The following is a 134,247-nucleotide window of genomic DNA, read 5'->3' on the forward strand; positions in this document are numbered from 1 at the left end:
GAAGGAAGTGTATAGGTCCCTACTTAAGAGCGGTTGTACAGGGATGGGCTGCGGATCTGGAGTGGTAGAACCGAATGGTCCACTCGTAATGGGAAGAAGTGTGTTGTTATCCCCTGTGCTGGGTAGCCCAGCTGCGGTCCCAGCGCTCCAGCTGTGACCTCCTCAGGGCTGAGCAGAGGGCGGGATAACCGCCCTTCCCCCACGGGTGGCACCTGGCCTCACGCAGCCCAGGACAGCGTTCGGCAAGGCAGCCCGGGTGGGTTCCTTGCAGGTTCAGCCTGGTGTCCAGCAGGACTGGTGGTTCTGCTCCAGCTGGCTGACCCCAGCTGCAGCACGGCCTGTGGATGTTGGTCCCCAGGAGCAGAGATTTGCCATTGCCCTCTCTGAAGCCCGTGGGGTTCGTGTCTGGAATGCAACAGTGGCAGCAGTTGCACGGCAGTAGGAAAAAGGGGAGAGAGCGTCAAGGATGGGGAAGCGTCAACAGCTGTGCTGTTATCAATACCAACACTCAATACCAACACTTTGTTTTTCAATTGTTTTCAATGTTAATTTATTGTTTGCAGTCTTTCTGTTTTCTATTTGAGGTTGAATTGGACGGTGATGACAAGGGTCCGTTGGGGCCAGTGTGTGTCCCAGGTGCTGCCTGGCCCCAGCCTCCTCAGCTGCCCCATGGGCTCTTCTATTGCTGCCGGCGGGGTGGCCTCTTCTTTGATGGTGCTGAGGCCTGTGAGTCGCCAGCCTTCCTCTTCGGGGCTCGCCGGGTCCCCTCAGGTGGTCTGGTGCCGGAGGGCCCTGCCACAGGCTCTCCTGGCTCCTCCTGAGGCGCTGCCTGCTCTGTGGTGACAGTTGCAGGGTTGCCGTGTGGGCGGCTGGGATGCCCACGAACCTCTTGTGTTGCCCTGCCCAGCATTTCGTCCCTGTTGGAGCTGGCAGGGCTGCTGGAGGGTGCTGAGCCAGGGACAGGTGGCTCCTCTGGTGTGGCAGCTCTGGGCTCTGCTGCTGTGGCCTCCTGTGCCCCAGGAGCAGGGGAGATGTTGAGGCCCAGGAAGCGGCCTGCCACCCGGCTGCACCTCCGCACCGCAAAGGCGATGAAGTGCCTCACAAAGGTCACCGTGTGGCCGTGCAGGTCAGGATCCAGCATTTCTATCAGGATCCCCTCTGCCAAACCTACGAGGAGCAGGGCCCAGATGACACTGTCAACCAGGATATTTGCCTGTGGCCCCTCGGTGCCCAGGATGCGGTGCAGGTTCTGGCACAGCCAGGACCGCAGGGGCCGCAGCAGGGCCGGGTGCTCCCTGAAGAGGGAAGCCCAGGTGGCAGGGGAGAGGCCGCCCAGAGGATGAGGATGCGTGGGCACTGCAGGCCATGGCCGGGCTGCGTGGTGGAGTGCGGGTCTCCGTGTAGCAACGGACGCCTGTGAAGCTGGTCTGACCTCCACCTCCTTGTACTTGTCGTCCGCTTGCACAGAGTGAATGATGGTCTTCACGTCCTGTTTGCACAGCGGACACTGGGGCCTGGTGCTTGTCCACCGCTGGATGCAGTGGAAGCAGAACTGGTGGCAGCAAGGCATGGCGTATGCTGCGCTGTCCCAGTTCTCCAGGCACACGGGGCAGCGGGTCTCAAACTCTGCCTCCATCCTTCCACCAGTTGCGGTGGGCCAGTGGGAGCGGGAGATGGTAACGTGCTCCCCAGCACTAACGCTGCAGCAGCAGCAGCAGGTGACACGCTGGAAGAGGACAAGAGACATTAGTCAGACTCCGGCCTGGGAAGGGTCCCTCAAGTTGTGCCCCCCCGCTGCCAGTCCCTGTGCCGCCTACCTGTGCTGCTGCACACGCTTTTTTCTCTAGGATGTCCCGTCTGCCTGCTCCCGGCAGGCTCGGGGAAAGAACAAATGGCTCTGAGAAGGCCGCTGGGAGCTGTGCTAACAGCACCCAGAGCACTTTCCAGCACCAAAGCTCGCCCTGTCCACACTCCAGTCCTCGCACACACGCTCGGTCGGAGGCCAGGCACGAACTGCTGGGCTGAGCTGCTGCGCCCGCATCAAAGCCGGCGTGGCCTATGGGGTCACAATCCGTTGCCTGGTGACATCTCCAACCATGGCTTGGCCAAGCTGATGGGCATCACCTTTGCTTGACCTTCGCTTAGGTACATCACTGCCCGTCTCACAGCGATGCCGCAGTCCACTGCTGGGTCATCACAGTGAGCCGTCCTCACCCGCAGCACGTGCTCCAGCCCCAGCTCAAGTTTCTGGGCTTTTCCCAGTGCCGCTGCCCTCTCCCTTCCCCACATCTCATGTGCTTGGCATGGGTGTTTCCTACCAGAGTGGGGCCTCAGCCATGTGATCCCATGATCCCCCTCAGGTCTCCCTGGCCATTACACACATGCAAAACACGTATGGCGTGTAGTATTCAATAAAAGTTCATGTTTGTCTCTGATAGATGGACGTGATGATCTTAGTGGTCATTTAACATGTCATGGACTTTGAGTGGCCTCTGTTTTCACGCACGTAATGTTCTTCTGTGATCAGTACTTTCTGTCTTTTGTCACAACCATTTCATTTGTCAAAAGGGTTATTAATCCCTCTGAGCAATCTAAATGATGCATGGATATTCTATTTGAAGTTTTAGGGTGCAATCATTATATTCCTTGTAGAAGGACCATGTATTGAAAAATTTAACTTGAAAGCTGTTTTTACAATTTTGTACTGTTAATATACACTGTACCAAGTTCTGATTAGATTTAAATGGAACCAATAGTATATGTGGATATTATTTATGAATACTTTAGATATCACATCAATTGTCGCTGTGAAGTAGAGCGGCATGTATTTGTTGCCCAAGGCATGCATTTGCTGGGTGGTGTTAATATCCATCTTGTACTCCTGAAGAGCTCACTGATTACAAATGGCACCTGTTCTACTGCTCTTCTGATGGTCTAGAAATGGAATTCAGCTAACTGTAAAGACTGCAAGTACTGCAGTGTTTCAAGGATCGAGTTGCAATGCTTTAATGTAGTAGGTGCCTTCTCTCTGACAACCTTAAGGTATTTTCTTGTATGTATGTGTCATCTTCTTTCCTGAGAGTTTAAGCTCTAGGGTACAATGTTTTGGAGGTCTTGATGCTCTTTGATACAGATTTGAGAGGGTTTTTGACATTTATTGTTTCTGAAATGGTTTGATCTTGTCTTAGAGAGTCGAATGCCACAAATAGGTAAATACTATCTCCTGTTGCTGAATCAGTGCAACATTTATGGCATCCTGCTGTTTTTTTATTTGTTTTTTAATTTGCTGATTGATCTATACATTATTTCTGCATATGAGCTCACAGATGAGTTAACAGGTGATGAGAACTCTAATGCCGGGCAGGGCATGACTGCTCTTCATCTTGTGGAACAAAACAGGGGCTGCTACTGTGACCTGATATTTAAAGGATATGTTGAGTGAATAAAAAGATGCCTGAAGTTGAACTCAATAATTGTGAGGAAATAGAATGTATTTTTTTGGTTAATCATCTCTTCCTCTTTTTATGAAGGGTATTGGTTTGCCAGATATTTTCAGATTCATTTCAGATAAATGATTTTGTGCTTCTGTCATTTGGTGGGTTGATCGCACAGTTTGTTTTGGGGCAGCGCCTTTGCTGAGGGATGGTGAGAGAAAGCACCTCTGGTACTATGTGTTCGTGCCACCTGGTGGCTTTGCTGGGCAGCCTGGGCTTCAGATACACAGTTAAAAACACAGGTGTAAAGTGTCTGTAAAATCCTCTACATTCCAGTACTGTAGTTTTTTTCTACTAACCCAGTGAGAGTTAAACTTTTAGTATATGCAGATTGACTTAAGCTGGTTCTTATCTTTGTTAGCAGTTTTTAGCTTGTGGTTCTTTTGATCTGATATCAATGACATAAGTCAGAGCATTTGTAAATACAGATTCTGAGTGGAATGCACAGATGGTTTGTCTCCAGAACAAAACAAGCCTTCAGTAAAAGGATTTTGTAGGTATTTATAGATAACTATTATCCTGTTGCTAATTACATACTGTGAATTTAAAGTGGAAAATATTCTTTCTTGTCTCACTTAGAATACAAAGAGGTGCCTAATGTTGTGCTGTTTCCCAGCTTCATTAATTGACTTTTTTTTTTTTTTTTTTTTTTTTTCCCAAGCATCAGTATAGGGGTAGGTCCTGTTTAATATCTTTATTGATGATCTGGATGGGGGGATTGAGTGTATCCTCAGTGAGTTTGCAGATGACTCCACGCTGGAAGGAAGTGTTGATTTGCCTGAGAGTAGGAAGGCCTTACAGAGGGATCTGAATTGGCTGGATCAATGAGCTGAAGGCAATTGTATAAGGTTCAACAAAGTCAAGTGCCAGCTACTCAACTTTGATCACAATATCATGCCACTCCATTTTGCAGGCTTGTGGCTAGAATCTAGATTCTGGTGGTGTTAGTTGACAGCCAGATGAATGTGAGCCAGCAGTGTGCCTGGTAGCCTAGAAGGCCTGGCTTGTATCAGAAATAGTGTTGCCAGCAGGACCAGGGAGGTGATAATCTCTCAGTACTTGGCACTGGTGAAGCTGTGACTTGAGCACTGTGTTCATTTTTGGGCCCCCTCACTACAAGAAAGACCCTGGCACATGTTCATAGAATGGTAATGAGGCTGGTGCGGGGTCTGGAGCATAAGTCTTGTGAGGAGCAGCTGAGGAAGCTGGGGGTATTTAGTCCGGCGAAGAGGAGGCTTGGGGGGAGACCTCATTGCTCTCTACAACTTCCTGAAGGGGGGTTGTGGTGAGGTGAGGTTCAACCTCTTTTTGTGTGTAACTAGTGACAGGACAAGAGGGAGTGGCTTAGAGTTGTGCCAGGAGAGGTTCTACTGGATGTTCGGAGAAACAACTTCTCAAAAATAGTCATTAGGTATTGGAAAGGTTTGCCCAGGGTGATGGTGGAATCACCATCCCTGCAGACGTCCAAGAAACGTGTAGATGTGGCTCTGAGGGACATAGTGGGCATGCTGGGAGTGGGTTGATGGTTGAACTAGATGACCTTCAGTGGTCTTTTCCAACCTTAAGTCACAGAATCATAGAACCATAGAGTCATTCGTTCTTCTAAGAACCAGCTACACTCTGAAATGCTATACAGGTTGGTTGGTCCTTCTGATCCTTCTCATTTATGGCTCTGTATTATCTTATCCTCAGTGATCCTGCCGTCCTTCAAGAAAGGTGCTTTAGATATACTTCTGTTATACTTCAGCTTGATTGCTTTAAGTGTATCTCTCAATACCACAGTCCAAGGAAATGTGTGTGTACATTCTTCCGGCTAGATAAATAAATAAAAACACAAAGCATCTCTGAAGCTCGGACTCACTGTGTTTATTAAATGTTTTATTAACTTCATAATGACTCACAAAGAAACATTTTAATTTTGATTGTGTGTTTCTGTCTATGCTCTGATTTCTGTTAAAATCAGCTTTTGGATATGTAGAGGGAGAATTTTTTCGGTGAATAAGTGTGTGTTTAGGGCAGGAATGGATGATCCTTGATTTCACATGGTAGATGTTCTTTACCTGCTCTGTACTCATTTTACAAATCATTTCATGCTGTAACAGTAAACAAATGGTGAATTCTTCATCAGATACGTCTGCTACTGTAAGGTCTTTGTCTGATTTCAAAGTTAAAGTCAGAAGTCAAACTAAAAGAAGAAAAAACTAGTTTGATAAGGACGTATAGAAATTCTGCCTTTCTGTAACACAGCTTTGTTGGAAGTAACCGCGGGAGACAAGTCTCATGCTATCATGGTCAACAAGTCTCGTTTATTAGGTGTTACAGCATCTCATTTATACAATCAGTAATAAGTTCATGCATATTGCAAAAGTTAAGCTCAGGATTGGTGGGTTACACATTACTTCATCTGAGCTTTGTGGTTAGTCTTATGGATACTTTTTCTTTGCAGCTCTGTCTACACCTTGCTACACATCTTGCTTTTCCCTCAGGCCGTCCTTGCCTCTAGATACATATTTCGTCTTTAGCTACATACCCTGTCTTTTCACATCCTGATTTCTCCATAGCTGCTTAGCCCGTGATCGGCCCTAGGATAGACCGTCTTTGTCTTTAATCACATTCATTCTTTTACAATTTAACTAGTGGAATCTCTTCATGTCCTTTCTCATGAAGCCATTCTGCATAAACATTCTCCACATAGATCTGACCCACATCAGACGCACAGCAGCTCCGGCCCCAAAGATCTGACCCACATCAGCCCCAAAGAAGCTCCTGCCCCATAGATCAGACCCACATCAGCCAAACAGCAGCTCCTGCCCCATAGATCGGACCCACATCACCCCCACAGCAGCTCCAGCCCCATAGATCTAGCCCCATCAGACCCACAGCAGCTCCAGTCCCATAGATCTGACACACATCTACACCACAGCAGCTCCTGCCCCATAGATCTGACCAAAATGTGCCCCACAGCAGCTCCTACACCATAGATCTGACCCACATTAGCCCCACAGCATCTTCTGCCCCATAGATCTGACGCCCATCAGCCCCACAGCATCTTCTGCCCCATCGATCTGATGCACATCTGCCCCACAGAGCCTTCTGCCCTAAAAATCTGAACCACATCTGCCCCACAGCAGCTCCTGTCTCATAGATCAGAACAACATCAGCACCACAGCAGCTCCTGCCCCATAGATCTGACCCACATCAGCCACAGAGCAGCTCCTGCCCCATACATCTGACCCACATGTGCCCCACAGCAGCTCCTGCCCCATACATCTGACCCAAATGCGCCCCACAGAAGCTCCTGCCTTATAGATCAGACCATCATCAGCCTCACAAAAGCTCCTGCCCCATAGATCTGACACTCAACATCCCCACAGCAGCTCCTGCCCCATAGATCTGACCCTCATCAGCCCCACAGCAGCTCCTGCCCCATAGATCAGACCCACATCTGCCCCACAGCAGCTCCTGCCCAATAGATCTGACCCACTTCAGCCCCACAGCAGCTCTTGCCCGATAGATCTTACCCACATCTGCTCCACAGCATCTCCTGCCCCATAGATCTGACCCACATGCGCCCTACAGCAGCTCCTGCCCAATAAATCTGACACACATATGCCCCACTGCAGCTCCTGCCTTACAGATCAGACCCTCATCAGCCTCACAACAGCTCCTGCCCATAGATCTACCACACAGCAGCTCCTGCTACATAGATGTGACCCTCATCATCCCCACAGCATCTTCTGCCCCATAGATCTGACCCTCAGCAGCAACACAGCAGCACCTGCCCCACAGATATGACCCACATATACCCCACAGCAGCTCCTGCCCCATAGATCTTACCAACATCAGCTCCACAGCAGCACCTACCCCATAGATCTGACCCACATCTGCCCCAAAGCAGCTCCTGCCCATAGATCTGACCCACATCTGCCCCACAGCAGCTCCTGCCCCATAGATCAGACCCACATCAGCCCCACCGCAGATCCTGCCCCATAGATCTGACCCTCATCAGCCCCACAGCAGCTCCTGACCCATAGATCAGACCCACAGCAGCTCCTGCCTCATAGATCTGTCCCCCCTGAGCCCCACAGCAGCTCCTGTCCCGTAGATTTGAACCTCATCAGCCACACAGCAGCTCCTGCCCCATAGATCTGACCCACATAAACCCACAGCAGCACCTGTTCCGTAGATCTGACACACATCATCCCCACAACTGCTCCTGCCCCAAAGATTTGATACACATGTGCCCCACAGGAGCTCCTGCCCCATAGATCTGACCCAAATCTGCCCCAGAGCAGCTCCTGCCCCATTGATCTGACCCACACCAGCCCCACAGCAGCTCCTGCCCCATAGATCTGACGCACATGTGCCCCACAGCAGCTCCTGCCCCATAGATCTGACCCGCATCAGCCACACAGCAGCTCCTGCCCCATACATCTAACCCACTTGCGCCCCACAGCAGCTCCTCCCTTATAGATCAGACCATCATCAGCCTCACAACAGCTCCTGCCCCATAGATCTACCCCACAGCAGCTCCTGCCCCATAGATCTGACCCTCACCATCCCCACAGCAGCTCCTACCCCATTGATCTGACTCACATCTGCCCCACTGCAGCTCCTGCCCCATAGATCTGACCCACATCTGCCCCATAGCAGCTCCTGCCCCATAGATCTGACCCATATCAGATCCACAGCAATGCCTGCCCCATAGATCTCAACCACATGAGCCCCACAGCAGCTCCTGTCCCACAGATCTGACCCACATAGGCCCCACAGCAGCTCCTGCCCCATAGATCTGACCCTCAGCAGCAACACAGCAGCTCCTGCCCCACAGATCTGACCAACACCAGCCCCACAGCAGCTCCTGCCCCATAGATCTGACCAACATCAGCTCCACAGCAGCACCTACCTCATAGATCTGACCCACATCTGCCCCACAGCAGCTCCTGCCACATAGATCTACCGACATGTGCCCCACAACAGCTCCTGCCCCAATGATCTGATACCCTTGTGCCCCACAACAGCTCCTGCCCCATAGATCTGACCCACATCTGCCCCACAGCAGCTCCTGTCTCATAGATCTTACCCACATCAGCACCACAGCAGCTCCTGCCCAATAGATCTGACCCTCATCAGCCACAGAACAGCTCCTGCCCCATAGATCTGACCCACATCAGCCCCATAGCATCTCCTGCCCCATAGATCCGAACCACATCTGCCCCTTAGGAGCTCCACCCCATAGCTCTGACCAACAGCTGCTCCTGCCAGATAGATCTGACCCACATCTGCCCCAGAACAGCTCCCGCCCCATAGATCTGACCCACAACAGCCCCAAAGAAGCTCCTGCCCCATAGATCAGACCCACATCAGCCACACAGCAGCTCCTGACCCATAGATCTGATCCCAATCAGCCCCACAGCAGCTCCTGCCCCATAGATCTGACCCTCATCAGCCCCACAGCAGCTCCTGCCCCATAGATCAGACCCACATCTGCCCCACAGCAGCTCCTGCCCCATAGATCTGACCCACATCTGCCCCATAGCAGCTCCTGCCCAATCGATCTGACCCACATTATCCCCACAGCAGCTCCTGCCCCATAGATCTGACCCACATCAGCCCCGAAGAAGCTCCTGCCCCATAGATCAGACCCACGTCAGCCACACAGCAGCTCCTGCCCCATAGATCTGACCCACATCGGACCCACAACAGCTCCTGCCCCATAGATCAGACCCACATCTACCCCACAGCAGCTCCTGCCCCATATATCTTACCAACATCAGCGCCATAGCATCTCCTGCCCCATAGATCTGACACACATCACCCCCACAGCAGCTCCTGCCCCATAGATCAGACCCACATCTGCCCCACAGCAGCTCCTGCCCCATAGATCTGACCCACATCTGCCCCATACCAGATCCTGCCCAATCGATCTGACCCACATTATCCCCACAGCAGCTCCTGCCCCATAGATCTGACCCACATCTACCCCACAGCAGCTCCTGCCCCATATATCTTACCAACATCAGCGCCATAGCATCTCCTGCCCCATAGATCTGACACACATCACCCCCACAGCACCTCCTGCCCCATAGATCTGACCCACGTCTTCCCCACAGCAGCTTCTGCCCCATAGATCTCAACCACATGTGCCCCACAGGAGCTCCTGCCCCATAGATCTGACCCACATCAGCCCCACAGCAGCTCCAGCCCAGTAGATCTGACCCACAGCAGCTCCTGCCCCATTGATCTGACCCACATGCGCCCCACTGCAGCTCCTGCCTTACAGATCAGACCCTCATCAGCCTCACAACAGCTCCTGCCCCATAGATCTACCCCACAGCATCTTCTGCCCCATAGATCCGACCCTCAGCAGCAACACAGCAGCACCTGCCCCACAGATATGACCCACATATACCCCACAGCAGCTCCTGCCCCATAGATCTTACCAACATCAGCTCCACAGCAGCACCTACCCCATAGATCTGACCCACATCTGCCCCAAAGCAGCTCCTGCCCCATAGATCTGACCCACATGTGCCCCACAGCAGCTCCTGCCCCATAGATCTGACCCACATCAGCCACACAGCAGCTCCTGCCCCATACATCTGACCCACATGTGCCCCACAGCAGCTCCTGCCCCATACATCTGACCCACATCAGCCACACAGCAGCTCCTGCCCCATACATCTGACCCACATGCGCCCCACAGCAGCTCCTGCCTTATAGATCAGACCATCATCAGCCTCACAGCAGCTCCTGCCCCATAGATCTGACCCTCATCAGCCCCACAGAAGCTCCTGCCCCATTGATCTGACTCACATCTGCCCCACTGCAGCTCCTGCCCCATAGATCTGACCCACATCTGCCCCGTAGCAGCTCCTGCCCCATAGATCTGACCCATATCAGATCCACAGCAACGCCTGCCCCATAGATCTCAACCACATGTGCCCCACAGCAGCTCGTGTCCCACAAATCTGACCCACATAGGCCCCACAGCAGCTCCTGCCCCATAGATCTGACCCTCAGCAGCAACACAGCAGCTCCCGCCCCACAGATCTGACCAACACCAGCCCCACAGCAGCTCCTGCCCCATACATCTGACCCCACAGCAGCTCCTGCCCCATACATCTGACCCACATCTGCCCCACAGCAGCTCCTGCCCCATTGATCTGACTCACATCTGCCCCACTGTAGCTCCTGCCCCATAGATCTGACCCACATCTGCCCAATAGCAGCTCCTGCCCCATATATCTGACGCATATCAGCCACACAGCAGCTCCTGACCCATAGATCTGACCCACATCGGACCCACAACAGCTCCCGCCCCATAGATCTGACCCACATCGGACCCACAACAGCTCCTGCCCCATAGATCAGACCCGCATCTACCCCACTGCAGCTCCAGTCCCATATATCTTACCAACATCAGCGCCATAGCATCTCCTGCCCCAAAGATCTGACACACATCACCCCCACAGCAGCTCCTGCCCCATAGATCTAGCCCCCATCAGACCCACAGCAGCTCCAGTCCCATAGATCTGACCCACATCTACCCCACAGCAGCTCCTGCCCCATAGATCTAACCAACATCAGCTCCACAGCAGCTCCTTCCCTATAGATCTGACCCACATAAGACCCACAGCAGCACCTGTTCCGTAGATCTGACACACATCATCCCCACAACTGCTCCTGCCCCAAAGATCTGATATACATGTGCCCCACAGGAGCTCCTGTCCCACAGATCTGACCCACATCAGCCCCACAGCAGCTCCTGCCCAGTAGATCTGACCCACAGCAGCTCCTGCCCCATAGATCTGACCAACATGTGCCCCAGAGCAGCTCCTGCCCCATAGGCCTTACCCACATCAGCGCACAGCAGCTCCTGGTCTATAGATCTGACCCACATGTGCACCACAGCACCTCCTGTCCCATAGATCTGCCCCACAGCAGCTCCTGCCCCATAGATCTGACCCACATCTGCACTACAGCAGCTCCTGCCCCATAGATCTAACTCACATGTGCCCCAGAGCAGATCCTGCCCCATAGATCTGACCCACAACTACCCCACAGCAGCTCCTGCCCCATAGATCTGATCCAAATCAGCCCTACAGCAGCTCCTGCCCCATAGATCTGACCCACATCAGCCCCACAGCAGCTCCTGCCCCATTGATCTGACCCACACCAGCCCCACAGCAGCTCCTGCCCCATAGATATGACACACACCTGCCCCACAGCAGCTCCTTCCCTATAGATCTGACCCACATATGCCCCACAGCAGCACCTGTTCCATAGATCTGACCCACATCAGCCCCACAGCAGCTCCTGCCCCATAGATATGACCCACCTCAGCCCCTGCCTCATAGATCTCACCCACATGTGCCCCTTTGCAGGGGGGCTCCTCTGCCTGGTGGTCATGGCGGGCCCCCTCCTCCTTCTCAGTCCTAGGGCCCCCAGCTCCATCCTCCCGCCTGAAACAGGGAAAACTTCTACCCTAGCCCTCTTAGCTGCCGACATGGCTGCTAACTGCCACAGCTGTCAGAGGCGAGTGCGTTGCGCTCGGCAGCGGTGACCAAGGTGACGTGGTGAGGGTTCTAAAATGGCGGCCGCACTGCTGGCACTGGTGTTCCACATAGGATGAGGAGGGCGCTGGTAATAGCAGGACAAGGGGAAACTGATTTAAGTTGAAAGAGGGAAGATTTAGGTTGGATGTTAGGGGGAAAGTTGTTTACTAGGAGAGCGGTTAGGCCCTGGAACAGGCTGCCCAGGGAGGTTGTGGATGCCCCGTCCTTGGAGGTGTTCAGGGCCAGGTTGGACAGGGCCCTGGGCAACCTGATCTAGTAAAGGTGTATGTTTGGTGGCCCTGCCAGGCAGGGGGGTTTGTTCTTCATGATCCATGAGGTCCCTTCCAACCTGGGTCATTCTGTGACTCTGTGATACTGGTGTGTGGCTGCTTGTCCCAGCACGCTGACCTTTTGTCTTCAGGTTCACCAACAAGACTGTAACTGATTTATGGAGGAGGCAAGTGATGGGTGCTACTGTGTGACAATCAACATCACTTTGTGGACATTTGAAAGCACCTTCCTCCAGAGCTGTTCACCTCCAGAAGAGGGTGCTCAGAAGTGTTTACTGGCAGAAGATCTGGCTCCAGCTTGGTATGGGAAAACTGGGGAATGATACCATCGTGTCCTGTGAAGAACAAGAAGCAGGTGGGCGTCCCTGCTCCCTCTTGTCTGCTGGCAAGGTCCAGATGAGATCCCAGAGCCAGAAGCTGCCATTCCAAGGAGAGCTGACTCAACCATTTTGGATTTGAGCTGTCACACCAAGGAGAGCTGACTGAACCACGCTGGACTTATTTGTAAGTTTATACTATCATTGGAAACTGTTGCCGTGGTCACAGTCATCGTCAGCGGAACAACAACTCCTGATGACCCACCACTACTGAAGATCAATGACTGAACTACTAAACACGTCAGATCCATGGTGGTGACTCTCTCTCCCTCTTGCTTCCTATAAAGACTCCTTGATTCTTTTTCCTGTCTTTTCTATTGCCCGCCTTCCCTTCCTAATCACCCTAAATCGTAATAGCGTCCGTCCTCCAACATTTGAACCATGCTCAGGCATACACGTATGGACCTCCTCTCCTTCCTATTAATTGGTGCAGGACAGAGAACCACAAGGATTGTCAGCTCCCAAGTCATGCAAGTATTGCACACAACACAGATAACTTCATCTGTTGGCCCCGCTGTCTCTGCATACCACCAAGCGAGGACCTGCAGTGCCCAGGCGAGACGATGTGCCTGGCAGTGCAAAGCCAGCCCACGTGTGTGCAGATGGCAAGGAGCGTGTGGCACTGTGCACCGACAGCGCTTGCCTGCCCAGGACTGCGTGTGGAGGGCGTTCTCCACTGCAGCCCTGCCCAACAGTCAGTAGGGGTGTGCGGCCATGATGGCAGTAATGAACAAACTGCTGCTTCACAAAGATCTTGGCCCGATTAGAAATCTTTGAGTAGTGCTGTTACAGCAGACAGAATGTGATAAGCGCAAGTAGTCTCCTACACTTCACATCCTTGCTACTTCATTCTGGGTGTTGTCACTGAGCAGCATCTAACACAAGTTCTGCCCTGGTCAGCTGGCTGCCTTAGCTTGAGCCCTGATGGCAACGCTGTGACGTGATGTTAGTATTGCTGTTTTCTCCTCGTCAGAATAGTCTGCCTTTTGAAGGAAGCAGCTTCTTGGTTATTTTGTTTTGTTGTTGAATTTTATTGAATTAATTTACAATATCTATATTCCATATAGTTATAGATGTTTTGAATATGATCATCTGTGGTGCTGAGAATTTTTGTAGAAAAGGTATACTCAGTTCGGAAGGTGTAATAAGGATGTTAAAGAAAGAACCTGTTGTGTTGACCAGTGATGATGCTCCCACACCCTGACCAATGGTGGAGAGGAGCATGAAGAGAGAGGTGGTGCTGGGGGGATCTTGGGGCTGCTGGGCCTGTCATACTTTTTCCAGGCAGAGGTTTTACAGGTGTTGCCCCCATGCCAACCTTGTGGGGGGGGGCCACTCCCACATCCTGAAGGATGGAGGAGAGGAGCGGGAGGGCAGAGTTGGTGCTGTGGGGGGCTGGGAGCTGTGGGGCCTGGTATGCTTTCCCCTGGCTGTGGTTTTCTGGGTGTCGGATGATGCCCTCAAACTGCCACCCTGTGGGGGCTGCTCCAACCTCCTGAAGGATGGTGAAGGAAAGTTGGTGACAGTTCCTGGGGGGGACAGGGGGCTGCTGGGCCAGTTGGCTTCCCCCAGGCTATGGTCGTCCGTCTGTTGGATGACGTCCCCAGGTCTATACTCTGCTGGGGTCTCTTCCATCCCCTGATGGATGGTGGAGGGGAGGGTGAGGGCAGAGATGGTGCTGGAGGCTGACAGGCCTCTCAGGCTTCCCTGAGGCAGTGGCTGCCTGCGGGTGACACTTTGAGGGAGCCACTGCCAACCCCTGAAGGATGGTGGTGGGGGACGGGAGGGTGGTGTTGATGCCAGGGTGCTGCTGTTTGGGTGCCAGCCGATGACTGCAAGCTTCCAAACCAGGTGGGTCCCTCCTGTCCCCTGAAAGAGGTGTTGATGCCCAAGGTGGATAGGGGCCACTGGGCCTGATGTACTTCCCAGGGACCACGGAGCCTGGGCTGGTGGGCTACGGGGGATGCACTGGGGGCAGCTGAGCCCGACAGCCGTCAGGCCTGGCAGGGGCCACTCTGGTGATGCTCTGCGGCTGGTGGGCAGATTGTCACTGCACAGGCACCGGTTGTTTGTGCCACGTCTTTTCTGTGCGGCGCACTGAGGCGAGCAAGCTGTTTGTCCAAGCGTGAGGTTGCTGCGGGCAATATGCTGGACTGCAGCATCTTCAGCAAGGCGCCTGCAGGGAGAGAAACGTGCTGAGGGCACAGGAGAACCCCCTGCTCTCCTTCCTCACAGTGCATGATAGAGCCACCCTCAGCTCCGGGCCTGTCTCAGGCCCAGCAGTAAGAACATGGAGCAGGAATGGCGAGGCCAGTTAAATGTCTGACAGTGTCAATCTCAGACAGTGTTAGGCAACAACTAACTGGCTTCTCTATGCTGCTTTAACTAGAAATGCCTCCTTGCTCACAGGATCCCTATAGTAAAGAGAGGGGGCAGGATGGGGTTGGGGGTGAACAAGAACTCACTGGTTTATCTGCCTCCGTTGTCGGACAAGACGATAGCACGAAAACATTGTCATCAGCATGGTAACGAAGATAGCCACACCGAATCCCAGGCAGTACTTCTTGATAAAATTATTGTCTGCAGCATTTGCGTGTTCCTCACCATCCGCACCTGGAAAAACAATGTGGATCTGTTTCACCAGCTGCTGCTTTGAGTGACATGGACAAGAACAACCACAGGAAGGATCCCGCTCCGGGCTGCTGTTGTGCCTGGTGGCTCAGGGGAAGCACAGCAAGCTCTGGAATGCAGGGTCTGTGCACAGGAGGTACTATGGAGGGTCCTGTTTCCTCTCCTTATCTGCTGAATGTGGTTCTGGTGGCCTAGTTCCCAAAAGGACAAAGTTCCTAAGTCCCTGGGAACTGGCTGCAGTGGGAGGGGAGCAACCTCTAACCACGGCCACGGAGCTCTATGAGCGGCCCTTACCTGGAGTGACAGTTGTTGTGTGCATGGCCTCTATTACTCTCAGGGGGACAGTCAGTGTGCGAACTCTGCCGTTCCAAAATGCAAGCCAGCGCATAGGTGCTCCACCTGTCTCTTTAGAAAGGAGGTAAGGGAGTGGGACTGTAAGTAACTGCTTCTCATCAGGAAGATGGTACAGTTTCTCCACATGTATTTCTAGAAATTCAGTTTCACAAGCCTTTCAGGGAACAGACGGAAATACACCTACCACGTGCTTTGTCCTTCATGATTTTCATTAGCAGAGGGGGCAGTGTCTGCAGATATTTTCCTGTTTCCAGGGCCTCTTTCTGTTTCTCAGGACCTAAACAGAAAGCATTAAGATAACTTTCAGACAAACAAGGTATTAAACTGAACGGTCTTTTCAGTGAAGTCAGTAACGACAACAGCCACCCCTGGGATGCCTGTGGGGTTCCAGCACAACTAAGGATTTAGCACGGCCTTCCCTGGAGGCACTTCTGCAACCAAAGAATGAGAACTTTTCACCACACACTGCAGCTTACCTAAACGCATAACGGCATCACTGAATGGGACCAGGGCATTGTGCGAGGGCAGGGCACACACACACAGGTGTGCATTCTCACTCACACCTGCAGACGCGCCTGGCTGACATTAGGACTGTGAGCTGGCATCTCTCAAAGGAACTAAAATCTCATGACGTACCCATTTGAATCGCTGGGGCTTCTGTCCTGGAGCTCAGCTGGGAAACTGGATGCCATTCAACTCCACTAGGAGCTGTCAGCAAACACAGACAGAGCAGCTCCTGTCAGACACCTGTTTACACTGGAATGACAGCACTGCTCCACAGCACTCTCCTCTCCCTGCCACACAGAAGCATCTGGCAAATAGTTGTTGGGTGCCCGCAGTGGCACCGTGACAGTCCAAAAAGGAACCGTGTGTAGAACTGCCTGGAGAAGGGAAGGGGGTGGAAGAGGAAGGGCAAGATCTAAAGGCCCTTTCCTGTGGGACTGCCCTGAGGCTCACAGGCTGGATTATGCTGAGGCTTTGGCAAAGCGTTGCTTATAGGCACAGCATCGACGAGAAACATCTCCTGGTGTTGATGCCCGGGGGCAGCTGGGCCTGCCACTCATGTGCCAGGGTGCTGCTGTTTGGGTGCCATGGTATGCTGTGATTTCTCTCTTCCTTAGGGACCTGCAGTGACTGGAAGGGGCTCAGGTGATGACATGGCACTCAGACCTGGGTCAAAATTTGCAAAGCTGCAGAGAAGCCAGGTGGGCAGTTGGCTGGCACTCAGCAGCTTTCCAGATACTCTCTCCAGGCCATGTAAAACAATCTTCAGAGAAGGCATAGAAGAACATTTGGCCCCTCAAGGTTTTTTTAGTGGGGAGATCTCTGATGTACGGAGACAAAGTCAACGGGATGCTGGGAGCATGCAGCACCCAAGAAACAGTGACTACCCAAGCTTCTCATGGGGAAGAAATCACCAGGCAGTGAAAAGATGAACCCCCCCTGAACTTCCACAGCCAAATATGAGCAAAGATCATGAGATGAAGACTGGTGACTTACCTCTGGCATCCACCCCAGGCTCAGGGATGCGACTTTGCTTTCGAAATGCACCAAAGGGACCTGCAGGCACAAGAGTGATCAGACACAGGTGAGGAGAGCTTCCGCTGTGCACTGGGGTCTGCCTTGTTTTTTTTCCTGCAGTGACCTGTGAGGACTGGCTGCAGGTCAGGGAATGACATGGCCCAAACAGCAAAGGAATAGGAGCAAAGACTGGCAAGGGCCGCCTTCCCACTGAAATGTGACAATTCTCCAAGTAAAGAAATACTAATGACTGATCTGTGTACGACCTTCAAAGCACAAAGAGACTTGAAAGACCTTTGGAGAGCCTTACGTACCCAAATAAGCTATTATAGCACTAATTTTTCGACTTCCAAGGAAACAGACACTCACAACTTACCTCGGAGTTTCCCCTGAGGCACAAAAGCAGTTTCCTTCCAGTCATCTGAGGAAGGAGTACCAATGTCATCATCTAGAAGAAAGAACAGAAGAGGGATGTTCCCATTGCATGCTGTGATCTTCCTCTCCCTTAGTGACAGGGAAGGGGCCAGGGAAGGGGACAGGTAACAGGATGGGAGACTCAGGCCTTGATCGCCAAAGCTATAGAGGGGCCAGGGTGACCTGGAGCCTAGCACTCGGCAGCTTTACAAATGCTCCCTCCTGGCCACATGCAGCACCCCTCCGGGACCGCGTGGAAGAGCATACAAAGAAAAGGTGTCTGAAACACACTGGGCTACAGCTGGGGGTCTCTGTTGGGAACCAGGATTTTTCTATGGGGAGCATCAGGCAGCTGGAGCAGAAATGCTCATGCTTTTCCCAGCACACACCTTCCACGTTCTCCCCTGGGACACCCCCAGGATGAAGAGCATGCTCCACCCAGCCAGCGGCAGAGCCGTGGGAGCACAGGGCTTCCTCATGCCCTTGCCCAGCTCCTGTGGTGCTGCCTGTCCCCCCTTTCCAATACCCCCCCGCCCCTATCGAAGGCAGCCCTAGGGCTATAAGGCACAGAGCCACTGGAACCAGAACCTGGGCTTCTCACTCTCATTTCCGCTTATTTTTTACCCCATCTCTGCCCACCCACCTGCTCCTGCTGCTCGCCCTGGAGCAGCACAAGTCTCCTGACAACACATGGCTATCAGTAGGAGGACGGCAAGGCAGGTGGGGGCCGTGGCCCCCAGTACTCGTGCCATGCTGCTACCACCACTGCTACAGCCACAACGAGTGCTGCTACTGGGGCACAGAACACCTAGAGCACGCAGCTGGGCATTGTGATCTTGTGGCACAAGGCAGCAATGTGGCAGGGCATAGTGACCTCACATCCCCAGGCTGCTGGCTGGGCCTCCCCACGGGCTGCTCCTCCTGTGCAGCAGGGCTGCATAGAGTGGGTGCTTGTGGCATCCCTTAGTGGGTGAGTGCCAGGCTGCTGGGGAAGAATTACTGGGAGCGTGTCCCACTGGGTAGATCTAATCCACCGCAAGGACCAGGCTCCCCCTGGGCTTGTTATGGACGCTGAGGATTCCCAGTCATCTAGAGCAGCAGGAGACCATGGCAGATATTTTCACATTTACATTGTGGAAATATAGAATTGTGGAATGGTTTGGGTGGGAAGGGACATTAAAGACACAGAGACTCTGTCAAAGGATAAAGAAAATCGCTCCAGTGTTGTTTTTACTGCTTTGTGCAAATCAAAAGATTGCATTTTGTCTTTTAATGGCCAAAAAAGCCATTTCTTCAGGGGCATTGTATTTGTTGTCACAGACTCTAACAAAAATGCAAACTGAGCTTTATCTGTAGCATCAATACTTTAGTATTTCATATCTTGTATTTGACAGTTCCCTCCCAGCCAGTTGCCCGTGCCTTTCTCTCAGCCCATGAGAGCACCACTTACTGCCTCTGGGAACTTGGAAACTGGCAGCATGATGGCCAGCACACACACAAGGTGCTCGTGACGCAGCTCCAGACGGCTCTCCTGAGGCCCAGCTTCATTTCACGGCCACTCACGCTCTGCTGCTGGACATTCTGCAACGGAAAAGCCACCGGATACAAATCCCATCCCTCACAGATGGTATCAGACCTCTGCTCTCATGGCAGTCACCAACACCCTGCATCGGGCAGCGCTTCCACTGCCCTTGCTCCTGCCACAAGACACCAACGTCTGCTTCTAGTTCGGCTCCACCATGGGATCCTGTTTGCAACAGAAAAACACACGGAGGCTGCTAGCCACTGCAACACGCGCTGTGAAACCCCTGGCACTGCTGACTCCCATGAGCAGAGGAGAGAAGCGTCTGCCTGCCATGGACGGGCTGCGGCGAGATTGAATCCTGCCTTCCAATCGGGACACCCCCAGGGAGAGCCTCCCTGGGGACCCAAAGACTTACGGCAGCGCCAACACAGCAGGCAGAAACACGACGTGCTCCTGACTGCCCGCACTGTTCAAAGCTCCCTCCCTCTCCCTCTCCCTCCCTCCGCCCTATGACGGCAGCCCTTCAAAGCAACCAACACAACCATGCCAAACCGCAGCCCGGACTCGTCCCGCTCACTGCAATCCAGACCCACTCCATCCGTACAAACCTTCATCCACGCCGTTTCTTAACCAGGCCTCGGCGCCACCCGGATCTTACAGCCAGCGAGTGGCCGGCAAACGAACGGACGTCTTCCTCTTGGTGCCGCACAGCCCAGCACGGCCAGAGCCGCACCACACGATCCGGGCCGGGGCCGGCTCAGGCTCTGCCTCCAGGCTTTTGGGGCCGGCCGGGTGACTCCGCAGCACAGCGAGACCGTGGAGCCGCCCGGGAGCCGCCTCTGGGTGCTGGCAGCGCCGCGAGCTCCTCCCCCGACAGCCCCTCCGTGCCCCCGCACCGAGGCCCGACCCCGTTCGCAGCACAGAGCCCGCTCCTCCCGGCCCCGCTCATGGCCGCCATGGCCCGGAAGTGTTCTCCGCCGCGTGCAGGAAGCACTTCCTGTCACTGTCACGTGGCTCAGGCAGGGCTGGGGCCTGGTGGGGGGGGGCAGCTGCCAGATCTTCTGCCAGTAAACACTTCTGAGCACCCTCTTCTGGAGGTGAACAACTCTGGAGGACGGTGCTTTCGAATGTCCACAAAGTGATGTTGATTGTCACACAGTAGCACCCATCACTTGCCTCCTCCATAAATCAGTTACAGTCTTGTTGGTGAACCTGAAGACAAAAGGTCAGCGCGCTGGGACAAACAGCCACACACCAGTATCACAGAGTCACAGAATGACCCAGGTTGGAAGGGACCTCATGGATCATGAAGAACAAACCCCCCTGCCTGGCAGGGCCACCAAACATACACCTTTACTAGATCAGGTTGCCCAGGGCCCTGTCCAACCTGGCCCTGAACACCTCCAAGGACGGGGCATCCACAACCTCCCTGGGCAGCCTGTTCCAGGGCCTAACCACTCTCCTAGTAAACAACTTTCCCCCTAACATCCAACCTAAATCTTCCCTCTTTCAACTTAAATCAGTTTCCCCTTGTCCTGCTATTACCAGCGCCCTCCTCATCCTATGTGGAACACCAGTGCCAGCCGTGCGGCCGCCATTTTAGAACCCTCTCCACGTCACCTTGGTCACCGCTGCCGCGCGCAACACACTCGCCACTGACAGTTGTGGCAGTTAGCAGCCATGTCGGCAGCTAAGAGGGCTAGGGTAGAAGTTTTCCCTGTTTCAGGCAGGAGGATGGAGCTGGGGGCCCTAGGAGTGAGAAGGAGGAGGGGGCCCGCCATGACCACCAGGCAGAGGAGGGGTAAGAGAGCCATATTCCATCATGCCTGGACCAGCCCCGTGACCACCACCCATGTGGAGCCTATGGAGGTGGAGCCTATGGATCCACCTCCAGATGAGTGAATGGAGGTGGATCCACCTCCAGATGAGCCAATGGAGGTGGATCCACCTGCAGAGGAGCCCATGGAGGTGGATCCACCTCCAGAGGAGCCCATGGAGGTGGATCCACCCACGGCATAGCTGGCCTGGCACCACACCACCATGCCAGGCCCCACGCTGGCATGGTCACAGCTCCACCGTGGCTGGTCCAGGCGCTGAGCTCCTTACCCGCTGCACGGCCCCCGCCCCCTGCATTAGTTGGGTGGCATTTTTGTAACATCTGTTCCTCCTTTGGGCCTATTCTGCAGCCACATTCTGTGGGCCCCCAGTCCCATCTTTACCCTGTTTGTTCCAGTCCCTGTTTCTATAGTTGATTTTTGGGTTTAGTTTAGTTTTAGAGTTAGGTGTAGGTTGTTGTTAGTGTTTTTGAGTTAGGCATAGGTTATTGTTTGTGTTTTTGAGTTAGGCATTGCTTATTGTTCATTTTTTAGTGTTAGGAGTAGGTTAGGAGTAGGTTTAGTGTTAGTAGTTGGTGTTTTCCTGTTAGGAGTTTGTTCCTCTTCATTCTTTAGTGTTAGGAGTAGATTGTTGTTCCCATAGTAGAGTTAGGCATAGGTTACTGTTGGTACTGTAGGGTTAGGCGTGGGTTCCTACCAGCAGCTGGCAGCAAACAGCGCTCGCTCGGTAAGCACACGTCTGCTTTCTCCCCCGGAGCCGTGAGTGCGACTGCCATGAGAGCGGAGGTCTGATGCCATCTGCGAGGGATGGGATTTGCATCCGGTGGCTTTTCCGTTGCAGAATGTCCAGCAGCAGAGCGTGAGTGGCCGTGAAATGAAGCTGGGCCTCAGGAGAGCCGTCTGGAGCTGCGTCACGAGCTTCCTGCATGGCCAGCGCAAGGTAGGTGTGCCTTACTGTAAGCGTGCGCTGAAGCAGTGTTGGTTAAGCACGGCTCACTCCTCTGTCTGCAACAGATGGGCTTTCTGTGCGCTTTATTGCTGTGGCCGGCATTGAACAGCACAGCAGCAGCGAGGCCTCGAACATGTCCACAACCAGGTACGTGAATGTGAGTAAATTTAGCTGTGTGAATAATGTTATTGTTCATATTAGTAAGGCAGTATTCACATGTGTGTGATGGAGCTCAGGGATAGGTTTATTCTTGCCTGGTAAATTTTCCCTTCTTTGACACCCACCCGTCCTCTTGCTTCTCTTCCCCTCACCTGTAAGTGCAGCGATACTGAAGGCTGAGGGCTCTTCTCCGAGGCGGGCGCTAAAGGGCAATTGAAATGCAAGTTTGTTGTCCCTCTTTGTTCTTGGGTCGGTAGCCCAAGGTGACCAAGCTTCAGAGCACTTCTCTAAGTCAGCCTGGAAATGTTTCTAGCAGGAAGTAACTCCATCACAGTGCCTGAGAGTAATGATGCCTCTTTTTCCCCCCTCGCAGCAGGCAGCCTCCATAAGAGAGCAGTAGAGCAGCAGGCTGTCTGTGCTATGGCTGCTGAACTGCATTTCTGGCCACCTGAGATCCCTGAGCCCATGCTAATGAAGAACATGCTGCGCCACAGACTCTTCTACGGAGCCGTTTTGCAGCTTCTCTGTGCTGGCCATCATGCTGCCAGTTTCCAAGTTCCCAAAGGCAGTAAGTGGTGCTCTCATGGGCTGGGAGAAAGGCACGGGCAACCAGCTGGGAGGGAACCATCTGTAGCTGTTGCCAGCAGCCTGGAGGTGCCAGCTCAGTCTTATCCTGCGGCTGCTGTTGCGCCCTATGAGCTGCCAGGCAGAGAGTCCTCCCGCCCGTGCAGGGACCGCCTTGCAGGAAAGGGCTTTAGGCTCTGGTTTGTGTGGGATTTGGGGAACGAGACAGGGGTGGAGTTTCTTGTGTGCCCGACTGTCAGGAAGGCGGTTCCCAGTTCTGGCAGCCCAACGTGCCCAGCAGGGTGACTTGAGCTCCCAAAGCGAGCCGCCAATCAGTTGTTAGCTGAGAAGGTTCCCTGAGCGTTTCCGAATTGATTCTTGTAGGACTCGGAGAGTTTGGGGACTGAGACTTGGGAGAGAATGAAGAAAGCTGAAGCAAGGCAAGCGCTGCTCAGCTGAGGAAGAAAGCCGAGAAGGAAAGCAGAAAGCAACGATGATGGCCTGAGCAAGAAGCTACAAAGGACAGCAGAACCACCTGCAGCGCTTCCTCGGAGGTGGCACCAAAAGCTGCTGACTGAACAGTCCAGTTTACCGGCACAGCCGTGCTTTCCCTGTCATGGACGGTGGAGATGATGGAAGTGAACTGGACAGGAAGGACTTGTGCTGCGTTAGAAGCAAAGAGGGCTTCACCTGTGCAGGACTTGGTGTACAGCAAGAGCTGGAGACGCTGTGTTCCTTCAGGGTGTGTCTCTTGAGGTCCAGGCCTGGTGTAGGGTTAGGTTGAAATAGGGCTGGCTGGGACTGGAGAGGGAGGAGGTGACATAGCCCTGGGGTTTGGCTTCTCCTTGGGTCTGACTGGAGGCTGAGTGACTGATTGCTAAGCGGAAATCCTGGGCACTGGGGCTTCATTTTGGGGTGTGGGCGGGGTAATAAATAGAAGCCGAGTCCTTTTGTACGCAATAAAATTGAAGCAAACTTTCTAAACCTGGTGCTGCCTCTTTCAGTAGCTGGTCAGAACGTCCCTCGCTCAGGCTGGCAATCACAGGGCGACGAAGCGGTCCGCTTCACGTCTCTCCCTTGACATGGTGCAGGTTTTCCCCCGTTTCCTTGTTGGTCTTCCCAACCTGTGGCCTTTCAGCCAAACCGTAAGTGCTGGTGACAGGCTGTGAGCATCTCCTTGCTCTCTGAGGACTGACAGAAAGAAACCAGAGGAGGGGAAGCAGCCTGGCAGGAAGAAGGGTGTCCCGTGCTCAGCCCCTTGAGTTGGCCTCTCTTCCCTGAGGGTTCTTTCAGCTTCTGATGTACCGTGTGCTGCTGTTTGCCCTGGGAAGCTCAGCTGCACGCTGGCAGCCGTGGCCTGTGCATCATCCTCCCCTTGAGGCCCAAGGAGTTGATTGTTTCTATGTATTCAGTATTGGTGTGGCATTTTGTTGTTTTGTTCAGCTTTGAGATCAAGGGGTAATTTAACACCGTTGGAAGTAATTGGGGTTCAGGAGTAGCACATGCACAATTTTGATCACGCAGCAAGTTGTGATTCCTACTGTGTTAAAGAACTGGCACACACATATACGCCTGCAGCCGGAGCTTGATTGACTCTCGTCAATACGGCCTTCCAAACCCCGGCCCTGGGGAGCTGTCCAAAAATTTTCTAACATTTTGTATTACCTAAGTTTATTTTAAACAGCCAAGGAGGAGTAATCTCTTAAAGGCTTTTTTAAAGGCATTGGACTAAGTTTTGATTATCACATCTCAGGAAGCTTCTGCATTCCACCTAGTGCTAATGTGATACATCAAGAGCAGATTACACAAGAGATTCAGGCCTTGCTGCCAGTCTTTTATGAATCAGAACTTTGTTTCATGTTGCCAGATATTCTGGTTTCCTTTTCAGGAGATTCCTTTGCTGTATAATAAGAAGGCCAACTGCATCCTGGCCTGCATCAGAAACAGTGTTGCCAGCAGGAGCAGAGAGGTGATTGTCCCCCTGTTGTCAGCACTGATGAGGCCGCAGCTCGAGTGCTGTGTTCAGTTTTGGGCCCCTCACTGCAAGGAAGACATGGAGGCCCTGGAACGTGTTCAGAGGAGGGCAACAAAGCTGGTGAGGGGTCTGGAGCACAGGCCGTATGAGGAGCGGCTGAGGGAGCTGGGAATGTTCAGCCTGGAGAAGAGGAGGCTCAGGGGAGACCTCATTGCTCTCTCTAACTTCCTGAAGGGAGGCTGTAGTGAGCTGGGGCTCGGCCTCTTCTCTCGTGTCATTAATGATAGGACCAGAGGGAATGGCTTCAAGCTGCGACAGGGGAGATTCAGGCTGGACACTACGAGGTATTACTGGTCAGAACAGGTGGCCAGGCACTGGAATGGACACAGGGAGGTGGTGACGGGAAGGGGACGAGGGCGAGGAAGGAAGGAAGGGAATGGGAATGTAAAGGAGGGAAAGTGAGAGGAAAGACACGGAACGAGACGTGAATTTTGGGTCCTTTTCTGGCAGCCGCCCCCCCCCACCAGGCCCCAGCCCGGCCTGAGCCACATGACAGTGCCAGTGACCGGAAGTGCTTCCTGCAGGCGGCGGAGAGCACTTCCGGGCCATGGCAGCCATGAGCGGGGCCGGGAGGAGCGGGCTCTGTGCTGCGAACGGGGTCGGGCCTCGGTGCGGGGGCACGGAGGGGCTGTCGGGGGAGGAGCTCGCGGTGCTGCTGGCACCCAGAGGCGGCTCCCAGGCAGCTCCACGGTCTCGCTGTGCTGCGGAGTCACCCGGCCGGCCCCAAAAGCCTGGAGGCAGAGCCTGAGCCGGCCCCGGCCGTGTTGGTGTGCGTTGTTGTTCCGGGGGTGTGAATGAGGACTCCCCGCTGGAATTGGTGCCGATGGATCCGCACACCTCGGTGCTGTGTTGGGCTGGGGCAGTGGGCGTGGATGAAAGTTTGTACGGATGGAGTGGGTCTGGATTGCAGTGAGCGGGACGAGTCTGGGCTACGGTTTGGCGTGGTTGTGTTGGTTGCTTTTTTGCACGCTTTATTGCTGTGGCCGTAGAATTCCCTCTTTCTTACCATCTGATCTGTGAAGGCTTCTTTGTGGGAAGGTTTTGAGGGATGCGGGAGTAGAAATTGCTTTTGTCACGAGTCATCTGGAAAGGTTTCACAGAAACAGCGACATTTGCAGAAGGAACGTATTGGCATTGGCAGTTGTGCAAAATACTCATTGGAATAGAGAGGAGGGAGTACCTGCAGAAGACCATTCTCTTCTGGTTTTGAGGAAGCCAGGGAGAGCTCGTATTCCAGCTTAAGCAATGTTCTTTTGTCACACTCTGTGTCCTGTGTTGCGTTCCCCAGAGTTTCATCTCTCCTTTCGATTCCAGTTCTCCTGACAGGTTAGGCTTGAATTCAGCATAATATCTGCTTCTCCCTGGGTTCAGGTTCTTTGCGTCTCCTGCCTGCTTTTCTCCCTTTTCTTAATGGAGAGTGGAGTTTCTACCACAGAGCAAAGTTTCCCGATTAACAGAAACAAGTATGGAACATATTAGATGAATATAGCTCTGCATTTTTTTCTTCCTCCGGGTAGCAAGGGACTCCTGTGCTCTCATTAATATCAACAGTGAGTAGATGCTGCCTGCTATTGGAGCCTAAAATGCTTTCCATAGTTGAGTGGTTGGAAACATAGGGTTTTAACTTAAAATTGTTTGTGCAGGGTGAAGGTTGGGAACACAATTAGAATACAGTTACACAGTGCTCTATCCCCAGAACTTTCCAGCATTTTTCTTAACACAGCTTACGGTTCATTTCAAAACAAACTAACAAAGATGAACTTGGGTTAGCGTAGCCCGTTTTAAATGATCCTTCTGTGTCTTTTCCAGGCTGGTAGCAGAATGGAGACTTTCCTGAGGCGCTGAGGAACAGACACAAGCTTCTTTTGAAGGCTTCAATGAAATTCTGCCCCAGCAGTATCTGCGGTCCTTTGATGCTAAGGAGCTGGAGGTAAAAGACTATTGTCAGATCCAGGCTGCTACATGTAATACTTGAATTTCAGTCAGGGTCTGAAGAGCAGAGTTCATTAAGGCTGGTGGTTCTGCTTTCAGGATGTGTGAGAGAAGCCTTATGTATCAGGTAGTATTTGGTTACTGTGTTGTTCTTCACTTTCTTCTTTGCAACCAATTTAGACACATTTCTAATGTTTAGATTCTGCCAGCATAAATTTTTTGGCTGACAGTGTTTTTGTAGTCCTTGACAATGTGATTTGCGTGTGTCTAAAGAGTGAGTGACTGGAAAGCAAGGGAGATAAGAAACAAATATCAGCGGATGGTCAAATTACAGAGTGGAGCAGGTTTTAGCTGCTTTTGGTCTCTCCAAATTATACTCTGCAGCAGAACATCGTATTTCTAGCACAGAATTGTACGGTTAGGCAATGAGAAAGTATGGTTTATATGTCTAAATGCATTCGTTTTCATGACTGGTGTATCTTCTTTGTTGCTACGGATGTTATTATTTGCTGTGGAAGTTTCAGAGTTTAATATTAAAACCAAGCGTACTGTGATTGCGGGTGCTTTGAAGTACAGTAGTATTTCAGTACAATAGTCTTGCTGTAGAAGCAAAGTAGTAGCTTGTAGTTTCCATGTTTATGAAATTTTTCTTCCCTAAAGGTGCTCCTGTGTGGAATTCAAGAAATTGATCTGAATGACTGGCAGAGGCAATACCATCTACTGGCATGATAGCAGAACCTGCAGACAGATATTGTGGTTCTGGCAGGTTTGTAGACTTCTTTTTTCCACACAAGAACGCAGCAACAGCTTAATGAGCAATAGTCAGAATTACTCAACAGATAAGTAGCATGTAAATGTAAATGATAACTGCTAATCCAGCTGTCCCATGGGGGATGGGGAAGTGAACATTTCAATATTAAACTTGACATCAATGTTAATTATTATTTTTCAGTTTGGGAAATAAATAGATAATGAGAAGAGAATGAGATTTCTACAGTTTGTTACTGGAACGTGCAGATTACCAGTAGGAGGATTTGCTGACCTCACGGGTAACGAGCCCTCTTTAATGCATTTTATGCTCATGTTATTTCCTTTTTTCTTAATAAGGACCAAGCTGTGTGTTTAAGGGTATTTTTTAATGAATTTATATGGAATCTGAGTCTTGCATATTGGTAGAGCTGTGATAGAAAAAGGGATGGATGGAATGTGAACACGCCTTGCATCAGTGACTTGATCCATGGTTTCGACATGGTCCTGGCAGGGCAGCCTGCTCTGGGTATCCTTGGTTGATCAGAGTGGCAGGACTAGGTAAACTCCAGAGATTCCTTCCAGTACCAAACCAACGATGTGATTCAGTGGTTGAGTTTCTTTGAAAACCGCTTCATATTGATGCATTTCACTACGTGGATTTCTTCAGAGGGATGTAGTGAGAGACAAATGTCTTTGTGCTCTGCAAGTAGTTATAGTCTTGTTTTCACGCGCTGTGTTCATGTATTACCTACTGGTATACACGGGCTGTTAGACCTAAGAATTCATTGTTTGATTTTTGTACAGGGAGCAACAGACCCCAAAAATTTTGCATTGAGAAAGTTGGAAAGGAAAACTGGTTACCTGGAAGTCACACCTGGTAAGTACGAAGGATCAAACTCTGCTGTGGTTCTGTTCTTATGGATGGAAATCTACTTTGAGATTTTAGGAAGTGGGTGTGATATGGAAGTGTCTGAGACTGTGTGAAAGCAAAGCACTGGGCTATGGCAGTAAGCTCTGCTGAGTAATAGTTGAACTTCTGAAAAGCAGTTTTGTTGTGGAGCTGATTCCATTGTAAACGCCATGGATCTGCACATCACTAAAAACGTAAAGCTACTTTTAGTACTTAAGGTTGTCCTTTTTTTAAAGAGTTTGGGATTGATCTTTCATTATCACCACGCTCGATCTTGGCAATGAAAATAAATAGCCACGCTCATGCTCCCTCTTGGCTGGAGAAAATGTAGCTTCTGCTCAGTTTCTCAGTTACGCTGGTGCTTTGTGAAGATGCTCAGATTTTAAGTTTCAGATACAGAAGAGAGATTAGGTGAGACTTGTTACTAAATACATTGCCAGTTATGGAAAGTTATCGCTGCTCAGGTGCTTGTTGTGCTTTAACTCTCACTTTCATAGACAAGTGCATGTCAAGATACAGGTGTTTTAGAGGGTACAAATGCAGTTTTCCTTCTGAACCGGACAGTTCATATGCCTGTGTTCCTAATGGATATTTGGTGGTTTAAACTGTTGTTCAATACTTAAGGTTTCTCTTTGTTTTCAGTTTCAATCGCTTGGACCTTCCAGCCTATAAGAATTATGAGCAGCTGAAGGAAAAGCTGTTATTTGCAACTGATAACCCCACAGCATCTGCTACCCCAGGTAATATTGGACTTCCAGCTGAGATGAATGACTTTACTGCTCCCAGCACTGCTTGAGCAACCTGATCTGTGTGAATTCATACTGCATAACAAATACATACTCGTATGTAGCTGACAACTAATCCCAATTCTCAAACATGAAAGTAACTTCTGTTTCGTTGTTTGCCTTATGAAAATGACATGAAAAACTGAATGAGATGCAGAGCTGCTGATGGACAAATTAACAAAGCCTTATTGCTCCAGGTAGCTCAGGTGCTCCTATATGAAGCTGCACAGTAAATGCGTCATGTCTTCATCTGATCAAGCAGCGGGAGCTGATATTTTAATGTGTTTCTATTCCAGAAAAAGAAAAAAAATCTTGAAAAAGAAAAGCCTGTTAAAATTGTCTTGTTTGCATCATTCTGACATGCTGTGCTCTGTCTGTGAATTCAGCTCTTGGTTCTGTTGGTATCTCCAGCCCCTGATTCTTGTGGTGTCTTCATTTTCTTCCAGCATCACTGTTTGTGTATTGCTCTATTGAACAAGGACATGAACAGGGATCAGCAGCACTGGATGGTTAAATACTGTATGAAGTTAATTGTGGAAATTTCCTTGTATTGTAATTTCCAGTACTCAGGAAACTGTAACAATATCTCTGTAAGTCAAATACTTTTATAAAATGACTCAAAGAGATGCTCGTCCTGTCGTTATTGGTTTGGTGTTACGAAGCACAAGTGTAGAAATGAAGGATTGAACTGCTGCTGGGGGTTGCAGGTAGGCTGGGTTTCTGTCGTGTGCTATTTCTGCCTGCTGGGGATGTGAGCGGGCATTGGGCCCGAGCCCCGCTTGTGTTGGTCACAGCACAGGGGCTGCAGGAAACACTGGGAGAGCAGAGCAGGGAGAGCCGCAGCTGCTGAGCTTTTCCCCCAAGTCTGCAGACTCTCAGGTGATAAGGCTGTGCAGCAAAGCCAGCTGGGCACTGCTGATACTGCGGGCTTAGGGGATGAAGCCCTGCAGCACCCGCATGGCACTCCCTGTAGTCTGCCATCCTTATGTGCACAGCTGCTGTAGGTGTTGTTGGAGCAGTGGAGCGGCAGTGCGGTGCTGCAGGGCAGCCACACACCCCAAGGGCTCTCCATAGGCTGCAGTGATGTGACCCAAGTCCCACACTCACTTTCTTTCCCATTCCCAAGAATGACATACCAGTAGCAAAATGTTTTCTCCTTTACCCAGTGTCCAAAGACAAAGATGAGGTGTCTTAGCAAGTGCACCAGCAATGTGTGGAGCAGAACCACCGTGGGAGCCACTGTCACACCTGAGCTGATCCGTTTTAGGCTTCCCATGGAAATGTAGCATTTTGACTCTTCGTTAGTAAATCTTTGAGGTTGCATTTGACCTGCTGTTGCAATGTCTTCTGCTTGCTCTTCATGCAGCTAGTCAATGTATTTGTTTATGTAGTCAGTGCTAGGGTTTGATTTAGACAGCTCCGTCATCTTTCCAAGAGCTGCACCATGGTCGGCTGTGGAGAGAGGGTGAGTGGGAGGGGACACCTGTGTCCCACAGTGGCTCCTCCAGTCAGTGAAAGTCCTGAAATTGGTCTCTTCAGCTAATAGGGAGCTTTCCTCAGCTACCGTGTGTTTGGAGAGAGGAAGAGCAGTCCCAGGACCTTCAGCTGTGAGACTCTTCAGACGGACCTTGTGGAGACAACTGCAGGTGTAGTCTGGGATGGAACGGCTCCTGTTTGGCTCTTGTTACCCACATGCAGCATGTGGTTATTGAGCTTATAAGGGAGCAACATAGGAAAGAATCCTGTTCTCATCTACTACCTAATGCTAAGTCATTCCCCCTCACGGGGAAGTGACTAAGCATTGGTCCTGGTTGCTTGCTAGGAGAGGAATGTCAGATCTGAAACCAGTGTGAATGATGGACAGCCTTGTTAAACACAGGGCTGCTCTGCAGTGCAGAGGTGCTTGTGAGTTCAGAAGATACCTGCTGAAGGAGAACTGCTTTGCTGTTGGATGTCATCAAGCTGCAATCTGCCCAGGCAACAGCAAAACAGGCAGAGGTGTGTGTTCCAGACTGTGCCAGCCTTTGATTCTGTTCCTGAGGTGAGCTGCGCTTTGCTCGCTGCAAATTCCAACTATATTTGTAGGAAATATTTCTATGAATAACACAGTGGTGGTGTTTGAGTCACAGACAGATGCAGCAGAGCCTTTGCTCTGATCTTCTCAGGAACTCAAGCAGCTTTTTGGCATCCCCACCTGGAGCCATTGAAGCGTGCAGCCAGGAGCTGGACTCAGTGGTCCTCGCAGGGACCCTCCAGCTCAGGAATTCTATCATTTTACAATCACTGAGCTTGGCAGACATGCAAAGAGTGTGGGTGTGACAGCAAGCAATTAGCATGGCCAGCATCAGGAACCCATGGTTATGAGCTTAGGGCTGGTTTAGGTTTGCCAAGCAGGGGGACTAATGCTGGGATCCTTCTCTCCGGCCTGGAGGCTCTCACACAGCAGCATGGTTCTGTGTTTGGCAGGTGGGTTGGACCCAGGCTGTGCAGGAATCAACTGGGCTCTGCTTCAGCTGCAGTCTGAGGGCCTTTGGCTGCAGCCAGCTGCTGTTCACACAGGGTACAGAAAGCTCCAGAGCCACACAAGGGCCTTCGGGCTCCGAGTGAAACCCCACAAGCTGAGGGGAAGGAAGTGAACATCACCAGAGGTGGGGACTGCACAGCACTGATGTGTGGTGACAGACCGGGGTGGGCGGTGAAGTTGGGAAGACCAAGAATGAAAGATGGGAAAAGCAGCTGAATTTAAAGGAAGAGATGTGAAACCAACAGGATCATCACCCTGTAATTGCCAGCCCAAACAAGGGACGTTTTGACCAGCGACTTCTCTGATCCACTTAACAAAAGCCACAAAACCACTCCATAAACTTAGAAGAACTGCTCAAAGCGACAAGCTACAGGTACTGGAGGAGAGCAGGACCTTTGCCCTGCAGTCAGCAGCAGTTTCAGACACACCAAAGCCGACACTGGTTTGCTTCCGTATCTCTTGTGGGACGGCCCCAGCCAAATCATCCCTTCTGGTCTGAGGATGAGGAGGGTCAGATCCTTTCAGAGCACCAAACCTGGCAGCCAACCTCATCACCAAACAAGCAGCCAGGATCCAAACGCCAGCACTCTCCATTCATCATCCCACTTCCTCGCTGCAGTCAGTCCAATGCTTCATGAGATTTAGAAGCAAACAAAATCAATACAGTCATCTTGATCCCTGCAGGAACACGCTGTGAGCAACAGCACACCTTCCTGGAAGAACTGCCTCCATGAACAGAGGCAGCGACCACCTCCTCCCCTCCTACAGCCTCATTGCTTTCTCCTTAAGTATCACCACACGGAGCCTTGACCCTCCCTGGCACCCAGGCACCAAAGGGCTCTTTTCATGTTTTTTACACCAGGCTGGGAAAGAATCTTGGCTTCAAAACTTCCAGAGCAGCAAGAAGGAAGTATTGGTTCTTTTCACAGACAGCCTTGGCTCTTCCGCTGCTGCCAGTGGGGAACATCAGCAGAGAGCATCTCTAAAGCAGAGAGAAGCACATGTATGAGAATGAAAGTCAATTAGGTCTGAGCAGGATTAATAGGGATTTAATTGAACTATGTGAACTGGAACTCGGGTCACGAGCTGCTTATGAGCCTGCCTCAAGGGATCATGCAGCTTGCACTGCAGGAGCACAAGGATGCATTGTGAGCGGGACAGCATGTGGTCAGAGAGGGAGACCTGCTTGAACAGTCAAAAATGGAAGAGAAAAACTGCTTGAGATAGATGCCTGGGAATTTGAGGACTTAGCGCACAGTCTTTCCTTCCTTTCCTCTTCTGGGGAGGGAACCAAGTAACACCAGCCAGAGCTCACCCAGCTCACCGCTCCTCCTGCAGTCCAAGTGGCTGCCAGGCAGCTCCCTGCTACAGCTACACTTGCCATGGGGGCTACAGAAATCCCCATTATCAATTGACTGAATCCCCATCTAATCCCCTGATCCTATTAACAAACACTGCCTTTATTTTGCTACCTTCATGGGGGCTCTTGGAGCCAACATCCCTCATGAGAGGCAAATTAATTAAGACATTGCACCGTTTCCTCTTTCCAGGAAGGTGGAGGTGTTCTGGCAGACATTTTGCTGCTTCCAAGTCAAGCACGGAAACACGCATGCCTGAAAGTTTGAGCCAACCACCCTCACACAGATTGAAGGAGCTGAAAGGCCTCCCCTAAACGCGTCACTCTCGTGAACAGGCCATGGATGTCCCTGTGTTTCTACAGAGCTCAAGAAGCTTTCATAGTAAACAGAAAGAGGCAGCATGACTTTTAAAAAGTTACTTTTGTTTTAATTTGAAACAAAGATTATATGTAATTGGTGTGAGATATTTTTGTCATGTTTCTTTGTCCTGAGATCTCCAAGCAACTTCGGAGTGCTTTTGTCTCGCATGCTTTTTCTGTTCTCCTCATGCTGCCCACCTGACTCATCCACCAACAGCAAGGGAGAGAAGCAAACGCGGTCCTTCTCACACTGATGGTTCCAGCAAATGTGCTGCTAGTCTTCTGGTAGAGAACAGACACAGCACAGCACTGCTGCTGGACCTGGGCTCACAATGCATTTGTCAATTGAGGATGGCAGTCTGTGTATGCAAAAGGATGGCAGACTTGCAGCCCCACCACAGAACCCTTTTCTTCAAAGCCACTGTAAGCTCTGGGGCACCTAACACATCAGGTTCTCCTCCCGTTGACTCATTCGTGATCAAACAAACCAAGCAGTGAGCTGGCATCAGGAAGCTCCAGATGCCTTACAGAGACTCTGTGGCTACGACACCACCTCTCTCCAGACCCTTCTAGCCATATTTCAGGCTAACACTAGACCGTCCCTGGCCCTGAAGAGACAGACCCTAAAGGAATGCAGTGTCTTCAGCTCTTGCCATATATCAAGTCCCAAATAGGTGAAGTCCTCTTTGCTGCTAATTCATTGGAAGCCCTTCCCTTCCAGCTTCCTTAGTTCCAATCCGCAGTCCACGAAAGGGAAAGCACAGCCATGCCTGAAAAACAGACCACGCAGTCCGTTGCCTTTGGTGCACTTCTGAGGAAGCATTCCAGGCGATTTTGCTGTCCTTTGTGCCTTCCTGCTCAAGCCCTTATCGCTTCTTTTTGCTTTCCATGGCTTTCTTGCTCAGCTGAGCAGCACTTGCCTTGGGTTTCTTCACCATCTCCCAGGTCTTAGACTCAAAGCCCTCCAAGTCCTACAAGAATCAATTGGGAAACAGTCAGGGAGCTTTCTAACAACGTGCTGATGCCCAGCTCATTTCGGGCATTTATGTGAAAGCAAAAGTACGTAAATGCTGGGTATCTCCGCTGGAATGCATCTATATCAGGCTGAGCCTACATTTAGTAAGACCTGAGCAGCACCATCCCTGCTTCCTCTGCATGTGTTTCTGGATGAGTGTTAATCCACACACAGCCTGTTACCACAGAGGTTGTTATAAGCTTAAGTGCCTAAATCAGGCTTTGTAGAGAAAAAACACCTCCATTTTAACAGCAGGACAAAAAACAACACTAAACAACAATTATTCACACCAGAAAAAGATATCACAGAATCACCAGCATGTATTGAACCATTGAAAAGGTATTTCTGCTAAATTTTCATCCTTATCACGTGCGAGACAAAAGGTAAGCCTCAAAACAGCAGTCAGAATGTTACGGTCAGAGCCTTTACACCAAGACCAAAATCCAGGCAGGGCACCGAAGGCAAAGCTCTCTTCACCTGGACTAACAAGGAATCCTAAGCTACAAAGCTTGTTTCCTTCAGGGCAGATGACAGATCATATTTCAGCCATGGGAAATAAAGTCTAGTTATCTGGTAAAGACACGAGGGAACAGTGCCAGTCTCACTGGAGAAAGCGCACACACACAGATTGCCTCCTTTCATTTAATGCGTTTGAGTCTAAATATTGCTTTAGCATCTTGGGTTCTAGCAGTCAGAGCTTGCCAACTGGAAAAGGACACACAGAAAATGCCAGAGCAAGATGTGCTAGCTTCAAGCTTCCAACACAGAGCACCAGATAATAGAGCAATGACACTTGTTTAAAATGCAGAAACACTCACCTATCACCTAAGTGTCATCAGTGATGCGCTCTACTCCAGCCATGAAAGAAGTCAACTCTAGTCCTGAAAAAGGTCGGTCTAGGCTGATAACTAAACCACACGTAGGAGAAAACAGAACATCTGGCCAGAAGGATGAAAGACCTCAAAGTCTAAAACTGCCTATGAAAACCTTAAACAAAATCTCCTGACAAATGCATTTATTTCTACTTAGGAAAGAAAGCCAAGTTTGAGAGATGGTCAGATTATTCTATGTAGTATTTGAATGAAGAGGTGAGAAAGAAGATGGCAGTGTCAAGCATGAGCTGATGAGAAGGATTAATTCTCATTCAGTAATATAAAAATGCAGCAGACACTGATGATGCTGTTGGATCAGGGAGCAATGGATAATTTGATAGTCAGGCTTGATTTGCCATTTGAAAGTTAGGTGGAAGATACTACTTTACTCCAGAAAGGATGTAATACAGAAGAATATAAGGCTACAATTCGTCTAAAGTCTGGAAACTAGAGAAGTAACTTGGAATGAGAATTTGATCTTACAATTCAGGATCTATGGAACTGAACCATGCATGTTCCTCTTTTTATGTTTTAATAAAAAGAGGAAATATTTAATAAAAATAAAAGTTTAGTTAATTATCTATAAAATATATTTTTTATGCAGTCCAAGACAGTTGTGCTTCACTCAGCATGGCCCAGGCAAGCCAAAAGGTTGGACACCTACAAAAGATGCATGATGGGAATGAAACAGACCAAAAATGAACATTCAAAACAATCCAGTAGTCCAAGTAAAAGAGAAAAATAAACCAACAGTATTTGTATGGTTGGCAGTAATTCAACAAAATAGAGAAAGCTGCCTGAGCAAGAAATCAGAGCAAATAAACTCATTGGGATTACCTTATTTCTTGCATATCAAATACAGGTCATTGCGAAAGTAATTTCATCTCTTTCCAAAACACAAACAGAAGGGTTGGGGGATGGTTAGAATATACTCTGAAATGTTTACTCCAGACTGGAACACTTCAAACAGTAGATTAACATTCATGGATATTAGAATTCCCCCCAAATGTATTTGGCTTATTTTTCTAAGTTTATTAATTTAAAGCTGAATTCACACAAGTGAGGGAAAGCATCTTTCTTCCACACAGAGGAATTGGCACCATCTTCTCTCCAAAGACAATTCTTTAAAAAGATCCAAAAATTAAGTATACACAAATGTATATTCAATACATTTGATTTAATACACAAATGTGTATTCATGCTCTTCTCTCCCCCGGATTTCTGCTAAGTACACCAGTCACGTGAAAAAAGCAAGCCAGGCCATCCTGAACAAGTACAGTTATTACTGCACAATGGGTAAATAGCAATCAGTCCTAGAGATACTGTTCCTATACAGGGGAGGCAAGACAAAAATAAATAAATCCTTAACCACAATAAAATCCAAACACAGTTTAAGAAAGCTTGTATTTATTTCAGCCTCAATGGAGTCAGTTTGAAACTGTCAGAGAGACACTGTACACCTATATACAAATTTAAGAACACAACGGAGTAACTGTTACTGTTTATTAACAACCAGTTTTAATAATATGATAAAAGTATGTCCTGAGAAAGGGGAACAAACATGCTTCTTCAAGGTTTTTTAGCTGTTCTGGATCTCAGCCGTCGCTTGATGATCAGATGATCACTTTCCTTCTTTTGTTCCTCAGATTCCTGAAGAAAACATTTCAAAAGTTACTCATCTTTTCACACAAGACTGACAAGCTCTTCTTGACCCACGCAAACATATTTCTTCCCCTAAATGGATTTCAGAATGGAATTTGCTTATTATATTTTATTCAGAAAACTATGGGATACCGAGATCATTTTAATGCAGCTTAATCACAAGGAACAAATATGGAGAATGTACAAAATCCTGTTTATCTTAAAAAAGCACACACATCTGAGGAAAGCCTGAAGGCAGCTTTCATTTTGAAATACTTGTTTTCAAAAGAGTATTATAATACTTGTTTTGTGAAACATGAAGCGTTCAGAAAACATTTTTAGCCTCAATCCCTGTAGCTATGACTTGCCCAGAATTTCAGTTCTCGGTTCAGTTCCATGTTCTCAGAACTACAGTGAGAAAAGAAATTCTCATCTTCTTCACCCTCTAACAAAAAAAATAACATTTTGGTTTCTGCCCCTATCATTCATCAAATCATCAAAAAATTCAGAGGGATATTACAGTACGGGCAAATGATCACTATGCTGAACAGAAAAAGGACTCTAATATAATTAAAAGATGCAGTTCCAACAGAGCAAGAATGTTCTTAGCACAATAGCTGCCGACAGAGTCATGAAACTGGCACATCAGATCCTTTGCAAGTTGGCTTAGACAGGAGATCATAGTTTAAGCATACCTAAAAAGCTGTCTAAGTTGTGCTCTAGAAAAGCGTGTAGTAGAATAATCCCACTCCGACACACTGTAATTATCTATGATTCCAAATTAGAAGACATCTCCGTGATTGCTACATCACCTACTTAGTAAACTGTAAGCCAGCCAAACACAGAGATCTTTGAGGACAAACTAAAACAGAACAGCAGGAAGACCAACAAGAATGACTTGGTAGAATAAAGAAATACCTCAGTACTTTCAACCTCCTCCTGCAAATAGATGAAACCTCCAGTCTGTTTGGACTCCTTAGTAGTTTATTTTAAGCCAAGACTACAGTATAATCGCTTACCGAAGAAGCAGGTATATCTAGAGGGCCAGAAACGACAGTGGAATACAGCTTCCTTTTGCATCGTTTTGGCTTGGTCTCTCCTTCTTTGACACTTTCAGGTTCATTTGATTTAGGAGAACTTACTGCTGACATCAGCTTCTTGGCTAGAAGAAATTTGTTTTGATACGTAAACCAATCAACTTACTGGTTTTGTGAGTCTTTAAATCAATGAATGCAAAAAAAGCTTCGTAACAAACTTGGTTTATAAATGACACGTAAAATTTAAGTGAAAATACTCAGAAATTGTATTTGTTCATCGAGGTTCTTTATTGCTTCTATAGCTGAAACAGTTTATAGCTTCAGGTACGGCAGCTTAAAGCACGCATTAAAATGGAGTATGAAAGACAATCATGGCTCAGAAGTCGCTGGAAGTCAGAAACTTCAGCAGGAGTTAAACAACAGGCCTAACTTTCGTGCTGACAGAAGCACAAGACAGAACCAACTTTCTCTGTATACTTGTAGGTTTTCACAAATGTAATAATGAATCTCTGAAGAGACGAATAAATGCATTTACTTCATAAATCAAAGGAGAAGACAACATGGCAGACAAGTTCTCTAAGAACACATACATTAATAGCCTACAGCAGAAACAAGCCATTCTACAATGTCTAGAAAACATGGAATAAAACTTATTCTACACCAACCTCTAGAGTGTATAATAGAAGGAGAGCTTTGAATAAAATCTCCAACTTTTTGCAGTGTTTCATCCTTCTTTTTAGTCAGTCTTGAAGCATGTACTCGCTTTCTCAGGAAGTAGTCTTTTCCGGATTTCTGTTCAACAGAGATGTGAACATGTGAAACAAGAGCATTGTTTAAACTTCATTTTAGTTCAACGTTATTTTAAGTTGACATTTTGAGCTTTACTACTGACACCTCTGTTCATTATGCTGATGATACCACAACAGCAAGTAATGTAGACAATTTTATACCCTTTAGGGAGTTGTCAAAATCTCAGCTATTTCAAGGCATACGTTTCTTAAAGTTTCTTAATAAGGCAGTAGTTTCTTTAAAAGTAGCTCCCAAGCTGTGGAGTAGTTTCTTACATAAGCTGTTCTAATTACATAAAATAAACAAACATACAAAACAGAAGACAACAGATGGGAAAAATCTACTACTCATACTCTGACCATGCCAAGGATACTGCTATCACATGTGAACACCTGTTTTTAATAACTGCCATTCATATTAATGATACGAACCTTAGTTTAATACAAGGGCTTCACTTACAAAAGCACACGATAATACACTAAAGCTTCTCTTCCCAACTATTCAGTGTGCAATATCCTTCCCTCCAAATCATTACACAGTACAGCCATTGCACGCTCTGGGAACAGACTGACTTGCCCTTTGGTTAGCTTATGGAATTTAATAGGAAGAGCTCATAAGCATGTAAGATTCCCATTCAGGTATACACATAAGGATAAGACACTGCTTCTTTCGTGTGACCACACAATTACAGGAAGTCCCAAGCTAGCTTCAAAACTAGAACAAAAACCAACCATTTTCTCGTCACTTGCAGAGGGTGAATTAAAAGCCATGACAGATTTTGTATTTTTTGTGTTCTCACTTTTCACAAAATCCTGGGAAAATAAGACAAGTTTCAGCCATGATTCTTTTGGAAAGAACAACTGATGTCACAAAAGTGAACACTTTAAACACTTTTGCTAATAGTAGGGAAGTATATGCTAGTGGTAACTATTCCACTGTAAATCAAATAATAAATAAGCATTCAATTATGAAAACAGGACATTAAGATATCACTATTAGACATCTCATGATGTCTATAAAGCTGATTTATGTCTACAGGTTTCAAAGAAAATACACAATGGAGTTAAGAGAAATTCCCTTCTCTTAAACCATTATAACTGAGCTTGGCTATTAGTTTTGTTCATTAAAGCAGTTCATTGATTAAATTCTTCAACTACTTTACTGAGGTAGAAATAGCATTTTTTTAATGCTTAAATGAGAATGGTAAAAAGGCATCAGATATTTTGTTTTCTGTTGGGTCTAGGTCATACCTCATCCATGTCATCACTTCTTTTCTTTTTTGCCTTAGGCATTTTCACTCCTAAAGGTATCATGCTGCCGTGCTGCTTTATCTCCATCTTATCAGGTTGCAGAGGTGTCAGTGGGATTTCCAGCTCCGGTTTTGGGAACCGACTAGTTTTGCCATTTTCTGCGGACACTCCAGAAGAGTCGACGACAGTTTCCAAATGATCCTGATAGCACAGAAGAATTTTAAGTGCAAGTGTTAAGGTAGCCATGAGATTAAAAAGCTATAAAGCATCTGGAAAAGGATATGTAAGCATTCGATTTTCCTGCTGTAAGAACACTTGTAACAGAAGGAGTCTATTTCAGTTACAGCAGAGTTTTACCCTTCTTTCCTAGAACTTGTTACATTTAAAATTATTTCCAATCTATGATCACAAAAAAAGTTCTCCATGTTAAACTGAGCCTGATACTTTACAAGTCATTTTTTTCTCAAGGGCACAGACAAATACACTTTTTTTTAAATAGAGAATGGTGGTAGAACTGACACGATTTTCTTCATCTCAACTCTGCTGCGTCAGAACTGGGCAGGAACAGGAGCATTTGATTCAAGTGTTTGATTAACTTCCAGCTTAATCTTAGGGAATTTGCCCTTCCTCTTCTACACTAGAGATGTTATTTACATAAGTAAGGTCCAGCTGGCAAGGTGCAAGCCCAGTACAAGTCATTAAAGAACTCCATTGCTATCTTTTCCCTGGAGAGAATACAGACATTCAAGCAATGACACCATACTTAAGCTGAAGGCTATCATGTACCTGCTCATGGTCAAATGGCAGCAAATGCACAGCTAAGTGACAGGGAAATGTCAGTATGCATTTCCCCAGCAGCACTTACTGTCCACAATCCACCCAATCCTGTTTTTCTCAACAGGAACAACAAAGTCAGAACTGAGATCACCTGGACTCCTCCTTCTCTATGGCAGGAATTCAGCTAGCCTATCAAAAATGAGTTCAGATGCTGGTTGAACACATGGAAGACAGGCTGCTGGGGACATCAGAAAATGGTAGATGGCTGCTTCTACTGCTGCTAGTAACTAGCAAACTCCAGTGTCCCAAACACAGACTAGCAGCTTTACAGACTTACACTGTTCCAACCCCCTGAGGGGAGTCTTCTTCCTCTCAAAAAGTTACCAAAGATTGTAGAAAGACAAAAAGTAGTCAGAGCCACTTTATCAGGCTCTGCTAAGAATCTGAATGGAGTATCACCACCCACTGTATTTCCAAGAATTAAGTTGGTTAATACATATTTTGTTTTTAAAATATATGTAACTGCTATTTTATGAAAGTTAGCAATTAAAAACTTATATAGGAATGATTAACATCATCTGCTAACAAAACAATGTCCAGAAGTCCTGCAGAGGAAGAAAATAAGTTCAATTTGCTGTGCCCGTTTCAGTGGCTCCATGAATTTTTTCCAAGTAACTTATCTAATCATGAGCCACTTCATAAGCATTAACATGAGGAGAGTTTTCAACAGCACCTGACAAAAATTCATCACACAATTGTTTCAACAGCTTTTATTCCTATCAAAGGCTATAAAAACAGGTGATCTGATCACCTTGAAAGGGATAAATAAATTAAAACTTGGGAATTGTTTAGAGAACATGAGATCTTTTCCTACTCATTCCTTATCAAAAGCAATACAATCACAACATTTTCAGATCTGAAGTTTCATACTAACCTCAGATTCATTTAATGAAGTGAGGCTCCTAGTACATCGACGTGACAAATAATTGTCTTCAGCTTTGCATCTTAATGGAATACTTTCTCCAGTTTTAGTTTTGCTTTGTTGTTTCCTAGGCTGTAAATATTTAAAAGGAGTAAAGATTAGGCTATGCATTAGACCTCCAAAATATCTCGAGTTTTCTAAAGTTACAGTGTAAAACCTCAAGCTCAGACGCCACATGAACACGTAAGCTGAAACACAGCACAAGTGTGGGAAGGTAGTAACATCTATTCATTGTGTGATCTTCAGATACACCCTACTGGGTCTCACTAACAGTCTCAGGCAGTATTCTGCCTCCAAAAGAGAGAAAGCGAGACATTATTTAGGGACAAAATCTGTAACGCTGGTCGTTTTGTCATCCATTCCCCCCATACTCTGCACGCTCACAGCTGCTATGTTAGAACACCAAAGGCTAAACCTCTGCCTAATCTTCAGCATCCACATATGAATTGTCATGGTTTAATAATTTTGTAATTTTCCTATCAGTATTCCACATCATAACATCATATAAAGCATGAATAATTTTACTGAATGTGCTACTTACAGAAGAAGACTACATCTCCCACAGAGCAACACGATAGGTCACGGGACCTGGACTCTATATTAACTCTGTCGCAGAACAGACTGACGTTTTTCGAGTTCTGGTGTTCAGGGGAGTGTGTGGGAGCCTTCAGCCGTTCGCCTAGATTCACAGTAGGCCTCTCGGTTACGGGACTCATTCTCTCTCCTATTTTGCCTGATTCGTTAGCTCAATTTTCAATTATATTATATTATATTTTATTATCCTGTATTTCGATATAGTATTTAGTAAATAAGTGTGCCTCCTTAGATCGTTGCCGCTGTTTTCTTTTCCTAATTAACTTTTTCCTTTCGGCCCAGGGCCCCTCCGGGGCCCACGGCCCCCTGTCACGGATGCAGGTGGATTTTTAGTTCAAACCGTGACAGATTTTGGTGGAGAATGCGGGCATATTGAGTTGCTGTTTTTCTGTGTTTTCTTCTGTTGCTCTTTTAGCTTTTAACAGAGCTACAAGTTGTTTTTCTTTGTTAAGGAGCTATCTTAGGTTTGCGATTCTGCACCTGCGAGCTTGACCTTGAAAGTCCAGGCGGACTGCCAACACTCCGGTATATTTTATAAACACTGCTGAGCTTTGTTTTCTTTTAGTTTTTTTTCTCTCTATTGAAGGGAAAAAAAAAAAAAAAAAAGAAAAAAATGTTCCCTCTAGTAAGTTTGTTCTACCAGGGACTGCATTTCATTAGTTCCTCTTTTGTGATGCTCCAAACATATTGGAGCATGTTTAAGCTAGCCACTTTTTCCTATGGAATTGTAAACATGTATAATGATTTGAAAGCATGGTTATCAACGCTTACTTGGTATCTGCATGCAGCTCCAGAGGGAGCAACTAATGCAACTAATGCAACTAATGCAACTAATAGTACGGAAATGGTGGTTTTTGTGCGTGCTCTTCCTTTTTTCTTTGCATCCTTTAAGCAGTCTTCGACTGACCAGTTGTCCCAGTGGACCACACTGTCAATCTTTTTAATCTCCCTGAATTTACTGTTGGTTATTGTAGTGATCTCACTCAGTATCTGGATTTATAACCTCAGGAGGAAGTCTTCCCTAGAATCAGAGAATACTGAGTGGCAGGGAGTGTGGAGAGACTTTGGAGAGACTTTTAGAAGACAGACATCTTTAGTGTCATGGAGCTTTACTCCTGAACACTTAAAGAATCCCAAGAGTTTGACCGCATATTTGAGACAGGAATGTTGTGGCTCAGGCAGATCTCAGGAGGCACAAATGACTTGGGGCCTAGCTAATGCTTATCGGGCCTTATTTAATACCATTTCTGAGAGGGAAGTTTTTGATGCTGAGAGAGGGAGTCTCAGGGCTGAGAATGAGAGTCTCCTTGATGAGAGAAATAACCTCCTACAACGAGACTCATTTTGGTATGAGAAAGAGAGTCTCAGAGCTGAGAGAGAAGACCTCCTACATCAACGAGACACATATTGGTATGAGAAAGAATCCCTGCAATCCAAACTCAACACTCTTCAGTCCGAGCACAACGCTCTCCAGTCCGGGCACGGCACCCTCCAGTCCGAGCACAACGCTCTCCGGTCCGAGCACGACACTCTCCAGTCCGAGCACAACGCTCTCCAGTCCGAGCACAATGCTCTCCGGTCCGAGCACAACGCTCTCCGGTCCAAGCACGACACTCTCCAGTCCGAGCACAACGCTCTCCAGTCCGAGCACAACGCTCTCCGGTCCAAGCACGACACTCTCCAGTCCGAGCACAACGCTCTCCAGTCCGAGCACAACGCTCTCCAGTCCGAGCACAACGCTCTCCAGTCCGAGCACAACGCTCTCCGGTCCGAGCACAATGCTCTCCAGTCCAAGCACGGCACTCTCCAGTCCGAGCACAACGCCCTCCAGACTGAGAATAGCTGCCCCCAGTCTGAGCGCGACATTCTCCCGTCGGAGTGTGACACCCTCCAGACTGATTACAACGCCCTCCAGTCTGAGCACAACATCCTCCAGTCTGAGTGTAACACCCTCCGATCTGAGTGAGATGTCCTCCGGTCCATGTACAGCGACCTCAAGGTTCAGTTCGATGCTATCAAGATCGATCGTAACAACCTCCAGACCATGTACGATGCCGTCCAATCTGAGCGCAACACTCTCTAGTTCAAACACGACACGCTCGAGTCCGGGTTCGACACAATTCAGTCCAAGTACAACGCCCTCAGGGCTGAGTTCGACACCCTGGAGTTCGAGCGCGATCTCCTCCGATCCAAGCTATGCACCCTCCAGTCCAAGGGGAACATCCCCAAGTCTGAACCGTATGTACCACACCTTGACCAACTACCAGGGGCACCAGATACAATGTTGGTTGCCCCTGTAAGAGGGCGAAAAGTAAAACAATTTTCAACTCAGTTAGAGAAAATGCAGAAGGAGTTAGAAGAGCGGAGGGAGTTAGGAGAGCAGGACTCAGGAGAGCAGGGGGACTCAGGAGAGCAGGGGGACTCAGGAGAGCAGGGGGAGTCAGAAGACCAGAAGAAGTTGGAGGAGCAGAGGATGTTAGAGGGGTATAAGAAGATGATAGAGGAGCAGAAGAAGTATGAGGAGCAGAGGAAGTTAGAAGAGAGGAAAAAGAAGGAGGGTTACCTAGAGGAAATAATACAAGAGTCAGAGTCAGATGAAGAGGAGCCAAAAGTTAGATTTTCTTTACGAGAATTTCTCGAGTCCAAACTTATAGATGGGGCAGCCTCATCAACACAGTTACCACCATCAACACCTGGGACTCTTGATAGAGCAAAAGGTGAGCAAAGTATTACGACCATTATTGATAGATCTTTAAAACTGAGTGAAATTCGGGATCTAAGAAAGGATTACACACGTCAACCAAAAGAACATATGGTCACTTGGTTACTTCGATGCTGGGACAATGGTGCCAGCAGTGTGTGGCTTGATGGCAATGAAGCTCGCCAACTGGGTAGCATTTCCAGAGATGCACGTGTGGACAGAGGTATTGGCACATGCCAAGATCGGTCCTACACCCTCTGGAAGCGGATGTTGATAGCAGTAAGAGATAGATTCCCCTTTAAACGGGACTTGGAGCCTGAGAAAAGGAAATGGACTGATATAGAGAAAGGCATCCAAACTTTGAGAGAAAATGCTCTGGTGGAAATGCTATACAGCTCCCACTTCAACCGCAATGACCCGAACCAATTACACGATCCTGAGATAGTCCGTGTACCACGACAAATGTGGCGTGACTTTACAAGGGCTGCTCCAGAAAAGCATGCCAGTGCACTTGCATTAGTATATGGCCAAGGGGAAAGGAAACCCCTTGTTAATGAACTAATTGCTAAACTTCAGGAGCTTGAATTATTTATAAGCACTACAGAAGTTAATCGTTATACTTCAGCCATTGTCAAAATAGCTGAAAGGTTAAACAGAATGGAGGGAACACAAAATGATATTATTGACATGTTGACTAACATGCCTGATGTAGATGGATCCATGGTGGTACCAGATGATGGGGACCAGGATTCCCACGATTGCCTATTGAAAAAGCTAAACAACATGAGTTCCTCTCGACCCGTATCATCGAAAATCTCAACCATAAAAAAGAGAGGTCCTCATATTCAAGCAAATGACAACGATAAGACCATACGTTTTGCTTTGTTGTATTTCTTGAGTAATCATGGGGAGGATATAAAGAGGTGGTATAATTCATCCAATTCTGCACTTCAGGCACGAGTGAAAGAATTACAGTACAAAACAACCACCACGGCGAACTCTTCCAAAAGGGGGAAAGTTCCAGTTGCTGCAAGCCACCGAGGTAAACAATAGAGGGGCCCTGCCCCCAGCCAGGGGGGGGAAAGGGACAACAGAGTATACTGGACTGTGTGGATTAAGTGGCCTGGCACATCTCAACCACAGAAATATAAAGCCTTGGTGGACACTGGTGCACAGTGCACCCTAATGCCCTCAAGTCACCAAGGGACACAACCAATATATATCCATGGAGTGACTGGGGGTTCTCAAGAATTGACTATGTTGGAGGCCGAAATAAGCCTCACTGGTAAAAACTGGCAAAAACAACCTATTGTGACTGGTCCAGAGGCTCCATGTATACTGGGAATCGATTACCTTAGGATGGGACATTTTAAGGATCCCAAGGGGTATCGATGGGCCTTTGGGATAGCTGCTGTAAACACAAATGGTGTTAAGCAGCTGTCAACTTTACCTGGTCTGTCAGATGATTCTTCTGCTGTGGGGTTGCTCCAGGTAAAAGACCAAGTGGTACCAATTGCCACCAAAGTGGTTCACAGACGGCAATACCGCACCAATAGGGACTCATTGCTCCCCATTCACAAGCTAATTCGCCAATTAGAAAATCAGGGAGTGATTAGCAAAACTCACTCGCCTTTTAACAGCTCCATATGGCCAGTGCGTAAAACCAGTGGGGAATGGAGGCTGACGGTAGATTACCGTGGCCTGAATGAAGTCACACCTCCATTAAGTGCTGCTGTACCAGACATGCTAGAACTCCAGTATGAACTGGAGTCAAAAGAAGCTAGGTGGTATGCCACCATTGACATTGCTAATGCCTTCTTTTCCATCCCATTGGCTGCAAAATGTAGGCCACAGTTTGCTTTTACCTGGAGAGGTATTCAGTATACCTGGAACCGTTTACCTCAGGGGTGGAAGCACAGCCCAACAATTTGCCATGGATTGATCCAAGCTGTCTTGGAACAGGGTAATGCTCCTGAGCACTTGCAGTATATTGATGATATTGTAGTGTGGGGCCATACAGCAGCAGAGGTTTTCCAGAAAGGAAAACAGATAATCCAAATTCTTTTGCAAGCTGGTTTTGCCATTAAGAGCAGCAAGGGGAAGGGGCCTGCCCAGGAAATCCAGTTCTTAGGTATAAAATGGCAAGATGGACGTCGTCACATCCCAGCAGATGTGATTGACAAAATCACTGCTATGTCTCCGCCCACCAACAAAACAGAGACCCAATCTTTTCTGGGAGTAGTGGGCTTTTGGAGAATGCATGTCCCAAACTACGGCCACATAGTGAGCCCCCTCTATCAGGTAACACGGAAGAAGAATAATTTCTCATGGGGTCCTGAGCAGCAGCAGGCTTTTGAGCAGGTAAAACAAGAGATAGCCCGTGCCGTGGCTTTGGGTCCAGTACGGATGGGACAGGATGTGAAGAACATCCTCTACACTGCTGCTGGAGAGAAAGGTCCCACCTGGAGTTTGTGGCAAAGAGCCTCAGGAGAGACCCGAGGCCGACCCCTAGGATTCTGGAGTCGAGCATATAAAGGGTCTGAGGAGCGCTACACTCCGACTGAGAAGGAGATCTTAGCCGTGTATGAGGGGGTTCGGGCTGCTTCTGAAGTAGTTGGGACAGAGGTTCAGCTTCTTCTAGCACCTCGCTTGCCAGTAATAAACTGGATGTTTAAAGGACAGGTTCCCTCCACCCATCATGCTACTGATGCCACTTGGAGTAAGTGGATTTCATTAATTATTCAACGAGCTCAAATGGGAAAACTCAGCCGTCCTGGAATTCTAGAAGTGATCATGGACTGGCCTGAGAGTAAAAAAATTGAAAAACCACCTACAGAAGAGGTATCACGTGCTAAAGAGGCACCACCATACAATGAGCTACCAGAAAACGAAAAGAAATTTGCCCTATTCACAGATGGATCATGTCGTATTGTAGGGAAGCATCGCAGATGGAAAGCTGCTGTATGGAGCCCCACACGACAAGTTGCAGAGGCCACTGAAGGTAAAGGAGAATCAAGTCAATTCGCAGAGGTAAAGGCTGTTCAGCTGGCTTTAGATGTAGCTGAACGGGAGAGGTGGCCAATGCTTCATCTTTATACTGATTCATGGGTGGTGGCAAATGCCTTATGGGGGTGGTTGCAACAGTGGGAAGATGATAATTGGCAACGAAAGGGTAAACCTGTTTGGGCTGCTGAACTGTGGAAAGACATTGCTGCCCGAATAAGGAACATTGTTGTAAAGGTGCGCCATGTAGATGCTCATGTGCCTAAAAGTAGGGCTACTGAAGAACATAAAAAAAACCATCAGGTTGATCGAGCTGCCAAAATTGAGGTGGCTCAAATAGACTTGGATTGGCAGAACAAGGGTGAATTATTCCTAGCTCGGTGGGCCCACGAGACTTCAGGTCATCAAGGAAGGGATGCGACATATAAGTGGGCCAGAGACCGAGGGGTGGACTTAACTATGGACGCTATTGCTCAAGTTATTCATGACTGTGAAACATGCGCCATAATTAAACAAGCCAAGAGGATGAAACCTTTTTGGGGGGAAGGGCAATGGCAAAAGTATAAATATGGAGAGGCATGGCAGGTTGATTATATCACCTTGCCACGATCTCGCAATGGTAAGCGTTATGTACTCACCATGGTGGAAGCAACCACTGGGTGGCTTGAAACATACACAGTACCCCATGCTACCGCCCGAAGCACCATATTAGGGTTGGAAAAGCAAATCCTGTGGCGGCATGGCACTCCAGAAAGAATTGAATCAGATAATGGGACTCATTCCAAAAATTCTCTTGTAACCACTTGGGCCAAAAATCATGGCATTGAGTGGATTTACCATATTCCCTATCATGCACCAGCTTCTGGTAAGATTGAACGATTCAATGGGTTGTTGAAAACTATGTTGAAAGCAATGGGTGGTGGAACGTACAAAAACTGGGAGAACCATTTAGCAGAAGCCACCTGGTTGGTCAACACTCGAGGATCTAGTAATCGTAATGGTCCTAACCAATCCAGCTCCCTACGTACCGTGGAGGGAGATAAGGTTCCTGTAGTACACATAAAGAGTGTGTTGGGAAAAACAGTTTGGGTCCTTCCAGCGTCTGGAAAGGGCAAACCTCTCCGGGGTACTGTCTTTGCCCAGGGACCTGGGTGCACGTGGTGGGTGATGGACAAAAATGGGAATGTCCAATGTGTACCACAAGGGAATTTGATGTTGGGGGAGTGCAGCCAATGATTTTTCTTGTAGATATATAGGTAGAATCTCAGAAAATATTTGACTAATGTCCAATTAGGTACAGGGCTTAAGATAGAGTGGATTAATGTTAAGGAAACACTTTTTTTTTCCTATATACCTTAATTAGGCATTCTGTAAGCAAGTTTTCCATCTGGACTCTATATCGTGCACTGGCCATGCATGTGTAGAGTACACATGGAAAGAAGTATAAGTCAAAAGGAAATCTGCTGTGGTGGCTGGGAAAGGATGAGTGCACCTTGATGTGGGGGACGCCCTACTAGCAGTACCTTTCTCCTCTACCGCTGACATGTCTTCCTTTTTTCTGGCAGTTTTGCCATTTTTTTCTCAAAATTAATAAATAGTAGGTTAGGTTACAGAGTTTTGTTCTCAACTTAGGGATTTGTATGGAATAAATATAAATTGTTGAGACAATAAGGTTCCTGATTATTCACAACAATATGTATGAGTGTGTATGTATATATAAACATAATGTAATGATGTAGAATAAGGGGTGGAATGTCATGGTTTAATAATTTTGTAATTTTGCTATCAGTATTCCACATCATAACATCATATAAAGCATGAATAATTTTACTGAATGTGCTACTTACAGAAGAAGACTACATCTCCCACAGAGCAACACGATAGGTCACGGGACCTGGACTCTATATTAACTCTGTCGCAGAACAGACTGACGTTTTTTGAGTTCTGGTGTTCAGGGGAGTGTGTGGGAGCCTTCAGCCGTTCGCCTAGATTCACAGTAGGCCTCTCGGTTACGGGACTCATTCTCTCTCCTATTTTGCCTGATTCGTTAGCTCAATTTTCAATTATATTATATTATATTTTATTATCCTGTATTTCGATATAGTATTTAGTAAATAAGTGTGCCTCCTTAGATCGTTGCCGCTGTTTTCTTTTCCTAATTAACTTTTTCCTTTCGGCCCAGGGCCCCTCCGGGGCCCACGGCCCCCTGTCACGGACGCAGGTGGATTTTTAGTTCAAACCGTGACATGAATACATGGAACACTGCATGGAAAAGTTCCATAATGCACACAGAGAGATGGTGTTCTAGTAAATAAAATATTTTTGAGAAGATGAGAGCTCATGCTTGAGTGGAAGACAAAAAGAACCAACAAGTACTCATCACTGAATATGTAAAGGACTATATGCTAAGAAAAATGATTCCAGCTCCAGTATCTCCTAGGAAAACAGAAGAACAAAAAGGGGTTAACAAGATGTTAAGTACTGACTTTCTATAAATATAATCATACCTTTTCATTTACAGAGTCATTCCTTCTACTTTGTCTTTCTTCAAGTAAAGGTTTTTTTGGCAAAGTCTGAGGGCTACTGTGGTTAATGCGTTGTTTTAATTCCTTTATAAAGTCATCTTTGTCAGCCAGTTCTTTTCTTAACTCTTCTATCACAGTTGCATTATCCTAATAAACAGTAAAAACTGCTGAGTTGTGGGATTGGCAAAAGGAATTAACACACACAAGCAGTATTGCAATTACTTTGTAGCATCAGTTTTAGAATTGCAGGCTAGAACACTTAACTATTCAAGAACAGTAACATTTCACGGATTTGTACGGTCACTGTTACAAGTGCAGTAGTCACAGAATTGCCTGGGAAGTTGTAATACAATATATTTTGATTCTTCTATTTTACTTATGTGCTTCAGCCTTCATCTCTCTTAAGATATAATAACCCGAGCTTTTATTTGTTCCCAAATCCTCGGTACTGTGAAAAAGTCGGCAGTTGTAGGGGAAGTTTTGGTATGAGAACATCTTTCTTCTCAGAGAAAGTGAATCCAAACATTCTCAAAAGAGCACAACTCATTTAGTCGTCTGTTTAGCTTCCGAAATTCTATGCTACGGCTTAGATTGGCTATCCTGATTAAAAGCTGGATGTTGAAATAAGAAATGCAACTTCCAGAGATCATCCCCCCTCTGCTTTTTGATGCTTCCCTTAATCTCTCTCCACGTCCCCTTCTGTCTTTTCAAGCCATTGTAGATACTACCTCAGAGAAAGCAAAGAAAGTAAGAAACCTGAGACAGAACTACTGTCTGAGTATTGAGCCTAGCTTGGGATCCGGAAATGCTGTGAATTATCAGAAAAAGCTACAGATGTCCAGTCTGATTGTAGGATCATAAGCATCAAACTGACATCTGCTTATCTGAACTACTGAAAAAATTGAAATTTTAGTAATTAACAGAAATTCTGTTTCTGAAGAACAAAAATAAAAGCTGGTGCTTTTTTTGGTTAGTTGCACATGATGTCAATACGACAGTGTTCAAGAACAGAACCACACCCAGAATACAAAGAGCAGGTACAGGAGTTTTACAGAATTTATGGGTAGCTAATCAGGTAGGAGGAAAGGAGAGCTGACCTTGCTTGAATCCTTTAAGGCAGATTGTCTCAGTTCTGCTATTTCTGTCTCTTTTTGTATGACATTAGAAGCCAAAGTTTTGAGCTGTTTTTCCAAAGCTTCTACTAACTGATCTCTCTCCTCATGCCACTTTTGAAGATTACGGTCCTTTTCCTCCAGCTGGGCAACAAGTCTTTCCTAAAAGAAGAACAGATGAACAGTGAACATCACCTACTACACACTGAACTGTTCTAACACTTCGGTAGTTAGCACCGTTTTACAGTCTTAGTAAATGTATGATCTCTTCAAGATCCACAGGAGCTCTAGAACTAGTTGCACTACAAACCTACAGAAGCAAAACCATGCTTCTATTAGACAACCTACATTACTCTCCTTGTGAAAAAATATTAGTATTGTTTTAGAACCTCCACTTCAATTTGCACATTTAATGATTACTAATGAGCTTTAGGAAAATAAAGTCACAAAGTGATAATAATACTAAGCTCCTCACATCCTTCTATGCTGCTTGCAGGTCCAGAAAGTCGGGACTAACTACTTCCAGATGTAAAAAAAGCTTTGCAGAATGTACAGATTCACATGTTTAAGAAGTTACATGACAAGAGCCCAGCAAACAGCTCAAGTAACTCAAGTGACTTTGTTATCAGTCACTATTTGGAAAGTGATAAAGGAGCAAAACTGTGGCCGTTTGACCAAGTATTTTTATTCAGTATCTGGAGAGAAGTTTGTGGGGTTTCTTTAGAAACTCAATTGCCTTTTCTTCCTTATAAAGGCTTAAAGGCCTTCTGCTTTGCAGAAAAGAGAACAAACAAAAGCTATTGTACATAATACTTTCTTAGCCTCATTAAATAGTGATCTATTTTTCAACTGTAATTTTCTTATTGATGTCCCACATACGTGACATTTCATTATGCACTTATGAAAGATCTTTCTTTTTGTGGCCCCCCCATTCCTTCCTTTTCCAAATCAAGCAGTTCTCATATGGGCTTTGGCACATAAGAAAGCAAGGGGACTTGGACAAGCTGCTCTTATGCACCCTTACTGTTAATACTTGGTATGTAGTTGTCTCCAAACTACAGGCACCAGACAACTCTGCCAGGACCTCATCACTTACGATTTCTGCTTGTTGCTTTCCATAATGTTGTCGGTCCTCAGCAAATTGTTTCATTTCTTTGTTGCGAAGATTCTCAGTTTCTTTTATCTGATTTAGGAGCTCTTCTTTCTCCTCCAGCCACTTTTTTTCTATCAGTTTGATACTTAGTCTCATTTTCCTATTTCAAAGAAACCAAAAATGAAATAGTGAGTCATTAAGGAATAAAAGTCTTAAAAGCCAGGTCATCATTAAATAGACTTGTTTCTGCAAGATAACAGAAACATTAGCAGTTTTTACTACAGAATATTCCCAAAGGCAGGTATTGGATAATCATTAGTTCTTTTCCATTAAAAAATAATCATTTCCAGTATTTCTTATTCAGACTGCAGAGCCTCCATAAAACATCTCTTTTTCATTATAAATGTTCACACAAGCTTTACAGAACATACACCAAAAGTCAGTATAAGAAAAACTCTTTTAACTTAAAAACTTCTAACACTTTACGCTGCCTTGCAGCAGTTGTAGAAAAACTTGCAGCTCCTTTAGGGTTGAAAGACAAAGAAAAGCAACATAGTTTACACTGTAGGAGTAGTCTCCTTTCCTATCAAACCTACTGGCAGACATTCTCATATATAGGACAGAGCACCTGAGAAACTGCTTGGAAAAAATAAAAGTCTTTTAACCAAGGAAAATTAGTAGACCCGCAGCCCAACAAAAAAGGCTTCCTGGTGATAAAGTTAGATGATGATTTCGATAGCTTATATTAGTTGCCCAAGCAACTAACAGAAAACAGTTTTGACAAATACACCGTAAGTTACAATTTGCTTTGAGTTAGTATTCCTTTCTTGCAAACAACAGTTGTATAAGTATACTCTGCTTATAGAACATTGACGTGGTATAGAATGAAGCAATGAATGTTCAACTTTCCCCTCTTCTTGAAAAAGTGAATTGGCTCTGCGCATTAAAAAAATATATCATGAATAAGCTTACTCAAGGTGAAGGAGGAAAGAAGCTCAGAACCATTCCACTAACAGAGTGGATGTAACCTATTGTATACTCACTTAGAAAACTCCCACTGCCAGCCCACTACTTTTATTTAAAAAAACAAACAAACAACAACAACAAAAAATAACATCAGATGGGATAAGACAACTAACTGTTCAGAGGCCAGCAAAAGAAGCACTGCTCATGGCAGCATAATGTAGGGAAGGCTACACTTCCTATACTATGGGGGCATCAGTGATGCCATTCTTAACGTACCACAAAAAAGCTGCACCTGGTCCCTATTGCATGTTGCACTGCAGCTTTTACAGGAAGTTTCTGTAATCAATATAACAGTTTACTTTATCAAGTTACAACTTTGAAGTTAAGTTACCTCCAGCTCTTTTTGCAGCTTTATTAATTCTGTACCGTTTTCATTCAAATTTGCCTCATCACTTTCGTTGTTCTTTTGCTGCCAGTCACCATTGCTCTGGTATTCCAGTTCACTGTATTTGTGTTTCCATGCAATCAGTTCTACTCAATACACAAAATGAGGTTAGATAGCATATCATTTCAAATATATATTTGAAATACCACACCAATGACTTTTTACTAAAGCAGCTTCGGTTTTATCTGCTACAGACATAAAGAAATAACAGAAGCCTTTAACTACAAGAGAGTTGTTGTTTACTATGGAACGTTAATGCCTAAGTAACAGTCACATGAAAATGGAAGTGGCTATCACAGTACGTCTAAACCCCTTTTAAATCCCTGCTCCCTTTCCCTGGAAAGATTACCTGAAGCTAATTTTTGGTTCTCTTCTAACTGAGCTTGAAGCATTTCATCTTATTCAAGCTGCGTTACCTCTTGTTCTTCTAATGCCATCCGCATAACTTCAATTGTTCTATCCCTTGCACACAGATCTGAAGGTTTGAAAATTTACAGATGAACTCCCTACTAGCTCCCATTATTCTCAAATCAAGATTCTCCCATGACCAAAAGCTCTTTTAAAAGAAATAGAGCATCTCCATTGAAATATTTACATACAAATACATGCAGATATGTTTTAAAATCGAAACACAGAAGACTCAAAGTCATTAGCAATGTGACAACATTTACACGGATATTCCACACACACACACACACACACAAATAATGGCTGACCGTCACATAGTTGGTCATAGTCTTTGGAGATATCTTCCATCCTCTCAGTTTCCACCAGCTCCTATATTTCATGTTGAAAGAAAAGCATACACAGTAAAAACAAGCAGAATCTTTAAGACAGCCTAGAATTAATAAGCTCTTCATAAAGCATAAATAAGGACTCAAGCTGATAAAAAGAATTTATGGTAAGACATTTCAATTAACATATCCTGATGTCACTCAACAAGATCAGGTTATATGCATGTATTACATATGTATTTACTATGCAGATTATTGTGTTGAAAACAATCTGCCAGTGCTCTGTAGTGACTAATTATTTGAATATCTTTCATGGTCTACCACTAATTTCAGTTGGCCACTTTCATTTTGCTCTATTTTTTTTCTTTTTTGACCTTTTCCCTGTTGCTTGGAAAACCTGCATCAGTCATGTAATAAAAATTAAGAGCAAGTAAAATACCTGTTTAAGTTGTTGGATAATATAGTCTTTATAATCCAGCTCATCCTTAAACTGGTTATTAATCCTTTCAAGTTCTTCCATCTTGTTCCTGAGGGATTCCTCCACAGAACGCATCGTGGACACCTGTAATGTAAGCACAGCTCATGATTCATTAAAAGACTTCTGTAATCCAACCTGGCCAAATACTTCTTTGTTAAATAAAGAGGAATTCACAAACAAGTGCTGAGTAGGAAAATGACAGCAAGTGCAAGGTTACCAAGGAAGACATGAATTCATTTTTAAGCTTCAATTTTCCACCCCAAGCACACCCAATAAACTTTCAGACTAAGATCCTGCAAAATGGGTTTTAAGATATCTTCTTGTTTAATAATTAAATTTTAACTATTAACATCACTGAAGCTGAAATTGAAGAAAAAAAATATACATGCTTATATTAAAGAGCCTCTGGAAATTAGTCTATTTCTCTTCAAGTAATTAGCATTCTTCTTCCCAGTTATCAGCGTTTTTTCACAAGACTTAGGTTTTAGGCTTTGGAGTTACCACGGATACCAATGGCAAGTCACCAGTAACTTAGAGATAATAACAAGTCCCCTCCAGAGGCAGATTAGCTATTCTCTTCACAAACCTTATTCCAGACTACCAACCAACTTTACTTTCCTCTGTTCATTATCTATGTGAAACCATGTTTTAACTTCTGGTCCCCTCTAGAGCTTCAATGGCAACTTTACCTAAGATTTGCTGCTAGCCACACTAGTGTGAAATTTCCAGCTTCATAGTTAAAGTTTGAGAAGTTTTAACAGCAGAAAGCCAAGCATAATCTTACAGAAAAAAATATCTCAGTTGACTACAAACCTCGCTTTGTAGTTGCTGAATTTGTTTCTCGGCATCAGAATGTTTGTCTTTTAGATCTGCATACTCTTCTTCTTTCCTCTGCAAATCTTTTTTCAAATTCAGTACAAGGGCAGAACTCTCAGAAAGAATATTTTCTAGCCTTATGTTAAAAATAAAGACACAAAGAACATTACTGTTACACATCTCATGGAAACAGCAATTACAGCTTAATCCACGCCCTGCCTGTTGGTTTCTATTTGTAAATAGACTCTTAAATCTATCTAGACCAGTGAAAAGATTTAAACAATTACTTTTGAATTTCAGCTTGCTTCTCATAATCAGATGCTGAAGCAATAAATTATTCAGATGCTGTACTGAGGGATGTACAACAAAACCACCAGAAATCCCCATATTATTCTTTATTTCCTTGCACACTCCTGTTTTCCCTTGGAACTCAAGTAGCATACCAAAGCATCCTAAAGTAGTAGTTTGGCCATTGATAAGCATGCAAATGCATTAAGTCGAAGGGATGTTCCCATTAACTATTTTTAACTCTAGTTCATTCTCAAAGGGCTCTAAGTTAACTCAGTGGTTACTTACGATTCTATACGTTGCACTTTCTCCATTTCACTCTTTTCCTTTTCCCGAAGAGAATGTTTCATCTGCTCCAAGCTGTTTTTCAGCTGCATAACTTCTTGAATCAGATTTGCTTCTTTGCTACTTAACTCTTCAACCTTTTTGTCTGCATTTGCAGACTTCTCCTGCAGAGTTGCTGTAACTGTCTCCAGATTAACAATAATAGATTCTTTTTCTTTAAGTAATTCATTGAGTTTTGACACATTGTCTTCCATTGTCTTGGAAGCCTCCAGGCGATATTCAAGCTCTCTTATTTTTACCTCACAGTTGGCAACTTCCTCCTGAAATTGTGCAATCACTCTCTGATCTTCTGCAGTCTTTTCTTCAAACTCCTGAGTTTTCTTTTCTATTTGCTCATGTAACTGATTCACAAGATCATCTTCCTGACTAGTGTGAGTTGTAATCTCACATAGCTTCATTACAAGTTGACGATTATGATTTTCAGCATTATTCAGTCCCGCCTTTAGGTTTTCATTGTCTTGAAGCAGTGCTTTGATGTGCTGACTTTTTTGTGAGGAAACATCAACAATACTTCTGCATACTTCCCAAATCCTTTCAAGACTATAGTTAAAGGAGAGGTCCTGCACAAGATCTGAGATGGAAGAAGTCTGTGACTGAATGCATGCAGAACTAATTTGAGATGTCCCTGTCTCATCTTTTTCAGAGTCTGAGGAATCCTTTACACTGACAAAGTCAGTACCGATGGCGTGAAACTCTAAGTGACATTTGTATAATTCATCTAATTTGGTCCACGTTTCTTTTACTTGTGACACTTTATCAATTATATATTCTTTGGCAACTTCTATGTTGTTAGTTAGTTGGGCATTTTTGTTTTCAAGTGTCATATTTATAGATTTCTGTTCATCCAGTTCAGAAGCAATTTCCCGATAGTCAGCTTGACCCTGCAGAATTTGTTCACGGAGGGCATCAGCTGTTTCTTCAGAAAAAGAAAGCTGAATATGCAGGCTTGTTACCTGCTTACTGAAATCTTTTTTATTTTTTTCTCTTCCACATTGTTCTTCAAGCACAGCTAAATGACGTTCCAAGATTTCAGTTCTTTCCCTCAGTGCTAGTACTTCCTTTCGGTATGTGGAGCACTTTTGTTTCATGTGTTCAATTTTCTTTTGCTCTACAGTGTTCTTTTTCTTTCTCTCATTTACAACTACTGTAAAACAAACAAACAAACAAAAAAAAAAAAAAGGGAAAAGGAATGTAGCTCAGATTGATTAAAATCATTATTACATAGCAGTTCACAACACCAAGTAGCAACTTCTAAGTGAAAAACTGTCGTAATATGAAAGCCATGCCCTCACATCACATAGTATTTGATACTAGTGAAGGAATTAAAGTCCTCTGAACACGTAATCAGGTGCCTCAGATTTCTATACAGAATTAACAGCAAAAGGTTTTCAGTCTGGAAGAACACTTTTACCATGGCACTACTCAAACCTTCCACTCCACACCAGTAGAAAATCTTATTAGATCTAAGAAACATGGGAACGAGATAGATAATTCACAGCTATATTCTTTCTATCTTCCCTGCTTCAGCAATCCCTATAAGGCAGCCAGGAATCACTCCATCTACATCTAAATGGTAGATAAACAGTTCTCTAAGAAATTTCATTCCAACTCACAGTCCTCTTACTTTCAAAAGAAAGATAAAACCCTGGACAAGTTGATCACTTAAGTGTTGATATCTGTCTCTCTTATTCAGTTGATCTCTAAACAAAATATGAGGATTCCTACTTCTGTCCACACTTACTCTTTTGCATATAAAGTTCACGCATAAAGTTGTACAAATTTGCAGATTCAAGTTTCCATAAATATTCCATTAGCTTGGGGCTGTTTTTTTCTTTAACTGGTGAGCAATTAGCTAAAATCACATGCATTTTCTTTCTATCAAAAGCGACTTCTGCTGTATTTCATCACTGCTTTAGAATCCAGTTATGTCCATTCCATAATATGCATACTTTAAGTATTAAAAAAAATAAGTCAAGACTTACTAGGGATTGTGTCACCACAACAATATATTCCATGGTGATTCTTGTACAGTCCTTTTATTACTACAACTACAGAAATGCAGAATTTTATAGCGCCCACATGCAGCCTGCATTACATACAGATTCACATGTACTGCATGGAAACAGCCTCTTAACTCATCTAAGGAGTTTTATATACAGCCCTCAACTGATTTAAAAGTCATACTGAAGAAACAGCAGTGGCATATTCCACCCCAAACCAGGTTTTGGGTTTGATTGCTGCTCCCAGCAACACTAGTGAGGGGAATATGATTTATAAGTAATCTAAACACTTTATGCTGAAAACAACAAACAAGCACTAAAGCAAGATAAATAAGACTAGGGAGAAGATGTGTAATGTTCAGTCTAGAAGCTCCTTACACAGGAAGTAGGGAAAAAGCATTATTACAGAGCATAGGAAACAAGACCTAAAAGCTCAGAGAATGGTGTAAATACCCTGAACTTGAAGCTGAGATAACCTAGCATCTCCTAAAACACTTTTGCTCGAGCTACTTATATAACTAATTCTACAAAAGAACCAGCACAACATACCTGTGCTCATTGTTCTACTGTGTATATTTAACATAGCTAAAGAATATATATTAAGCAGTTTTTGAAATTGGATGCTATTAATACTCACAAATAGAAGAAAATTTTAACATGATTGAATACTCAGTACTTCTTAACAGAAAACTTCATGCTGACATTGTGACTATCAGCTACCCATTTTAATTCCTATGTGGAGCATTGCTGTCATTAATTGTTAAATGAGAGCTTTGGTCATATGATTAGAACAAACCCACTACTATTTGGAGTATGGAGGAGTCCACATCCCTCCCTCAGTCTCTGGTAAGATGCTTATATGTGATGCCATTCAGTGGTCACATTAGGATTCAATATTTACGCCAAATAAAGGCAGCAGGGACAAATCATCCAAGAACAGCATCTCATCCAAAGAAGGCCTTGACTTTCTCCCTTGCACATATTTTGCAAGAGGAATACAAGAAAGGAAGGGACTACAGCTAAGTTTTAGATTTTCCCTTCTACATTGTATATGCCTTCCGTAATTCTAGGAACACTGATGCTCAGCTGTGCCCAGAAGTGAAGTTAAATGCATCAGAGCTTATCCAAACCATTTTGCTCAAATATTGCCCATGAGCGAGCAATTAGCAGGTCGTCAACAATTTTGATAGTTGCTTCAGGAAAAACAAAACAAACAAACAAAAAAAAGCACTTGAGCAGCTGATGCTACTCAGAAGATCAGCAACAGCGGTTGAAACAATCCTAAAGAAACTGCTTTAAAACTATTACCAAATCTGCAAGTGCATCAACAGATGAGGAAAAAGCAGCAAAAAGGAAAAAAATAGTGCAAAAAACTTTTATTCTTAAGCATTCAAAAATGAACAGCATAGGACCTTCTGAAAAAGGGATATTTACATAACAGTTACTTCTATTTACAGTTTAACACAGTGGCTTTTCTCCTTATACCATAAGGTACGCGCTTCACAGCCTTTTGCTTCCTATCCGGAATAGGAAGCAATTTATTGTTTTGGAAGACACCCTGTTCAACGATGGAAGAAACTGTACCTTTCTTTGGAGGTGGCTCTTCCACAGTAGGCTTATCTTCATCAGTACTGTGCTTTCTTCCCACTTCCAACTCAGTTTTCTCTTGTTTCAGTGCTTTAACTGAAAGCACTGAAAATTGGCTGCTTTCAGTTCCTTTATTAGTGTTCTCTTCTGCCGGTTCTGCTTTAATGGTAGTTAAATGGTAGGTAGTCTTTTCCTGTATTGATATAAGATCAGTTACATTGAAGCTTAACAAAAGGAGCACTTAAGTCTCAGTAATCTTCTGTAGGCAAATATTTACACAAAACCATACAGCTAAAATATTTACCCAGTGACTCTATAGACATCAGTTACAAATTTCAATAGCAGACAGAACAAGTACACCTTCAGATAATGACAAGTGCAATACTTGGTAGAGTATACAAGGGAAAGCAAGAGCCTAGCAGGTTACAAAGTAAAAGACTTGCACACAATCAAGAGTTTACCAGTTTATCAAAGAATTTCCTGTTTCCAAGAAGTCAACAAAATTACAAACATGGTCAAAGAGCAAATGGTCAGCTCTCATACAAGTTCATCACATCACACTTCTGCTAAGCTGCTAAAATCACTTCCATCGTGACAGATATAATCCAACCTTAAAGCTTAGTCAGCTCTGTCACGCATATTTTAGATTGTGTCCTTGACCACAAGTGAAGCTTCCTTACTTACAAGATGACGATTGTTAAGCCATGCTGGCACTGCCAAGGACTGATTATTCATCTTTAGTAACTGTCATGGTTTAATAATTTTGTATTTTTTGCTATCAGTATTCCACATCATAACATCATATAAAGCATGAATAATTTTACTGAATCTGCAACTTACAGAAGAAGACTACATCTCGCAGGGAACAACACGATAGGTCACGGGACCTGGACTCTATATTAACTCTGTCGCAGAACAGACTGACGTCTTTCGAGTTCTGGCGTTCAGGGGAGTGTGTGGGAGCCTTCAGCCGTTCGCCTAGATTTACAGTAGGCCTCTCGGTTACGGGACTCATTCTCTCTCCTATTTTGCTTGATTCGTTAGCTCAATTTTCAATTATATTGTATTATATTGTGTTATCCTGTATTTCGCTATAGTATTTAGTAAATAAGTGTGCCTCCTTAGATCGTTGCCGCTGTTTTCTTTTCCTAATTAACTTTTTCCTTTCGGCCTAGGGCCCCTCCGGGGCCCACGGCCCCCTGTCACGGACGCAGGTGGATTTTTAGTTCAAACCGTGACAGATTTTGGTGGAGAATGCGGGCAAATTGAGTTGCTGTTTTTCTGTGTTTTCTTCTGTTGCTCTTTTAGCTTTTAACAGAGCTACGAGTTTTTTTCCCTGTTAAGGAGCTATCTCGTGTTTGCGGTTCTGCACCTGCGAACTTGACCTTGAAAGTCCAGGCGGACTGCCAATACTCCGGTATATTTTATAAACACTGCTGAGCTTTGTTTTCTTTTACTTTTTTCTCTCTATTGGAGGAAAAAAAATGTTTTCTCTACTAAATTTGTTTTACCAGGGACTGTGTGCCATTGGTTCCTTTTTTGAGACGCTCCGAACATATTGGGTCATGTTTAAGCTGGCCACTTTTTCTTATGGAGCTATACAATTGTATAATGGATTGAAAGCATGGTTAGCAATGCTCACTTCGTATCTGTATACAGCTCCAGAGGGAGCAACTAATGCAACTAATTATACAGAAATGGTGATTTTTAAGCGTGCTCCTCTTTCTTTCTATGAATCCTTTATGCAGTTCTTGAATGATCAGTGGGCCACACTCTTAATCTCCCTGATCTTACTGTTGATTATTGTAATAATCTCACTCAGTATCTGGATTTATAACATCCGGAGGAAGTCTTCCCTAGAACCAGAGAATACTGAGTGGCAGGGAATTGAAGAGATTCTCAAAGGACAGACATCTTCAGTGTTATGGAGCTTCACTCCTGAACACTTGAAGAATCCTGAGAGTTTGATTGCATATTTGAGGCAGGAATGTTATGGCTCAGGCAGATCTCAGGAGGCACAAATGATTTTGGGCCTAGCTAATGCTTATCGGGCCTTAGTCAATACCATTCCTGAGAGGGAAGTTTTTGAAGCTGAGAGAGAGAGTCTCAGGGCCGAGAAGGAGAGTCTTAGAGCTGAGGCAGAAAAACTTTGGACTGAGAAGGTAGAGAGAGAAAAAGCTTTTGAAGCTGAGAGAAAAGATCTCCTGTACCAACGAGACTCAATCTGGTACGAGAAAGAGAGTCTTAGAGCTGACGCAGAAAAACTTTGGGATGAGAAGGTAGAGAGAGAAAAAGTTTTTGAAGCTGAGAGAAAAGATCTCCTGTACCAACGAGACTCAATCTGGTACGAGAAAGAGAATCTTAGAGCTGACGCAGAAAAACTTTGGGATGAGAAAAGCTCCCTGCAATCCCAACTCAACACTCTCCAGTCCGAGCACAGCGCCCTCCGGTCCGAGCACGACACTCTCCAGTCCGAGCACGACGCCCTCCGGTCCGAGCACGACACTCTCCAGACTGAGCGCGATGCCCTCCGGTCCGAGCATGACACTCTCCAGACTGAGCGCGATGCCCTCCGGTCCGAGCACGACACTCTCCAGTCCGAGCACAGCGCCCTCCGGTCCGAGCACGACACTCTCCAGTCCGAGCACAGCGCCCTCCGGTCCGAGTACAACACTCTCCAGATTGAGCGCGATGCCCTCCGGACCGAGCACAATGCCCTCCAGACCGAGCACAACACTCTCCAGTCCAAGTATGATGCCGTCCAGTCTGAGTGCGGCACCCTCCAGGCCAAGCATGATGCCTTCCAATCCAACCGCGACACCCTCCAGTCCGAGCACAACACTCTTCAGTCTGTGCATAATGCCCTCCGGTCCGAGCATAACGCTCTTCAGACTGAGCACAATGCCCTCCGGACCGAGCACAACACTCTTCAGTCCGAGCATAATGCCCTCCAGTCCGAGCATAACGCTCTTCAGACCGAGCACAATGCCCTCCAGACCAAGCTCAACACTCTCCAGACTGAGCACACTGCCCTCCAGGCCGAGCATAACGTCCTCCGGTTCGGGTACAACACTCTCCAGTCCAACTACAACAGCCTCCAGACTGAGCTTGGTGCTGTCCAGTTTGAGCGGAACGCTCTCCGAGACCAGCTATGTGCCCTCCAGGGTGAGTTGAATGTATTTAACCAACTACCAGGGGCACATGTAGTCCAATTTGGCCAGCCATTGGGGGCACATGTAGTCCAATCTGACCAGCCACTGGGGGCACAGGTAGTCCAATTGGACCAGCCATCTGGGACACCAGATACAATGTTGGTTGCCCCTGTAAGAGGGCGAAAGACAAAACAAGTTTCAACTCAGTTAGAGAAAATGCAGAAGGAGTTAGAAGAGCGGAGGGAGTTAGGAGAGCAGGACTCAGGAGACTCAGGGGAGCAGGGGGAGTCAGAAGACCAGAAGAAGTTGGAGGAGCAGAGGATGTTAGAGGGGTATAAGAAGATGATAGAGGAGCAGAAGATGATAGATGAGCAGAAGATGATAGAGGAGCAGAAGAAGTTAGAGGAGCAGAGAAAGTTAGGAGAGAGGAAAAAGAAGGAGGGTTACCTGGAGGAAATAACACAAGCATCAGGGTCAGGGTCAGAGTCAGAAGAGGAGCCAAAAGCTACTTTTTCTTTACGAGAATTTCTCAAGTCCAAACTTGTAGATGGGGCAGCCTCATCAACACAGTTGCCACCATCAACACCTGGGACTCTTGATAGAGCAAAAGGTGAGCAAAGTATTACAATCATTATTGATCGATCTTTTAAACTGAGTGAAATTCGAGATCTAAGAAAGGATTACACACGTCAGCCAAAAGAAAATATGGTCACTTGGTTACTTCGCTGCTGGGACAATGGTGCCAACAGTGCATGGCTCGATGGCAGTGAAGCTCGCCAACTGGGTAGCATTTCCAGGGACCCACGTGTGGACAGAGGTATTGGCACATGCCAAAATCGGTCCTACACCCTCTGGAAGCGGATGTTGATAGCGGTAAGAGATAGATTCCCCTTTAAACGGGACTTGGAGCCTGAGAGAAAGAAATGGACTGATATTGAGAAAGGTATCCAATTTTTGAGAGAAAATGCTCTGGTGGAAATGCTATACAGCCGCGAGTTCAATCGTAATGATCCAGACCAATTACATGATCCTGAAGCAGTCCGCGTTCCACGACAAATGTGGCGTGACTTTACAAAAGCAGCTCCAGAAAAGCATGCCAGTGCACTTGCATTAGTATATGGCAAAGGGGACAGGAAACCCTTTGTGAATGAACTAATTGGCAGACTTCAGGAACTTGAATTATTTATAAGCGCCACAGAAGTTAATCTGTATACTTCAGCCATTGTCAAAATTGTGGAAAGGTTAAACGAAGTGGAGGGAACACAAAATGATATTATTGACAAATTGGCTAATGTGCCTGATGTAAATGAATCCACGGTGGTACAAGATGATGGAAACCAGGATTTCCACAATCGCCTATTGAGGAAGCTAAACAACATGAGTTCCTCTCGACCTGTATCATCGAAAATCTCAACCATTAAAAAGAGACGTCCTCGTATTCAAGCAAATGACGATGATAAGTCACCTCGAATCAACAATGAGACTATACGTCTTGCCTTGTTGCTTTTCCTCTGTAGTCATGGGGAGGACATGAAGAAGTGGTGTAATTCATCCACTTCTGCACTTCAGGCACGAGTGAAAGAATTACAAGGTGAAACAACTACCAAGGTGAACTCTTCCAAGAAGGGGAGAGTTCCAGTTGCTGCAAGTCAACGAGGTAAACAATAGAGGGGCCCTGCCCCCAGCCAGGGGGGGGAAAGGGACAACAGAGTATACTGGACTGTGTGGATTAAGTGGCCTGGCATATCTCAACCACAGAAATATAAAGCCTTGGTGGACACTGGTGCACAGTGCACCCTAATGCCCTCAAGTCACCAAGGGACACAACCAATATATATCCATGGAGTGACTGGGGGTTCCCAAGAATTGACTATGTTGGAGGCCGAAATAAGCCTCACTGGTAAAAACTGGCGAATGCACCCTATTGTGACTGGTCCAGAGGCTCCATGTATATTGGGAATCGATTACCTTAGGATGGGATATTTCAAGGATCCCAAGGGGTATCGATGGGCCTTTGGGATAGCTGCTGTAAACACAAATGGTGTTAAGCAGCTGTCAACTTTACCTGGTCTGTCAGATGATCCTTCTGCTGTGGGGTTGCTCCAGGTAAAAGACCAAGAGGTACCAATTGCCACCAAAGTGGTTCACAGACGGCAGTACCGCACCAATAGGGACTCATTGCTCCCCATTCAAAAGCTAATTCGCCAATTAGAAAATCAGGGAGTGATTAGCAAAACGCACTCGCCTTTTAACAGCCCCATATGGCCAGTGCGTAAAACCAGTGGGGAATGGAGGCTGACAGTAGATTACCGTGGCCTGAATGAAGTCACACCTCCATTAAGTGCTGCTGTACCAGACATGCTAGAACTCCAGTATGAATTGGAGTCAAAAGAAGCTAGGTGGTATGCTACCATTGATATTGCTAATGCCTTCTTTTCCATCCCATTGGCTGCAAAATGTAGGCCACAGTTTGCTTTTACCTGGAGAGGTATTCAGTATACCTGGAACCGTTTACCCCAGGGGTGGAAGCACAGCCCAACAATTTGCCATGGATTGATCCAAGCTGTTTTGGAACAGGGTAATGCTCCTGAGTACTTGCAGTATATTGATGACATTGTGGTGTGGGGCCATACAGCAGCAGAGGTTTTCAAGAAAGGGAAACAGATAATCCAAATCCTTTTGAAAGCTGGTTTTGCCATTAAGCGTAGCAAGGTGAAGGGGCCTGCCCAGGAAATCCAGTTCTTAGGCATAAAATGGCAAGATGGACGTCGTCACATCCCAGCAGATGTGACTGACAAAATCACTGCTATGTCTCCGCCCACAAATAAAACAGAGACCCAATCTTTTCTGGGAGTAGTGGGCTTTTGGAGAATGCGTGTCCCAAACTACAGCCACATAGTGAGTCCTCTCTATCAGGTAACACGGAAGAAGAATAATTTCTCATGGGGTCCTGAGCAGCAGCAGGCTTTTGAGCAGATAAAACAAGAAATAGCCCGTGCCGTGGCCTTGGGGCCAGTACGGACGGGACAGGATGTGAAGAACATCCTCTACACTGCTGCTGGAGAGAAAGGTCCCACCTGGAGTTTGTGGCAAAGAGCCTCAGGAGAGACCCGAGGCCGACCCCTAGGATTTTGGAGTCGAGCATATAAAGGGTCTGAGGAGCGCTACACTCCGACTGAGAAGGAGATCTTAGCCGTGTATGAGGGGGTTCGGGCTGCTTCTGAAGTAGTTGGGACAGAGGTTCAGCTTCTTCTAGCACCTCGCTTGCCAGTAATAAACTGGATGTTTAAAGGACAGGTTCCCTCCACCCATCATGCTACTGATGCCACTTGGAGTAAGTGGATTTCATTAATCACTCAACGAGCTCGAATGGGAAAACTCAGCCGTCCTGGAATTCTAGAAGTGATCATGGACTGGCCTGAGAGTAAAAAAATTGAAATACCACCTACAGAAGAGGTATCACGTGCTAAAGAGGCACCACCATACAATGAGCTACCAGAAAACGAAAAGAAATTTGCCCTATTCACAGACGGATCATGTCGTATTGTAGGGAAGCATCGCAGATGGAAAGCTGCTGTATGGAGCCCCACACGACAAGTTGCAGAGGCCACTGAAGGTAAAGGAGAATCAAGTCAATTTGCAGAGGTAAAGGCTGTTCAGCTGGCTTTAGATGTGGCTGAACGGGAGAGGTGGCCAATGCTTCATCTTTATACTGATTCATGGATGGTGGCAAATGCCTTATGGGGGTGGTTGCAACAGTGGGAAGATGATAATTGGCAACGAAAGGGTAAACCTGTTTGGGCTGCTGAACTGTGGAAAGACATTGCTGCCCGAATAAGGAACATTGTTGTAAAGGTGCGCCATGTAGAATCTCATGTGCCTAAAACTAAGGCTACTGAAGAACATAAAAATAACCATCAGGTTGATCGAGCTGCCAAAATTGAGGTGGCTCAAATAGACTTGGACTGGCAGAACAAGGGTGAATTATTCCTAGCTCGGTGGGCCCATGAGACTTCAGGTCATCAAGGAAGGGATGCAACATATAAGTGGGCCAGAGACCGAGGGGTGGACTTAACTATGGACGCTATTGCTCAGGTTACTCATGATTGTGAAACATGCGCCATAATTAAACAAGCCAAGAGGATGAAACCTCTTTGGGGGGAAGGGCGATGGCAAAAGTATAAATATGGAGAGGCATGGCAGGTTGATTATATCACCTTGCCACGATCTCGCAATGGTAAGCGTTATGTACTCACCATGGTGGAGGCAACCACTGGGTGGCTCGAAACATACGCAGTACCCCATGCTACCGCCCGAAACACCATATTAGGGTTGGAAAAGCAAATCCTGTGGCGGCATGGCACTCCAGAAAGAATTGAATCAGATAATGGGACCCATTTTAAAAATTCCTTTGTAACCACTTGGGCCAAAAATCATGGCATTGAGTGGATTTACCATATTCCCTATCATGCACCAGCTTCTGGTAAGATTGAACGATTCAATGGGTTGTTGAAAACTATGTTAAAAGCAATGGGTGGCGGAACGTATAAAAATTGGGAGAACCATTTAGCAGAAGCCACCTGGTTGGTCAACACTCGAGGATCTAGTAATCGCAATGGTCCTAACCAATCCAGCTCCCTACGTACCATGGAGGGAGATAAGGTTCCTGTAGTACACATAAAGAGCGTGTTGGGAAAGACGGTTTGGGTCCTTCCAGCGTCTGGAAAGGGCAAACCTCTCCGGGGTACTGTCTTTGCCCAGGGACCTGGGTGCACATGGTGGGTGATGGACAAAAATGGGAATGTTCAATGTGTACCACAAGGGAATTTGATGTTGGGGGAGTGCAGCCAATGATTTTCCTGTAAATATATAGGTAGAGTCTCAGAAAATATTTCAATTAGGTACAGAATAGTTCAATTAGGTATAGGACTTAAGATAGAGTGGATTAAAGTTAAGGAAACACTTTTTCTCCATATACCTTAATTAGGCATTCTGTAAGCAAGTTTTCCATCTGGACTCTATATCCTGCACTGGCCATGCATGTGTAGAGCACACATGGAAAGAAGTATAAGTCAAAAGGAAATCTGCTGTGGTGGCTGGGAAAGGATGAGTGCACCTTGATGTGGGGGACGCCCTACTAGCGCTGCCTTTCCCCTCTACCGCTGACATGTTTTCCTTTTTTCTGGCAGTTTTGCCATTTTCTCAAAATTAATAAATAGTAGGTTAGGTTATAGAGTTTTGTTCTCAACTTAGGGATTTGTATGGAATAAATATAAATTGTTGAGAAAAATAAGGTTGCTGATTATTCACAATTATACATATGAGTGTGTATGTATGTATAAACATAATGTAATGATGTAGAATAAGGGGTGGAATGTCATGGTTTAATAATTTTGTATTTTTTGCTATCAGTATTCCACATCATAACATCATATAAAGCATGAATAATTTTACTGAATCTGCAACTTACAGAAGAAGACTACATCTCCCAGGGAACAACACGATAGGTCACGGGACCTGGACTCTATATTAACTCTGTCGCAGAACAGACTGACGTCTTTCGAGTTCTGGCGTTCAGGGGAGTGTGTGGGAGCCTTCAGCCGTTCGCCTAGATTTACAGTAGGCCTCTCGGTTACGGGACTCATTCTCTCTCCTATTTTGCTTGATTCGTTAGCTCAATTTTCAATTATATTGTATTATATTGTGTTATCCTGTATTTCGATATAGTATTTAGTAAATAAGTGTGCCTCCTTAGATCGTTGCCGCTGTTTTCTTTTCCTAATTAACTTTTTCCTTTCGGCCTAGGGCCCCTCCGGGGCCCACGGCCCCCTGTCACGGACGCAGGTGGATTTTTAGTTCAAACCGTGACAGTAACTTATGAAAAGAAAAGCCTCAGAAGTGTTCAGTCCACACAATCTCACAGATAGAGTTGGAGCCTTGTTCTTGGAAGAAGTAATAGGTGAGGACATGACTACTCATCACAGTCAGCTTTAATACCATGGAAATACTAAGTTGCAGTGATACAGACAGTCAAAGACTAAGAAGGGTCAAGTTGCTAAGCTTACAAGGTTAGAGATCTGAGTGACAGAATTAACTATAAATGTTTTCAGAGCTACTTCAGGCTACCAAACATCAAAAAATGAACAAAAACCACCAGAGGTGGTATGCACACATACTTAATCAAGCTAGTCTTCACATATTCAGTAGCTCGCAGTACATTAGTCAGGATAAAGTTTTATGGACTGCATAGAACGTGGAGATATCCTGACCATTCATACTCGTACTTCCAACTCTACTCAACATACTTTTACTGTTGCTCTTCCTCTGATGTAGGAGTGTGAGGCAGGAGTTAGTGGAACACACTGATATTTTTGTTGTTTGTGTTAACAACAACTACCTTCAGATAAATTTGAATTGTTTACAATTTCAAGCGAGTACCAGCTACATACAGAAAATCAGTTTTCCAAAAATGTGTTGATTACAAGCATAGAATTAGTGTTTTCCTTTTTTTGTATAAGGATATGGAGATGTGTAAAACTCACATAATCTTTTACTTTTTCCTCTAAATGAGATTTTAAGTCTTGTAGCTCTGTAATAATGTCATCTTTCTGCACCACGATGTCCATTAGCTCTCGAATCCTTTCATTTTGTGCATTCATTTTCTTAGAAATAAAAAATAAAAAAAATTCAGTCATCAGTTTCTAATGGAGTGTTAAGTAGCTGAATTACACAATGCATTAAAGGCAAATTCAGTTAAGCTAAGCTCAGTAAGAAATCTATTAATGGAGCCTACTGGAATAGCATTTTAAGCTACCACAAGTTGGTATTAAAACAATTTTACACAACATCTTCTTGATAAAGTTACCTCAGTTGCTTCTTTAAGTTGCTCAACAGACTCATCCAATTTAATCATCTGCATTTCAAAGTCTGTAACACACAGAAAAGGTTGTATTACATAAGTAGCCAATAGATAGTTTATTAAGTAATCAATTTTTCCAGATATTCTAACGTTTAGGTAGCTTTTGAACAGATTAATTAATTTGCATGTGGTCTTCACTTATTGGGAGTGATTCAAAAGTTTTCTATATTTCTTGGAACGAAAACATTGCATCAACAAGACATAAAGAAGAGTAGAGATTACAATATAAAAGTAAAAATCAAGATATAGACATTTAACCCCATACTTACGAAAGTGTAAAGGTGCTAGTTGCAGTTTAAAGGAGAGGGGGAAAAAAAGAAAAGAAAGAACCAAAAACTGTGGAATTGCTGAACCTGAATATACACAAGGAACAAACTATCACTTATCTACAGGCTATGGTTCCAAAGGTAGAACATCTCCTCTAATTCCTACTCAAACTGGTTATTTCTCTTTTAGATTAATGAACTATTTCTGTCTTCTACCTTTCACATCGCATAACTCACCTTTGTTCTTCTGCATCAGCTCTTCTTCAGTTTTAAGTAGTTTGGTGTTTTTCTCTGTTAGCTCTTCTTTGGTCTCCATCAGTTCAAAGTTAGTTTTCTCCAGCTGCTTTTCAAACCAGCCAATATCTTCCTTTGGGTCCTCCAGGGATACAATGGAACTATGTGCTGCCTCAGCTTGCTCTTTAATATCCATGACATCATAATGCACAGAATCAAGAATGCCCTCAGGATCAACACAGGTGTCAGGCACTATGCTATGTTCTCCACCCTGAAACGTAATTTATAATCAGTTAAAACTGGTGAATAGCTGACTACATAATAGCTTTTATTTCTACAGATAGTCTGGATAGCCACTATGAAGACAGCCATACAAGAAGTTGTTAATTTCAGCTTCAAAACCCACCTCACAAATTCACATACAACACGACAGTGATTCGTATGGGGGGAAGATAAGTGGCATTCTAGTAACAGCTAATATATTTTATAGTATTTGATGACCACGCTCCCTTTTTTTTTTTTTTTTTTTTTTTAAAATATTACCCCAGATTGATCTCCTTCAAATTTAACGTACAAGTTCGGACTCCCCTTTTCTTTGTATACAGCGTAAATTTTCATTTTGTGTTGCAGAAACAAGGAAAAGGCCCAAATTCCCAAAGCTTTCTGAAACTGTTCTTAAGGCTCAGCAACTATTCCTGCTAGATGAAGAATAGATGTATCTTGCTCATCATACAGCAACACAGCATGCACTTCTTTGTAAACAGCCTTATGTTTCTACAAGATGTGCCCGTAACATTTAAATAGTAAAAAGGAAAATATTTAAGAAAAAAAAAAGAAAAATACCAGGGTGTCATGGTTTAATAATTTTGTAATGCTATCAGTATTCCACATCATAACGTCATATAAAGCATGAATAATTTTACTGCTCCCGAACACTTGCAGTATATTGATGATATTGTCGTGTGGGGCCATACAGCAGCAGAGATTTTCAAGAAAAGAAAACAGATAATCCAAATTCTTTTGCAAGCTGGTTTTGCCATTAAGCGCAGCAAGGTGAAGGGGTCTGCCCAGGAAATCCAGTTCTTAGGTGTAAAATGGCAAGATGGGCATCGACACATCCCAGCAGATGTGATTGAAAAAATCACTGCTATGTCTCCTCCCACCACCAAGACAGAGACCCAATCTTTTCTGGGAGTAGTGGGCTTTTGGAGAATGCACGTTCCAAACTACAGCCACATAGTGAGCCCCCTCTATCAGGTAACACGGAAGAAGAATAATTTCTCATGGGGTCCTGAGCAGCAGCAGGCTTTTGAGCAGAGAAAACAAGAGATAGCCCGTGCCGTGGCCTTGGGGCCAGTACGGACGGGACAGGATGTAAAGAACATCCTCTACACTGCTGCTGGAGAGAAAGGTCCCACTTGGAGTTTGTGGCAAAGAGCTTTAGGAGAAACCCAAGGCCAACCCCCGGGACTTTGGAGTCGAGCATATAAAGGGTCTGAGGAGTGCTACACTCCAACTGAGAAAATCTTAGCTGTGTACGAGGGGGTTTGGGCTGCTTCTGAAGTAGTTGGGACAGAGGTTCAGCTCCTTCTAGCACCTCGCTTGCCTGTGGCCCCCCTGTCACGGACACAGGTAGATTTTTGTTTAAACCGTGACAACTACCCAGTATGCAGCATAAGGGAATTTTTGCCTAGAACTCTGGAGGACTATTTTTAACTCAGAAAGGTCAGAGATAGAAAGTTCACACTGATTTCTGGGTCACCAGCCTCACCGTACATCAGCATTTTTGGTTTTTAAATGATATATAAAGTTCTCAATGGCACTGCTCTAGTTGGTAGTTCTTTCCCTTTCCGTGCTCTGTGCATGGCTTGTGAACCGCTATTCAGGCCAGACAGCTGCAGCCCCAAAGACCTGCCATAAATGTACAAATTCTACCAGGATAATGTCTTGGTAGTGGAGAAACAGGATGCGCAGTCATATGGCTCTCACACATACCTTGTACAACCAGCTTGGCTCTGGACTGGGCATCACCAATGTCACAGGTGTACACGTCACTGTCACTTTTCTCCAGATTTTTTATGCACAGCTGCAGGTCTCGTCCTTTCTGTGCCCTCTTGTATTTCCTGCCAGGCCTGAGCACAGCAATGCCTTTCCTCCATATGACGAAGGATGCGGCTTTCTCGCTCTGACATGTAAAAAGTGCACTTCCACTTTCTTCAATTTTCACATCTGAAAGTTCCTTGATAAAGTAATTAGGTTTTTCTGGAAGGAAAAAAAAAAGGATGAGGGTGTAGGACAAAGGGATTTGTTACCACAACAAGTCCCAAGCATACAGAGGTGTCCTGAATCTCCTTTGCCCTCATTTCAGAATATCACATAGAGATGCAAAGAGTCTAAGAAGACCACAGAGTCCACCCATTTACATAGGTTTGATAATTCCAGTAGATATCTGGAAAGTTCAATACCATTATACATGCGCTGGTAGGATCTCATCTGATAAACTGCATATAGTTTTGATTACACATATTCAATATAGACTAATTCAGATTGCCATCTTTTCTTGGCTCACTAACACCCAAGATCATAGAATCATAGAATGATCACAGAATCATAGAGTGGCCTGAGTAGAAAAGGACCTCAAAGTTCATCTAGTTTCAAACCCCCTCCAAGGGGTCACCAACCACCAGACCAGGCTGCCCAGATCCACATCACACTGTAGAATCATTTGGTTTCCAGATTATTTTAAGGAAAAGATTTTAATCCATCGTATTTTCTGAAAACTAAGAATTGATCCTGCTCAAGGAAACAGAAGAGAAAAACATCACCCACAGGCTGCAGATATTTACCTCGACTTCTCTACATGCCATCCCCAGTGTGCTTTTCAACTCACCTTGCACAGTGACCCTGGTTTTTGTTATGGAGTCCTCTGTCTCACAGGGGTACTCCCCACTGTCCTTGGCAGTAGAGTCATGGATGATCAGAATGGCCCCACTTCCCTCCTGCTGCAAGTTGTACTTCTGGCTTTTTCTGATTGCTTTGCCATCCTTGTACCACCTGATGTTCAAATCCGGTTTTGACAGCTCACAGCTCAGGCTGATGTCCTGCCCTGCTGCTGCTGTCTTATCCTCCAGCGATTTTGAAACCTCAGTAGGTTTTCCTGGAAGAAAACATGCTTTTTGAGTAACATACACTTAGGGTAGGATGCCTCTCTCAAAATACATGCATCTACATGCTGGAGATAAGTTAGAGAGGCACTTGCAACAGACGCCATCCTACAGCCAGCAGTAATCTGCAAAGTACAGACAATAGAATTCCAGGCAGCATTTATTCTCTCTTAAATCTACCCAATTGAGGATGATGAACCATGTCTGAAAACTGCCTCTTTCTTCTCTCCACTCATCACACTGGGAGCCTCGGATGATGCTCTCAGATGCACATGCTCTAGATAGGAATTTGTTGTACAGCTAGATGGTGTGAAGGCCATCCCTTCAGCTTATACTTAGAGGATATTTGCTCCCACAGTTCCCTCAACAGAGCATTCCTGATTTACTGTTAATGGAACAAGCTGTAGTGAGATGCCCATTTCCAACACTACCCCAGTGCTTTGGGTAGTTCTCACATTTGTGTAAAATGTTTCCTCCTTTTACTTATTTTTAAGAGAAATTCTCAGTGCTTCGAGGTTCAAGTAGAAGGTTGCTATTCACTTTAACCATATTATGAGTTAGCTCTCACGACAATCTTATCAGAAGACAGTTGAAGGAATCAGACCCCAGAATCTCTCCCATCTCATTACCTTTCACAGACAGAGAGGCTTTGGAGGTTAGACCACGGGCAGTAAAAACGACTTCCCCAGCGTCAGTAGGAGTCACACTTTTGATAATGAGAGTATATTTCCGACTCACGTTAGAAGCTTTAAATCACCCACCATTTTCCACTCTGCTTCCATTCAGTGTCCAGTTGAACTCATCAATGCTTTCATGGGAAAGAATGCATTCAAAAGCACAATCTTCTCCCTGCTGGATTTCAGTGGTTTTCAGCCGTTTGGTAATGCCACTATTCAGCTCTGGAAGGTAAGAGATATGTTAGTATGAGGTTTATATGGAGAAAAGGCATTTGTGACTGACATGAGTAGCAGTACTGGTGTTTTAACTCAGGATTTGCAGAACATGGCTGCGTTCCTTACTGATGTATTCTCTAAGACATTCTCCACTCAGAATTACCAGAAAGCTATAAAAAAAAAGAGACGTGAATCTCTTGTCTTTGCTCTGGAAGAACTACAATTAGAGCAGCTCAGTCCATGGAGCAGAATGAAGATTCAATGAGCTACAGAGGGAACAACCTAACAGAGAGGACAACTCTAAGATGCTGCGTGAGAAAAAGGGTTTTGCCTATGACAAGAAATTAACTGTTTCTATTAGCTAATTTGTTACCATCCTACCCCTACTGGTGTTCAAACCATTTCTCCATTTTAGGGATGTTTAGAAAGGAAATATTTCCAGGACATTCTTGATGTGTTTGGTGATTTTCATGGCAAAATGAGATACATTTACATCAAAAGCAATGGGAATTTTCCAGACATCACTGTGCTAAATTGCAGTAATACACTTCTATTGTAGAAACTATTAAGGCTCGTGGGGGAATAGGTGTAAGACATAGTGACCACACTGAATGTGCTTTCAGCACTCCTTTACTTTCCACAGTACTTACCCTGAATGCCGACCTTTGATTTGGCAACATCACTGCCAATATCACAGGTATAGAAACCTGCATCTGACTTCTCGAAGTCATGGATAAGGGGATATAGGGTCTTCCCAGACTGTACCAGCTCATACTTGTTGCCAGAAGTGAGCAGAACACCGTCCTTCTTCCACACTGGTTTGACCTTTTCTTTAGAGACTTCGCATTCCAATTTAATCACACCCCGCTCCTCACCAAAAACATCATAAAAGGACTTCACGAAGACAGCAGGCTTGTCTGCAATTAAAAGGGCAAAACAGAACAATGTGATACAGAAGTTGAGACATTTCCAGTTGCTTCCAGATTTTTAAAGAGGGATAAATAAATCTTTACCAGCACTGACGACACCAATATAGAACATAAAGCGGTTTCACGTCTGTTGACTGAATGCACTTTATGGAATTCTGAACTAATCAGTAGGAGAATACAGGGAACAGGAGGGACAGCCTGCATTGCCGTGGGTGGGACTGACATCATATGAAGTAATTGGGATGCAGCTCTTCTAAAGCTGGAGAGCTGGCATTGCCCTCACATGGAGCAGAGCTCATACAGCAGGCCACAGGATTAAGAGGATAAGCTGCTGAACACTTTTCATTTTCCTGTTTTATTGACTCCTTTTATCTATCTTCTATTTCACACATCAGATGTTTATACTGGGGAAAAAACTTCCACCAAATGCAAAAGAAAGGAGAAAGAGGAAATCCTTCAAACTCTGAGCGCATAGAGTAAAAGAGCTTAATTGCTGGGGAGAGCAGATTAGAATCACAGTACCCTTAGAATTGGAAGAGACCCTTAAAGGCCATCTAGCCCAGCTCCCCTGCAATAAAAAGGGACATTCACAGCTAGATCAGGTTGCTCACAGCCTGGTCATTAGTCATCCCAGAGGCAAAACACACACTGAATGATCTCTCCCTGCAGTCATAAATCCTTGGAGACAACAGCATTGACACTGCATGTTACTGAAGCAGTAAAAGAAACTGCTCTTGTAACTCTCCTTGTGGTAAATAAAATGATGATAAAAAGCAATGGAATGCTTTGGCAACACACCAAAACCATCCTCCTTCGTTGATATCTGCTGCAATGGAACCTTCCACTGGAAGAAAGCCTCTGATGACTTGTCACCCCAGAGAGGTCAGCTTTAGAAGCAGGATTGCTGCACAATAGAATGAACTGGAGCTCCTTAGCATCTCTTACATCCAGGAGGGGTGTGATCAGACCCACCTATCACCTTCAGGTGCGCTTTCTGACACCTTGTCTGACTTCACTGTCACTGTGCCAGCATCCTCAGGCTTAACCTGCTTCATTGTCAGTGTGCAGCAATTGCCAACGTTCTTGATGTCATTGTAATTGTTGGTGTAAAGGAGGTTGCCATTCAGGAACCATTCCACGTCCTCGTCATTATGGGACAGCTCGCAGGAGAAGACAGCAGAGCTCTCTTCTTCAATTTCCACATCCTGCAAGTGCTTCGTTACTTCTACATTGCGGGCTGTAGGGAAACAAGGTGAACTGTTACCACTGTTACTATAAATCATACTGGGATGTGGTAGAATGGTTGGACTAGATGATCTTTGTGTAATCTTCTCAGTGAAGATTATACATTTATAAAGTTAGCAGGAGGGAACGGCAGAAATCAACCTCAAGAAGAGAAATCTGAGGTGAAATAGGACATGGAAGAGGCCACCCTCCCTGCTCTTACCTTCAGCTGTCAGCGTGGCCTCAGTCTCTGCAATTCCTGCCTTGCACTTGTACACACCAGCATCATCGGGCTTCAGCTTCAGAATCTTGAGCTCTGCTGAATGCTTATCCCTCTTGATCTTGTACTTCTCAGAGGGTTCGATGGGTGTGTGGCCCTTGAACCATTTCACAACCTTTGGAGAAGGCCTGAAGTCACAGGACAGGATGACAGAATGATGTTCCAAAGCTGTCTTGTCCTCCAACTTCCTGGTGATTTCTATATGGTAATCTGCAAAGCAGGGGTGGAAGAGAAGAAAGGATGAGGACAATTGGAAGAAGAGGAAAGTCTCTTGCGTGTATTCCATTCCAATTAATGTCAAGTTCACAATGGTTCTTTGAACGACTCTAAAGATAAAACAAACGATTGTCTATAGGGAATGCCATTGACTACATATCTATAAAGTAATACTGTATATTATCTACCAAATGCAAGGTCCAGCTCTTGTTCTGTGCTTATTAAATTGCTCCCATTTGTTGAGGCTTTTATTCAAATAAGAGTGAGTTGAAAATATAACAAGTACTTTAGGGTGTGAATGGAGACTCTTATGCTGGGGACAACAGCAGATAAAAAGCCTGCAAGTTTCTTTCAGATGAAATCAATGACAAACTGCATCAAATTTAGGTGCTACCAAACTTAACCTTGTCTAGTTCAGAAATACAATTAATTTCACCTGATTTGACTTCTTTGCTATAGCCAAGGACAAAACCTCAGCTCTGTAGATCTGAATAGTAAGCACATCACAGCTATTCAAACAGATCTTTTACTGAGATGCAGCTGTCTCATTTAGTGTCCAACGACTTTGAACTGGAAATGGAGCAGACCCTCCAGACACACACAAAATATTTCAAAGACCCCAGTGAAGGAAGGCTGTACGTTAATTAATTCTTCATCTTCATGATGTAAACCAAGCCTGGATATGTTACCTCTGACAAGCAGATTGGCTGTGGATTTGGATTTGCCAATTGAGAACTGAATGGTGCTTGTCATATCAGTGGTGGTTTTCGGTATGGTCAGCTGGTGGATGGTGCCTTCTTGCTGCATAATCAAGTTTCTGCCAGCCTGTAAGAGTTCCCCACGTAGGAATACCACTTGGGAGGTTTCACAGAAGGAATGGATATCTCGCATTCAAATTTGGCTTTTTCAGGCTCAGTCACATCCTCATCACACAGCTCCTTTACTAGATTAATGGATTGCTCTTTAAGAAGGATGGAACAAGAGAAAGCAGAGATTTAGAAGGAATGTAAAAAACCCTTACATTATCACCCCACTTACTCACGTCAGCATTACTGCACATGAACACTACACCTATCAGCTCAGAATGCCTTGAAACATCATTAAAAAATAATACAAAGAAAAGAATGTTGTTAAGAAGTCAGACAATAAGACTGACAATCTGAAAAGAGCCCAGATCTTCTGATTCCCAGTCCAACATCTAAATCAAACCATGACCTTCCCATCCCAATATCAAACTCCTCGCATTACGAAATGGAAAAGAGGTTCATTGAAACACGGACATTGATAATTACTTTGGTTAAATACAGCAACTTAGCTCTGAACAACAAGTTTTCACCTAGTAAAGGTCTCTGTAGCTCAAATGTAATGACTCTACTTAGGAGAAATTCATTTTCCAGGAAGTTCTTGCCCTTATAATTGTAACAGTGGCAAAGCTGGGGACTGAACTCTTGAGTAGTGTGCTAACTCAAATGTCTCCCTTTTCTTTATCACACTTAACATCATATATATACCCTAACATTGTATATATTAAAAAAAAAAAACAAAACCCTGTGTTCTTTTCAAACAGCAAGAGAAAATGAAGAAAAGGTCAAGCTATGTTTTTTATCCCTCAACGTTCAAACACAAATCTGAAGACTAAACGTAGAAAATCAACCTCCTAAGAAAATAATCCATCTTACTTTGCAAAAGTAAATTCCAAAAAGAGAAGCTGGATATTTTGTGGGCAGAAAGGTAGGTAGGTAGGAGTTTTTATTTCTGTGAAAGGTCCTGGTGGTGTTTAACTTCCTTGACATTAAAGCAAAGGATGTTAGCTCGTTTATAACATAAGATAATTTAATCAAAATCATCAGAAGCATAATTACCTTTAACTGTAAGATGGGCACGAGATTCTGCCTTTTCTGCTACAGATTTTATTTCTGCTGCATCCTTGACTTGGACAAGTGTGTAAGTCAGCGAGTAGCTCTTTCCTGAAGCAGAGAACCACAGAGTCACTAAGGCTGGAAAAGACCACTAAGGTCATCTAGTCCAGCCACCAACTCATCCCTACCAAACTGTGCTCTTGAGAGCAAACCCAAAACTACACTTGGCTTCCTTGAGCAAAGAGCTCTGAGGCACATGGCCAGGCTGAGCATCATTCATCTGGTTTCACAGCATCACTGCCTGTTCTCTCATGTCAATGAAACCACTCATTCCCCCACGTCCACATCCCCACCAAAGCGTAATCTAAACATGGCTTCTACAAGGACTGACCGAATGTGGCTGTCGTCACCTTCAAAGTACCTGATACAGAAGGATCACACTCACTGTCAGACAAAACCTCTTTGGAGAGGTGAACTGACTGCCCTGTTCACCCCCACTTTGGAAAGAACTGCACTCATTTCCTACCTGCTCCCAGCAGTGTGGGATGGTGGGATAGCATCACACTTCCCACACTAAGCATCCCACCATGTCACTTGTTCCACCTAAACCTCAGTCCCAAAACAAAAGGGGAACTCCCTTCTGAACTTTCTTTACTTCATTTCAGATGTCCTTTCTGCTTGATCTCCAACCCACAACCCACTCTTGTCGTCATCTTTGTACCACTGGCTCTGAACCTCATCGTGTGAAATCTCACAGACAAAAGATTCACTCCCATATTCATTCACTTCCACATCTTCCAGTGGTTTAACAATCTTGATATCTCCAGCTGTGAAACACTACAGATATATTTGTCAGGACATTTCCAGAACTGAGTGCAGCATCTTTTCCTTACACATATTTGCTTGGAAAATAAGTAGGATTATGTTTTATTCTAAACCATCATCCATTCCTTAGTCATTTCTCTCTTCAACACAGTCAATGCATTATTGCCCTTGAACTTAAAGATAGACTTACTAGCTACAATGGAGCTCCCTGCAAACAGATTTCATGGAAACCAGAATCTCATTTATTCTAAAACCTTTCAAGCAAAATTAAGGGTAGAAAAACAATAGAACTGACTGAATCTTTAAGGTCATTTAGTTCCAGTCCCCCTGCTATAGGCAGGGACACCTCCCTCCAGACCAACTCTTCTTAACAGGGTCAAGGCTTCTCTCAAATCATTCTCCTCTAAGCCTGTGCCTGTGCTTGGGATTGCCCTGACCCAGGTGCAGGGCCTTGTACTTGGCCACACTCAAGTTCATGAGGCTGCCAAGGGCCCACCTCTCCAGCCTGTCCAGGTCCCTCTGAGTAGCATCCCTTCCCTCTAGCACATCAACAGCACTGCTCAGCTTGGTGTCATCTGCAAACTTGCTGAGGCTGCATTTGATTCCACTGTCCATGTTGCCTACAAAAATGTTAAATAACACTGGTCCCAACACCACCCTCCACCTGGACACTGAGCTATTGACTGCTGCTCTCTGAGTGTGACCATCCAGACAGTTCCCTATCCTGCAACTGGTCCATCCATCAAAACCATTTTTCTCCAGTTCGGTGACCAGGATGTCATGCAGGATGGGATCAAATGCTCTGCACAGGTCCATGTAGATGATGTCAGTTGCTCTCCCATTATCCACTGATGCTGTTACTCCATCATGAAAGGCCACCAAGTTTGTCAGGCATGTCTTGACCTTGAGGAAGCCATATTGGTTACCACCATCACCTCATCTTTATTTTCCAAACTATGCCAAGGAGAACTAGACAGAACTCTACAGTGTCGTGTCACTACAAACCTGTCTGAATCATTGGCTTCTCTGCATGCTCATCACTAGTCTCTCCTTAGCTTGTGTGCCCACAATGTATGGGGAATGTCAGCCACAAATCTTACCTAGGGGACATCTTTGCTTCAAAGTCCCTTGAACATCACACAATCCCTTTTAACTCTCTAGGTCTGCACTTATTTATGTCAGAATCAGACCATATTTCTGTGCTGCTATTTCCCTTTCCTTCTGAAGGGCCTGGATACAACTTAGATTAACCTCAGGAGCAGAGTTCCTGCATAAAACAGCCAGTACTGAAACAGCAACCCAACCTGGTTGCAGACTGAGAGAGAAAATGAGAGTTCACCGCCTGTGAATAATGAGACTTCTCTTATTTCCCTGGGAAGTAATGCCCACTTTTTTACTTTGACAGAGCTCCTTCCCATCCTAGAAGGGAAAATATCAAGTCAAATCTACATTAGTCCTTCCATCTCTGCACTGGACAAAGGCAGCCTTCAGATCTATGCTTAATTCACCCAATTCCCTAGAATTAATGGAACTGTACTTACTGGAACATATGCTGAAGCTTAAGCACAGTGCAGTGTTTTCAACATGTAGGAATGGCTATAGAACATGCATAAATTCTGGCTGACCTATGACAGCTTAAAGCACTGCGGAGGACTGATAACAAGCCCGTTTGGACATCACCTTGAATAAATGATGTTATCCCCAAGTAAAGAAAGGAACAGCTGAGCACCGGGGAGGTACACAAAGGCCCAGAGCAAATTCTCACACTGTCAAGGTGCAAAGAAAACTGAGATTTCACCCTAAAACCCAGTTCACAACAAGGCTACAAAATCCTGGCTGAGAATTTCTGAATGCTCACCAGTTGTTTCCAGCTCGAAGGTCATCTTCTGGCCAGCAGCCTCGCAGATGTATTCTCCAGCATCTTTCTTCTCCAGCTGCTCCACAACCAGACGCCGTGTTTTGCCCACAGATTCCATTCTGAACTTTCTGGAGGAGGCAAGCAGTCTTCCATCCTTGTACCATTTTACTTCGGTTGTATCCTGTGCTACTTCACAGCTGAGGGAGGCACTTGCTGCCAGGGCAGCACTCACCTCTTTCAGCACCTGCTCCTGGTTTATAAACACAGGTTTTGGCTCTGAGGGAAGAAAAGAAAAACAGAAGGACTGAAATGAGACCATCTTGCAGGTTTGTATGTACAGGTTGGAACAGGTTTAGGTTACCACTTGTGCCCAAACTAATAGCCTTCATAGAGAATATCAGCTCTTCTGTTGAAACAAAGTGTCAAATCTAGGCAAGAAAGAACCTAGGAACTGAAGGAACCAAGAGGGTCCTTGAACACCAGTCCCATGGTTGCAAGTCACTATGCAAACATATTGAACCCAAAAGAACATCTGACCTTCAGGCAACCAAAACCTGAGTTCCTTTTGCTTAAGACCCACTGTGAAACATCAAAACACATAAACATGTGATAGTCAAACCACTGGCTGCCTTTTCATGACCCAGAACAGTACTCCTGGCTTCCTGAACAGACTCCTCATGGCCTCTACCATTGCCACAACTGTGACTGTCAAAGGCACAAAGGAAATATGCTCACCAACGCAGTCCTTTGTTCTTTGTGTGTGATTTGCAGATATCTATCTTACTTTGAGCTCTGGGAATAGTCAGCTCTACCAGGTCTCTTACTGTGAGTAGCAGACTCACCTATCCAGATGCAGCCTCCAACATAAAGGCATAGTAAAAAGGCAGTGTACTACTAGGAGAAGTTCCTGCTTCTCCTGCCACGAAAGGCTGCACGTACAACATGCACTCCAGCCTCACTGCACATACTTATCTTAGTCAAATGTTTCGGTGAATAAGAATTACAGTTTGGGATCTCAGGCACAGGAGAGATTTGAATAATATCTTGAATATTGCTTCCACTGTACATATATCAGTAATTATTATTCTACAGACAGACTGAAACAGGTCTTTGTGCCATACTAAAACCAAATACTTTCTACAAACCCAGGCAATCAAGTATAGGGAAAAAACCTCAGCACAGACTACTGCACCTGGATCACTGTATAATGGAAACTAGATTTTACTTTACTGTTCTCTGCTGTATTTCAGACAACACCTGTCTTACCTGTGACATGAATCTTGAAGGTGAGTTTCTGGCCAGCAGCCTCGCAGCTGTACTCCCCTGCATCTTTCTTCTCCACCTGGCTCACCACCAGCCAACGCTGTTTGCCCTCTGACTCCACCCTGAACTTCTTGCTCGAGGTGATCAGTTTCCCTTCCTTGTACCACTTCACCTCCGTCTTCTCCTGGGCCACCTCGCAGCACAGTGTGGCATTTTCTGTTGGTTCAGCCTTCACCTCCTTCTGCACCTTCTCCTTGATGATAAAAGCATCTTCTGCTTCTGGAATTGAAGGCAAATGGGCAGATTTAAGACATGAATCTTTTCTACACAGCCTTCCCCAAATGCCCAAATTAGTCTTTGGACTGTACCGTTGAGGACAGCTTTCCCACTCACATTTCCTGACAGTGCTATGAACTTGTATTGGCAGTAACTATGCTGGTACTAACAAGGATAGCAATTACAAGCAAAATGGTAGAAATACAGAAGATATAAGGAAAAGGGAACTCACCAGAGCTGAGGCAATCCTCCCTGGCGAGCAATCTCCAAGAGATGCTGCCTCAGTGAGGGTCAGCCCTTAAATGAGGTCTCAGAGGAGGTGGAGTTGAACTCCACCCCTCCAGGGAGCACAGCTACATAACTTTCACCTGTGCTCCCACAGCTGACCCCACACTTGCCTCAGCTGATCAATCAGTGGTTCACATTGTGATCTCCCATACACTCCACCCCTTCACAACGTGAACCAATGATTAGGTGAGTTCCCCTTACTACAGAGACCCAATCACGACGCTGATACAATCTCCCGTCGCATTAGATGTTGATATTATTCAAATGATGATGATTGGATGGGTGTTTATGATCTTCCATGGGCCAGTGCTTGATAGATGTTACCGGAGACAAATCATCTTGAAGTGCAGGTCCGTCTGCGTTTCATCAGTCCAGAGTAATGGTCCTAGAGGCTTAGAATCAATCTTAAGGGGAGTAATATAGATGTTTCAAGGGTACTAGGAGGGGAAGATCCGCCCTCCAGGGCAAGATACAGGCCGTATTCTTATCTTGGGTCAATACTTCTGCTTGTACTGGATTATGTCCCGGCCTCTGATACCATACCCTCTGGCCAGATATCTGTGGCTGTATAACTATATCTGGCACCAGAGGAGGAGTCTTGATCTGCCATAGGGACATAATAGGTGTTCCTTTAGCAATAAAGGCCAGAGTATTGACCACGATGTCAGTAGGCCATGTACCTATCACCGAGGGGGTGACTGAACCTCCCACCTCCAATAATCTCCCCAAAGGTGCAAGTAGGCCACACCATTTGGGTCCTACCTGCACCTTCCAAGGCCAATTTATCTTATGGATTCCCGGTTCTAAATTCTCAGGGGCAGGGAGCAGAAGATTATTTTCAGTACCAACCTGCGGTTTTACCTTATTATCGGTGCCTGTAATTTGGATCCTAAAAGGGGAGGCCCATATAGTTTGTAACATTTTCAGGGCACTGGGTTTGCCATCCCGAGGTCTTTCATTCAGGTCCCGCACGGTTTCATATAATCTTTTTGTCCACCCCTGCAGGGATTGAGAGTCTGTCTTCAGGGCAGCCTTAAGGATACCATTATAACGTTCAATAAGGCCTGCCCCTGTTGGGTTATATGGCAGGTGGAATCACCATTCAATGTTGTTTTCTTCTGCCCAGCGCTGTATCATCGCTCCAGTGAAGTGAGTCCCTTGGTCACTCTCGATAACTTGAGGTGTCCCGTATGCAGACATCAGTTTAGTAAGTGCCTTAATTGTGTATGCTTGATTTGCCTTTGGTACAGGATAGGCTTGCAGCAGTCCACTTACAGTGTCAACGGAGGTCAGGGCATATCTCGCCCCCTCAGACCGAGGGAGGGGCCCAATGTAGTCGACCTGCCATCTCTGAAGAGGACTATATCCTCTAGCAATGTGGGATGTTGTTTCAGGCAACGGTCTCGGTCTCATCTTTGAGCAAGCATCGCAATCCTGACATGCTTGAATGATATCAGATAGTTGTACAAGCAGCCCCCATGCTTTAGCGGCTGCCCACATTATCTTCTGTCCAGCATGCCGTAGCTTCTGATGTAACCAACGGGCAATATTTTCAGATTGTGAATTCTCAATCCATCGGATTCGTGCCAGTGTGTCAGCTTCATCATTTCCTGGTGACTGCAAGGGTTGATGACCAGAGACATGGTAGACACATACTGTCCTGTGTTTGACCGTATTCCAAATGTCTACCCACATGTCTTTACCCCAAATCGGTCGGGCGTGGATAGTCCATTCCTGGGTAGCCCATTGCGTAATCCACAGAGTGAGCCCCCGGTACACAGCCCAACTATCTGTACAGATGTTCAGGACGCCGTCACCAGGTTCTTTAGTTATAACCATCCACACGGCTCGCAATTCTGCCCATTGGCTGCTTTGACCATCCCCCTCATCAAACCAGATGGTCCCAGTAGAGGGATGGTATGCTATTGCTCGCCACTTGCTCGGGTTGCCTCTGCTGGACCCATCCGTATACCAGGCATCTTCAGGAATAGGATATCTTCCTTCCTGAACGGGACTCTTCTCTGGTGGAGCAACCATCGGTTCTTTTGATGTATCACTGTGATACGTCACTGGGCCTAGGATCTTCTGTAGTTCTTCTTTAAGTGGAGATGAAGACAGACTGCTTCTCTGGCTTAGATAGGCGACCCATCGTGCCACCGTTTGTGCTTGGGCCACCCCCGTCTTAGGAAGGTGAGTCAAATCTCTCACCCACCCCTGGATTGGTAATGAAGTCTTAACTATGACCTCTGCTGTTTGCGTTATCGGCTCTACTGCTTGTAATGCCGAATAGGCAGCCAATAACTGTTTCTCAATCATGCTATATCGTTCTTCTGCTCCGTGCCAAACCTGAGACCAGAATCCAATGGGGGTTCGAACAGAACTCTGGCGTTGCCACAGGCCCCAGCCAAAACCATCTTGAGTAACATGAACATCTAGTTCAGCTGGGAGGGTCGGATCAAATATACCCAACGCCTGAGCTTGTTTAACTGCCAGTTTTGCCTGTTGGAAAGCATCCTGTTCTATCTTTCCCCAATTCCATGTTTGACCCTTCTTTGTAAGCTTATATAATGGCCTTAATAGCTGAGCTAAATGAGGTATAAAGGAGCGCCAATACCCCAATATACCCAAAAATTCTTGCAATTGTTTTGATGTTGTAGGGACTGGAAACGCTTGGACTTTATCTACTACCGCACTGGGTAGTACTTTGGTTTTCCCGGACCAAATTACTCCCAGGAATTTTACAGATAGCCCCGGACCTTGCACCTTCTGTGGGTTTATAGCCCACCCTCTTTTCTGCAGATAAGCTATCAACAAATCTGCTGCTTGTCTCACCGCCTCTGACGAATCGGATGTTAACAGGAGGTCATCAATATAATGATATAAATTGACATGATTTGGCTTTTCCCACTTAGCCAGATCACGTGCCACTAAATTATGACAAAAAGTGGGCGAATGTACGTACCCTTGGGGTAGGACCTGGAAAGTCCATTGCCTCCCTTCCCATGTAAATGCAAACTGATCTTGCGATTCTTCACTGATTGGAATACTGAAGAATGCATTCGCCAAATCCAAGACACAGTGATATGTTTTGATTTCCCTGCTTAGTGTGTCCATTAGGGAGGCAATATTGGGTACAGCCACATGAACAGGTGGCGTGACCTTATTTAATTCCCTATAGTCTACTGTCATCCTCCATGTTCCATCCGGTTTTCGCACTGGCCATATTGGGGAGTTATATGGGCTATGTGAAGGCCTTATAATACCCACTCTTTCTAATTCCTGCACCGTCTTTGTTATTTCATCCTGCCCACCCGGGAGTCTGTACTGTTTCACATTAGTAATCCGGCGTGGCTTCGGCAAACAAATAGGCTCATGTTTTGCATGGCCTCTCAATATTGTCTGGATTGCCCGGATACTAATGCATCTCTGCCGCAACCGGAACTCTCCCACTGTTGTATGGAGAGCCAGACCCCACAGGATATCAATTCCTAATATATACTCTGGAATTGGGGCAATGGATACCTTGTACTCCCGTGGTGGAAGACGCCCGACCCCCAATTTTACCCAGGTTTGGGTGACCGGAATGGTTTGTCCCCCAAAACCTCCAATCATCACTCTATTACCTTTAAATTTAGTTGGGTCTCCATATATTATAGATGTCTCTGCCCCGGTATCAACTAGGGCCATAACCTTCTGTATATTCTTTCGGGACCAGTATATCGTCAGTTCCACATAGGGCCTCCGGTCCCGTCTAGAGGCCCTAGGGGGACTGACATCCCTCGTCATGCCATGAACTGAGCCAGATTCAAGTCTTTTACCTCCGATACCTCTGGTGTCATAACCCGAGGCACCTGAGGTGGTTTCTTTTTCCTATTTGGAACTATAAAATCTTCTAAATTCCATGTTGTTGTTGGTCGCCGCTCTATAAATCTTATCCCTGGCCTTTTGGGTTTATTCTGAAATTTTTGTTCATCCTTCAGTTGCTTCCACAACTGAAGGAGAACCTGATTGGGCTGCCCATCAATTTTTGAAAACTGAACGCCTGCCCGGAGCAGATCATTAAACATTTGTTTCCGGGATACCCTAACAGGTCCTGCCCGAGAAGTTCGCGGGGCCGATCTTCTGGCTCGCACTATTGGAAAAGCCTCGGCATCCTCAATCACCCTGATATTGCGCTTAGCTCGTAAACGCTCAGTTTCTCCGAGGTCTGCTACCAATTGGGCGGCTTGTTGGACTACTGCCTCTGCGGATACTACTGGATTAAGTATGGAAACCAAGGTTCCATACATATGAGAGGGTGCTTACTGTAAAATTAGGTCCCTCATTCCCGCAGAAAATTTAACCATATCAGGGCTATCGAATGTGTCTTCGTAGATAGCCTCTCTCATACCTAATTCGCGTATATAATTTTGAAGGTCTTCCATAGAAGACCACATCCCTGTGTTTACTGGCATGTCAGTTTTATTTGTCCACACCATGCGGCAAGCAGCCATTATCCATTCTACAATTGAATGGTTTTCTTCAGGGAACTGAGTCCCAGCATACAGTCTCTGCCGAAGGGCAGGATGTATTGTTATTGTGGCCAACTTAGATACTTCGGGGCCACTAACCAGTACACTATCTGCCCCTGAATCCCATAACCGTAATAACCAAGCCGGAACACTTTCCCTTGGCCTTTGCCTAAATCGTTGCACTAGGTCCATGAGTTCAGTAGGCGTATATGGACGGGCTGTTACATGTAAAACAGATTCGGCAGGGGGCCATTGATCAGGAGGCACTCCTGCTGGTCGATCTTGAATTTTCTTTGTTTTTTGAGTTATTACTGGACAGACTTCTAGTGAGTCTGTCTCAGATGGTTTTTCTAGATCAGATTTAGTGATCTTATTTTGATTCATTTCTTCAGGATCCTGATCGTCATTAAATGAAATGTATCTAATTTGAGGGTTGGAGGAAGAAAATGACGGCTTTTTTCCCGTCAATAGATTGATCTCACCCTCCAATTTTTCAATACGGGCCTTTAACAATTCATTTTCACGTGCAATGTTGTTTGATTTTATCTCTGCCAGATTTAAGGCATTTAATAATGGCCAGGCTGCCATAGATGCAGCCATTCGCTTTTCTTTCGTAATTAAGATATCTTTTTGTAGTCCTAGAAAGTAATCAGTTAGACAATAGGCGTCCATGTTATTTGGTACTCTTAAAGGGCCCCATTGTTCAATAATTGTTGCTAATTGGTAATATGGGGATGCCTCAAAACCTGGAATTTGTCCAGAAAGGCATGTCCCTAAGGGGGTGGTCTTCTCCCCCTTGTACCAATTAAAGATTTTCCATACAAAGGACATTTTTTTTTTCCCTTATATTTCTAGATGCCAAGTCAGTGGCTCCTGGCTGGCTTGCCAAATGTATTGGCAGTAACTATGCTGGTACTAACAAGGATAGCAATTACAAGCAAAATGGAAGAAATACAGAAGATATAAGGAAAAGGGAACTCACCAGAGCTGAGGCAATCCTCCCTGGCGAGCGATCTCCAAGAGATGCTGCCTCAGTGAGGGTCAGCCCTTAAATGAGCTCTCAGAGGAGGTGGAGTTGAACTCCACCCCTCCAGGGAGCACAGCTACATAACTTTCACCTGTGCTCCCACAGCTGACCCCACACTTGCCTCAGCTGATCAATCAGTGGTTCACATTGTGATCTCCCATACAGAACTGAATGCCAACATCTGAACTATATCAATTGCCAGTGAAGAACTTCCTCCCTGCCAGACCAAAACAGTTTAGATAGCCCTAAACTTGTTTTCATTTCCACCAGTATCATGTTCCAAAATCTTCAAAAATTAAAAAACACCCCTTTCCCCACTGTCCAGCAGCACAACAGCATACGCAGTCATTGAAAAGTCTCTTTCATACAAGGGGACAGGCATTAAATTGTCCAAACAAGCTGACAGCTGTAAGTTGCTTTGCCAGCAAAAGCCAGGTGAGGGTCAAGGTTAAATTCTGTTTGTGATTAAGTCATAGTGAGGAAATGTATTTTTCTCACCTACTTATTTCTGAAAACAGTTCTAATATCTCCTGAGTTTTCAGAGGCAGTAATAAAATGGTTTCCCCTATGGAATCATAGAACGGTTTGGGTATAGAAGGAAGCTTTAAAGATCATCCAGTCCAACCTCTTGCCATGGTCAGGGACATCATTCACTAAATGAGGCTGCCCAGGGTCCCCATCCAGCCTGCCCTTGGACACTCCAATGATGACTCACCCACAACCTTCACTGGACAATCTGTTCCAGTGTATCACCACCCTCATCATAAAGAACTTTTCTCATGTCCAAACTGAGTGTACCCTCTTCACTTTTGAAACCATTGCCCCTTCTTATGTTGCTACAGACCCTGGTAAAAAGCCTTGTTCCACTTTCTTATCAGACTCTCCTAATAAATGAACGCCTGTCTTCCTCCATTTCAGGAATGAAAAGCACCAGCTTGAAGCCTTTCTATTTTTAAGCATTTCTTTTGTACCTGCTATAGAGAAGAAAACAAAAGAAAATACGGGAAAACCTTTTTAGTTGCAGGTTTCTTTAATTTAATAGAAACCACCAGTGCCGCCTTCTAGCATTGTGACCAAATGCTGTCTCTGAGACTATTTAGGAAGAAGCATTTGCAGGGGTGTGCTTGTGCCCTGAAGATATCTTTAATAACCTTTAATTTCCCCTGTAATTATTGACTTCTCATTTTGCTATCATTGCATCTACTTGAGATCCCCAGGGAAATTCCCAAATTATTTCCAGCCTGTCTTAAGCTGAGGCTACCCAAGTCCTAAGTGTTCATAGCTTCGGAAGGCAAACAGAAAAGCACATGAATGAAACAGAATTTAAGCACCGTCTACATCACGGAATGCTGGGGTTGAATGTGTCAAACCACTTAAATTTCCCCTCCTTCTTTGTTGGGGGGTTCAATACAGTCAAAACAATTTCTCTCACCTGTCACATGAATCTTGAAGGTGAGTTTCTGGCCAGCAGCCTCGCAGCTGTACTCCCCTGCATCTTTCTTCTCCACCTGGCTCACCACCAGCCGACGCTGTTTGCCCTCTGACTCCACCTTGAACATCTTGCTCGAGGTGATCAGTTTCCCCTCCTTGTACCACTTCACCTCCGTCTTCTCCTGGGCCACCTCGCAGCTCAGCGTGGCATTTTCTGTTGGTGCAGCCTTCACCTCCTTCTGCACCTTCTGCTTGTTGATAAAGGCATCCTCTGCTTCTGGAACTGGAAAACATTGGGTAAAATATACATTAGATATGAACAGCTTGTGACTAGAAGACATTAAAAGTTGCTTCTATGTTGTATTGGACCATTTCCTGGAGCAACACTGCTTCACAATGTTTATCACACATTATAATGCATCCTCAGCACAGTCCCTATGGTCATCCCATCCCTCTGGGTAGTCTTTACTATAAGCTAGGACTCCTAATTTTCAGTTTTCTTCTAATGAAGACAATGACAGATCTTCATCTGTCTGTCTTTTTGATATTGCTGCACTCTACACTGGATATCAGCCAAGTACAGCTCAGTTATGAAGACCTCAAAATCAGGAAACCATAGAAATTTAAGAGCAGAAAACCATCTTTTGACTCTACACTATGGTAATGATATAGCCCTTAATATGGTGAATATTTGGCCTACATTAGGTTTTGTAGCTCGGTTTTATGCATAAAGAATGGTTTTCTACTCTCAACAACCCCTGATTCTTCAGAGAACTGGCTGAGGTAATCTCCTCTTAATACCTAACACATAAAGAAGAAAGTGTTTAAAGCCCACCTTACCCTTTGTGTCAACAAATGGAGTTAGCATCAGAAAGATAGCAAGTGTAATTAGTTAGGCATACACACTTCAGTTAAGGTGATTCAGTTAATCACTTTGCTAAGTGGGATCGATTGATATGGTGAATCTTTTATTGATTACTTTAATGACTGTTTTATCTGATTCTCCTTTTACCAACAACTGGTTGCTGAGAGCGTTCATGCTAGTTCCTATTTGAGGCGTGGGAGAACAGATAAACCCTAAATAAATGGGCTTCCATTTCTATTCCATGGTTTGCCCTACAAAAGGCTGTAGAAGTGCAGAATATTTCTGACGTACTTACATCATGGACTTCTCTAGTGCTAGCCAGCTTCTAACAGCAGAGCAATTTTGAATAAGCTTCCTATGCTTGTTTGGGTCCCAGGAAAGATCCCAGGGTCCTGATGTTGATACCAAGACAGAGGCTCCAAGCATGAATGCAGGACTAGCAGTTGTGAGGGGGATTGACATTGCCTTTTATTTGCAGTGGAGACATGGAAGACCACTCATTCAGATCATTCATGCAAACATATTCAGGCATACCCAGCTCAGGTGACCGGGAAGGCTCCTGCTCCCCAGCAGTCATGGCAAACCCTTCCAGGACCTGTCCCCTATCTCCTTCCTCCCCGCTGTAACTCTGTGAAGCCTTCTGCTGCCATCCCTTTCCCTTCCTTCATGACTTTCTCCTCTGCATGCTGTCTGAATTCTGAGTGGCAGCAGCTGCCCAGGAGGGTAAGTTCAGCTCAAGTTCCTGTGCTGCTGACCGTTGCAGTACGTGCAATCCCAGGATTCACACCACAGCTCTACCACCAGCACTGCAGTCCACTGAAGGCGAGGGAGCAGGGCAGCAAGCCAATGCAAGAATGCAGTTGACACACTCTACATTTGATCTCCCTGCTTGTATTGACTGCAGAAGCATCATTCTCTCCGCCCATCTTCAACAGCCCCTGTTTTGACTGATGGTTTTCAGGGGAGGTTCAAGTTGGATGTTAAGAAAAACTTCTTCTGAAGAGGAATGGTGATGTGGTGGCACAGCTTTGCAGGGAGCTGGTGGGGTCACCATCCCTGGGAGTGTTCAATAACCATGGAGATGTGGCACTGAGGGACGTGGGCAGTGTGCATGGTGGGATGGGTTGAGGCTGGATGTGGGGATCTTTGTGGTCTTTTCCAACCGCAATGATTTGATGAAGATCAGAAGGCTTGCTTATTAGCAAGACAACAAACATGGCCTAGACCAACCAGGTGATGCAAAACTTCTCACAAATGCAATGGAGCTTTGGCCCACTTCAAGTAAGGATTTCAGCATGCACCACAAATACTGAGATAATGAGATGGCAGAATCAGCCCTTTTTACTCTTGTTTTCTATAGGTTTCCAAGGTGTGCAGCACTTGTTTCTTTTAAGCAAGAAGGTCTAATCTGCATCCCGTAACGCTCAACACTGAGCACCTAACATTCAACATGTCCTTAAAATGGGATTGTTCTGTGCTACCAGTGGAACCCTGGGGTAGAGGAACCCTGAAAAGCTCTCTGAGTGCAATGGTAAGAGGACAAATTAAGACTCAGAAAGCCATTGCACTTTGGGAGAAGCTAGTAAGATGAGGATTTCTGTAGTGAAAGAACCAACCACTCCAAGAGTACTCATAATCCCTCCTGACTTTCACACCACATCATTCTGCAGTGAGGGCTGGACTTGCACGTCATGTTACGGTGGTACACATGAGAAAATACAGCAACGGTAGCTAGGCAAGCACTCTCCACGTATGGCAGAGGAGGAGGTATTACATTACCCTGTGCAGCCATGAGCTCATCCGGCCTGAAAGAGAACAGAAAACCTTTGGTTTCTGAGGCAAACAGCTAATAATAGCCCTCAGCTAGCAAAATTCAAGTGTAAAAGCACTACATTTCTGGGTTTTCTCCCTACACCTCTGCAATAAGACGTGGGCTGGCTTTGGCTGCTGAGGATTAACTTGGTAGATTCCAGCTGTTGCCACAGTCTTTCTGTCATCGTTCATATTTCATTTTCTCTGACAGATACCTCCCAAATCTACCCTTTCTGTAATCCACTCTTTGCTGAAACTGCCAGTTTCCTGAGCCAAAAGCATGAGCGACACAACTCACGGAACAGATCCAAAGGCCCCAGAATCACATCCACGTGGTGTGGGAATAGTAAGAGCTGATGGTTTAAGAGTCTACACCACAGGCAGCAGCAAAACTGTCTGCTACAGGAGCAGAGATGTATTGCACACCAGGGACTGAAGGAGCAGAATGCCCCAAGATGGAGAGAGCAAGGACTGCAACCTTTACAAGGGAACAGAACGCAAGCTATGCTCTGCAAGGACACCAGGTCTGTGTGAGCAGAAAGGCAGTAGACTCCCAGTACAGTTGCTCCTCCACATAGCTGACCAAATGCCAAACCTTGACCAGGATTAAGCTCCAATGTGTTCACTGCCATAAGAAAGAAGAGGAGAAAACAGATTCCCTGTCCTGATCAGCTCAGAATACAAGACGAGAACTGTAAAGTTAACAGAGAACAAGCTGATTTATGAGCAAAAACCAGCAGAGTGCAGCTACAAATAAAACAGAAGACAAACCCTCGTCATCAGCCAGCTCACTAATGGTCACTCAGAATGCAGCTGATGTGCCCATGGCTATCTGGAGTCTAAGTTAAAATTTACCGGATCTTGTGCAAAATACACGGACACCAGAGCAATCTCTACTGCAGCTGGAGTGAGAGATCTACCTCTGTGCTAAACTCTCAGACTAATGAGAAACGTACAATTAGAAAGGTATAAATGGATTCACGACTGATCATTACATTTACAGAACATGGAACGAATGGTCGTCAACGTGGGATTCAACAAGCCAATGGCAAGTGCAATGCCTCTGACTAAAAGTTCTTAGGACACAAACAACCAAACCTCAGTGCAGCCACAGTAGAGATCTGTAACTACTACTGTTGAAATATACACTGGCAGAGCAGTGTTGCACATTGTACAAATCATAGTTGGACATCCATGGACAGCTGATGATAAAAGTAGTCGTAGGGGAAGAGCTGGATGAAACACTGTTAAAAACAAATAATCATTTTAGCTGCACGTTTGTAAGCATTTCTTTTCATCCTCCCCAAAACAGTTTCATGTCAGAATAAAGAGGACATGTTCACACAGACGTTTCCACAGCCAGACTATTGAATAATCAAAGAATATCAACCAAAATGTGTTTCCTACCAGTTACATGAATCTTGAAGGTGAGTTTCTGGCCAGCAGCCTCGCAGCTGTACTCCCCTGCATCTTTCTTCTCCACCTGTCTCACCACCAGCCGACGCTGTTTGCCCTCTGACTCAGCCTTGAACTTCTTGCTCCAGGTGATCAGTTTCCCCTCCTTGTACCACTTCACCTCTGTCTTCTCCTGGGCCACCTCGCAGCTCAGCGTGGCATTTTGAGTCAGTACAGCCTTCACCTCCTTTTGTACCTTGTCCCTGTTTGTAAACAGGTCTTCTTTCTCTGCAGGGACATCACAACAGTCACACCGTTTTGCTGTAGTCTGCTGCAGAGCTAACTCCAGCTCCCCGTTTTCACTATACTTGCTCTTCACATTGAGCATTGTGATGCCTCATTAAGACAGGAAAATACTTTCCCCTCTATTTTGCTTTGGGAAATGATAGGCATATCACTTCATATCATATCATATCACATCATATCATATCACAAAGCTAAACATTTCTCAGTCTGACAGCAGATTTGGACATGAGATTTAGAACACCTGCATGCACTGCTGAACCTCCTCCCTTCTCTTTTTTTCTTCTCATGTCTCTCTACATTTCCAGTAAATCAGAAGGGAACGGCCCTCCAGAACAGGTTGCCCAAGGAGACTGTGGATGCTCCATCCCTGCAGGCATTCAAGGCCAGGCTGGATGTGGTTCTGGGCAGCCTGGGCTGCTGCTTGGCAACCCTGCACATAGGAAGAAGGGGGTTGGAACTGGATGAGCGCTGTGGGCCTTTGCAACCCAGGCCATTTATGAGTCTGATTATTTGCATTTTCCACCTAATTGTGTCACTCAAATTTTGTAACCAGATCTCTTCAAACACCTCCCCTTTTCTCACTCCTTGCATGCCTGGTGTGCTCTTGCACTGTAACCCTGCAGACATCAGCTGACTACAAGAGCTGCACAAGTTACCCTCCTTGCCTATGGTTTGTTGCACTAATTCATTCCTGGATGGAAAAGCACATGTAGAATAGTGTTGCTATGACACTAGATGACAAAGAAAGTCCTATAGCCAAAATGTTTTGCACCAGAGAGGCTGTCAGTTGATCCTCCAAATGCAAGACACACAAAATGAAGCGTTCCTTTATCTCTGGGATTCCAAGCATTTTCTCACCTCTGACTTTCACTTGGAATGTTGCTTTGTCATCTTTTGTTTCACAGCTGTAGCTCCCTTGGTCTTTCAGGGTCACATTTTTGACCATGAGCTTGCGGTGCGTCCCCTGGGAGATGATGCTTGTCCTCTGGTCCTGCTTCACCTCTGTTTGATCTTTCTTCCATACGACAGCTCCGCTTGAAGCTGACACCTCACACACCAGCTCCAGGCCTTCAGAATGACTGACTGATATTTCTGGAGTCGTTTTGGGCTTGTTGACAACATTAATGGCTTCATCTGAAGAAAAAAAGAGAAAGTGGTTTACATCCTGACTCAGGCTTATTCAGCACAGCATGAAGATACAGTTAGAACTGATTGTAATGTCTCTGCTCATTACATTTGGGTGATCGAGTTTCACCTCTGGAGGTACTCACATACAAACGTGTGCTTGATTCTCCTGTGTAAGGAAAGAGTAAGTTCTATGCAGACAGTTCTTATTTCTTCTAATCAATTCTGTATTCTGCATATGTTCTTCTGAAGCTATAATGAAGGCAGCTACGTAACGTGTTATCAATACATGAACAAACCTATTCAACACCTTGTCTCTAAGCTAACAAGCAGCGTTTGATGATCACATCAGTATTTCAAGCCCTTCATTCCATCCAGACAGAACCTGCCTGAGGAGCAAGCTGATGGCTGCCAGCTACAGGCAGACCTAGCTTAGTATTGCATTTCTTACAGCAACAACTGTTGCTTTCAGTCACTGAATATACCAAGGCCAATTGCTATGCCAGGCGCATTTATGGCATCAGTGAACAAATAATGCATTAAAAATTGTAATAGACAGGAGCCATCTATTCTTTTAAAACTAGGTGACCAAAGAAGAACAGTCCCTCTAGAGTCAAGCAGTTAAGAACTAATAGCATCAATCAATATCACATAGATAGATTAGAGCGAAAGGCTTTCAGTAGAGCTTCAGATCATAAATGAAAACTGGGTTATGGAAAATAGGCTCAAGATATACACCAAAAAACAGACCTTAACGCCAGGTTCTGTGAATGCAGCCAGCTGAATTTCACAGATATTGAATTTCAATGACAATTTCTTGTGTTATTTTACCCTCCAGCTCCACCCTGAACAGGAACATGTCAGTGACAAGCATTACTCCTCCAGGCTTGACCTGACAGTGTTTTACTTGCACTATGAGCTAATGGCTGTGCTTACAGCACCTCAGGGAGACACCTCAGAGATCACAACGTCCTTTGGGTACAGCAGGAGACACTCAACTCTCCAAATGTGGAGTTTAATTTGTCAAAAGAGGAGACAGGATTCCCATGCTAAGAACTTAGGAACATTTCAGTCATAGGTTTAAAGATGATGTAAGCGCTGAGGCAATTCATGAACTAGAAGAATGAAGCCCAGATGTCAGGGCTCAAGTCGTGACTCCAGCCCGAGCTGGAGCTAAGGCTGTCCTGAATTCATCACAACACAGTTACATGATTTGCTCATACTGTGGATTTGCATAGGGACAACAGGAAGGTCAGAATTGCTTCAATAGAGATATGCAAACTTTGTCCTAAATACTGGAAACCCACAGGGTTGGACAAATAAAATGAATTAAGTCTGAAGTGCTTTACATGGATTGTGATCCTATGTTTGCCTCACAAACTTACCTGAGACTTTCCAATCAAAAATCAGAGTGTCGTCTCCAATTTTGCAGATGTATGTTCCCTCGTCTACTTTCGTTACAACTGAAGCCACAAGCTTATGCAGTTTCCCTTTATCTTCCATTGTGAATTTCTTACTGGTCGTGATTTCTTTGCCATTTTTGTACCACTTCACCATGACATTGGCTTCAGAGGTCTCAGAAACAAATTCAGCTTGCTTTCCAGCAACGGCCCTGATTACTCCTCCAGTTGTCTCTTTGATTACGAAGTTTGCCAGTGCTGAAACAAAATATGGACACACAAAATATGTATGATGGTAAAGAACTGCAGGGACATTGGTGACCATGAGGCATTCATTTATCATAAGATCAAACGTGCACGTTTAATCCTAGTTCTAATTGCTAGATTCTAATTCAGATGCTGGCAAATTGGCAGCTTTTATAAACCACGTACCAGATTACCTTATCTCCACAAGTTGAAGGACATACACTGTACAGGGGACAGAGCCAAAGGAAGAAGCCCAAGGCTTCAAGAAAATGTCTAAAATAGGAAAACTGAGGAAAGAATTGGAACAAGCAAACTAGAAGGAAATCAATGGAGGGGGTATCTATTACTGCATTGTAACCCCCTGGCAAACAAATCGAGCCTAAAAGATGGAGATATCACTTAGGACTGAAAAGAAAAACAGAATTCCTTTATGGAAATTAATTGGAGCGCAAAAGTTAGATGATGAAACTGGCCCCTATTAACACACAGTGGAATAATTAACTTAAAAGATTCATGTGCATACACTACTCTAGGGCTTTGTTGTTTCTCCACGGACCAACAAGGGTGACAAGCCAGCAGAATATGATGAAGAGCCTCATGCATACTCAGTGTAAAAAAAAAAAAGGCAATTGTTGCTGGGAAGAAGGTGCATTTGCATTTGTGTCATCTGCAGAGGGTACTGCAGAAATGGAAAGTCTTCCACTGGAGCAAACAAAGGGCTCTCATTTATTGCAATCAAGGCCCAGCGTGTGGATCTCAGAGATCAGACCTACACCCTGCAGCAAAACAGAGACCTGCGTGGGAAAGTTCAGTTTCTCTCTCCATCTGTGTCAGAAAAAGCCCACCATGGAATGACAGCTAAGTAAACATCCCTGTGACTCTTCACAGGTCTCTTCTACATTTGGGATCACTGCTACAAAAAGAGCTGTTGACATCATCTCTCGTGGCCACCCTGAGAGAAGAGCAGGAAGGCTGGGATGCTCTTTTTCCTATCTTTCCCTTGACTTCCTCTATATCTTAGGGACGAATCACAGGACAGAACACAGAAATCAAATGGCTCTACAAAGCAGATTGGCCAGTTCAAGTCAAAACAGCCACTAAAAACACCCCAGATGCTGTCTGACAACAGCTGGACTGTTGGGGAGTCAGGTGAATGCAGTCTGCTGGCCCTGGGCCGGAAGAGCACAGCCCAGACTGTCACATACCTTTCAGTGAAAGCTGATAGAGCATTTTATCCCCCTCACAGATGCACTGACAACTTCCAGCATCATCCATTGAGACGCTGTGAATTTTCAGGGTGTGTTTCTTCCCCACAATGTGCAGTTCATATTTTTCACTGGCCTTGAGCTCCTTCTCATCCTTCATCCACTCCATAGTAGCACCTGTGTCTGAAAGCTCTGTCACGGAGTTCTCTCTAGAGCTCACTCCGGGACAGTGGGCACAAACCCGGGGCAGCAGGAACAAAAGCCCCCCCCCCCTTTTCTCTCGCGGCAGTGCGGCGCGGCCCGGCGCGGCCCGGCCACGTGCGTTTAGGGAGACGGGGAAGGGAAGGGAGATTGCGATTAGGTCTAACAAAAAAATGAGGTAGGAAAAAGGTGATCTGAGAACGAATGGCAGTTTAATAACCTAATAATGCTAAACAAACAACAAGAGAGTTTCAACAAAGAGAATACCAAGTCCCAAATCTCACCGATGGAGCTGTGGAAGGCAGGAAGGTCTGACCACGTTGTCTCCTCGCAGGGAGCCGGTCCAGCAACGCCGTCCCCTTCCTCACTTCCCTTCCGGTGCCCCACCCCACATGCTCATTAAGGCAGTTCACAGAAAAAAAACTTGTCCCCTTTACTCCCATTATTAGCATGGTGTTCTGATGTGGAATACCAACACCAACCAAATTGCAAAACCATAACATTCCACCCCTTATTACACATCATCACATCATGCCTAACTTTTATCAACATATAAACAGAAGAGTAGTTAACATGCATTACATATGTACATACAGATATATATATATATACACACACATGGAATCACAGGCTGCACTCCCCCAGCATCAAATTTCCCTGTGGCACACACTGAACATCCCCATCCTTCTGCATCACCCACCAGGTGCACCCAGGTCCCTGTGCAAAGACAGTTCCACGGAGGGGCCTCCCCTTTCCAGAGGCTGGGAGGACCCAAACCGCTTTTCCCAGCATATTCTTTACATGCACCACAGGAACCTTGTCTCCCTCCACGGTACGCAGGGAGTTGGACTGTGTAGGGCCGTCTCGGTTGGCTGATCCTCGGGTGTTTACCAGCCAGGTGGCTTCTGCTAGATGTTTCTCCCAGTTCTTAAATGTTCCACCACCCATCGCTTTCAGCGTGGTTTTCAGCAAACCGTTGTGGCGCTCGATCTTACCAGCGGCTGGTGCGTGATAGGGGATGTGATAGATCCACTCGATGCCATGTTCTTTGGCCCAAGTGCTCACCAGTGAATTTTTGAAATGAGTCCCATTGTCTGATTCAATCCTCTCTGGGGTGCCATGTCGTCACAGGATTTGTGCCTCTAGGCCTAATATGGTGTTTCTGGCAGTGGCATGGGGTACCGCATATGTCTCAAGCCACCCGGTGGTTACCTCCACCACGGTGAGTACATAATGCTTACCATTACGAGTCTTTGGCAGGGTGACATAATCAATCTGCCATGCCTCCCCATATTTATACTTTTCCCATCGCCCTTCCCCCCAGAGAGGTCTCATCCTCTTGGCCTGTTTGATCATGGCACAGATGTCACAATCATGGATGATCTGCGCAATAGCGTCCATAGTTATGTCCACCCCTCGGTCTCTAGCCCACTTATGTGTTCCATCTCTGCCTTGACGGCCTGAGGTCTCATGGGCCCACCGAGCTAGGAATAACTCTCCCTTATTCTGCCAGTCCAGGTCTATCTCAGCCACCTCAATTCTGGCAGCTCGATCTACCTGGTGGTTATTTTGTTGCTCCTCTGTTGCTCGACTCTTGGGCACGTGGGCATCTACGTGACGCACCTTTAGGACCATATTCTTTATTTGAGCAGCAATGTTCTTCCATAGTTCAGCGGCCCAAATAGGTTTACCTTTCCACTGCCAGTTGTTTTGCTCCCATTGCTGCAGCCACCCCCACAAGGCATTGGCCACCATCCATGAGTCAGTATAGAGGTAAAGCACTGGCCATTTCTCCCGCTCAGCAATGTCTAGGGCCAGCTGGACAGCCTTTACCTCCGCAAATTGACTCGATTCTCCTCTTCCTTCTGTGGCCTCTGCGACTTGTCGTGTGGGGCTCCACACTGCAGCCTTCCATCTGCGATGTTTCCCAACAATGCGGCACGATCCATCAGTGAACAGGGCGAACTTCTTTTCGTTTTCCGGGAGTTCATTGTACGGGGGAGCCTCTTTGGCACGTGACACCTCTTCTGCTGGTGGTGCTTCAAACTTTTTACCTTCAGGCCAGTCCATGATCACTTCTAGGATCCCTGGACGGCTGAGGTTCCCCATCCGGGCCCGCTGTGTGATTAGTGCAACCCACTTACTCCATGTGGCATCTGTGGCATGGTGAGTGGAGGGAACCTGCCCTTTAAACATCCAATTCAGCACTGGAAGTCGAGGTGCCAGGAGAAGCTGCGTTTCGGTGCCAATTACCTCAGAGGCAGCCCGGACCCCTTCATATGCGGCTAGGATCTCCTTCTCAGTTGGAGTGTAGCCCACTTCCGACCCCCTGTATGCTCTACTCCAGAATCCTAGGGGTCGGCCTCGGGTCTCATCTGAGGTTCTCTGCCACAAGCTCCAAGTGGGACCTTTCTCCCCAGCAGCCGTGTAAAGGATGTTCTTCACATCCTGTCCCATCCGTACTGGCCCCAGGGCCACAGCACGGGCTATCTCTTGTTTGATTTGCTCAAAGGCCTGCTGCTGTTCAGGGCCCCACGCGAAGCTATTCTTCTTTCGGGTCACCTGATAGAGGGGGCTCACAATGAGGCTATAATTTGGGATGTGCATCCTCCAGAAGCCTACCACACCCAGGAAAGACTGTGTCTCTTTTTTGTCAGTGGGCGCAGACATTGCAGTAATTTTGTTGATCACGTCAGTTGGGATGTGGCGACGCCCATCTTGCCATTTCACCCCAAGAAACTGGATTTCTTGGGCAGGGCCCTTCACTTTGTCTCGCTTAATAGCGAAACCAGCAGACAGGAGGATTTGGATTATCCGTTCTCCTTTTTTAAAAACCTCCGTCGCTGTATCACCCCACACAACAATATCATCTATATACTGCAGGTGCTCTGGAGCACCGCCCTGTTCCAACGTGGCTTGGATCAGCCCATGGCAGATGGTCGGGCTGTGTTTCCACCCCTGGGGCAAACGATTCCAAGTGTACTGAACACCCCTCCAAGTAAAGGCAAACTGTGGCCTACACTCTGTGGCCAAAGGGACAGAGAAAAATGCATTGGCAATATCAATGGTGGCATACCATTTTGCCTCTTTCGATTCCAGTTCATACTGGAGTTCCAACATGTCTGGCACTGCAGCACTCAATGGGGGTGTGACCTCATTAAGGCCACGATAGTCCACTGTCAGCCTCCATTCTCCACTGGCTTTGCGCACTGGCCATATGGGGCTATTGAAGGGTGAATGGGTCTTACTAATTACTCCCTGACTTTCTAGTTGTTGAATGAGCTTATGGATGGGGAGCAAGGAATCCCTATTAGTACGGTACTGTCGTCTGTGTACTGTTCTCGTGGCAATTGGCACCCGTTGTTCTTCCACCCGCAGTAACCCCACAGCAGACGGGTCCCCTGATAGGCCAGGCAAATCAGACAGCTGCTTAATATTGTCTGTTTCTATAGCAGCTATTCCAAAAGCCCATCTGTATCCTTTGGGGTCCTTGAAATGTCCCCTTCTTAGGTAATCTATTCCAAGTATGCAAGGAGCCCCCTGGCCAGTCACTATACGATGTTTCTGCCAGTCTCTACCAGTGAGGCTTATCTCGGCCTCCAACACAGACAGTTCCTGCGAACCCCCAGTCACCCCATGTATATGTATCCGTTCTGTCCCTTCGAAACCTGAGGGTATCAGAGTGTACTGTGCACCGGTATCCACCAGTGCTTTATATTTTTGTGGTTCTGATGTGCCAGGCCACCAAATCCACACCGTCCAATACACTCTATTATCCCTCTCCCCCCCCTGGCTGAGGGCAGGGCCCCTCTATTGGTTGTCTGCAGCGGTAGAGGCAACCTCAGTAGTGGCTGACCTCTTTTGTAATTTTCTTACCCGAGCTCGCAGTACAAAATTGGGTTCGTCATGCCACTTCTTCATATCCTCTCCATGGTCACGCAGGTAGTTCCACATGGCACCACGTGACATAGGCTCACTGCGGTCCTTCACTCGGACAGGTGTGCGTTTGCATCTGACAGCTGAGACTGCCACAGGTTCATTGTGGTTCCTTGCCACAGACCAGCTCTTCTGCATGTTGTCCTGTCTTTTCTCCATTCAGTCCATTCTATCCACCATTTTACAGATGGCTGCGATGGTGGTACGGTGTGGCAGTAGTGAGTATTCGATATTTTGCAGTGAAAGGATGAGCTCAAAAATTTCAGGTCTCCTATCCAGCTCATCATACCTGTTAGAGTTCGTTAATAGTATACTGGAATACTTCACTGGTGCTGACCGTATGAGTTTCTTGCATATTTCCAGAGTACCGCTCACCTTTTCTGGGTCATGGTAATCCTCTGGGTCCCCAGGGACAAACATGGGATCGAACAGCATTTCTGCCACAGCCATTTCTCTCAGGTACTGGATACCTTCCTCAGCTGTACTCCATTTTTCCAGTACAGGCTCCAAATCACTTTTGAGAAGACAGGTTGCCTTTACAGCTGATAGAATCCTCTCCCAGAGATTGGCGACTCCATCGAGACATCTGCTGATCCCTCTATCAATAGATGAGTCTCGAGCGATGTTTCCTAATTGACGAGCCTCATCGCAGCTTAGGGACATGCAGGAGGCCCCATTGTCCCAACACCGGAGCAGCCAAGTGACAAGGCGTTCACCTGGGAGTCGGGCAAACTCCTTTCTCGCACTTTGGATTTCAGTAATTTTCAGAGGTTTACGAGTAGAGGAAGCAGTGACTTTTCCCTCATCATCACTATCTTCTCCGCGTCTGTTAGTCTTCTGAGTTGCCTTTCTCGGTGGTTTTGGGGAGGGTCCCTCACCAGGATCTTCCTCTACTTCCTCCATCCGTTCCAGGCGTGACGGCACACGTTCCCATCTCTGGCCTTCATCGTCACTATCTTCTCCATGTCTGTTAGTCTTCTGAGTTGCCTTCCTTGGTGGTTTTGGGGAGGGTCCCTCACCAGGATCTTCCTCTACTTCCTCCATCCGTTCCAGACATGAGGACACACGTTCCCATCTCTGGCCTTCCACTGGGGCGACTGACACTGATGCTGGTGCTTCCTGTGGTCGGCTGGGATTAACTTGTTGCCTTCCCCTTAGGATTTGGATCTCATTCTCGAGACTCTCTATCTTTTTCATAAGCCATTCGATCTGAGATCCCCCTGATCTCCCACACTCACTCAGGGGTTCTATTAATTTCCCAAGGTCCCTCTGGTGTTCAGGGGTGAGATTACCTGATACTGGGGGTCCCGATGCTTCTGGCCCTTTTCCTGAGTCTCTCTGCACTATTCTTTGCAAGTCTCTCTGCAATTTATAGTAAACTACTACAATTAGAGAGACTAACAACACAGTATTCCAATTGACACCCCAGTCATACTTAAGGAATTCAGAGCATTCGTGAGCCAGTTCAAGCACGGTGCCTGTGAGGTTCGTTACTCTGGAAGGGAGCCAGGCAGAAATCTCTATCCCTGCCAGCCATCAGCTTAATAAATCTACCCCTACCCCCAACATCAGGAAGTCCTTAAGCCAGGACCACAGGAACCTAGGGACTATCAGTCCTACATACAGGGCTGCTGAAAAAAACCACCTAATTACTGCCCAAAACATTGCCCTGAGCTGTGCCCGCATTCTCCACCAAAAATGTCACGGAGTTCTCTCTAGAGCTCACTCCGGGACAGTGGGCACAAACCCGGGGCAGCAGGAACAAAAGCCCCCCCCCCCTTTTCTCTCGCGGCAGTGCGGCGCGGCCCGGCGCGGCCCGGCCACGTGCGTTTAGGGAGACGGGGAAGGGAAGGGAGATTGCGATTAGGTCTAACAAAAAAATGAGGTAGGAAAAAGGTGATCTGAGAACGAATGGCAGTTTAATAACCTAATAATGCTAAACAAACAACAAGAGAGTTTCAACAAAGAGAATACCAAGTCCCAAATCTCACCGATGGAGCTGTGGAAGGCAGGAAGGTCTGACCACGTTGTCTCCTCGCAGGGAGCCGGTCCAGCAACGCCGTCCCCTTCCTCACTTCCCTTCCGGTGCCCCACCCCACATGCTCATTAAGGCAGTTCACAGAAAAAAAACTTGTCCCCTTTACTCCCATTATTAGCATGGTGTTCTGATGTGGAATACCAACACCAACCAAATTGCAAAACCATAACAGCTCAGCCTGAAGTTTGGATTCCTCACACAGCTGAGCGCAGATCTTTTCTACATCTTTACTCTTCTTGGTAAATCTCACTGCAGCACCTGTCAGGAGCAAAGGCCTCCTTATTTCAATTTATATCAGGCTAATGTGGTCAATGTTTGCTGCAACATCTCTGAAAAAGTGTCACCTTCTGTTCCTGCACTCATCATTGTGTCAGTGCTGAGCAATTCAAGATATTTCATTTGGTCTTCTTGCCAGATTTACTAAGTAAAAATCAACCAAACATCTCCTTCTACTGATTAATAATGCTCTAAACATGCTTCTGCAGAGGTTTCCACCCAATGACAAACAAGTCCTCCCATAATGAATGTTTATTTGTAATATTTTGTCATGCAAAGCTGATTGATAAAGATATTATTGGAATGATTGCTCCCCTACTTCTAAACTATTCCAGCGCAATCAGAAATGCTGTCTGAACCTGGAGCTGAAAGTACTGCTCTATGGTGATGCAGTGGTAAACCTGGTGACTGAATGCACTGGCCAATAGCTGTGAACTGCAGACATTCATCAGCTGGCATGGGCATGAAGCAATCTGTTTCAGATACCAAGCAGCTGAGTAGATTGGCTTACCCTACACTCAGTGCTATCATGTTTAGGTCACTTACCCTGGACTAAATATCTCTGTGCATTCCAACCCCACCACAATGGCAAGTCAACAGACATGATGAACAGGGTGAAGGAAGGGCAGGAGAAAAAACAAAACGGGAGGGATATCAGAGCTGTTATCTGGCCTTCCTGCACAGATCCAAATCCACTTTGCTACTGAGATAAATTTCAGTGCCACTTCAGAGGGGGAGTCTCTGAGAAAAGACCACCCAAAAATGGTCTACAGTGACAGCCCAAACAATCTGAACTAAGAGAGAAGATGATGCCGTTCCTTCCTCCCTTTTGTGACCTTACAGACCCAACATCAGGAGGTTCCGTGCAGAGGAATGTGACAGAGCTCAGCACTGCACAATTATGCCACAGATTTTGTACCGTATCAGCCCAAGTTGCCTGTCCTTATTACAGGTGAAACTTCATCCAGTTTGCACTGAAATCAACAGTGATTTCCTTGATTTCATCTAATTATTTTTTTTATCAGTACCCAAATGCATTTTACAGAGAGGTGAAAATTCTGCAATTTAGGCCTGCTGACCTTCGTATGGGACAAAAGGCAACAGAGGCGGCACTTCAAACTCCTACTGAAAAGACAAAACAAACAAAAAAAGGCCTGTGGTTCTGCCACTCTCTTCCCTACAGAAAAGTCTTTCTTTTCACTGCAGCTGTGGGTCAGGATGCATTAAGAAACTCATAGTGAGCATCATGCAAGCAGAGGGACTCCTCACAGTCTTGTTTACTTGAAGAACAGGAGTGAACTATGTAAATCCTGTGCTCAGCTGAGCTCAGCGCAGAGCACAGCGCCTGCCCTAAAACGAGGCACTTTGCACCCCAAAGCAAAGGAAAGGCACAGCGTGGTTTTCTCAAGACCTTGAGACAGGCCAGTGTCAAAACCTGCAGAAAGCTACACAAAAAGCGGATCAAAACACAGCAGACACATGAACACCAAGCAGGAATAGCCTCCTGCCCAGGAACCCGCCAGTGCAAGGAACCAAGCAAGGCAAAGGTGGGAGAAAGTCAGCAAAGCCAACCGTGATTGGACAAGAGCAGGGGAGTATCACACATGTATACCATATCATTGAGTCTCAACGAGGTAAAAACAAACAAGAAAGGAAACTGAGCAGAGCAGAGATACACACCTGAGAACTCCCCTATGGGCCATGTCCAGCGAAGCACAGAGAGACAAGGGAAAAAAGGAAGTGAAAAAAAGGATCGATCAGTGACTGAAACCAACAAAACTAAAATTTTGTTTCAAAAAAAAAAGAATTAACAATGATTCAGCCATTTCAGTGTCAAAAGGCATGAAATAGTAAGGACGGGAACTGCCACGACTCTACATACAGGACAAAAAAAACAAGGAGAGGGAACCCCTGTTAGAACTGCAGCCACACGCCTCAGCCACCCCCAGCCTTCCAGACACGAGTTTCAGACAGTCGCATCTCAGCCTGGATAAACCTTTCTTTTCTCAGTCACACAGCACTAAGCGCAGAACGGCCAGTTTCCACTGCCTTCTTGTTCCCCTCCCTTTGTGATCATTCTCCTGTTAGCAGACAGATCTGCTGAAATTAAACGTGCACTTCAGCCACATTTCAGCATGCAAAGGACAGCTGCATTTTACAACATTTTTTTTTTCCAACAGCAGCGCCAGGGCTCAGTCTGATAATTTCACTTAAACTTCTGTATAGAAAAACATCATTTATATACATGAACTTACCACTAACGTAACAACTGCTGTTTTCACCATAAAACACCCATTAAATGAAGTAAGATTTTAATCTCCAAAGCAAACACAGGAGGCCACCCTAACCCTGAAAAAAAGGACTTCGCAGGGCCCATTACCCAACTGTTAGTCCTACCCTATGTCCAGAGTAAAGGGATAATGAAGACCAGGAAAGGAGATATGAGAGAAAGGGGGAACAACCCACAAGCAGCTGGGACTGCTACACTTTCACAGCTTTATCAGACTGCAACCTGACACAAAGCTGCTTCTCTGACTGCTTCAAAGTCCTCATTGGGAACATAGAACATAATCAAACTTCAGATACAAGAAGCTCCTTCAATATCAGCCTAAAAGGAGAATGCAAAACTCTCTTGGATTGACTAAGAAGGTAAAAACTGCAGTGAAATCTATGATGTTTCCATACGAGAACGACAATTGTTCCCCTTAAACTTAAAGAAATCTTAACAAAAGTGTTTTTTTTTCTTGCAAACTTCCAAGAAAAGCTCTATTCCAAGTGAAGCTGCCAGAATGCAGAATTACTGGCGTGAAGATTTGTGGGAGGAGGGGAAGAAGCAATCTTCAAACAAAGGAAAATAACTTACAGACACAAAGACAGCCCAAATACACAGCCATTAACTCAAGCTGTTGGGTAAGAATTACTGCTGTAGGTGCATATTTCAGTCACAGTGTATCCCAAATTCCATGCCATTTTCTAAAGGTCAAACATCCAAGTTCGGAAAAAAGAGTGAATCTAAACGCTTCTAGAAGCCTAACGGAGCTGTCTTTGCTTCAGAGAAAACAGAACAGTCCCAACAAATTTTACCTAGCAGATCTGCTCCTTCATCAACATCTCCGATCACCTCGGATCCTGCTGTGGAAAGTTCATGATAGAGGGAGTCTGTGTTGATGCCAAACGCTTTGTTCACAATCCCCTGGGTTGGGCTGTGGTTGGAAGAAAGAAAGGCAAGGATTCTTCTTACTTGGTGATGTTTAAGCCAGAACATAACTCTGAAATACTGAGCATCACAGACCAGTACAGTCAAAACTCTGAGAGTGGATTCTGCCACGGGTTGACTGAGGGAATTCAGTAAGTAAAGGAAAAAGAATGTTTTATTCCCCATACCATGTACCAATACTTACCTTGCATGACCTCAGCCTTGCCTCGCTGATGCCTTTTCAAATAGCTGATAACTACTCAAAAATTCATAGAAAACCTTCCACTGGCAGTCCTAAGGATGTGCAGTGATGCCTACACTCCCACCAACTTCAACAGCAACCCTCACAGCAGTAAGATCAGATAAGGACTCAAATGCTGTGAACAGCCCTGGGTTTCTTTTTTCCTGTCTCAGAGCAGCCTGGGCCACTCACACAGATCCTTCCATATTACTGATATGGTGCCTTCCCTGGAGATCTCAAAGGCTGCCAGCACCTCATTTTTGCATTAGGCAGAATTTATGCATTTTCTGAAACAGCTGCATCTTGAGCTCTGGACCACAATATCCACCCTTCACAAAAACAAGACAGAGGGCCAAGAGCAGAAAGTCACAACCAATACCTGTTACCAGGGCGCTCCAGGCGGGGATCCTGACACATATCCAGCTCAGGAGTAGAGTCTATGATGTCCTGAACATCGGACCACTCGTCACTGCTTCCCATACCTACGTAAGACAACACATGATCTATGACAACAGTGCTCCTTAAAGGCATTTCTGCAGCTGCAAATAGCACAGCTTGACAATGTCATGGTGCTGCATATAGTTAAAATTTCACTTTGAAACTGCACAGTTCAGTGCATGAAATCTAACCTGGTTTCTGTATAATCTGTAGCCTAAGACCAATATTTGAGGAAGAAGATAAGGGACTCCCCCTTTTGCCAACTTACATAGAAACCAACATACTTAGAAACCAAAACATTTGAAAGCTGAGGCAAGCAACATAAACACAATGTCTGTTTGCATAGAGAATTCCCGAAGGATTAAGGATGTCACCTGTGTACTACATTAGCCCCTTTAATGTGTTAGAGGTGACATTTTTGTCCTTTCCAAGCTGCCCCAGAAGTAAAATCTACAAAGCCCATGAGAACAAGAGCGTTCATTGCTTGGTTGAGGCTGGCACTGTGGGCAAGCAATAATAAAATACAGAACTGGACTCAGCTGTGAGTCTTTTTATTCAAATGCTACACTAGAGGATGTTGCACGTTGTTTTATAGTCTCAACCTGTTAGGAAACAGCTGGTGAACGTTAGCACAGGAATTTCCTCTGTATTACACAGAAAAGGTTCTGGTTCTGATGCTAACCTCAGAAACCTGTATTCATAAACATGCTCCAGCTCCCATACCTATGCTGACATTCCTCATCTCCTGCGTGACCTGGACTTCCATGTTCCGGCTGTTCCGCTTTTCTTGTGTCCTCTTGTTGCTCTTGGTTGTGCCATTGTATTCGCTGATGGGTTGGATGCTCTCATTCAGGGGTGTGACAGCAGCAGAGGGCACAGATGATGTGGGAGTGTTGGACTTGGTTCCAGTGGTGCTCAGTGTGGTAGCTGCTGAGGACTGCCCAGATTCAGACATTTCATCTTGGGGACATTATGGCAATTCCAGGGTAGGGAAAGAATAAAAAGGGAAAAGCAGAGCTATATATTTCAGTTAATCTCCGGTTTGTTGGTATATGGCTGCCTTAAAGCATTAAGCAAAATGAGCCTTGCTCACTGCACTGACTAAATGCCCAGCGTTCACTGGAGACACGTGGCACTGCAACCAGAATGCAGCAGTGAGTTCCCATGCTGAACTCAGCAAGCAAATCCTACCTGTGAAAGGACTGACATCCTTCTTCTCTTACTATGAAGAGTTATCTTCACAAGCCACATCATTATGCGACCTCTTCATCATGCACCTCAAGGAAGAAGGTCTTTTCATAAGTGAAAAGCACCTCCAATTGCCACTGACTACAGCAGAAGCTGAAGGGCTTTGGCACTCGCAGTAAGCCAGGACAGCATTTCCCAAGACTGGAAGGTAACACGGACATTGCTTGGGAAAGATGCGAGCTCTTAGAGGATCCAGAAGCTGCCATTACAGTAAGCCACTGACATAACAAGAATGAGAATCCCCTGCATTGAGAGAACAGCAGCGTATTTCTTACACCAAGCTGCAGAAGCAAAGCAGATAACAAACTGATGGTCCGATTTTGCTAGTGGGGGAAGCCCTATGTCCCCGCATGATGTTACACAGAAGCTTGCCAAGCATGGGTCTGGCTTGACAGCACAGAAGAAACAGGTGTGGTCTCCCCAAATTGATAAGGCAAGACCCAGAAACTCAAAAATAAGAAGCTGACAAATTAACGAAGGCAACAGACTTCCATTGTGAAATGTGCATGAGTGAGTCTCAGCTTTACAGACATTACAGCCCCATTTCTTGTATTAACACCTCTTGAAAAACATGGGAGACTTGTAAGGCTTTGTGAGGATTTTACACTGCAGCCCTTGTTTGTCAATTAAAGCAGCGCTGCTTCAAAGTCAGCCAATTAATGTCTTGACCGATGCAGTAATCATCCCCAGTACCAAATGAGATCTCTCCTTTCTTCACGGCAGCCCACTCTAATTGCTGCCAGCAGGGAGATGGCAAAATGAATTTGGAGAGTTCTATGTGCTGATGACTTGCAATTGGGTGCAGTGACGCTCAGCAGCCGCACACCCAGACTCAGCTATAATTGTTACTGCTTGCCTCTCCCCTCCTGTGCAACTGCTGCAGAGGCTCAGACTGCTCAGCAGCTGCTTCAGGCCTCCCATCCTCGGAGCTGTGATGCTGGTTCACTAATTTCTAAGTCTTGCTCTACTGTTCTAACATTAACTGCACAACATAACAAAGCAATTCAAAATGGGATGAGAGAAATACTGAAATATATTAACCCTTTGCAGCCTTTTTTTTTTTTTTTAATCTGGAATCTTATTAACACCTTCCCTTAATTAGACCGGCCACTATGCTTATCTTAAAACACCCTGCAGTGCATTGCATGGCACAAGTCAAAAGGTTCTATATTACATCTGTGCATTTATATAGAAAGGTTTATTTTTAATATTTGACCATTCAGAAAAATTGATGTCTTGTTTGGTTTCTGCACATTCAGTCCAAGCAGCCCCCACGCTCCCACATGGAAGTTCCAATGGCTTCCCTGCACATTTGCTGATTTTACAAGCAAAACTGAGATGGAAACACTTCACTGTGGCTACATGTGGAAACCACACTTCTCACCTCCACTCCAGATTCCTGTTTTGTGAGTTACTTTTCTAATAGTTTAGTTCATTTTTTGGGAACGTGATCCAATAAACCTTGTAACACTTCAGCTGCAATTTACCTGCTGTGCTTTCTGTCATACAGAGGGACAACAAAGAGTTCCAAGCATAAAGTGCAATCATAAAACCTCTTCCCCCACCCAAAAAAACACTTCTGTTGGATGAACAGATTCAGAGCTCCTTCTTGTACCCACAACCTTTAAGCATAACTGAAGTCTGTGAGAATTTCAGCCCTGCAAAAGGGATGTGCAGATGTCAATTCTTGGACTTGGGATCTAGATGTCATTTAGAAGTTCTACAGCATCTATAGAGTGATACTTGTATTGAGAATACAAGCTTCCTGCTTGTTGACATTATCCTTCTCTCACCCAGAACACATCAGGGAGTTATTACAAATGTAATTACACTCTATGATTATACACTTGTAGTTTGTAGTCATCTAGAGAGTGTCCTTTATTAAGACTACCAACCTGCCCTGGAGAAATTCCTCTCAAATGTTAACACTACCAAGGCACTTTTCTTCGCAGTCCAGAACATCTATTAAACTTCGCTGGTATCTTCCTTCTACTGTCCTTCTGATTGTTCCACTATTACTGTTCCAGATATTTTACCGACTGTACAGCTCTCCTCTGCAGTCCAGGAGGCACACTGCATTGCCCAGAGCTCACCCAAAGAAAACTCCACAGCCACCACTTACCTACAGCCATACCTGTCAACCTCCTAAACATCAAATGTGCAGTAGTGACCTCCAAAATGCATTGCAAAGGCTCAACATTCATAGCAGTCATATGTCACCATGAGTAGTCACACTTGTATGGTTATAACACTGAAAGCATAGTACATAAAAACAAAAACGTTAAGGACTTTCATCTCCAAATCATTATGTAAAATAAATGTGCAACTGAATATAAAAAGAAAATAACAAAGGACAGCAACTTAAACAGAAAATAGTCATAATAAGTACACAAGTACAATTAAAACATAACTAATGTATGGCCCCGTAAGAAGGAAAACTAGCCAGAAAAGTCAAGATACACATATTGGGAAAATAAAGTCAGTTACGTGTCTGCAGTCGACGTCAGTGAAATATCAGAGCAGATGAAGAAAAAGCAAGAAGTGCACGAGCACCACTGCTGAGATTTCAGCCATGCAGAAGAGCTGAAAAACAGCATTTTTAGTCAGAGTGCACACAAGTAGCTCGCAGGAGGAAAATTTTCCATTCCAAACTGCAAATCCAGAGTCAGATAATCAGTCCTTTTAATTATTCATATGTTTCTTCAACAGCCTTAGGAAATTCTCCCTAACACCCCAGCTATCCAAGTCTTCCATAGCCCGAGCTCTATCTGCACACTATCAGCTGACCTCCTTATTGTGTTTCCCACTTCTGAATTTTCCTAGCAAGCATCAACACAAGCCCCAGACCCACCCATCAAATACATGTAGAGCAGCACGGTACTATTTCTGCATGTTTTCTTTTTACCAGAAATGGACTTTTTGCCTGACATCACCAATAATAAATGACAAAGTCATCAAGTCAGTAACTCTCCATTATTTGAGCTTGGAAACCAAAGCTTACAATCTATGTGGATTCCCGCTGTATTCTCCTGCAATGCAGATCCTGAATTACTGCTGAGTTCCCCTCAGCTCTCACTGAAAACCTCTCAGAAGCCCCGCAATGATATCTCTGAAAGAATGATGCCTTCAGTAGTCTGGAAGGTGGATCTCACCTCAACTTTGTTCCAGCTCCTCTAAAGGCTTACACCTGCCACACATGCCTGACCAACAGAGAGCTCAAGAGCACACCCATACCACAGTGTGCAGTGCTGTTCAGAGATCCAAAGGAATAAATTTTTTCCAGAAGTACAAATACGCTCTCTGTACATTTTGGCTGCCGTGTGATTGTGTGCAGCAATGTGCTGGCACACGTCAGACTATCTGAAGCTACACCTTCACATCCACATCCCACTGCACTGTGGTTTTGCTATTCCCTAACTGCAGTAAAGCTCTCCAGAAATTAGTGTAGGATCTGATTAGTGCCTTTTAAGACACCTTTAAAGCAGACCAGAAGCTCTGCAGGGAGGACACACTGCAAGCCATGCTGGGTGGATGCATCACTGGCTGTCAGGGCTGACACCAGGCACCTGGGAAACATCGTTTAAGAATCTGGTAGGATTCTGAGCAAAGACTGAGAAGTTTGCAGGCACAGAATGTGGGAAAGATGGCTCATCATGAGCGGCCTCAGCTGTTAATAAATGCACAGATCTGTCAACTAAGAGCACAATCTCTGGGTCTTTGAACTCAGACCAGTCTCCAAATGGCACAGCACCTGAAGCAAAAGGCACAACGATCCAGCTGCTCTGGTGTGGCTGCCATGCTGTGAGGCTTTTGGCAAGCCCCAGTGCAGAAGGCAGTGCACTGAATGTGACAGGCGTACTGGATATAGACAGCACAAGACTAGAGCTGCAGACCAGATGTGTGAGGAAGTGAAGAGCTTTAAAAGCACAGTGCAGGACTTGGGCAGTCAGATGTTTAGTACCCCTTTTAGCTGAAAATAGGAAGGCCAGAAGAGTGGTAAGACAAAAAGAACAACTGCTGAAGAGCAAGAGAAACTCTACTTCTAGCCCCATCTGAGGAGCAAAAGCTTTGCTCTTAGAGAGGGAAAGAGAGGAGGCAGGTTCCATCATTTCCTCTCACAAATAAGCTAAAAAAGGTAAGGATTTTATCTTCACTATATTTCTAACTGTCTTCACATATACTCTTTTCAACTTAGGGCCAGCCAAGAGATTAACACTGAGACAAGGGGGTAACAAGCATGAGGAGCCTTATAAATCCATCCCACACTGTACACCAGATCTGCGATGGGACATCCTCCCACCTCATCACAGCCACCACAAGAGTAAACTCACAGCAGGAAGAGGCTGCAAAGAGTTATGGACACAGGTTAACCTCCACCTTAATGAAAACATGGATGCTATTGACAGTGGCAGAGTGGGAAACCCTTGCTCTGTGATGGTCTGTAAATCCTTGTAGCTGGAGTTGGACTGCAGCTGCCCGAGGCCACTCAGGTGCCAGTGGTCCAGTGTTGGGACGATCTTGGCCCCTATCTGCCCACGTACCATGCCATCCGCGAGGGGGAAGACATTCAGAGAGTTAGGACGCTCCTTCCTGCTAAACAGAGAAACAGAGAGAGAGGGAAAGCCAATCTGTTAGCTGTTTACGAGCTTCATACACAAAAGAAACAGCACACTAGCTCATGCAAAATGTTAGTCATTAGAAACTGAACCGCACTCCTTGCCCCAGCTTAGCAGTTGTGTGGATTCCCAAACCCACAGCTCCATGGTGCTGTTTGTTCAGACCCAGAGTGTCTACAGGTAGAGCCAACCATCTGCCTAGAAAGTCAAAGGGGGTCAAGTGACCAGGACAGGCACAACTGACATCAGCACCCCCATGCAGTGTTTGAAGGAAAAGCAAAAGTGCAAAGAAACCGAGCAAATTCAAACCAATGTGTCCTTTGAGAAATGGGTGCACCGTGGGAAAACGCCACAGCAGACAATCCCACAACAAAATGGGCATCATTGAACGAAGAAAGAGGCTGAAGTGAGTCACCTACACGCCACTTCTGCACATTCCACCCCAAACCTGGTTTGCACCAACAGCAGAAATCAGTGGGTTTTGGATCACTTCTAATACTAAGCAAGAGAAGTAATACTTGCATTCTGTGATTCCTCCTCCATATCCAACTACAGTCTTCTCAAAATTCAGAATTTATACAAACTTATAAATAAATGCATCACTCATAAAGCCAGATGTCTGTATTACTTTTTCTTTATCACTCTCCTTTCTGGCAAGTGCAGGTGACCAGCAAGCTGTGGATTTGATTCTCAATATGGAAGCTGGCACAGATTTGGGGACCAAGTTCCAGTGGAAGAAAATGTAGAGCAAGCAGTGGAGGTGGAAACTCAAAAAAGAAAGTAGCTTGTCAGCATGAACACTCCAGAAACAGGGCAGCAGTCAACACCTCCTTGCAAGACACCGATCTGCTTCCCTGCTCAATCAGGCTCCATGCCAGCCCAGTACAGCACTGCTCCTGGACACAGCAATCATTTCACCAAGACTCAGCTCAGCTACCACCATCACACAGTGGGACCGGCAGCCTCCAGCAGTCCCTTCAACCCAACCTGTTCTGTGATCCTGTGATCTGTGACCACGGGTGAAAAACAACTGCAGCTGCATCTGAGGCTGCCCCAGGACTGACTCAAACACACTGACATGGCAGGGGCAGAAAAGAGTTCATTTACAAAGTGAAAGCAAAATGTCTAACGGAAGAGACCAATGCTCAGCCTTTCCATTCTGAGCACTGTCCAGCTGACACGGCACACTGCACCGCTGTGCCAGCATGGCTCCTGCTTGGAATGGCTGCTTTCTGTGCCCCATCAAGGAAAAACTGCAGGAAAGATAACTTCAGTTTCACAGTCCTGACGTTGGTGTTACCAGTCCCCAGAGTAGTTCAGAATATCCTCAGGGTTGCTATAAATTTTCAGTGCTGACTACAGCCCTTTGGAGTGACTTTCATACACCCACGTCCTTCTGGTCCAGGGGGACTCTGAGCACTTGGTTAGTTCCACCTCATGTTGTGAGGAAAACAGCAAAAGCCTCTATAAGGGCTTGCAGTAGCCAAAACCTGGATCAGAATGCTCCTCCTGTAAGACCTTAAAGCTTAGAAAATGTAACAGAACTACTAGGTTTGCCATCATTGCAAGGTGGCAACAGCCCTCTTTGTAGGCTGAGGGTGCAGAACTCACTGCCTCAGCCAAAGTCAGATGTGCTTTCTGACAGTTACTGGTGACACGCATTTCCTGCCATGCTTAGAAAAGAGGTGTATTTTGTGCTCATATAGGAAGTGCTCAAGAAACGTGTAGATGCAGTAGGCAGGGCATGGTTTAGAAGGGAAATATTGGTGGTAGGTGGACACTTGGATCATTGGGGATCTTTTCCAACCTTGGTGATTTGATGATTCTAATTTAAAGGAGAAAAGACAACTTTTTAAAGTAATCTGGAAGGTGAAGTGCAAATGTCCAATCACACAGGGATGATCCCGGTTTGGAATCCAGCCTCTGCCCCTTCTGCTTTGGGTGCATGAGCTCCTTCCTGATGTAGCAGCTTGCTGGCTCCCTCTGCACCAGCCAAGGGAAGTGTGCCATGTGAGTGAATCTAATGCAGATGTCAGTACACAAAGAGGGCAAATAGGCCAGCACAGAACCTTTCAGCATCACACCACGACCACCCAACAGCAACCTCCAGAACTATGATTAACAAATAGCAGTAGGATTTACCTTTTCCTCCATGACTGGCGATGACTGCAGCGACAAACGTAACAGCCAAAACAGAGCAGCAATTGCACAAAAAGCAAGACAAAAAAAAAAACAACAAAAAACACAACAACAACTATTAGAGAATGAAGGTCATGCAAACATGCAGCCCTATCAGAGACAGCGAATGCATGCACTTTTATTCATACTACTTGGAGGTGTGCACTGTACCCATTCCCCTCCTCAGATGGCAGCAGACACACACACCCCCCAGCAGTTCTTGCACCATCTTCTCTCAAGTGACAAGGAAGCACCCTTGGTGCATTTACAGCCTTATGCAAATATGTATTTACACAGTCTACCATATAAAACACACCCAAGCACATCCACAGGTGAAGGTAACCAAATGCACTCACAAACATGTAGGAAGACATTGAGAGATTACACCCATATCCCCCCCAAAACACATCAGTGTACCAACTCACAGGTGCTGGTGTTCACCCACACGCAGCTGTGCAGACACAGGACCACACAACCCTCAAAGGCACAAACATACACAAATACAGCACACATGAACAGCCCAAAGCTTGAAATGAAGGAAAACGACCCACTTCCCAGCTGCTGTTCCTACAGATTCAGATGGAGGCCTGGCAAGGGCTGTGACAGACACAGAGAGCTGCTCTTTCTTCCCATTCTTCCAGGAACTAGCAACACGTTACATGGAATAGCATCCCTCCAACATAGAGACAATCCTCAGTGCAAGGTTTGTCCTTCATACCAGAGAACGGGGTGTGGGGGGGCAACCAGCCTAACACACTCCAACCATTACAGCTGTGATCAGGATTGGTTTGGGGCAGAGGAAAACAGAAACAACCTATTGAGGGAGCTGTCAGGAACACACACTCTCACAATCCTAACAACCTACTGGTTCTTTTCACCCCATATCTTCTCTTTCCATACCCATCATGCCTGCCTCCATTCACCTACAGAGGCCACCATCCAGCTTCTGCTCTTCTTTCCTTGTATAGATTTCTATATTTTTCCACTGGTCTGCTAGAAAAGCATCACCTTCAGATGGGAAAGGGTTACACTGTATTCTGTAATCAGTTTTATTTTTCTAAGCCACTCTCTGACATGACACCAATTTACTGCTCTGCAGAAAACACAGCACTGAGAACTTACTATATGGAAAGAACTCAGCCAGATCAGAATGTTCCTATTCCAGTTCCTTTTAGATCCGCTACAGATTTGTGCTGTCCTTCAGAGTTTGTGCAGGAGAAAGCCTAGATAAGTCTCTCTGCCTCTGGAGTTTAGGGTATAACTGCTTCAAACTGCTATATTGCTGCCCCTGAAACACTGCTGGATATTCTCCATGGCAGGAGAGCTGAGCTGCTCTCTGCAGAACAAAAGAAACAGGACCACACACTGACACTTGGCTTCCTGCAATGCTGCACCCTGCCAGCTCAGCAATTCCCAGCTCCCCCTGTTCCCAGCTGAGACATGGAGATGGCAACAAGACAGAAACGCACACATCAGCACAGCTGTTCTTCCTACAAACATTCGTACCTTTCAGGTAGGTGGGAGAGGTGAGTTGGACTGAACAAAGACCTAATCCACCCTGTTTCTCCTTCACCATGGGTGTGCCTAAGAGCTTGTACAGAGACATCTGACAGCAGAGGCACACAGCCCAGCAGAAGTCTCAAACATGGATGTTCTGCAGTTACAGAGCCCATTTTCCTTCAGCATCCTCCCTTCCTTCTAACACAATGTTACGTTAGCAACAGCTGTGAACAAAACTCCCGTTCCCCCCAGCAGCCCTGTGTGCACACCAGTAAGGCACCAGTACAGAACCAGAGGCTGACCCCCAAACCTTCCCCTCACAGCACGATGCTCGGGCAGGAGGCCAAGCACTGGCTGGGGAAGGAACATCACGTCTGCAAGGAACCGGGGAGCAGTTTGTGTCTCTCTTGCTCTCTCCTCTGCTGTTTTACAATACACAACCAAAACCTTGATGATCTGAATTCCTTCCCAGGCACTCCAACCCAGCAAAAGGAAGCCACAGCTTCCAGAGAGCTTATATTGTTTATTTCAAGACCTGACACTTCCTTCCACTTTCTTTATCCCAAACCTAATGGACACACTAGTATTTAAATGTTACGGATCTAAACAGAAGGTACTAAAATAACCTTATGTTTAGAAAATAGGAAGAATATTTCTTCTTTTCTTCATTTGAAATTATCTTTTTATATGTGGTTTTAATATAGTGGTTTTATATACTGCACTTCATTTCCTGCTACTGCCATTCCTTTAAACAGAGGCTGGCTCTGATCACTTTGGTGCTATGAAAACAGAGGGGAAAAAAACAAAGCACTTTCATGGGCATAAGTAGATCTATTGAGTGACTGACTCAGATAAATCTTCCCTTAAGAAACTGGGGAAGAAGTTACATAAAGGCTAATGCGTTTAACTACTCCAGTTTCGCTGTCTATCACACATGCACACAGACACACACAAATGAACACTCTCTTCCATCCCCATCCATTTTATGGATCAGTCTTTTACATGATACCTGAGAACACAAACGTTGCTTTCCAGAAGACGTCCATCTGCAGCAGCACAATGAAGTCTAAGCTTTGTAACAGAACACAAAAAACTCCTCTCTGTCAAACCTTAGAGAACTTATCCACAACTCACCCTCAACCCATTACAAAAAGCTTCAGGTACAATCCATGCCCACAGGGAAAGATCCTTTGGTTTTTTTCTCTTGCAGATATGCACTCCTTTGATAAGTTCCTGGATGGCAAACATTATATGGAGAGGATATGGCCCTACCTTCTCCCAGGTACACTGCCCTCAGTTTGATTATTTCCCACAACCTGCTGCATCTTGGATCGTTTGATGTGTTCCACATAGGTCTGGATCATCTGAGAAGAGGAAAAAATACGTGAGGCAAACAGAATAAAACAAAAGACTCCATTGGACTCCATGATCATTATGGGTCCCTTCCAACTTGGGATATTCTGTGATTTCTGTTTTTTGAATATTGTTTTCCAGCATTTACTTCCAATTCCTTAAAATTTCTTTAAAAAAGTGCTATCTGATGTTCAGACAGAACCTCCCGTGTTCCGGTTTGCACCCTCTGATTCTTGTTCTGGCACTGGGCACCACTGAAAAGAGCATGGCTTCATCCTCCTTGCACCCTCCCTTCAGATAATGTTGATGCTCTCAAGTTTCTGAAGCTCTAGTCACTGTCAGGATGAAAAACCCAATTCTCTGATGTGGTTTTATGGGTAAGCTAAGAGTTTGTTTATTTGGAAGGAATCAGGCAACAGCTTACCTCTGTGTGACGCTGATGTAAAGCATTATACTCTTTCTTCATTTCTGATTCACGCTCCTCCAGCCGTGAAACTGCCAAGAAAAGATTCCACCCATCAGCTAACATACAGATCTAGACATGCTCCATGCAAGAGAAGCAATGAAACCTGCACTACACTAGTGTGGATATGTCGCACCCTGTAGATTGCTCTGATTTTTATACCAAAGGAAGGGACAGCCACAGATTTCAGGCTTTCCACAAACTACATTAAAACAAACAAGAAAAAACAGCACATGAAGAATATCTGCAAGTATATGCTCATGGAAAGCAAACTACATAATCGTATCTAGTGCACAACTTTGCTTACTCTGATCTGCATAGTTTTTGGTCTTCAGCTCCAACTGTCGAGTCTGAAATTCAAGGTGTTCCACTTGGATTTGTAGCTCTTTCTTCTCCTGTTCCAGTGCATCTTCAAACTCTATGAACTTCTGTACAGGGAAAAACCAGAGAAGGAAGCAAGGATAAGGAACAGACCTAAACGTATTTGACTTTTCCTCTTCTCTCCTCCTATACTATGTGTGCGTATATATACATATATATATGTACACACACAAAAAAAGCAAGAGATAAGAATTTCTATGTGCTTTAAGTTAAAACAGCATTTACTCAAGCTAGAAATACTTATCTTCTAAAATAAAGTAAAAGATGTACTTTGTGTATCATTAAGATATAATCTGCTGGCCAATGCAAGTTATGTAAACCAACACGGTTCCATCATCTTCAACAACACCTTTATCATGCTAGGCTGAATTTGGATTCCTGTTAGTTTTATGTCAGAAAAGCCAAATTCTGTGTCTACGGTCACGCATTTAGAAGTGCCTACGTCAGAAATCTCCTTCAGACATCAGAAAGTTCCCACTATTAATGATGTTGCATCTAAATTTTGCAGGAAACATACAAGCCTTGTGGAAAACCAACCCACAACCATCACACCTCACAGTCTCCTTTGCAATCCACTTCCCAGATCTCAGACCAGAGGTTTTTTCAGGCACACATCAGAGAAGGGGTAGAGAGTTACATGGTAAAAACCAGAGCAACTTTGACAGGTGATTCTATAAGGATGGCACATTCAGCTCCAGAGCTGCTAAGAAAAACTTGAGTCTTACTTTTTCAGTTCTGTAAGTTGAGTTATGCCTCAATTGGTGCAGAATGGAAGCAGTGAGTGATGAGACCTCACAGCAAGAAAATCCCGGCCAGTCTTCTCTGGGCATCAGTAAAAAAGAAAAAGTTCTAACCAAGACAGCCACACTGAGCAACAGGCCTAAAGAAGCCATTTCACTGGTTTGGACTGGTTGAAGCTATGCTAAGAAAAGCAGTATTTCCCTCTGCCCCCTCTCAGGGTTTGCTGGAAGCACTCCATGCTAATGCTCTGTTGACAAACTTCCAATTACAGCCCAGCGCTAAATCCCTCTCCCTTCTCACTTGCTTGGCTTTCACTCTTGTGCAGCTCTCCTGGCACAAGGTGCCCATCTCTTCCCAGCTCCCCACCCAGGCGTGTGCCACCCAGCCAGGCAGGAATTGTGCTTGGAGTAGCAATAAACTTTAACTGACTCTAAGGAAAACATTCACAGAACTCTCAACAGTAAAACAGGAAGCAAAAGAAAGCAGGAGACCAATTTTATTCCCACTATGTAGGTCAACTTTAATAGGATTCCTGGATTTGCTACCGTTGCTTTGGTTTAGTTTAGTGAAACCGATTGGAAGATTAAACATTCCACACTAAGGCTCTTCTTAGTCCTGTCTGTCTTGCAGCCTCAAAGTACTCAAACAAACTGCAAACTAGCAATGAGCCGACCACGTGGAGAAGAAACAGAGACAGCAGCAATAAAAATTAATGCCACTCTAAGTGTTCTCAGGGAAGAAGAGCATCTCAGGTGAGTGCACTGCAGCAATATCCTGCTCCATCTCCTACGGAGATCGAACACCAGCTCTGGGCACAGGGACCCAATGGCTCCTCACTCTGTCTGGCTCCAAAACGCTTCTTGGCTGTTCCTCCATCAGAATCTCCCAGCCAGTGTCTCCCCCTGCATCAGAAAGTCAAGACAAGCAAATAAAGTGGGTGCCATGGGAGTGGCCACCCAGCAAGCATGGGGACATGGAGGCACTGTTCTCTAAGGAACTGAGAGAGACCTGAAATCCAGCTGCCCTGGTCCTTATGGGTGACTTCAACATTGCAGATGTTAACTGACAGTAACACACAGCTATCTATTTTCCACACATATGTTTACAAACTGCACCAGAACAGAAGGAAGGGATGCCATGGAGCCTGGACAGGCTCAAGAAGTGAGGCCTCAGGAACGGGTAATTCAAATGATGTTGAAGGGAAAATCTTCCTTTCTTTTCTACCCCACTACAATGAAATCAATGGGTGAACTGGAAGAACAAAGAGCCCACTCCCACTTGTCCTGGGAGAGCAAAGCCGAGCACAGCATTACTATTTTTTCCAATCCCTTCATACTTGCTTTCAAAGGATAATTTTCCAGCAGTTATAGGAGCCAGATATATTTTGAACAGTTAGTAATGATGGAACATGACGCTGCTGTACACATACAAATTAGTCTTGCTGGAGCCTCTCCCTGGATTTCAAGCAGGATCGCTGGTCTCTAACATCTCAGGATAAGGTTACAACCAGCACCATGGTTCACACGCTCATCGTTAAATGGAAAACAACGAGCACAAAATCATCTTAAGTGAAAGAACGAGTATACCTCTGCAAAGCAGCGGTACACTGGAGATGGCTGAGCTTCCTGCATTACTGGCTTTCAGAGGAAGAAAATGACTAAAAATAGTAGCATGCGGTCAGAAACCATCATATCATATTAACAACAAATCAGGCAGAGTGAGCTAGATGTGCATATATGCAGAAATCTTATTATAAGGTCTTAATCTGGGCTGGCTGGCAGCACGTATTACATGCTGACGGGAACAGCAGCAGCTCAGCCGTCACCTTACCCTGCGGCTGGGCAGAGAGCAGCGCTGGGATGCACTGCCCGGGAGAACAGGGAGGATGCACAGCTGGACGCACAGCTGGATGCACAGCTGGACGCACAGCTGGACGCACAGCTGGATGCACAGCTGGACGCACAGCTGGATGCACAGCTGGATGCACAGCTGGACGCACAGCTGGACGCACAGCTGCCTGTGAGGAGGGGGCTGTCTGCAGGGCAGGAAGGACTCACACCGCATTCCACTCCCCACCTGCAGGAAGGCTGTCAGCCAGGGAGCCAATGCAGGCTGTGCAGCCTCCAACTCACAATTTGGGGCAGTAATTAACTGGCAATTCGGGAAGTTACGTTGACAGTATTCTGTCTTAGGAGGCCAAGACAAAGAAATAGGGCAGAACCCACTGGTGGCAGGACGCAGTGCTGCCTGGTGGGCAGATGCTTTGAGCTACACCCCACGCTCAAATCTTTGCTATCCTCCCCAAAGAGAAACACTCCTCTGAAGGAACACCTCCACCTGCACAGGAGCACACAGCCTCAGTGAAATAACATCCCTTTGACAACTGCAGCCCTTAAGGGCTTTTGCTTCTCTTGCTAATTTCAAGGATTCACAAGCACATCTTTTATGTGTTAGCTACTTTATAGTTGTAGATTGGTCTTCAAATGCTTCTGTGAAATCAAATGCTGTTATTTTGGCATATATCAATAAAACCATCTCCTGGATTCCTATTCCAAGGGATCTGAGCCTTTTTTTGAAGAATGAGATGCTCTGCCCTTTAAATGCTCTCCATGAAGCAGGCCTGGTGCTATGGCAGAGCCAGGGCAGGCAGATGGGCTCTTCCCAGCCCTGACACAGCTCTGCCCCCGCACACCATGGATCACTGTAGAGGAGCACAAAGGGAGCATGGGCAGCTAACAGAGCTCTTCAAGGCAGCCTTGTGGTAAGTGGGGCTGACAGGGCGACAGGGCAGGAGGTGCTACTCAAGTGCAGCAGATGAGACCGGACTGGGAGATGCCACTCATGAAGAGAATCAAAACATCACACAGGAGGAACGAAGCGATGCTGATGGTCAGAGAGGAGCTGGGACTGGGCAAGGGCATGCAAACATCGAGACTGCAATGAGAAGACTTGAGAGAAGGGAGCTGAGCACAAAGCAAAGATGAGCCCCAGGTCAGCTGCAACACAGTGTGAGGAGACAGACAGACGTGCTGCCATCTCCAGCCAACAGGATGTCACACAGGTGAACACGCAGGGTGATCACACCAGATAAATCCTACCATTGTCATTTTGAACAGTGCAACACTCCAATTCATGCTAAAGCCTTCCAGGAAAGCCACCTGCTATTGCAGCCCCACACGCCCAGGGATCAAACCAGGCACAGCCAAGTGTCACCCAAACCAGCTGCACACAGATCCCTCCATGGGGCACTCCAACCTGACCCTCCTCCAGCAGGCAGCGAGCAGAGCTCGGCTCGTGCCACCAACACAATGGAGACCAAAGGCAGGACTGGTTTCTATTAATACTTCAAAGGCACAGATATCTCATGGAGGCAGAAGATACTTGGAGTAAAAGTCAATGCTGGCACAAGAACAAACCAGTAAAAACAGGCTGCAAGTTAAAAAAAAAAAGAAAGTGGAATTCAGGAGGAGGTCACTTTTAGAAGAGCAGACGCAAGAGGTTTAAGTAATGGCTTTAAGACAAAGCCTGATACATTTATGAAGCAGCTTCTGTAATGCAACTGCCTGCAGTGCTGAGGAATGGGCTGCTGAGTCAGCAGGTCCCTCCCAGTTCTGTGCTCCTACAAGTGGGTGCCATCCTAACACCCGCTACAGAGCAGGAAGAAAATTCCTATGCAAGGTCCTATGCATAAGCTGCAGATGTCACTAACTAGTGGGAGCTGCTGGCTCCCTGGAGTGTAGGGAGGCCTTGCAGTAAGAGCTTGACGAGTTAGTGGGATGTGCATTAGGCTCCACATGAGGATTAACAAGGGAAGTGCTGTACTCTGCACTGGGACAGGGGAGCCCCAGCTCTGTGCAATGACAGGAGCGGCACAACAGAGGTGTTATAAAGGAAGGGAAGAAGATCGCTCACCTGGAGCAGAAGATCTCGGATTCACATGGGAAAGCTGCACCAAGGGGGGATCTCCAGAAAGAGACCCTTGCCAGCAGCAGTCAGCCCCTAAATGGGCTCTAGGAGAGGTGCAGCCATTACCCTGCGCTCACACAATGCAAAGCAGGTGGAAGAACACGGCAATACTGAAAAGCTGACGCTGTTCCACAGCTTCAGTGGTTTGGAGGTCAAGGAAAAGAAATGTGACATTCTGAGCCCTGCAATCACAGACTGACTGCACTGCTTCATTTCAAGGGACTTCTGACTTCAGTGCTCTTGTCCGAGTGCTTCTGCTGCCCTATTTTAGAGCAAGTGGAAAATATTGAGTCACTCTGCAGTCAAAGTGTCCAGAAAAGCTTCGCTTTTGGCTGAGAGTATTTTGAAAGATACTGAATGCAACCATCCTGGGGAAATGAGTGGCAGAACATGGAGACAGAAACCTCTGCTTCAGAGGAAGGGAAATGAAGGCTGTGCAAGCTGCCCCAATGGAGCAGGACATGGCTGGGTGCACGCTTATGTAAAACAAGATCTGGTGGTTCTGCAGTAGCGGGAACAGGAGGATACGACACAACTTTTATGCCAGAGAACAACATCCACTGCTGGTTTCAGTTCACTTAACATCAATAAACTAACGATGTAATCAGACGCCCATGACATGATATTGCAATACAGGAACAAATTACTTTGTGATCACTGACTTCCAGCTCCCCAGCATTGCTGCAGCTGTTGAAATGATCATTGATACACGCAAAGAACTCAACAGCAAGGGATTGAACATCGCTCCTGGAGGTGGAACCCCCACTGAAGGTGGGGCTGGAAGCTGCAGACCCAGGACAGGCAAAGCACACAGCGCCGAGTGCTGCTCAGGGACGGAGATGGGCTTCCCCTGCTACAGAAGTGCAAGGCGTGCTCTGGTGGGGGGTGCATTTCTTTGCTTACAATGAGCTGACGAACAGCAGAATTCTCTGTAGCACAAGAGATTTTCACTTCCATAACACGTAATCCACTGCACAGGAAGAGGCACACAGGAAACTGCTGCAGGTAATGGTGTGCTTTGGTCACAAACAAAGGGAATGACAGCTGTATCTCACACACGTGAGCTGATAGCAGAGGCTACACAGGGGGCAAAACCCATTTGTTCTCATAGAAGCACATTATCTATTCCTTTCTGCTAACAAGGCCCTATGCGGATACTTTTTTGCCCATTCAGCTCAGATGCGCCTGAGGATGACAGAGTGCTTTTACATCTGCCAACAGCACCGTGCTGTGGGTCCGAGCGTCCCTGCAGGACGTAAATGTTGTCACCACATCTGCTTCTAGGAGCAGGCACAGCAGGAAGCAGCACCCCCTGTACCTGGTAAACTGAGAGCAGAAAGATACGAGTCCAAAGATGCAGGATCCATCCATGGGGCTGTTCCACCCCATGCCCCGAGCCCCACTCCTCCCCAGCAGCAGCACATTTCCAAGTATTTAATTCTCAGAAGCTACAAAATACCGGCTTGTGGAATGAAGTCCCACACTTGGAATTGCTTTTCAATCCCTCCCTGCCTTCATATGAATTTGAAAAGATCAGCTGTAAGTTTTATTAACACATACTTAAAACTTTAGGCTACAACCCAAATTGACCAGCATTAGTACAGGGCGATAAATGTCCTGGGCTCACGTCCTCGCCATCCAGCACCCAGAGCACCTCCATTGAAATACTGCACGGCGCTTTACTCTGGAGTCATGAAGGAATTTAATTTACCACATCTAAGCAAATCAAAACCCGACTCTGAGCAAGACTCCTGGGACGGAAAAAACCCTCTACTCTCCCAGTGTTAAAACACAGCTAATACAGACGCATACATTCCTTTCCCAGCAGCTTTGCAAAGACACGCTGATGACACGGCAGCATTACACTTCTAGCGGTACCAATGTGTCTGGCACGTCGCAGACTGGCCCTGCTGGAGGCCGGAGCCGCCCGTGAGCTCCGGCAGTGCGGGCCGATATAGGAGCGATATTTCTGGATGGGAGGAGTCAGGAGCTATAAGCTCATTTTGCAGCTCAATTAGTGATGCCCCAAACGCCTCCAGACCTGAACGTCTCTGCCCAGAGCCTGTGAAAACCAGGGCACTCCTGTGCGCCTGCATGTAACAGTAGTTTCAATGTAGGTAATGATCCTTCAAGGTGAAGTGCCTGCGGGTTCTGCAGCAAAAGGGTTTGATGGCCCCATTGAGGCGGGGATGGATCCAGAGAGAAAAACAGGGAAAACTGGCTGCCTGCCGTCCCCTTGGTCACCCCCATAGGACCCCACTGAGCTCCAGGCCCTTCTCAGCTCCATTGCTCCTCTCTGGACACACTCCAGGGTCTCAGAGTCCCTAATGCTCCGAAAAAACAATAAAGGAAGTTGTCCAAGGAGAGGTGAAAAGAACCTCATCGCTTATTCACTGCAGATGGGAAACATCTTCAGTTTGGGGGGTAAACGGAAGAGAAACGGCTGCATAAAATGACAGCTTACAGACAGGAGGAGGCTGTCAGGTGTCACGGTGTTATTAAAGGCCACAAGAGCACGAAGGGAAGGAGTGCAAGAGTGGGATTAGGGCAGGGGAGCTCCTGAGGGCTGCCAGCAGATCTGCAGCCTGCGTTCGATCTGTGTGAAACCCACATGGCACAGTTTGACTTCAGCACATTGGCACATCCTGAGCACAATGGAGTTATTGGTGCGAGGGCAGTGCCTGGGGGATCCCAGCTATTCTGTGCTGTGTAACAGCAGCAGAAAACAGCTGCAGAGAAACCTCAGAGTGCTCTGTGAGATCTCAGCTGCAGCTTATCTTGGGCTGTGGAGTCTGAGCACAGGGACAGCAGAAATCCATCTCCTGTCCTGCACTGAGCTGGGCCCAGCAGGGCAGGCAAACCAGGGCCTGATCTTTGGGAAGGCTCCTGACGTGGATGTGAGTTAGAGCTCAAAGATGAGTGTGATTCCACAATCATTATTGTCATCCTACAGACTCCACGTTACACAAAGCGGAAGGCACTTAAACCTGCCCTAAAAGCATCATTGCAGTGGGAATATCACATCTCACCCGTGATTCACGGCCTTAAGCCCTGCAAACACTCCATTCTATGTGATGTCATTATACCTAGCTATATTGCTAGCATGCTGTAGATTCGGTGCACGACGACTTTAAAAAGACACATTTAAGGCTTGTCTCACAGAAAGGAAGAAGTGACCATGAAATATTATTATTTCATCTGAGATGTACTTAGTTATGGAATGGAGCACTGATGAATCACGAGGCAGCTCTGCTCCGAGCATCGTGCAGAGGAGCTCATGGGCTTCTCTGGGACTGCAAACCTCCCTCTGAGGAATCTTAACTGCAAGAAACCTGGCCTGAAGGTTTGGTCCCCATTCCCAGTGTTGTGACAAGAGTCACCTCAGTTCTCTGTTACTTTACTTCAGATAACCCCACTGGGTGACCCTTGTGTTGGTCTCTTACAATTGGATCTAGGAGGTGCTGGCTGCCTGTGTTTATGATGAAAGAGCAGCAGTGATGTGGGTCTGTGTGAGGTCACAGTCATTGCTGGGTTGGGAGGGTTTGGCCCCCAGCTGTCGAGCAGAGCTGGTGCTCTGGTGAGCGTGCTGCACACAGACACTGAGCTGTGAGCGTTCCTTGTTGGAGATCATCCTTTGGGAGCCCACTGCAGGCACCGCTGCGGCGTGTGTGTGAGCTGGGCACAGCCCGGACTGACCAGGCCAATAAGGTGAGTTGGGTTTGGTGCTGGGTGGCTGCTGGAAGGAGTCTGAGCAGAACAGCTGGGCTGGGGAGGAGCTCCCAGCTCAATGGAGGCCCTTCCGAGTGGCTGTTTGCAGGGGAAATTGATTCCTTGTGAGATTCTGTCACACGTTTTGGTGAGGATGATGAACTGCCATTACCGCCCTGTGTGATGCTGCAGTGCAATGGAAAGCACAGCAGTGATAACGGGGTATCAAAGTCCTGGGCTGCAGCAGGTGAGGATAAGCCCGAGTGCAGCAGCTGTGGGCACAGAAAGGAAGGAAAAAACTGCTGACCATTGGAAGGGCTCAGGCAGGCAGTGATCTCCAGTCAGACACCCTCACCTGCACTGCCAACCCTTCAGTGATGTCTGGGAGGGGTTTGCATGTGCCTGAGCTGCCCTGGGTTGGCCCTGCCATCCCACCAGGTGCTCAATCTCTGCTTCAAGCCGTGACTGAGCATCGCTGCTACAGCCCTGCAGAACTGCTGCTGGTCCCCAGCCTTTGTTTTAGACATTAGAAGGGAAGGAGAGCACAGACTTCATGGAGTGCAACTTGTGTGTCATGGTTTAATAATTTTGTAATTTTTGCTATCAGTATTCCACATCATAACATCATTTAAAGCATGAATAATTTTACTGAATCTGCAACTTACAGAAGAAGACTACATCTCCCAGGGAACAACACGATGGGTCACGGGACCTGGACTCTATATTAACTCTGTCGCAGAACAGACTGATCTCTCTTTCGAGTTCTGGCGTTCAGGGGAGTGTGTGGGAGCCTTCACCGTCTCGCCTAAATTTCACAGTAGGCCTCTCGGTTACGGGACTCATTCTCTCTCTTATTTTGTCTGATTCGTTAGCTCAATTTTCAATTATATTATATTATATTTTATTATCCTGTATTTCGATATAGTATTTAGTAAATAAGTGTGCCTCCTTAGATCGTTGCCGCTGTTTTCTTTTCCTAATTAACCTTTTCCTTTCGGCCCAGGGCCCCTCCGGGGCCCACGGCCCCCTGTCACGGACGCAGGTGGATTTTTAGTTCAAACCGTGACAGATTTTGGTGGAGAATGCGGGCATATAGAGTTGCTGTTTTTCTGTGTTTTCTTCTGTTGCTCTTTGAGCTTTTAACAGGGCTACAAGTCGTTTTTCTTTGTTAAGGAGCTATCTTATGTTTGCGATTCTGCGCCTGCGAGCTTGACCTTGAAAGTCCAGGCGGACTGCCAATACTCCGGTATATTTTATAAACACTGCTGAGCTTTGTTTTCTTTTAGTTTTTTTCTCTCTATTGAAGAAAAAAAAAAAAAGAAAAAAAAAAAAGAAAAAAAATGTTCCCTCTAGTAAGTTTGTTCTACCAGGGACTGCATTTCATTAGTTCCTCTTTTGTGATGCTCCAAACATATTGGAGCATGTTTAAGCTAGCCACTTTTTCCTATGGAATTGTAAACATGTATAATGATTTGAAAGCATGGTTATCAACGCTTACTTGGTATCTGCATGCAGCTCCAGAGGGAGCAACTAATGCAACTAATGCAACTAATAGTACGGAAATGGTGCTTTTTGAGCGTGCTCTTCCTTTTTTCTTTGCATCCTTTAAGCAGTCTTCGACTGACCAGTTGTCCCAGTGGACCACACTGTCAATCTTATTAATCTCCCTGAATTTACTGTTGGTTATTGTAGTGATCTCACTCAGTATCTGGATTTATAACCTCAGGAGGAAGTCTTCCCTAGAATTAGAGAATACTGAGTGGCAGGGAGTGTGGAGAGACTTTGGAGAGACTTTTAGAAGACAGACATCTTTAGTGTCATGGAGCTTTACTCCTGAACACTTAAAGAATCCCAAGAGTTTGACCGCATATTTGAGACAGGAATGTTGTGGCTCAGGCAGATCTCAGGAGGCACAAATGACTTGGGGCCTAGCTAATGCTTATCGGGCCTTATTTAATACCATTTCTGAGAGGGAAGTTTTTGATGCTGAGAGAGGGAGTCTCAGGGCTGAGAATGAGAGTCTCCTTGATGAGAGAAATAACCTCCTACAACAACGAGACTCATTCTGGTATGAGAAAGAGAGTCTCAGAGCTGAGAGAGAAGACCTCCTACATCAACGAGACACATATTGGTATGAGAAAGAATCCCTGCAATCCAAACTCAACACTCTTCAGTCCGAGCACAACGCTCTCCAGTCCGGGCACGGCACCCTCCAGTCCGAGCACAACGCTCTCCGGTCCGAGCACGACACCCTCCAGTCCGAGCACAACGCTCTCCAGTCCGAGCACAATGCTCTCCAGTCCAAGCACAACGCTCTCCAGTCCGAGCACAACGCTCTCCAGTCCGAGCACAACGCTCTCCGGTCCAAGCACAACGCTCTCCAGTCCGAGCATGGCACTCTCCAGTCCGAGCACAACGCCCTCCAGAATGAGAATAGCTGCCCCCAGTCTGAGCGCGACATTCTCCCGTCGGAGCGTGACACCCTCCAGACTGATTACAACACCCTCCAGTCTGAGCACAACATCCTTCAGTCCGAATGTAACACCCTCCGATCTGAGCGAGATGTCCTTCGGTCCATGTACAGCGACCTCAAGGTTCAGTTCGATGCTATCAAGATCGATCGTAACAACCTCCAGACCATGTACGATGCCGTCCAATCTGAGCGCAACACTCTCCAGTTCAAACACGACACGCTCGAGTCCGGGTTCGACACAATTCAGTCCAAGTACAACGCCCTCAGGGCTGAGTTCGACACCCTGGAGTTCGAGCGCGATCTCCTCCGATCCAAGCTATGCACCCTCCAGTCCAAGGGGAACATCCCCAAGTCTGAACCGTATGTACCACACCTTGACCAACTACCAGGGGCACCAGATACAATGTTGGTTGCCCCTGTAAGAGGGCGAAAAGTAAAACAATTTTCAACTCAGTTAGAGAAAATGCAGAAGGAGTTAGAAGAGCGGAGGGAGTTAGGAGAGCAGGACTCAGGAGAGCAGGGGGACTCAGGAGAGCAGGGGGACTCAGGAGAGCAGGGGGAGTCAGAAGACCAGAAGAAGTTGGAGGAGCAGAGGATGTTAGAGGGGTATAAGAAGATGATAGAGGAGCAGAAGAAGTATGAGGAGCAGAGGAAGTTAGGAGAGAGGAAAAAGAAGGAGGGTTACCTGGAGGAAATAATACAAGAGTCAGAGTCAGATGAAGAGGAGCCAAAAGTTAGATTTTCTTTACGAGAATTTCTCGAGTCCAAACTTATAGATGGGGCAGCCTCATCAACACAGTTGCCACCGTCAACACCTGGGACTCTTGATAGAGCAAAAGGTGAGCAAAGTATTACGACCATTATTGATAGATCTTTAAAACTGAGTGAAATTCGGGATCTAAGAAAGGATTACACACGTCAGCCAAAAGAACATATGGTCACTTGGTTACTTCGATGCTGGGACAATGGTGCCAGCAGTGTGTGGCTTGATGGCAATGAAGCTCGCCAACTGGGTAGCATTTCCAGAGATGCACGTGTGGACAGAGGTATTGGCACATGCCAAGATCAGTCCTACACCCTCTGGAAGCGGATGTTGATAGCGGTAAGAGATAGATTCCCCTTTAAACGGGACTTGGAGCCTGAGAAAAGGAAATGGACTGATATAGAGAAAGGCATCCAAACTTTGAGAGAAAATGCTCTGGTGGAAATGCTATACAGCTCCCACTTCAACCGCAATGACCCGAACCAATTACATGATCCTGAGATAGTCCGTGTACCACGACAAATGTGGCGTGACTTTACAAGGGCTGCTCCAGAAAAGCATGCCAGTGCACTTGCATTAGTATATGGCCAAGGGGAAAGGAAACCCCTTGTTAATGAACTAATTGCTAAACTTCAGGAGCTTGAATTATTTATAAGCACTACAGAAGTTAATCGTTATACTTCAGCCATTGTCAAAATAGCTGAAAGGTTAAACAGAATGGAGGGAACACAAAATGAAATTATTGACATGTTGACTAACATGCCTGATGTAGATGGATCCATGGTGGTACCAGATGATGGGGACCAGGATTCCCACGATTGCCTATTGAAAAAGCTAAACAACATGAGTTCCTCTCGACCCGTATCATCGAAAATCTCAACCATAAAAAAGAGAGGTCCTCATATTCAAGCAAATGACAACGATAAGACCATACGTTTTGCTTTGTTGTATTTCTTGAGTAATCATGGGGAGGATATAAAGAGGTGGTATAATTCATCCACTTCTGCACTTCAGGCACGAGTGAAAGAATTACAGTACAAAACAACCACCAAGGCGAACTCTTCCAAAAGGGGGAAAGTTCCAGTTGCTGCAAGCCACCGAGGTAAACAATAGAGGGGCCCTGCCCCCAGCCAGGGGGGGGAAAGGGACAACAGAGTATACTGGACTGTGTGGATTAAGTGGCCTGGC

General features: G+C 45.8%; 5 protein-coding genes and 3 long non-coding RNA genes across 10 annotated transcripts; 2 read left to right on the top strand and 6 right to left on the bottom strand.

The window, feature by feature from the left end:
- Positions 1–2,591: 2,591 nt before the first annotated feature.
- LOC146758633 (uncharacterized) lies at positions 2,592–17,291 on the bottom strand. Its single transcript, XM_085514894.1, has 7 exons — positions 17,205–17,291; positions 16,341–16,412; positions 15,889–15,981; positions 15,645–15,755; positions 15,185–15,332; positions 14,709–14,895; positions 2,592–2,645 (listed from the first exon to the last, which is right to left on the bottom strand). Exons 2-7 carry the CDS (start codon positions 16,342–16,344, stop codon positions 2,592–2,594), a joined length of 597 nt encoding a protein of 198 aa, XP_085371020.1. The 5' UTR covers positions 16,345–16,412; positions 17,205–17,291.
- A 4,491-nt stretch (positions 17,292–21,782) lies between these two features.
- LOC146758634 (uncharacterized) lies at positions 21,783–29,038 on the top strand. Of its 3 annotated transcripts, XR_014934024.1 has the most exons (6): positions 21,783–21,939; positions 26,516–26,636; positions 27,299–27,404; positions 27,591–27,687; positions 28,193–28,265; positions 28,941–29,038. It is a non-coding gene; the product is annotated as an uncharacterized LOC146758634 (long non-coding RNA). The 3 variants fall into 3 exon arrangements; XR_014934023.1 differs by lacking the exon at positions 21,783–21,939 and having other exon boundaries at positions 26,273–26,636; XR_014934025.1 differs by lacking the exons at positions 21,783–21,939; positions 27,299–27,404 and having other exon boundaries at positions 26,277–26,636.
- LOC146758635 (uncharacterized) lies at positions 22,005–23,640 on the top strand. The gene is made up of 3 exons (XR_014934022.1): positions 22,005–22,095; positions 22,481–22,675; positions 23,056–23,640. It is a non-coding gene; the product is annotated as an uncharacterized LOC146758635 (long non-coding RNA).
- Positions 29,039–36,601: 7,563 nt separating the features above from the next.
- Positions 36,602–52,871, bottom strand: LOC146758636 (kinesin-like protein KIF20B). The gene is made up of 8 exons (XM_085514583.1): positions 52,719–52,871; positions 51,608–51,784; positions 41,640–41,759; positions 39,929–40,129; positions 39,410–39,490; positions 38,555–38,681; positions 37,872–38,014; positions 36,602–36,861 (listed from the first exon to the last, which is right to left on the bottom strand). The coding sequence occupies exons 1-8, from the start codon at positions 52,869–52,871 to the stop codon at positions 36,781–36,783; spliced, it is 1,083 nt and encodes a 360-aa protein (XP_085370709.1). The 3' UTR covers positions 36,602–36,780.
- A 1,206-nt stretch (positions 52,872–54,077) lies between these two features.
- On the bottom strand, positions 54,078–54,988 carry LOC146758637 (uncharacterized). The gene is made up of 3 exons (XR_014934026.1): positions 54,843–54,988; positions 54,476–54,601; positions 54,078–54,212 (listed from the first exon to the last, which is right to left on the bottom strand). It is a non-coding gene; the product is annotated as an uncharacterized LOC146758637 (long non-coding RNA).
- A 1,130-nt stretch (positions 54,989–56,118) lies between these two features.
- Positions 56,119–70,446, bottom strand: LOC146758638 (kinesin-like protein KIF20B). The gene is made up of 5 exons (XM_085514895.1): positions 70,392–70,446; positions 70,069–70,188; positions 60,372–60,567; positions 56,731–57,931; positions 56,119–56,290 (listed from the first exon to the last, which is right to left on the bottom strand). The coding sequence occupies exons 1-5, from the start codon at positions 70,443–70,445 to the stop codon at positions 56,119–56,121; spliced, it is 1,743 nt and encodes a 580-aa protein (XP_085371021.1). The 5' UTR covers position 70,446.
- Positions 70,447–108,533: 38,087 nt separating this feature from the next.
- LOC146758639 (C-Jun-amino-terminal kinase-interacting protein 3-like) lies at positions 108,534–110,829 on the bottom strand. Its single transcript, XM_085514595.1, has 3 exons — positions 110,393–110,829; positions 109,611–109,713; positions 108,534–108,997 (listed from the first exon to the last, which is right to left on the bottom strand). The coding sequence occupies exons 1-3, from the start codon at positions 110,622–110,624 to the stop codon at positions 108,817–108,819; spliced, it is 516 nt and encodes a 171-aa protein (XP_085370721.1). The 5' UTR covers positions 110,625–110,829; the 3' UTR covers positions 108,534–108,816.
- Positions 110,830–112,096: 1,267 nt separating this feature from the next.
- On the bottom strand, positions 112,097–123,780 carry LOC146758640 (C-Jun-amino-terminal kinase-interacting protein 3-like). Its single transcript, XM_085514896.1, has 8 exons — positions 123,736–123,780; positions 122,454–122,579; positions 121,335–121,539; positions 120,989–121,059; positions 120,484–120,575; positions 117,676–117,699; positions 115,459–115,507; positions 112,097–113,168 (listed from the first exon to the last, which is right to left on the bottom strand). The coding sequence occupies exons 1-8, from the start codon at positions 123,778–123,780 to the stop codon at positions 113,127–113,129; spliced, it is 654 nt and encodes a 217-aa protein (XP_085371022.1). The 3' UTR covers positions 112,097–113,126.
- Positions 123,781–134,247: the final 10,467 nt, after the last annotated feature.

Source organism: Coturnix japonica, chromosome 13, assembly GCF_054131305.1.
Source record: "Coturnix japonica strain WE chromosome 13, WE-NBRP24, whole genome shotgun sequence".
NCBI classification, from domain to species: Eukaryota; Metazoa; Chordata; class Aves; order Galliformes; family Phasianidae; genus Coturnix; species Coturnix japonica.

Bases quoted from the DNA above. Each gene is read 5' to 3' on its own strand.
- LOC146758633 (XM_085514894.1), bottom strand. The intron at 14,896-15,184 runs GTGAGTTCTTGT...CTCTCCCTGCAG, and splicing joins CAACGGAGGCAGATAAACCA to GCGCCTTGCTGAAGATGCTG. The intron at 2,646-14,708 runs GTCGGGCTCAGC...TCCTTCTACAAG, and splicing joins CCCTGCCAGGCCTGACGGCT to GAATATAATGATTGCACCCT.
- LOC146758636 (XM_085514583.1), bottom strand. From the start codon at position 52,871: ATGAGACTAAGTATCAAACTGATAGAAAAAAAGTGGCTGGAGGAGAAA. The intron at 51,785-52,718 runs GTAAGTGATGAG...TTCTTCTTTTAG, and splicing joins GAAAGCAACAAGCAGAAATC to GAAAGACTTGTTGCCCAGCT. The intron at 38,682-39,409 runs GTTGGTTTTTGT...TCTGTTGAACAG, and splicing joins CTGCAAGTGACGAGAAAATG to AAATCCGGAAAAGACTACTT.
- LOC146758638 (XM_085514895.1), bottom strand. From the start codon at position 70,445: ATGCAGATGATTAAATTGGATGAGTCTGTTGAGCAACTTAAAGAAGCA. The intron at 60,568-70,068 runs GTGAGTTTTACA...ATATCAATACAG, and splicing joins AGGAAAAAGTAAAAGATTAT to GAAAAGACTACCTACCATTT. The intron at 57,932-60,371 runs GTACAGTTTCTT...TTTGTTTTACAG, and splicing joins AGAGCCACCTCCAAAGAAAG to TAGTTGTAAATGAGAGAAAG.
- LOC146758639 (XM_085514595.1), bottom strand. From the start codon at position 110,624: ATGTCTGAATCTGGGCAGTCCTCAGCAGCTACCACACTGAGCACCACT. The intron at 109,714-110,392 runs GTATGGGAGCTG...TGTCTTACGTAG, and splicing joins GATGAGGAATGTCAGCATAG to GTATGGGAAGCAGTGACGAG. The intron at 108,998-109,610 runs GTATTGGTTGTG...TTCCAACCACAG, and splicing joins CTGGAGCGCCCTGGTAACAG to CCCAACCCAGGGGATTGTGA.
- LOC146758640 (XM_085514896.1), bottom strand. From the start codon at position 123,780: ATGCAGGAAGCTCAGCCATCTCCAGTGTACCGCTGCTTTGCAGAG. The intron at 121,060-121,334 runs GTAAGCAAAGTT...TTTTCTTGGCAG, and splicing joins CAAAAACTATGCAGATCAGA to TTTCACGGCTGGAGGAGCGT. The intron at 117,700-120,483 runs GTAGGGCCATAT...TTGTCGCTGCAG, and splicing joins GGCAGTGTACCTGGGAGAAG to TCATCGCCAGTCATGGAGGA.